The sequence below is a fragment of the Scomber japonicus genome, chromosome 12 (assembly GCF_027409825.1).
Source record: "Scomber japonicus isolate fScoJap1 chromosome 12, fScoJap1.pri, whole genome shotgun sequence".
NCBI classification, from domain to species: domain Eukaryota; kingdom Metazoa; phylum Chordata; class Actinopteri; order Scombriformes; family Scombridae; genus Scomber; species Scomber japonicus.
This window is the reverse complement of record NC_070589.1, coordinates 26,709,369-26,828,761: the sequence shown is the minus strand read 5'-3', so window position 1 is coordinate 26,828,761 and position 119,393 is coordinate 26,709,369. Positions and strand designations below refer to the sequence as shown.

Genomic DNA, 119,393 nt, shown 5'->3' with positions numbered 1-119,393 from the left:
GGAGTAGGCAAGAATTTATAATCCAGTAGAAGGCAGTAATGCGACATTTTGGATCCAAACGTCCTCTAAAAATCAATGAAGTAGAAGAAGACAATGCAGAAATAGGTTATTTAGAGCAGTTCTGTACATATATGTAACACCTCCTCCACCCTCTGCATCAGACTGTGAAGGCCTTAAGCAGCTCCTTCAGCGACAGACTCATACTCCCCAAGTGTAAGAAGGAGCCAGACTGTACAATGCTGCACTATAATTTGCATTTTAAGGTCTTTTTTTGTTTTTAATTTTACTTTAAGCTGCTGTAATGATTAATTTTCCTCACTGTGGGATCAATAAATGCAGGGGCAACTAGGAACAGACCTTTAGGAGGGGCTGCGCTCCTAATGAGAATTTGACAAACAATGCCCTGCAAGTGTTCAAATCCTCTCTAAACTACTAATTTCACTGGATAACATAAATTACATAAATACATAGTAGAGTGGTCTACTATAATGTATAATAATAATGGTCCAGAATAAATCATATTTCTACAGAGAAGACCCTAAGATAGTTAATTAACCCTGAGGGAAACACAATATTAATGACACAACTATTCAAAGTACATTAGACCTGTTAAGATTAAACCCTTTGAACCTGTAGCATAAGTGTTTGTCCCATCTCTAACAGACAGACTTGCAATAATAATTAAAAGTTGTATAAAATCATTTTTAACAAATATATTATTTACTTATTTGGGTGCTTAGATCAACTTTAGGGCTGCTTGAGCTCCCTAAAAAGGGTTTAATCTTCATATTTATCATTATTATTTAATTTAAGAATTGAGTCTTATTTCTAATCCAATAGTAGGCAGTAATGCGACATTTTGGCTCCAAACATCCTCTAAAAATCAAAGAAGAAAAGAAAACTGTGCAGAAATAGGTTATTTAGAGCAGTTCTGTATATATAGAAATAGCAGTTCAGATCTATGTGTTACCATTCTATGCGCCGCCGCCGTGGAGCTTTCTGCGTCAGCGTATCATTGTCACGTCTGTACGTTCTTACCTAGGATGGCGAAGTCACGGGCTGGGTCATGACTTCACTATCCTAGGATAAACACGGGACAACTAGAGCCGGAAGAAGAAGCGAGCTACGTGTCAGAGATTCAACTAAACGGGCCACGGCTATCCGCAGCCGCCGGACTAAAAGAAAAAACCTTTATTACGATATTATATATATTTCTCTGCTTTGTGTGGACTCATATACGACTACAGCATTGAAATAGCGACCTGCACACTCACCCCGTGATAATGTTAACCAAGTTTGAGACGAAGTCGGCCCGTGTTAAAGGTGAGTTTGTCAGCTGTAGCTAGCTTTGATGCTAACTTTAGCTAGCTGGTCTGTTCTTCTCTAATATATTGTGTTTGTTACTAACTTTATTTCTCATTATACAGTCTTTTAAAGCTTAATATTAGAGACTTTAACCTTCATAATGTCTGTTAGGGTTTGTGTTCAATTGTAGTCATTTAGCAGGGGAGTAGAGAATAACCAAGTACATTTGATTCAATTACTGTATTGTAATTTAGAGGTATTTAATTGAATATTTCCATTTGATGATTTATACTTTCACTCCACTTTGTTTCAGACTTCTCTTAGATGCATTTATTAGAGATTACCATAACTAACATCGTACTATACCAAAACTAGGTTAATGAGGCCTGTTTTTATGCTAAGTACTGACTCTAAGTACATTTTACTGGTACTACTTTTGAATTCAGGACTTAACTTTTAATGCAGTGTTTTTAAGATGACAGTATATTTGCTTTTACTCAAGTAAAGGATTTGAATACTTCTTCCATCACTTGTGTTAATGAATGAAAGCTACGTGTACGTTTCCTCAGTGAGAAAGATAATATTACATATGGCTCCTTTACTGTCATACACATAAACATCTCTCATTGGCTGCAGGTCTATATGTTTGTTTTTTAGTCCCTTTTTTAAAAAAACAACAAAATGTTTTGCATTTCAGGCCTGAGCTTCCATCCTAAGAGGCCATGGGTTCTTGCAAGTTTGCACAACGGTGTCATCCAGCTGTGGGACTATCGGATGTGCACACTCATCGACAAGTTTGACGAGCATGATGGTAAAACAGAGATGTGGCAGATATTTAATTTTCCTACACGTCATTCTCGGTGGATACAGTTTTTAATGTTGCTCCTCTCACAGGTCCCGTCAGAGGAATTGATTTCCACAAGCAGCAGCCCCTGTTTGTGTCTGGAGGAGATGACTACAAAATCAAGGTGAGACTGCTGTGGTGTTGACACGTCACGAGGAGGAAATGTTATAAAGGTTTAAGCTTATTGATCTATTTTGTCATTTTTATTGTGTCTTTTATCTTGTCTATTTATTGATTGCACTTTCTTTTATACTCAAGAGCTGCTTAACAGATTTTCATTATATTTTTGTACAATGACAAATAAAGATCTATTTAACTATTTTATACATTTTGTCAGGAATAGAGTGATAACGTTTGGCCTTATTTTTGACATGTTTGAACAAATAACATCCATTTATGTAATGCAGTACTGTATCTGGGATAGTTGTGTTAAACTGTTTGATGTATGGCATTATTAAGGCCAAGAATGAAAGCATCTATCAAATGAATATTCCAGATAATTAGAGAAAAACAAACATGAAAAAACTTCAAAAATATTTCAGTTTACTTTATATACTGTACATGTTCATAAACATATGCATGTAAAACAACCTCTTTATATTCAGAGAAACATTCCCAACAATCTTTACATCGCCATGCCCTCTCACATTATCTGTACCATATTCCTGTAGCAGAGTACATGCAGTACCAGTCAAAAGTTTGGACTCACTTTATCATTTGATTGAATGGGAAGGTGTGTCCAAACTTTTGACCAGTGCTGTAGTAACAGTTGCTTGCTTATGCTATTGAGAGCTTCTAATAATAAGAGTCAAACCCCTTGTTTGTGCCAACATACTTTGCCAATAACATTTATTCCGGTTGTGTTTTGACCAGGTGTGGAACTACAAGCTGAGACGCTGCCTCTTCACTCTGCTCGGACACCTCGACTACATCAGAACCACCTTCTTTCACCATGTGAGTATTTCTGCCACTTTTAAACATATTTAAATCTGCTTCTCATGTCCTTATCACTGATTTTGACATCCAGAGTCTGAAATTAACTGCTTTAAACCATCACTCTCTCTGTAGGAGTATCCCTGGATTCTGAGCGCCTCCGATGATCAGACCATTCGCATCTGGAACTGGCAGTCCAGGACCTGTGTGTGGTGAGAAAAACTGTTTCACTTGTATTCATCAGACAGTGTGAAATGTCTCACAATCATAGGTATTGTTTTAGAATAAAGATCACTGTTAGTTTTATTACACATGAAAATGAAAAATGACACATTGAGAATTTATGTAAATATACAATTACTGGAATAAAAAAGGAAACGCCTTTTAAAGTTGAGTGAATAAGCAAGTTTCCCTTTAAGGAATGTAATCATGATATCAGTCAAATCACCATAATACAAAGTCCAGTTTCGTCATTGCAACAATTCACATGATGAGGATAACACTGATAGATATTTGAGTTGATACAGCAGCAGGTTTAAGGTGAAAGTTATTCCAGAAAAGTCTGAGAAGTTCTTGAATGTGTCCAAGTGAGATAATATCACATGTATGGAGATTTGATTCCACTTAACTGTCTCTGTTCTCTAATTAGTTCTCTCTTATTAGTTTTTATGTCATTATATTTAATTTGTACAAAGCTCAGACTCTTCACAAAACCTCAGCTGCTGCTTAACTTTCAGAAGAATCATTTTTAATCATTAACAATCATCAAAATGCTTCTTTCTCTGATTCTCACCCACAGCGTGCTGACTGGACACAATCACTACGTAATGTGCGCCCAGTTCCACCCATCCGAGGACCTGGTGGTGTCCGCCAGTTTGGATCAGACCGTGCGAGTGTGGGATATCTCCGGTGAGGGTCAGGGGACAGTGGACCAGAGGAGTGGAAATTGGGCTGGGTTAGGGGAGGGGTGAGGGGGTGGAGGAGGGGGGTGGAGTGGTTTAAAAAAAAAAAACGGACGAGGAAGAAGCAGGAACAGGAATAATATTGAAGTCCTGGATCCTCCTCTTCCTCTCCGACTTGTAGAGGACAAATCTCTGTGGGCTGTTTGCAGAAACACCTCTCATTAGGAAAGATAAATACAAACAAAAATGATTTATGGTTCAGTATTTTTGAGTGAAATACTGCACTGTAAATTATCATTTTTAATAAAAAGCTTGGCAGATAGAGAACAAGGGAGGTGTTTCTGTGACTCTGCATGCTCTCTTAATATTTTTGTTGATGGTTTCTCTTGCTTCTTGTTTTCTTGTCTTTCCAACTAACTAAAACCATTAATCTTCTCACCTCTCCTGTCACTTTCGTACACATGAACATGCAAAAGATGTTAAAATGTGACTGACTGTTCTCAGGATTCATTTTCTTGCACTGAGCATGATGGCTTGACTCCCAGTCTCCCAGATCACATGATATCACCGCAGCCTGTCCAATTTCCAAGCTCGACTAAGAAGAATTACATTGCACTCATTTTATAAAAAACACAATCTGCTTTCTATAGCGTTATTTAACTGCTTCTTTGCATTGGTTTAAATAGCATCAAGAAAAACAAAACCCATCACTACTAACTGGTGTGAAACAGCATCTTTTCACACAATTAAACCTCTTTTAAATCTTTTAAAATGTTTTTAAAGTACTAGTCGCATGATACTTGCACGGCTGGCTCTACTACCCAAAATATAGCGTGAAATATACAACAGTGTTTTTATATTTCTCATAGTGAAAAGTTCCCACATTCGCTAACCTGTAACCCGTGACATGTCAGAATCTTATTAACTCTGCATGTGACTCAAACATACTGACAGAAACGTAACCTTCAGCTCTTACTCATATTCCTGACATCCAACGCCCCATCAGAGCACGTCTTTACAACGCCAGCCACCCAACCACCCAACCACCCACCACCCATTCCCCCATCAGCCAAGTCCACGCGCTCCCTGTGTCTCCTTATCCCATGCTCTCTCCCTGGAAACATCCACACCTGCACATGGGTTCCTAGTGCTATTTCTTCCCTCCCCCTCATGTCATCTCTTTACGCTGCTGAGCTGTCTGTTCACCACATTGTTTTAACAGGCAGGAATCACCACTACAGTCTGTGTTTTCTCAAGCTTTTTTTCTTTCTTTCTTTTTTTTCCTGATCACATTTGAGTCTGCGAGTAATCTTACACTGCTGTCCAGTCAAATCATGAGCCATTTTCTTCTCTATGCCAGTGATTCATTAACCCAATCAACAACACCGCTACAGTGATGATTGTTTCCAGACTCAAGTTGGCAGGGAACGAGAGAGAGAGACAGAGAGAGAGAAAGAGAGAGCAGAGGTTGTGTTAGTGTGGTTCAACTAGAGCCCGACCGATACATTGGTCAGCCGATATTGACCTTATCACAGATATCAGTGAATATGTTGTACGATATGTGCTGATTATGCATATATTTTTTTTAAAGTTATATAAGCACTATTTCATGTAAGTGTGACCTTTTTTAATATATGCTATGCTATGCTAAAATGTTTTTTTATTCATAGCTAATTATAATAAACTCCAAATGACGTTTGCTGATGTCATTTTATAGAATAGAGTTTATTGTTAAACTGTAAAGTATCATGGCCTCCATTACATATCTTACAAGTGTTTTATAACCACATTTGAGAGGTCATTGCAAAAAATGTGAGTTTATGTTGATACAGAATAAATACATTAACTCACATTTTTTCATAATCGTCCTTCAAACGTGGTTATAAAACACTTGTGGCAAAGATATGTAATGGAGGTATTAGCGGCAAATATATATCGATATTCCCAAAAGTCCAGTATCGGTCAGGCCCTAGTTTCAACCCTGTGTGTGTGTTCAGTAGTCCAGCAGTCCCCCCTCTTAAATTCCTCTCTGGAGTTTCTCTTCCTCTCGTGATATTTCCTCATATGTGATTATTTTGTTAACTTGTATCTTGTTTCGATGTTTTTCTTCCTCCCTCCCCTTGTACTGTGGTTGTGCCCTGTGTAACATCAATATGGCTCCCCCTCCCTCCCTTCCTTTGCACGCGGTGCTCTGAATGTTGGTTCCAGGTCTGAGGAAGAAGAATCTGTCTCCCGGCGCTGTGGAGACGGACGTCCGCGGCATCTCTGGTGTTGACTTGTTCGGTGCATCAGATGCCGTCGTTAAGCACGTGCTTGAGGTGAGCCGAGAGTTTTATATGGAAGATTTTGGAGGCATTTAAATGCAGAAACATTTTCACATGTGAAAAGGAAGACAATCTTTAATCTGTCCTTGATTTAAGACATCAAAAATCCCCCTTGTTATACTAATAGTACTAAAATTCGCTTCATTAGTACAAAAGGAAAATTAATTCAGCTACATTTCCTTTTAACAGGGACATTATAGTTTACTGTCATAGTTACACTCAAGATGCTGAGATCACAGATGCTGGATGCCTGTTTGTACTGGTGTGACTTAAGGTTTGTGTTTCTGTGTCCAGGGTCACGACCGAGGGGTCAACTGGGCAGCTTTCCACCCCAGCATGCCTCTCATCGTGTCCGGAGCTGACGACAGGCAGGTCAAGATCTGGAGGATGAACGGTGAGTGGCTCAGAAGACCACCAGCTAACGTCTCATCAGCTTACTGACAAATGTCCATTAAAACTGAAACTCTGTGGACATTTTCTAATAACATATATATTTAGTTTTTTGGTCGTTGTTTTTCACTCATAAAAAAAACAAAAGCAAAATCCATCGTTAAAGAGAGTGTCATTATTAGAATTATGCTTTTCAACCAGAATGACATGGATCAATAATGACACTCAGCACTATAATAGTTATCATAATACAGAGTGCTTTATTTGGTGATTAATAGCATCTGTAATATAATAACTACTGTACAATACAATAACACAATGCTTAAACACTATTTACATTTATTAGAAGTTTGTTAGCTGATTATAAATATTGGTGAGTTTATTGTTGTTTATATAGTGGGATCAGGCCAATCCATGAATGTTAAAGTGTGATATGAACTTCTACATGCACTGAAAGTTATTGACAGTCAAATACTCATACAGTAAGTGTGTCCAGCTATGTTTTCTTCATAAATGGATAGATAGATAGATAGATAGATACTTTATTCGTCCCCTTGGGGAAATTCAGGTATCCAGTAGCTCATACAGACACATAGCTAAATAAATATATACACAAAGATCTTAAAGTTAAAAATAAAGGTAAAAGGGTAAAAGGTAAGAGTAGATTAAAAAGCAACCCAAAAACTCAATAAAAATGTAAGAAAAGTACGATGTGAGACAGTTAAGAGGAGGAACAATATTGCACATTGTCTAGTATTGTCCTGCATTGCAGTGCCCTGTGGCTATCTAATGATATTTTGAAAAAGTTGCACTGTTGTTTCACATATTTTTGTTGTTGTGTTTCTTTCTGCTGACTCAGATTTCCTCTGAAAACTCAGTGTTCCCATTTCTTCTGCGCGTCCTTTCCGTCCTTATTGTCTCCTCAATGGTCCCTCTGTCATCTCCTCTGTTACAGAATCCAAAGCATGGGAGCTGGACACGTGCCGCGGACACTACAACAATGTGTCCTGTGCCGTCTTCCACCCACGTCAGGAGCTCATCCTGTCCAACTCCGAGGACAAGAGCATTCGGGTTTGGGATATGTCCAAGAGGACCGGAGTCCAAACTTTCCGCCGGGACCACGATCGCTTCTGGGTGCTGGGAGCTCACCCAAACCTCAACCTGTTTGCAGCTGGTAGGTGACGATGACGCTGGTCTGCATCTGGTCACATTTAACAAAGTCAAACAGACAAATTTACTACCACAGTATATAAGTTTACAGCCCGGTTCTGCCTGAGGTTTCTTCCCGTTAAAAGGGAGTTTTTCCTTGCCGCTGTCGCCAAGTGCTTCCTCATGTGGGAATGTTGGGTATCTTTAAATTAAATTAAAGGGTACGGTCCAGATCTGCTCTGAAGTGCCTTCAGATGACTTTTGTTGTGATTTGGTGCTATATAAATAAAGATTGATTGATTGAGATCATCCGGTCTCAAAATACCAGTAAAGAAACCATCTAATTACCATTACCATGCTAGTGAACATGGAATTCGTGACTTTATTGCCACTTCAGTAAAAACAGCTGCATTTAAAACCCCTGTGTGTAAGATTTGAACAACTTAGACTTCTTCTAGTAAAACAGGCACCCGTCATGTGATTCAGATAAACTATCACTCTAAAGGACGGTCTCTGTGTGTCTCTCAGGTCATGACAGCGGCATGATCGTTTTCAAACTGGAACGTGAGCGTCCAGCGTACGCCGTCCACGGCAACATGCTGTACTACGTCAAGGACCGTTTCCTCCGCCAGCTGGACTTCAACAGCAGCAAAGACACTGCTGTCATGCAGCTACGCAGGTAGGTAGTTTGTAGAGGTTGAGGCATGCAGTGTAAACATCCCACTCCTTATTCTTACTAGTTCAAATATTTGGATGCAAATAATTGTAACAAGAAAGAGAAAGAAGCCAACTCTTGTGTTTAATATATTGTTTTGTTTTAGTGGGTCCAAGTTTCCAGTGTTCAGCATGTCTTACAACCCAGCTGAGAACGCTGTCCTGCTCTGCACCGTAAGTATCTATCAAAATACACACACACACAAACACACACACACTAATCACTTCCTGTATGTTCAGATACCTGACTTCATTGTTTTCATTGTATTTTATGTAATGCTCCGTGTGTAATACTCTTCGTCTCCTGCAGAGGGCAACCAACCTGGAGAACAGCACCTATGATCTGTACTCTATTCCCAAAGAAAGTGACTCCCAGAACCCTGATGGTACTGAAACACACTGAAAGCACACAGTTTTCCACACTTTGCATCATCTTCTTTTTCTAACTTTTTGTTAAATTACTATCATGACTATGAACAGTAACTATAACTATAATGTTTATGAAATCCACCAAATTAGATCTTTATAGATATAATGCATGAGGAAACTAAGGTAACACTGATTCTTTCCTCTTTCAGCTCCGGAGGGGAAGAGGTCTTCTGGTCTGACTGCAGTCTGGGTGGCCAGGAACCGATTTGCTGTCCTGGACCGTATGCACTCTGTAAGTCCATTTGCAGGTTTAGAAAGAGTCAAAATCAGTTGAAAAGAAGAATATTGTGTAATGTTTTGCAAAGAGAGACTTTTTCCCTCCTTCAGATTAGAAGATGTTTGACTAAATGTTTTTCTACCGTTCATGAATGAATGACCGTTTCAAATGAAGAAGTCAAACTTCTGATACAATAAACAGTTTAGACATTAAAACTGGGTTTATGTAAGCTTCTACTATTATGTAAGATCTAATGTAATTTTCCAATGTTCATATTTCCTTTTCCTCAAAGTCAGTTATGAACCACAAAATGAACAGGAATTTTGAGAAGGAAAACCTAATTTTCTTAAATTTATTAAATTTCAAGCCACTTTTTAAGGATTCTGACAATAAAAGTTTCATTGGTCAACCAGTGATATATTCTTTTTATTTAAAAATAGTTGTACATTGTGTATACATTATATACTCTCGGTCTTTCAGCTTTAACATCAACACTTTCTTTATGTCTGTGAATTATATAATATCTTGATCCACGGTTGTTAATTATATCACTTCCTCTCCTTCATAGCTGCTGATTAAGAACCTGAAGAATGAAATAGTGAAGAAGGTTCAGGTGCCGAGCTGCGAGGAAATCTTCTACGCCGGCACGGGCTCGCTGCTGCTGAGAGACGCCGACGGTGTCACGCTGTTCGACGTGCAGCAGAAACGCTCGCTGGCCACCGTCAAGATCGCCAAGGTCAAGTACGTGGTGTGGAGCGCCGACACCAGCCACGTGGCTCTGCTGGCTAAACACGGTGAGCAGATAAGAGCGGTTTGTGTTCGGCACAGACGAAGATGCTTATCACAGAACCACAGCATCTTTATCTCATGTCCTCTAAACCTGCTGTAACACCAAACACAGCATGTCTAAATGTTCTGCATCAATTTGTGCTAAAAGGTGACTAATGCAACGAAGAGGATGTTTATATTTTAAAGGTTTAGTTTGTAGAAGAGTGATTTGTGAATGTTGGCACAAGCAATGGTGAGCAGTTAATCAATTTGACTTAAAAATGAGTGTGTTATTTGTTGGGAAAGCTTAAAAAAAATACAGTTTAAGACCACTAATGCACCAAAGCTTCAAACCAACAAAATGTCTGAACCTCCTGTGTTTGTTTTCGTCCTTCAGCCATCATGATTTGCAACCGTAAGCTGGAGAGTCTGTGCAACATCCACGAGAACATCAGAGTGAAGAGCGGAGCCTGGGACGAGAGCGGAGTCTTTATCTACACCACCTCCAACCACATCAAATACGCTCTCACCTCCGGGTATGTGTGATCCTGAGAAAAGCTCACATTAAACATTTTGACAGAGGTCTGTTATCAGGGCAGGTTAAGTAGCTGCACTGTGTACAGGCAGCAGCGGAAGATTGTAAGCGTAACTTTGATCAGCAAATTAAATATTTGAGACCTCGGTAAGATATTTGCAGGAAAGCTTATCCAATCTGATACACATGAAGTGGTGACAGGGCGTTTTTTAAAAGCCGTTAAACATTATATTTTTACTGTGTTTCCTTGTAGTGATCATGGCATCATCAGGACCTTGGACCTGCCCATCTATGTGACCCGTGTGAGAGGCAACAGTGTTTACTGTCTGGACAGGGAGTGCAGGCCACGCGTCCTCACCATTGACCCCACAGAATACCGCTTCAAACTGGCCTTAGTCAACCGTAAATATGACGAGGTGTGTGATTAATGATCGGTGTACTTCACCTGTGTCTTTTAGAGCTTTAACACCCCAAATGCTGGTTTTGACAGACTTCCTTTTATCTTTGTCCCGTCCCAGGTGCTCCACATGGTGCGTAACGCCAAGCTGGTGGGCCAGTCAATCATTGCTTACCTGCAGAAGAAGGGCTACCCTGAGGTGGCGCTGCACTTTGTCAAGGATGAGAAGACACGTTTTAGCTTGGCTCTGGAGTGCGGAAACATTGAGGTAGGCTGGACATCATCATCCAAAATTACTTCATTCCTTTTTATATGAACATTTTCCTTTAATTAACAGTTAAACAATAGTCTTTATGTTCTTAACAGAGTCTGTACTAAAAGATGCTGTCACTACATAATGAAAAACATCTCTCTCTCTCTCTCTACTCCAGGTGGCACTGGAAGCAGCCAAGGCCCTGGATGAGCGCAGCTGCTGGGAGCGTCTGGGTGAGGCCGCGCTGCTGCAGGGTCACCACCAGGTCGTGGAAATGTGCTACCAGAGGACCAAGAACTTTGACAAGCTTACCTTCCTCTACCTGATCACTGGAAACTTGGCCAAGCTGCGCAAGATGATGAAGATTGGTAAGGAGTTTGGTGTTTTATTTGTGCAGACGATGTGGTGATTTGATTTTTGTGTGAACTTACTTATCTAATATCTGTATATTTGTTATTTGTAGCTGAGATCAGGAAGGACATGAGCGGTCACTACCAGGCAGCTCTCTACCTGGGAGATGTCAGCGAGAGGGTCCGCATCCTGAAGAACTGTGGACAGAGTGAGTGTTGTAGTGCTATAGCAATTTAAACCAATGACAACAATTAAAATGTATGTCTTTGATAAACAAATTAAACAATTATAATAAATACCCTAAGCTAACATGTTTTAACTCTTTGTTTCTGCTCTCAGAGTCTCTGGCTTACCTGACTGCAGCCACACATGGACTGGATGAAGAGGCTGAGGCCCTGAAGGAGACCTTTGACCCCGAAAAGGAAACGGTGTGTTTGGAAAGCTTTCTATATGTTCATGCTTATATTCTTATTGGTTGGTTCTTGTACGTTTGTCTATTAGCTCTAAAAACTGTAATTTGTATCACAGCCTCTGACCTTAAATTCACTCATATAAAGTGGATTAAAACACTCAACTCTCTGTAATAGAACTGTTTATTTTGTGTCTTTTAGGTGCCAGAGGTTGATCCCAATGCTCAGCTGCTGCAGCCCCCTCCACCCATCAACCCTCTGGACACCAACTGGCCTCTGCTCACTGTATCAAAGGGCTTCTTTGAGGGAGCCATTGCAGCGAAGGGTGAGTCATAAGCCTGATCACATGATAGATGTGCACATGCATATATAGCAAAGGAGGAGAAATCCTGTACAGTCAAAAGAAATGTCTGGTTATAGAAAGATTTAACCAATTTTATCTCAACAAAATGTAATGTTAAGGGTGATTTTCTTTTTCTTTATTTATTTGCTAACACCTGGTACATTCATGTCCCTTTCATTAAAGACGACTGATCAGTTATGACTTCATTACTTAATTTCTCTCCTAATATGCAACAATGAGCTGTGTTTCCATCTTTTCAAGTGTTGAAAAATTAAATGACTTGTATATGTTGTGGAAACTTGTGATGCTTGATTTTAACCAGAGTGAGAATAAGTGGGGTTTTTTTTTTGTTTTTTTTCTCTGTTGTAGGGAAAGCCGGTCAGATGGCTGCCGACCTGGACATGGAGGCTCCAGGAGGCGAGGGCTGGGGAGACGATGCCGAGCTTCAGCTGGATGAAGGTAAATTCAGTGTAACTAAAGAATATTTTAGACCCTGAAGTGAGAAAATTAGGCCAAATAATACACAGAAGAACTTAATTTAATGTCAGTTTCCAATACTGTTAAATTTAGTTATAAATATTATAATGCAAAAACTTTACTGTCACACATATATCTCCATGAATACCATGATTAAAAACTACACATTCTGACATTCTCTGTACAGAACAGCACACAAACATCTTTCTCTCTTTCTCCTTCTCTCAGATGGCTTCATGGATGCCCAGGAAGGATTAGGTGATGAGGGAGGACTCGGAAAAGAGGAGGGAGGAGGCTGGGAGGTCGAGGAAGACCTGGACCTTCCTCCAGAACTGGTGAGTGGAGCTACATCTTTACAAATCCCCCACCACCAAATAAAACAGGCTTGAGCCAAGTGATGATGAAGTTCTTGTCTTTTGTACATGTACAAAGTATTTTTGTGCAACAATGACGGTGAGTGTCGAAATGTCTCATTACAAAATCTCTGTCTTGTTTCCGACCATCAGGACTTGCCGGCTGGTGCAGGTGGAGGAACAGAAGACGGCTTCTTCGTCCCACCCACCAAGGGCATGAGTCCAACCCAGATGTGGTGCAACAACTCCCAGCTGCCAGTGGACCACATCCTGGCCGGTTCTTTCGAGACTGCCATGAGAGTATGTTCGATATGTGATATTACTTCATATGATAAGCTATTTTCAAATGATAATAATAATACACCTGTTTACTCACACACTCACTCTACTGCCTCTCCTTCTCTATCACAGCTGCTCCACGATCAGGTAGGAGTTGTGAACTTCGGCCCCTACAAGTCGCTGTTCATGCAGACGCTGACCCGAGGCCGCACCTGTTACCTGGGTCTGCCCTCGCTGCCCTGCCTGCGTGGCAATCCCCAGAGGAACTGGAAGGTACGGCTGCTTGTCAGCTCTTAATGATTACAACACTTTTCTTATTGATGTCAGTGATGTGGATTTGTTTTTTAGTTTCTTTGAGAGTGTCAGCTGTTTGAAGTGTTGCCTTTTTAGTTGTATTTATAATGAGAATTGACTTTAACTACATCTGTTCATGCTTTTCTGTTTATAATCACACATATGCAAATTTACAAGTTGTCCATATATTTATTTCCTGTAGGACTGTGGGGCAAAGCAGGGGCTCCCTGCTGTGGGCCTGCGCCTGTCCGACCTCATCGCCCGTCTGCAGCAGTGCTACCAGCTGACAACTTCCGGGCGTTTTGAGGAAGCCGTCGAGCGCTTCAGAGCCATCCTGCTGTCTGTGCCGCTGCTTGTGGTTGATAACAAGCAGGAGATTGCAGAGGTGAGCACCCAGCATGCTTTAAGTCTGAATCAGTTTAATCTCCAAGTGCAGCAAAAACATTTCAGCGTGTCGCTCAAGCTGACAGTTTGAGTTAACTTTGTCACAATAAATAAATAAATAAATGAATAAATAAATTCTGTTTTTAAAGTTGTGATCTGTGTTTGTGTTTCAGGCTCAGCAGCTGATCACAATTTGCAAAGAGTACATCGTGGGTCTGACCATGGAGACAGAGAGGAAGAAACTGCCTAAAGACACTTTGGATCAGCAGAAGAGGCTTTGTGAGGTAACGTTATTTTCTTACTCTGAAACACTCATCAGTATTTCTACATCTGTTTCATTCTTGAACTCTGTTTTCTAATTGTCTTCTTTTCTTCTTACAGATGGCTGCTTATTTCACTCACTGTAATCTCCAGCCAGTCCACATGGTTCTGGTGTTGCGTACAGCTCTGAACCTCTTCTTCAAACTGCGCAACTTCAAGACCGCCGCCGGCTTTGCACGTCGCCTCCTCGAGCTCGGGCCGAAGCCAGATGTTGCACAGCAGGTCGGTTTATAGCCTCATTTTCATCCACATTAGAAAAATTTAAAAGGTACACTACAGTTTACCATCATATTAAATCTCTCTTTTTTTCCTCTCAGACCCGCAAGATTTTGGCAGCTTGCGAGAAGACCCTGACAGACGCCCACCAGTTGAACTACGACCCCCACAATCCATTTGACCTGTGCGCTGCTTCCTTTGTCCCCCTGTACCGCGGACGCCCCGTTGAGAAGTGCCCACTGTCTGGAGCCTGCTACTGCCCCACTTACAAAGGCCAGACCTGCAGGGTCACACAGGTAGGGTTGGACAGTAAAAAACTCCCTTAAATTAAAATAATAGATTGGATTTTATAAGAAATTGATGAATAAATAAACCAATGGGAACTTCAGAGTTGGAAAGTAGCAGAGTAAAGATAATTAGATATCAAGATAATCTGTAATTTAAAGTATAAAGATGGATAAAGAGTAAAATCTGTAAACTTTCTCGTTTTTCATCATAAAAATGAGTTGGTGATCATGTCATTTATCTCTTCTGCCTTGTAAAATGTAACCTTTTTTAATTTCGCCTCGTTTCCCAGGTGACGGAGATCGGTAAGGACGTGATCGGCCTGCGTGTGAGTCCACTTCAGTTCCGCTGAGAGGTTAAACGAAGAGGACGAGACGAATGCATGAAGAATCGGTTCTGCGAAACACACATCCACACTTATTCTATAGAAATAGTTCAGTTATTAACAAGAGAAACAAAAGCAGAGATATATATGTTTTACTCACAATGACGTTAAACCTTTTAATCCTCTTGACTCTTTAACTCTGAGCATCACCTGTCTTGCAAATAGCTTTTTTTCTTTGTAAGTGCTGCTGCATCATCATCTGTGCTGTGGCTTTACTGGTGCTGTAAACCTTTATTGTCCACTGTTTTTCTGACTTGTATGCGATGAATAATGCAAAATGAACAGCTGTGTACTACTCTGTGTATCTGGGGAAAAAATAAAATAAAAAATTAGTGTTTAATGACAGATATGTTGGATGTGTGTGTTTTTTTTCTGTGGTCAATGATACTTTGAATATGGTTTTATTGTGTGTGATAAAGTAACAAACAAACAACTGGGCTGAGTCATCACAGATGTGATATGACTACTGAGCTGACTCACTGCTTGGTTAGTGCTGTGGTGACCTGGATCCCTTTTTTAAAATCTTAATTTAATCAGGAAGTCCGGTTGAGATCAATGTCTTTTTTAAGAGAGACCTGAGGAATAAGAAACGAGAATATAATGAGCAAACAAACAACACTACTACACACAATTGTTAAAAACTGCTTATAAACATGAATAGAAAACATTGAAGAGGATATGTTAGGTAGATCTCTTTTTATTTATTTATTTACTGTAAATGATTCATTCACAAGCATGACTGCATAGAAACCATAACGTTAAACAGACATGTAATACAAGAAAGATAAATTATATAATAATAATAATGATAACGTAATTAATGTAGAAAAACACAACCCAGTGCTGCCATTTTGAGGAAGTCCTCCCCCCCCCCCCCCTTTTTTTTTTTTTTTTTTTTTTTAGAAGAGCGGAACCAAAGAGGAGCGGGAGTCCCCGGTTAAACCCGGACGATTTCCATGTCAACACTTCCTGTTGTGTTTTTCTGCTTTTTCTCAAACCAGGAAGATGGATTTCCCGTCGATAAAATGGACTATTAATTTACTAGTTTGTTGTCTTTTTGTGGGTAAGTTGTCTACTTTATAACGTGGCTGAATGTGAAGTGTGTCTCCTGGTCAGACGGCTGCCTTTTATCTTTTATCTAACCCTCTTTGTGCTCGGAGCCCGCTGTGGATGCTAAGCTAGTCTGCGTTGGGCTTTAAGCTCCACTATGTTTGACACAAGTTTAACAATAAGCTTTAATGTTGTTATAGTAATGATTAATTTTTAACAACTTAAAATGCAACAAGTGAAAGTTTTAATGCTTTAGCTGGAGGTATTCATCGGTGACTTCTTGATAAAAGCGACTCAGCTTCGGCGTGAATGCTCGTGATTTCTCTGCGGGAGTTACGGTTTATGTGGTGACCGTGTTATCTGGTGACTCTCTGACATTACGTTACTAGAGGTGAATGAGTTTGAACACAATTTAACATTACATAAATGATGAGATGTTAAACAGGTGAATCTGTATTTATAACAAGGATTCAACTAAAAATCAAAGGCTTTTAAGGAGAGAGTCACCAGTTAACCCGGTCACCAGATAAACCCTAACACCGGCTGCGAACGACTCGGGGAGTAGCTGCTACTGGCGATTAAAAATCAAACCGGATTATAATAAGATGTTTGAGGTTTAACTTGGCTTTCATCCCAAAAAACACAAGTGGTGAAAAATAACCTAGGATACTTACTCGTGTAAAGTATAATACTTTGTTAAAGATGAAACCAGTGGTGTTTTGACGTCTTTAGAAAATGCAGTGCAAGCTCACATTTCAGATGTCTACGAGTTGTTAACAGTTCCATCAAATAGTGATTTTTCCCTCTAAACTTCTCACATGCTTTCATTTCAATAAATATTTAAATGATCCAATATTTCAGCAAACATCAAAGATTAGAGAAAAAAGTTCAAAAACTGAACCAAATTTTTCTCTCCTCTCCCATTAATCACATCACATGATCCCTCACATTTATCTGCTGACCCCTCGGAGGGGCCCCACCCCTAGGTTGGGACCCACTGGACTAAACTAGCTAACTGCATATAAAGTAGTATAAACTAGCTCCACCTCCAGCAGCTACAACAGTAACATGCTGCTCTAACACTGATGCTTCACTATTAATAATCTAATGATGTCATAATAATATATCACTACTTTTACTGTAATACTGCATACTACATCACTCATAATACTGCAGTACTTTTACTGTGATACTGCATACTACATCACTCATAATACTGCAGTACTTTTACTGTAATACTGCATACTACATCACTCATAATACTGCAGTACTTTTACTGTAATACTGTATACTACATCAATCATAATACTGCAGTACTTTAACTGTAATACTGCATACTACATCACTCATAATACTGCAGTACTTTTACTGTAATACTGCATACTACATCACTCATAATACTGCAGTACTTTAACTGTAATACTGCATACTACATCACTCATAATACTGCAGTACTTTTACTTAAGTAGGATTTTTCAGGTTGGACTTAAATTTGTAATGGAGTATATTTACATTAGTTTATTGGTGTATTTTACTTATTTGAAAGATCTAAACACTGAATGATAAAATAATTGAATGCAGGCAAAGTCCCTTTCTGAGTCTTGATACATTCAGCATGCAAGTGATCCCAAACAGCACTTAGTCTGATTAATTACTACTTAGTGTTTATTACTGCTGTTGTTCTGAGTGCTGTGGTAGGCAATGCTTGGAAAAGGGAAAGGAGGGGATTCAATTTGAAAAGTGCTTTTTTTTCATTTTTCAACCAGGATGGATGACAGTTGTAACTGTGGCTGTTCAGGTGCTAAATCCTGAGTTATTTTAATTCAATGCAGCATTAAAGGTGCAGTGTGTAGGATTTAGTGGCATCTAACAGAGCAGACTTGGCAGAATTGGAATATAATATTCATATAAGTATGCTTTAGTTATTTTATAATCACCTGAAAATAGGAATAGTTGTTTTTTCATTATTTTTATAATGAGTCCTTTAGGTTCTCCTACACGTCTAAAAGAGAGAAGTGAAAGGGAAGGATTACAATCTGCAACCTCACTGCTAGATACCACTAAATCCTACAGACTGCTCCTTTAAACTGCCAACATTTTGTATGGAGCTGAGCAAGACATTATTTTATCTTCAATTTTTAGCTTTATCTTCAAATGTTATTAATAGTATTTATTGAAGCCTATTTCTTTATGGCTCTATGAAATGGATCAAATAGTGGGGATACTATATTATAACATTAACAGACTTCTATCTGATGACTAAAATAACCTTATACTGGGAACACATTGTCCCTTTGCTCTATAGATAATCTTCTAAAAGTCCCTCTTCTGTTTGACTATAGGACAGAAGGAGTTTCATTCATGCCTGGAAAACTCTGTGGTCTTTTCATATTATTACAAAGACAGACAGATGATGAGTTTGAGAAACCGCCCTGCTTTGTTAAAGTTTTATGAATGGTACATTATTTTTATTTCACTTGTCCTTCTTCGCTGGCCGCACAGCGACAAATGTGGAGTTAATAGGGCCATCTAGCATCTTGTTCAAGGACACTTCAGCTTTGCAGAGCGACTGCAGCTGGGCTCGGATCCAGGGCTCGCTGATTGAATGCCAGCGTTTCCATGAACTCTACCCACATTCGGTGCTCTGGTTGTGTGATACTTTTCCAAAGCAAAATTAGCTGAAGGACATAAAAACTGGACTTCATGGAAAAATCGGACACATCAAATTCACTTTTGAAGATTTTAAACAATCAAATCTGATCCTCCCAGCCTAACCCAGCTGAAACTAAAGAAGTGTATTTGGGTCAGTGACAAATAAAGGTTGGCAAGATGATGAATGTCTTTTGTATTTTAGTTTCTTCCCACAGGCCATAAGAATTATAAATATGAATGAATCAATGCTGCTTTCATGTCTGTCTTAGTTTAGATTTGAGTGTGTCTAAGTCGTTGTTTTATTTTTATTTAACTTAAGCTCAAGGACCCTGAGTAACGCAATTTTGTTCCTCCTATATGTAATTATTATATAAACGGGTGGACTGAAAATAATAGTTTAAAAATCAATAAATACTGACCTGGTAGTCATACATTTGAAGGAGGCCTAATACACGGCAAGCGACATCTCGAATATGTGATTGCTTTTTCTCGTAAATTTGCGATTTTGGTAATTCTGTCTGAGTTATAACGATGCCATCATGTCATGTAGCTCTTGTTTTTTGCAGTTTTTAACAGTGTTTCTTCCTCCTGCAGGTGTTGGCTGTAATTCAGTGGATAAGAAGATTTACGTGCATCTCAATTACACCGTCCCGTGTGTCCGACTGCTCAATGCATCTCATCAGATAGGCTGCCAGTGTGAGTAAAGCAAAGAGATTACAACAATCTAAAAGTATCTTCTCTGGAGTTTCTCTCTCCAGTTTTAGTGAGGAAACTCTTCTCCTTCCTGTACCGCACTAATATATGCCGTGGCTGTGAGGGTTTAGAAATGAATTTTGAAAGGAGATGAAGAGGAGTTTGAGATGAGAGAGGTGTTTTCTTTGTTAAATATCAGTATTAAAAGATGCTCAAACACTTCTACTCTGCTGTCAAACTACAAATAAAACCTCCACCTGCTGCAGTTTTGTCTTTGCTGCACCTCAACGTTTCATCCCAGAGTCTCTCCACGTTGTTTCTGATGGAGTTCAGACTTGACAGACTCATAGACAGCCCGGCTCTCTCACTTGATCATTTTTTAAATATCTGTTCCACCTGTTGAACCGTGCGTCACACTTGCTGATGTTTCATTTCCTCTTTCGGATTTTTCAGCCTCTTTGTCGGGCGATGTGGGCGTGCTCCATGTGCTCGAGTCCGAGGAAAACCTGGAATGGGTCCTGAACACTGGTCCCAATCCTCCTTATACAGTTATACTGGAGTCTCATCTGTTCACCAGGTAAAGTTTATATCACATCACACTCTGCAGAGGGAGGACCTGAAACTCTACTGCTGCTCACTTACTTTCATTTCTTTGACTTTATTTCACCACAGATGATCTGAATTATGAGGTTAAAAACATTTGACTTCTGCTAAAACCTTGACAAACAGAAGTTATCAAACAAAAAGATAACCAGGGAAATGTAATAGGTTATAGATTACTAGTTAAGCCATTTAAAATGTAATAATTAATCTATTACTGAATCAAAGTAATGTAACTTATTTCATTTGATTACTTTTTGTGTACCCATTAAGCACCAAAATCTAAGTTCAGGTGCTTTTCATGGATAGTGACATGATTTATAAGGGAGATCATTTCTTATAAAGCAAGATTTATCTCTCATGTGAAGATTTTGGAATATAAAATAAAGATATTTAATAGAAAAAATCAAAAGTCTGGCTTGGGATTAATTGGTACTGTGACACCAGTTAAGCCCACGTCATGATTTAGTTACAAAATATTTAAAAAATATTGATTTCAAATAATTAAAAACAGCAATATATATATTCAGTAATGTGGTCAATATTTGGTCAATAACAGGAAACAGAAAAATTGTAACAAGAATATTGGTGTAATGATAATATACCTGAGTGTGATATTGCTCAGATTTTAAAGTGAAAAAGTAAATTGCACAATTGAACTGAGATAAATATAACACCTGAAATACTGATCTAGCTTCACAGTGTCATACATTAAAGAGTGCAGTGTGTCAGTTGTCCAGTTCAGGAGTGTGTGAGGTTTAGTGTGAGAAGTGCTGACTGTGCGCTCTGACAGCTGCTGGCAGGAAGGACCTACGACATCGCTGCTTCACACACTTTGTAATCTACCTAAAAGTTCTTTGTCTCGTGTTTCAGTCTGTTTAAAGTAACAGATGTGTTTGTGATTATCGCTGCGGATAAACTCGATCACTTTTAAAGTCACTCGCTACACTCACACGACAAATGCTTCTTGTAACTTGACCCACATTTCAAAAGAAGTTGACTCATGCCTGACCTGTATTTGTACCCTCGTCACCTCCTCTGACCCCCTCCCCGTCAGATCCATCATGATGAAGCTGAAGAACGGCTCCAGAAGGGTGTCGGGCGTCGCTGTCGTGGCGCCCAAAGTAAACCCAGCCGGGAGCTTCTCTCCGCACACCACCTGTCCCAACGAGAACACAGGTGGGTGGAGGTTTGCATGCTAAGACGTGTCCCTCGCTGTTCAAGCTACAAGTTACACAGTTGAATTTTAGCTTTATGGCTCTCAGTGAGGCGACAGAGCTGCAGGTTGGTTCAGTTTTTGTGTTCTGTGAGGAAATCCTGCAAGTTTAGTGTGTCCCTAAATAACCACATCATACCTCCAGTATATACGTGATGTCTTATAATTTTATATTTCTGACATATAAACATAAATCCAAGGTTGCATGCATGATCGTAGTGACTCCTAATATGATTTTTATTAGCTGTGCAAAAATGTCTTCCCTTTAAAAATAGATTTATTTATTTGTTTAGTTAGAAAATGTGTTAAAACATGAAAAAGTCCAAGTGGAGGTACATTTTTTTTATTTTTTTTTTTTACCTTTTTCAAGCCTTTACTTTTCTGACTTTTGTGGAAATCTGAGTCCTTGATATCAGTGAATGTTCGTAGCTTTTGTGTATTTTTAAAATTCTTAAAAAGTGTGTTTAAGCAGTACACACTTCATGAGAGCCATCGTTAGTGTTGATTTGTCATACTTCATTATATACTTGATGTCTTATAACCTTCTCCGCTGCCACCCCCACCCTCTGGAATTCACTCCCCAAACCCATCAGAGACTGTACAGACCCCCATACCTTCAGATCACTCCTAAAAACACCTTTTTAAACTGGCTTTTAACCTGTAAACTGTTCTTTTATCTTCTTTCCATTTTTAACCTTCTACATTGTTTACTCCACATTGATCTATATTTTTTGTGTCCTCTGTAAAGTGTCTTTGAGCACTTCTAAAAGTGCTCAAAGTCCTCATATGAATTTTATTTGCTGTGCAAGAGGCAAAAATAGCTTGAGGTGCACATTAAAAAATATCTAACATTGCCTTTAAAAATAGATTTTATTTATTTATTTGCAAGTTGAAATATGTGTTTGTTTAAATCATGAAAAAGTCCAATGGGGGAGGGGGTCGTACTTTTTAATTTTTCATGCCTCTACTATTTAGATTTTTGTGTTGACCCTTTATCAGTGGATGTTTGTAGCTTGTGTGTATTTATATAACTCTAAAGAAATGTGTTGAGGAAGTACACACTTCATGAGAGTCATCGTTAGTGTCACTACTGCTGCCGCTGCTGATTTGTCTCTTCCGTGTTTCCTCCCTCAGGCGTGTACACAGAGAAGTACGACCCAGCCTTGGCTTACTGTAACGTGACAAAGTGGAACCCCGAGGGGAACGGCCTGTCCTACGAGGAGTTCGACTTCCCCATCTTCTCCTTGAAAGATGACAACGACACTCAGGTCATACGGCAGGTAAAAAAAACTCTCTCTCTCTCTCTCTCTCTCTCATTCTGTCTCTCATTCTGCCTCTCTCTCTGCCTCTCTGTGATATGTTCCCAAACAGACGCGGATCACCTGCACCGACTCGCTCTGCACACAAACAGCCTCGAGTGTTTAACCCTGAAGTCACTTCACACCAGATGAAAACTAGCCTCTTATGGCTAACTCTGACACATTTACATTGCGGTGTGAGCTAAAACGTTTATTTGCGTGCTGTCCCTACCAAATAAAATAAATAAATAATAGATTTAGATTTAATAATAGATAGAATAATAGAGCCCAATCTTTCCATAAAATAATCTAATTAAGTTAACAGCAATTATCAGCGAACCTCAACCCAAACATGTTTTATGAGTCTCTAGGTTTGTCTCTGATGATTTTTCATGATGCAACATTATCCCATTATTTCCTCTGTAGGCACAATTTAGTTTCTATTATAAAAATCTTATCAAACTGCAACAGTCCCTCCCCATGATCTGATTATGTGAGGAACGCTTACAGTTGCAGCATTGTTCAGCTTTCTTGTCGCTGCACAAAATGGCTGTCACTTTGGGTTTTTGTTTTTTTGTTTTTTTTCCAGTTCCCTCTGGTTTTTCAGAATAGACATAATTTCCAAAACTGTGCGGATACAACAAAATCTGATCCTCTGAGTCCCCGGTGACAGTCGAGATTAGGACGGCAGCCAAGAAATCAGTTAAAAATGCAATTCCCTTTTTTCTCTCTCTCTCTCTCTCTCTCTCTCTCTCTCTCTCTCTCTCTCTCTCTCTCTCTCTCTCTCACTCTCACTCTCACTCTCACTCTCACTCTCACTCTCTCACTCTCAAGCCGACATGCTGCGGCACATTACGCATCAGACGATTTGTCAAAACCCACAAATCATTAGCTGCTTTTCAACTATTTAATGTGACAAAAACACACAGATCATATTCCCGTGTGTTTAGACTGTCCTCCTCCGATGCAGCGCTGGTGGGCCTTTTTTTTCCTTCATCGGAGCGTCACGTTTCACAGATTAGAGCTGACGTCGCTGAACCACTGAGATCAACATGACCTGTGACTTTCAGTTTTGTTTTATCTCAGCTTTTTTAGTTTGCTGATAATAATCGTGGACCGCGTTGGCTTTTGTTGCTCTGTGAAAGACTGTGTCGGTTTCTTTTCTGACTTGAGGTTGTGTTTATGTTCAGGTTTACTGGTCTGTGTGTATGTATGGTTGCTGCCTGCTCTATAAACTGACATTTGCCAGTTTAACCGTTACTATAGCTACTGATAAAGGGATAAATTTAGTCCACAACCTGGTAGTTAAAGTTTATTAAAGCTGTATATATTTGAAATTCACAACAAAAAAAACTTTCCTTCCTTCTTTCCTTCCCTCCTTCCTTCCTTCCTTCCTTTCTCTTTTCCTTTCTCCCTCCCTCCTTCCTTGTTTCCTCTCTTGCTCCTACCTTCTTTCTTCCTCCCTTCCTTCCTTCCTTCCTTCTTCATCCCTTCCTTTCTCCTTCCTTCCTTCTTCCCTTCCTCCCTCCCTCCTTTCCTTCCTTCCTTCATCCCTTCCATCCTTCCTCCCTCCCTCCCTTCCTTCCGTGAAAGAGATATCCATTACATGTGTGAATGTTTTCCTCCTTTCACAGTGTTACCTTGACCATAACCGCTTTAACGGCAGCGGTCCGCAGTACCCGCTGTGCGCCATGCAGCTCTACTCCCACATGTCCGCCGTCACCGACACGTCCACCTGCATGAGGAGGAACGACATCAACTTCAGCATCAGCCCAGGTATTTACACAACACGACCAGATATCTGCACGCAACAGGTTTTTATATAATGTGAGTGGTAGTTTAGTTTTAGTTGAGAGTTAATGACGTGTTTTTGTGTCCATGTGGTTTAGTTTAAATTTAAAGGGTTAAAATGTGAAAATAAACATATGAATAACTTGCACACATCCTTTTTTTGTGGACCCAGCATCAAATTTCTGCTTTTAATCCATTTTGAGAGAATATATTAGAGGATTATGGTAAAAATGTCTAAGTGGTGTAACCATAAAAACTTTATACCAAATAATTTAACTTGCTTAAAAACAGTAAATTCTCAATAAAACACCATATCAACTAGTTTTTTTAAGATATTTTTTGAACTGCTCATCTTGCCAACCCTTATTTATGACTGACCCATACATAGTTTAACACTTTTATAAAGGCTACACATGTTTATTGGCGGGGGGGGGGTCAACATAAACACAATAAAATAGACTTTTAACCTACGTCCATATTTGGGCTTGTTCTGTGTCTCCTTGCAGAGATGGTGTGTGACCCGCTGGGCGACTACAACGTTTGGGCCGCCACCAAACCGCTCAACAACACAGCCAAGGGACACAAGATGTGGGAGAGTGTTGTCATAGCAGCAGCCAGGGTGAGCCTCTTCTTCTTCTTCTTCTTCTTCTTCTACGTTAAAGGGATCAGAGTCCCTTTAAAAAGTCTTAAAATGTCTTTAAATTTAGTTTTTGATATTGAAGGTCTGGAATTAAATTACTTAAAGAGGTATTAAAAATGTCTTAAATGTTATTAAATGTATTCTTAATAAATCTGCAGATACCCTGAGGGGATAAAAGCAGCTTATACCAACATTACAGTACAACATGTGTTACTTATCAGCTCGTTCACACTCACATGTGTGTTCATGGAAAACTGTTGACATTTCTCTGGCCAGCGATCTGCAGCGATCTCACTCACTGTGACAGATTTCTGGTCTCAGTCACGTCAAAGTGAAGTCCAGCTTTGTAGTTTATGTCATGTGATGTTACTGATAGTTTTTGTTTTCTTTGCCTCTTCTGTTAACACTTTTCTGGTCGTAGAGTTATTGAAAATAACAGCTATGAGAACCAAACACATGTCAAGGCTGTTAGGGTTAAATCAAACCAGATTTAAATATTTTAACCTTAGCAATACTTGTTTCTGATCAGCTGGTAAATTAACATTAAAGTCACATGCTACAGGATAGGAGTTTTTTTTAAAGATTGGTCAACATCAAAGTATCAGAGGTGAAGATATCCTAAGTCAAGATCCCAAAATGTTGGCTCCTACATTTCCCACAATGCAACAAAGCATCTTTTCTACATGAGAAATATCCTCCAGAGGAACAGAACATATTAAACATCTGTTTTCAAAGACTGAGTAGTGCTATCCAAGACTACTAAACTTATCTTTATGTGTTGAGCTCCCCTTTATTTACAGAAAGGTTAAACCTGAACTTAATGTGTGAGGCAAAAGATGTTCATGTTTTGTCTTCCCCTTCTTTTAAAGACCCTTATAATAGTCTTAGTTACATTAAAGATGGCTCTGTTGCATTTAGGCGTCCCATTAAGCAAAGCCAGTGAAGCAGTTATGACACATTATTTCTTTGTAGTTGATCTGTGAAGTAAGTAAAATACATTAACTTGCTTATTTCTTCATATTTTCCTTCACATAAACTAGATTTCTGCGTAGTTTCATTTTGATTTATGGGATGATTTTAAAAAGTAGGTCATTGCAGGCTGAACTGAACTGAACTGAACTGAACCACTTACCTACATGTGATCTCTTTGTAATGGATTTCCTCTCTTCTTCTTTTCTTCTCGTCTCCTCTTCAGTTGGACAGCAGGTCTTTTTTCTTTGAAATCGCTCCCGGAGCAGACAGCGCAGCCTCAGGGTTCATCACCTTGCTGGCAGCCGCTCACGCTCTCCGTAACGCCACCCAAGAGGCCCCGCCGAACCGCACCATCCTCTACACCTTCTTCCAAGGGGTCAGTTGTTTGTCACTGCTGTGCTTCAGGCCAAATCTTAAGCCTTCATTCAGCCATACTCATGTTTTTTTTCAATACATTTTTCTCTCCAGGAAACCTTTGACTACATCGGCAGCTCGAGGATGGTTTATGATATGGAAAACAAACATTTTGCGGTGGATCTGGACAACGTTCACTCAGTAGTGGAGATCGGACAGGTGTGTGTTTTTACACTTTTACTGTAACTCAAAGCTTCAACCTGCGGAGACAGAGCCAGATTTTAAGGGAATACTAAAAATGAGTCTTTTATTTAAGCATTATTACTCAAATACAAGGCTGGGTATTTCTTGACATATTTCAACACAAGGGCCAAAACCACACATGAGATTCTGAACCAACACCAAGATGATTTAGTTTAAAATTGGTAAAATTATGATTTAATGTTATGATAAGTCAGAAGGGCAAAGAAGAAGTGAAGAAAACTTGCAGTGGACTGTTTTTGATCTTCAACGCCAAGTCGAAGTACAGATTTTAATGAGCCATTAAACCATAATTACTTATAAAGAGCATTTATTGCCCCTTAAGAATGACTCAGTGATTTAATATTATGATATAAAAATGGGTGTGTATATTATGCAGCACCAGTCTGACCAGAATGAGTACAGATTATGTTTTTGGAGGTTTAGTCATTGTAAAGTTATAAGCTGTATGTTATATTTGTTGAACTGTAGGTGGGGCTCCGTAACGACTCCAAACTTTGGCTCCACTCTGATCCCGTGTCGAGGAGGAACAGCAGCGTCAATGACGAGGTTTGTATTGTGGTTTCCTCTCCTCTCAGTCAGCACTCCTCTTTTTAAATAACAAGCTTACCCAGAGAAACCGGGTTATGTGGGTAACCGGGGAAACGTGTAGTAACTTGGATACTGTGAATCTGCAGCAGATGAGTAACCGGGTTTCTCTCCACACACACAACAATTAGCTGTATTGATGGCTCCTTTCTTTTCTTTTTCTTGTCTGTATTTGAACAAACATGACGGAAACTTGTGTGTGAATTTAACAAACTGTCAAATGTTCAGCTGTAGAAATGTACTGACTTATTTTATACTTCTACAGGTGACTTTGTTTTAGTTTTAAGTGAACTTGCTTTAAATATGAGGATGCATGGCTCCAGGTAATGATTGTCATGCACATTATGCACACTTTTATAAAGCTGATTAGAAACCCTGTTACATATATACACCACAGAATAATAATATAGTAGGGTTCATTTACAGAAGCACCTTTCAAAACAGAGTTACTAAGTTCTTTATATGGAAAAAAACCAAGATAAAACAATTCAAAACAGTAAAATCATGTTTAACCCTCCTGTTGTCCTCGAGTCAAGGAAGGAAGGGAGGAAGAAGGAAGGAAAGGGAAGGAAGGAAGGAAGGAAGAAGGAAGGAAAGGAAAGGAAAGGAAGGACGGGAGGAAGGAAGGGAGGAAAGGAGGGAGGAAGAAGGAAGGAAAGGTGGAGGGAAAGAAGGACAGGAGGAAGGGAGGAAAGGAAGGAAGGACAGGAGGAAGGGAGGAAAGGAAGGTAGGACAGAGGGAGGAAAGAAGGACGGAGGAAGGGAAGCAAAAGGGAAAATAGGAAGGGAAGAATAAAGGAAAGAAGGACAGAGGAAAGAAGGAAGGGAGGAAGGTAGGGGAGGAAAGAGAGAAGGAGGAAGGAGGGAAGAAAAGAAGGAGGGAGGAAGGGAGGAAAGAGAGAAGGAGGGAGGGAGGAAAGAAGGAACAGTCAAAACAGGGTCAATTTGACCCGGGAGGACGACACGAAGGTTCTAGATACCCTTAAAGGTACAGAGAATTGACAAGATGGGCCACAGCTAACTTAAGTAGATATCTCTGAAACCCAACACATTTGATATAACATCAAAATTGTTATTTCTTCTTATTCTGTGTATAATTTTAATTCATTTTTGAGTGTTTTAAACTAAAAAAAAAATTCCCAAATCTGACATAGTGCACCTTTAACTTCGACATCTGATATAATAACAGTTGAAATCACAAAAAATCATGATATGGCCTCTTTAAGCTTTGATATGTCAAATATACAATGTTTATTATTTCTTAAAATTTCAGATTGTGAGAGGCTAAATTCAAATATTTCTGAGCTGATGATAAATGTACAGTTGACTCTGAATTAAGAATATTAAATAGCAGATAAGGGAAACACTTGAACATAAGAAAGTAGACGATACAAGAAGGTAAAACAGCTAAAAACGGAGCACTGATTGTGTGAGGTTTTCATTTCTTCTCGTCACTCTCGTGTTTCAGGTGAGGAAGCTCATCGACAACCTGCAGTCGTCCGCCACAGGTTTAAACTTCACCGCTCAGGAGCCCAGCGTCTCTCAGCCGCTCCCCCCCTCGTCCTTCCAGCGTTTCCTGCGAGCTCGGCCCATCCCCGGCGTTGTCATCGAGGATCACCAGACGTCTTTCAACAACAGGTGAAGGGTCTCTTTTAAAACACACTGTTACCTTTTAACTAGTTCTGGATGGTATACCGGTTCACACCGAATACCGGTGTTTTTCAGACGGGACCCTTTTCAGTGTTGCACTTCTTGCTGCTCAACAAACAGCAGAAGATGTTTGTCTGCCAAGCGAGTTACCATGACGATAGTTCACGCAACACATCCTGGCGTTTAATAATTAGTCAGTAAACTCAGCATCGTCTGACGCAGGCTGGAAACTCTGCACTTTTATTTACAGTTACTAACGGAGCTGCGGTGGCTTCCTGTCTAAGCTATTCAAAATAAAACCTTTGTTATTGTGCTCTTCTTCTTATTATTATTATTATTAACAAACTAAGTTGGGGCTGTAAATTACGGGAGATTCCCGGGAGAAAAGACCAAACGAGAGATGAGTCTAAAATACGTGAGAAACCCGGGAAAAACGGGAATGTTGGCAGCCATGATATTACTACTAGTGTGGAATTCTACAATATTCACTCATCATGACAGTAAAATAGTCCATCCTAAGTCAATCTACTTCAGTAGAGTAGTAGAAGATGTTGTGAAGATCTGATTATGCATGAAAAAAAATATCGTCATATACCATGAAACCGCTTTTATTTTGAAAAATACCGTGATATACCATGAAACCACTTTTATTTTGAAAAATACAGTGATATAAATTTTTGGTCATACCGCCCAGCACTACTTTTAACTATAAACATGGGCTCTGAAGCTTCAAGGAGCTTTCATGTTTTATTAATTCATCTTTCTGTCGTGTGTGCAGGTTCTACCAGAGCATGTATGATAACGCAGACTACCTGCAAGTAACTTATCCACCAAATCTGACGCCAGAGGAGCAGCTGGAGTTTGTCACCGACACAGCAAAGGTATTTCTGTCTATCACTAATTAACGAGGCTAAGTTAGCTTTAGCACGCCCAGAAACTTCTGCTTGGGACAGATGTTTGAAGGTTATCTCCTTTTAGCTCTGATTTAACAAGAAACCTTCCACACCTGGATCTTTTCAACCCAGAACATTATGAGTTCCCACAATATCTAATATCTAAATACTATTATATATAATAGTTTAAGAATAAATATGTGGTGTATTGGAGACTTTTAAAAAAATCTTTAAATATATATGTGTTCATTTTGAATTAAAAAAGTCTGAAAACAAATAAATAAATTATATAATAAAAAATAAATTCAATGTTTCCTTAAATTGGGAAATTAAAAGAACATAATAATCAGCTTGTTTGCATCGTTATATTTTATTAGTGGAGGCATATTCAGAAATGATTTAACCTTAACCTTCATGTTGTCCTCCCGGGTCAAATTGACCCTGTCTGCTTTGACTGTTCCTGTTTCATTTCCTCCCTTCCTTCTTTCCTTTCCTCCTTCCCTTCCTTCCTCCCTCATTTCCTTCCTTCCTTCCTTCCTTCAATCCTCCCTTCCTTCAATCCTTCCTTCCTTCCTTCCTTCCTTCCTTCCTTCAATCCTCCCTTCCTTCGCTCCTTCCTTCCTTTCTCCACTTCCTCATTGATTGCTCACAGTCAGATTTCATTGAGTAATTGAATCTCCTCTCTGATTTAACATTTCCTGCATTTTTCTGCATCTTTCAGGCTCTGACCGAAGTCGCCACCATGGTCGCTCGAGCTCTGTACAAGCAGGCGGGAGGAGCGGACGATCAGCTGCCCAACATTAACGCAGACCCCAAAATAGTAAGACTGTTGTTTCAAGCTGTTAGACTCTACAAACAAACTGTTTATGTATCCATCTATTAAACTTTATTTATATAGCACCTTTCATACAGGTTAATGTGATTCAAAGAGCTTCACAAGCAGATAATAAGACAGAACAAGTGTAGACCAAGAACAGCATAAAGAAAAGGAACAAAGAACAATTTAAGACCGATACACGGGAGAAATAATAAGATGTATGATAAAAATGTCAAAAGTAAAGAAGAGAGATGTGTTTGCACTTTATTTCCACTCCACCTTATTTGTGAGATTATTGTGTTTATGAGACTTAGAAAAGTCTTAAAATGTGCAGAATTAAGTGATTTAAAATCAGTTTAAAAGTCAGAGGATAAAAAGAGAAAACCCTATTTTTTTTTTTTTTTATACCCTCAGACGTTCAGTATCAGAAGTTATTTTCATTTTCTAGCTTGAAAATGTTTTAAAATGTCCTTCAGATTACTTTTTTTTTGTCTTTACATCTTTTATCTTCTAGAAGTGATTGTTGGTGTGTAACTCTTTCTTTCTCTCCCTCAGATGACTCAGATGCTGTACGGTTTCCTCGTCCGTTCAAATAACTCCTGGCTCCAGCAAATGATCCCCTCAGACCTCATGAGTCATCTGAGTGAGTTGGGATCCTTTTTTCTTTTTTTTTACTACTCTCACATGACAGAGCTGGGAAATAAGTGCCATCAATACAAGGTTCATTATTAAGAGAGGATTATAAGGAGAGGGAGCTGAGGGGAAATAATCAATGTCATCAATGCACTTAAGCAGATTTACTCTCCCCAGTGGAGCCATGTGGGAAATTAGACACCCCCCCCCCCTCCTTTTTTTTAATATCAGGGGTTTTTAAGAAAGCGGAGATGAAGGCAGAGCTGCTTTACTTCCACTCACATGTTAATATCTATTTCTACCTCTCTGTTTTCCGTCTGCCAGAGGACAGCCCGACAAACTTCTACGTCGGCGTCGCTCAACAGTCCAGCGAACCGACGCTTCTGGTCCAACACCTGCTGGCTAACCTGACCGGAAACACCATCAACATCACCCAGGAAAACTGCCAGAACCAGAGAGAAGACGAGAACGACAAAGAGAGCAAACATGTAAGATATACTGTGGTCTCCTTTCATTCAACACACTTCAAATATATATATATATATATATATATATATATATATGTGTAATACAGGGGTGCCCGCCAAGGGGTCCACCCCGGCCCACTTCCTGTCTTCTTTTCCTTCCTTCCTTTTCATTCTTTGTTACTTAATTCCTTCCTTCCATCTTTCCTTCCTCCTTTTCTTCCTGTCTTCTTTCCTTCCTCCTTTTCTTCCTGTCTTCTTTCCTTCCTTCCTACCTTCCTCCTTTTCTTTCTTTGTTCCTTCCTTCCTTCCTTCCATCTTTCCTTTGTCTTCTTTTCCTTCCTTCCTTCCACCTGTCCTGTCTTCCCTCCATCTTTTCTTCCTTCTTCTCTTTCCTTCCTTTCTTCCTTCCATCTTTCCTTTTTTGTTTTCTTTTCCTTCCTTCCTTCCTTCCACCCGCCCTGTCTTCCTTCCATCTTTCCTTCTCCTCCTCCTTTTCCTTCCGTCCTTCCTTCCTACCTTCCTTCTGTCCTCACTCCTTCCTTCCTTCCTTCCATCCATCTTTTTAATGATCCGGCCCACATCAGATCAAATTGGACTGTATGTGGCCCTTGAATGAAAATGAGTTTGACACCTCTGATGTAATATATGAAAATCAGCCCCACAAGATGTCAGCAAACAACTATTTTCTATGTTGATATGAAGGAGTAATAACATCCTGAAGTCACTCTAAGGCTGTGTGTGTTGTAATCTGAGCTTCTCTGTTCCTTGTTTTGATAGCTGGTCTGCCCTCATGAACGTGTTAGTACACGGCTGTGTCCAAAGTCACACACTATTTACTATACTATACTTTACATTTACCCTCCACTGTTTTATCTACGAGTGTGTAAATATATCTACTGTATAGAGCCCTAAAATATGACGAATATAACGTGACTCCACAGCTGATGACAGAATGATGACGATTAGTTAGTGTCTGAACTATTTAGTGTTTTATTATAAAAGGAGTAGAGAATGAGTGATTCCCTCCACATCTTCTCAGCGTCTGTTTCCAACATTCATACAGCTAAACGGTTCAGTAAAATATGTTTCTGAAAACATTTGAGGAGAGAAATAAGCAGAAACAGAGTCTTGATGCATATTTGATGAGAACTGCTGAGTTTGACAGTTTGATCTGAGTTTCGTGAGCTGTATGTTAAGAGGTAGCTTGCTTTCTTCTGTTTTTTCCCAAGTTTATTGAGATGCTGATGCTATAGTGCGGCATCTCTTGGGGCTGAATGTCATATATTGCACCTTTTTTATCAACTTTAGAAAGTTAGTTAAAATACAAAAGAACATTTTTAGTCGAGATAAAAAAGGAAAAGTTGTCAACAAAACTTAAAAATCAGTGTTATAGCAAAAGTTAGTTGCACTAGAAGAGATATAAATAAACATAAAAGTAAAAATTTACATGTGAAACACATAATAACGGTGAATTGTGACTCATGTTGATTCCTGTTGGTGACTGATAAGAACTGCAGCATTAACCCGCTTTAGAGTAAAAGTCAAATTAAAAAAAGACGATAACCAAACCAAACTAATCCCAACTTTCCTCTCCCTCCGTCAGTTGTACTCCTACTTGTGGGTCCAAGGCGCCGCTCCCACCAACAGCACGAAGAGGGAGGGCTACTGCGTACGCTCCACCGTCCGCCTCTCCAAAGCTCTGTCCCCGGCCTTCGACCTGGAACAGTACACCTCCAAAGACTACTCGACGTGGACAGAGTCCAGGTGGAAGACCATCAAAGGACGCATTTTCCTGGTGGCCAGCCACGAACTGGAGGTAGAGCTGCCCTTCACCCCTCGGTGTCAAAGACGATACGCTCAACATAGATGATTCACATACTGTAGGAAGTGTGACTTTAAAGTGATGAACTCTAAAACTTAAATGAATGTTTTGTGGTTCAGTTTATTCCTGAGATATTTGAAAGTAAGCCATCAAACTTTTAATTACCATTCCTTAGAGCCTTGGCTTTAAAATGTTTTGTAAGCCAAGACTCCCTTCACTTTAGTTAAATTGGTCTTGGCAAGTATAGATTCCTTAACAAGTAAGATGCTGGCACAAATTATTCTTTTCTTGGGTAATTACTTAAAGAGAACACCAAATATTTAAAACTGTGAAAACATTATGAAAGCAGCAGACTCACAGACTCACTTGTGTACTTATTAAATAAACCAAGTATAATTCAATCTGATGAAGAGCACTCCACACATAACTACTACTTCTTCTTCCTCTACTCCAACTTCTTCTTCTTCTTCTTCTTCTTCTTCTTCTTCTTCTTCTTCTTCTTCTTCTTCTTCTTCTTCTTCTTCTTCTTCTTCTTCTTCTTCTTCTTCTTCTTCTTCTTCTTCTTCTTCTTCTTCTTCTTCTTCTTCTTCTTCTTCTTCTTCTTCTTCTTCTTCTTCTTCTTCTTCTTCTTCATCATCATTTGTGCATTAAATAAGATTCAATGGAAGCCCATTAGTGTGCAGCCAGACTGTTAAATAAATATTAGATTATTAAGAAAGAAAAACTGGAATATAAATTACATCTAATTCACATTTAAAATGCATGTTTTACTGATGATCTTCATAAAGCTTATAGCTAAGAATATCACAAGCTTCTGTTTCGTAACTTCCAGGCCCTTTGCAGAGACTTGTAACTCGCTTGAGAAAGGCGATTCTTCACAGCTAATATCACGTCACCCTTATTTTTTCGATCAGGGTTATGTTTGGTCACATTTCGATGCAGATGAGAGAAACCTCTTCCTTCCTGGTGCGTATCAGGGCTTGCGGGAAATCTCTGGCAGCCTGACAGCAACGTTTTTATATATGCAAGAAATAACCAAAGCCATGTTTTCTTTTTAAATGCATCTTTTTTCTCCTTTTGGTGTGAGCTTTTTTGCGATCGTCACACCCAAACTGAACCAAACCAGCAGATAAAGTAGAGAATCAGAAGCTGCAGCAGCAAAGAACGAACTCTTAACAATGTGACGTAATGCTGACAGTGATGGATCACCTCTCTCCTGCAAGCTTCTGCAAGTTCTTTACTACAAGATACAGGAATAATCTGACATGTATCCGTGTTTATCTCTGTCAAGTCACCATTTACAGCCACTTAGTGGAGAATTATCTTTCAAATGGTTTTAATGGTGAAAGATTTTTAATGTCGTAAAATGAGACGAAGAGGAAGAAATTAGCGCAGCAGCGTGTATTACTGTTGTACCACAGTGTGATGTTTGAGGCTACCACTGAGGGGCGCCAGAGTCAGAAATTCTCCTTTTTTAGAGACTTTAAAGCTATTTATTATATCAACGTCCTTACTAATGATTTAAATCACTTGTTAGGATGAATCTACAGATAATTATCACCAGTTCACCTCAGCTTTATGAAGCAGTTAAAGTGTCTTTCAGCTCATAGTTTTGGTTTCACTGCAGCTTAAAAAAACAAAAAAACAAAAAACAGACTTACATTCATCAGGTGGAAAGAGACGAGACTCCAAATGAAAGTTAATGTGGCCTTGTGTCTGCTGAGTGTGTAACTAGGCAACTGTTTGCTAATAGATTTGCCATATTAAACATTAATGTCAGTGTTGCGTTTACAGCTGTTGTTGTTTTGCACTAATTAGAAACGTATAAAAAGAGACAGTAAGAATTTGATAGGAATTAATTAAATTAATTCAAACCTGGAGGCTAAAAGATAAATTTTAGGACTTTTGGTATGTTTGTTCTTTTAAACCTGCTTAACTGATTTTTTTGGCCACTTGGGGGCAGCAGAAACAAGTTAACACATATCACATATTGTTACCATTTAAGTTGATATGTTGAACTTGTTGCTTATTTACATTATCATTGATTAGGAGTCATATTTCTGTCCACCTGCTGAATTTAAGTCCAATATTCACTCGCTTTAGCTCTTTTTTTACTCTCTACAAACTCCTGAGGGACATATTTGGCTCTTTAGTTGCTAAATGCTCCGCTATGTTCACTAGCTAGTCTACAGCTAACTGTCTGCTGTTTGTTGCTGAGCAGGGAGTATAAAGGCATTTTTTAGAGCTTTTTCTCTCACATCCGCCTACTGTGGCTGAAAACGACACTATGAGAGCGCTGAGTGTGAACCAAAACAGTAAAGTTGAAGTCGGACAGCTAAAACAATGAGCTAAAACTCAACTATAAAGCTCCGTAAAGCTGAGTGGAGCTGCAGAGTTTAAAGTTTTCCATGTTGATTTTTAGATTTCCCCGTCTCTGACTCTTCTCTCTCTCCTCTTTCCCTCAGATGTTGACGTTGGGCGTGGGTTTCGGCGTGTTGCTAACATCTCTGCTGCTGACGTACTTCATCAGCTCGAAGGCCGACATCCTTTTCAGCTTGGGCAGGGAGCCCACCAACGCCACATACTGATCCAGACGCACCCTCAAGAGGAGACGCAGGCCCACGACCACTACTACTTCTATTACTACTACTACTACTTCTATCCCAAGCAGACATGGACCAGGTTTTTTTTTTTTCTTTTCTTTTTGTTTTTTTACAAACACACATCACAAGTAGGTACACAGACAGGTTAGTCAACGACGCAACAAAAAAAAAAAGCAGAAGGGGCGTTATTTTTATTTTATTTTATTTTAGACGACAACTCCATGTTTATGGACTCACTCAGGTGAGGCGTGACATGACTGGACCGGACTGGATTGGCCTGGATGGATCTGGACTCATCAGGGTCAGAAAACACTGGTCAGGCACCAGCGGGCCCTGAGAGTGGAAAAGATGTTTATATTTCTTTGGTTTTAGTGGGTTTTTTTGTTTTTGTTTTTTTTGTTTTTGGTTTATTTTTCTTTTTATTGTCAGAGAATGTTTTGTTTACTGTGTCGGGGGATAGGCACTAAAACATTGACCATTATTATTTTGACTGCGTGAATGTGAACGTGTGCAAAATGTTAAAACGAGTGCGTGAGAGAACGATTGTGTGATTCAAGTATGTACGAACAATTATGAGTGTGTGTGTGTGTGTGTGTGTGTGAGAACTTTGTATGAGGATTGCAATGGTATGTGCAATACTGTAGCTGTCTTCTCTGTCGTAGTTAATTTATCAATCAGTTCTAATGATAAGAAACCACTTTTCTGAGTCAATGAACAAGTAGTCAAATTTTAAATTAAGCAAAATCTGAAGAATAATGTATGAAGAAGAAGAAGAAGAAGAAGCAGCATTATGTTCTAGCTCCTGAGAAAGGTAAAACAGCTCAAAGAAATCTAGAAAATTATCAAAAATACATACTGTACATTGTTCAGTCCCAGCACACGTTATAACTACACACGTTATGTAGTTGTAGACACATTTCAGTGTCACAGAGTCGGCTGTGGCTGAAAGTCTTCATTTCATATCGATCAGCTGCCAAAAATCTTCAAAATCCAGTCAGAAAATGTTTAGTTTTTCTGTTTTAGATTAAAAAAAAAAAAAAGTAACTGGAGTTTTGACACTGACAATGCGCTGGTACTCTGGCTGTGCACTCTTTTTTTCTTTCTTTTTTTTTCTCAAGTTCGTACCTTTTCACGAGGTTTCTTTGAATGATGATGTCTGAAAGTTGATGCAACGCGCGAGAGCGGGTTTTAATTATGATGGATGTTCATTTGATGGCTGGAATCAATGACCAATTGTGATGCCTTTGATGAAGAAATAAACATTGCTTTTCCAGTTTTTCTTTCATTTTGGTTTTCAATTTGACTCGAAATATAAATAAAATGTCGACACACGTTCGAGACACATGATTATTACTGCCAGGAGGGAAGAAAAAGTTTAAAAAATGCCTTTAACCCTCCTGTTGTCCTCGAGTCGAGGAAGGAAGGGAGGAAGGAAGAAGGAAGAAAAGGAGGGAGGAGGGAAGGAAAAAAGGAAGGAGGGAGGGAGGGAGGAAGGAAAGGAGGAAAGGAAGGTAGGAGGGAGGGAGGAAGGAAAGGAGGAAAGGAAATTAGGAAGGTAGGAGGGAGGGAGGAAAGGAAATTAGGAAGGAAGGTAGGAGGGAGGGACGAAAGGAAATTAGGAAGGAAGGTAGGAGGGAGGGAGGAAAGGAAATTAGGAAGGAAGGTAGGAGGGAGGGAGAAAGGAAGGGAAGAAGGTAGGGGGGAGGAAAGAAAGAGAAGGAGGGAGGGAGGGAGGAAGGAAGGAAAGGAACAGTCAAAACAGACGGGTCAATTTGACCCAGAAGGACGACATGAAAGTTAATCATGTTATCTAAGTCACAAATTCTTCACTTTTCTTGCCTTAAAATGAAATATTCCTGAAATAATCCCATGATGAGGAAATTTACAATATTACAGCAGCAAGAGGAGAGCAAAAATTAAAAACAAGAATAAAGAACAATAACTAATAAATAGACAAGCGGTATAATAATAGTAGTAGAAAGTTATATATAGTAAAAATAGTAGCATTATACTGGTGTGGTCAGAATGATAATATACTGAAGCTTTGGCAGAAACTCTTCACATGTTGCACAATACGTTCATGAGTTGTGAACATTGCATATTTTTTCTCTCTCAGGCCGACAGAAGAAAAGCTTTCCAGTATTTCACATAATTGATGTTTCAGTCTGAAGAAATGACTGCCAGGATGGGAGGAAAAAGTTTTTAAAAAATGCCTTTAGTTGTGTAAGCCACAAAATCTTCACTTTTTCTTACTTTAAGATAGAGAGATATTCTTTTATTAATCCCAAGAGGGGGAAATTCACAGTATTACAGCAGCAAGTAGGTGGTAGAAATAGAAACAGCAGCAATAAAAAGATGAAAGAACAATAAATAATAAATACACAAGCAAAAAAAACAATAGTAGTAAAAAAAATATAGTAAAAATAGTAACATTATGTATAGTGGTGTTGTCAATGATAATATACAGGACAATTTGCAGTTTTCTCCTCCCTCCTTCCTTTCCTTCCTTCCTTCCTTCCTTCCTTCCTTCTCTCCTAAATTCCTTCTTCTTTTCGTCCTTATTCCTTTCCTTCCTTCCTTCCTTCTTTCCTTCCTTGCTTCCTTCCTCCTTTCCTTCCTCTTTTCATCCTTACTCCTTTCCTTCATCCTTTCCTTCCAATTTTCATCCTTACTCCTCTCCTTCCTTCCTTCCTTCCTTCCTTCCTTCCTTCCTTCCTTCCATTTGTTTTTTATAGATGTACCACCAAAAACACATGAGATACAAATCAGAAAACGTAATATTTTATGTTTCTTCTTGGTATTTATCCTATTAAATCATCATGTGACCCCTAAATGTACCTAATTTTTTTCTTTTTTAAAATCTAAAGTTCATTTCTTTAAGAAGCTAACTTATCTCTGGTTTGTTTTACCTTTGAGAAATCATCCTGAATATAGAGCCAGGTTTTTTTTTACGCAGCACAAAATCAGTAATTTGAGATCCTCGGATGGTTTTCCAGTCTGCTTCTATCCTTAATCCACTGATCCTGATAAGGAGAAAAAAAAACTCCACGAAAAATGTGTAGAGGAAGCGATCCGTCTTCAAAGACAAACAGACGTGTTATAATGGTATGTACACAGCGGACAGAAGCAGCAGCAGCAGATTTACAGTCTGGGGAAACAAAATGACATTATGAAGTAAATAAAGAGTGTGGAAAGACCTTCTGTCTACTGTGGAAAGTTATTTTGATTTGGAATCAGTCCCAGTTATAAAAATAGGTTGTTACATCTTATTAAAATACATATTAACGTTATCATTAGAACTATACATGTATAATACATAGATTTTATTTTGTATTATATTTAAATCTATACGTTAATCCTTGTTAGTGTTATAGAGGAGGGTCAGAATGGGGTCAAATTCATTTGAACCTTTTGAATCTATCTATCTATCTATCTATCTATCTATCTATCTATCTATCTATCTATCTATCTACCTACCTACCTACCTACCTATCCATCCATCCACCCACCCACCCCTCTATCTATCTATCTATCTATCTATCTATCTATCTATCTATCTATCTATCTATCTATCTATCTATCTATCTATCTATCTATCTATCTATCTATCTATCTATCTACCTACCTACCTACCTACCTATCCATCCATCCACCCACCCACCCCTCTATCTATCTATCTTAATGGAAAAGCAGCACATATTCACATTTGAGAAGTTGGTACTAGTTATTTCAGAGACGTTTACTTAAAAATTCAACAATTTATAAAAATTATCAAAATTGTTTTTGCTGATTATTTTCCTGTCAATCAAATTAATCAATAAATCAATCACTAATTTCAGCTCATACAGGCACATCAGGCTGCAACAACTGCAGCCCTATATCAGGTTAGTCACGGCCATTAGGGCTGCAACTAATGATTATTTTCATTATTGATTGTTTTTGCTAATTAATTGATTAGTTTTTAGTCTATAAAATGCACAGAAGATGGTTAAAAATATTGGTTAATGTTTCCTAAAACAGTCCACAAACACAAAGACCAGCAAAGACTAAAGAAACCAGAAAATACTCATATTTGAGAAGCTGGAATTAGAGAATTTGGGTATTTTTTCCCTTTAAAATGAGTCAAAATATACACTTATTATCAAAAAGGTTTAAGATTAATTTCCTTATTGATTAATCGACTAATCATTGCAGCTTTACTGGCTAAAGGAAAGCTTAAATTAGGGTCTCTTTTGTCAGGCAAGTGCTTTTATATGTAAAACACATTTTAATATGCTGTTCTCTGGATTCATAAATGTGTCTTTACAGCTCCATAAAGGTCACACAGTTTTTACATTTGATGGTTTTTGGAGGATTTTTCCAATCAGCGGCTCTATAAACAGTTTCTCTGCGGTGTGAGCCACTTCTGTGACTACTATATATTATCCAAGCCTTTCTCAGTCATCACACACACACACACACACACACACACACACACACACACACACACACACACACACACACAGTGAAATATCTGAGAGGTAGTAAATGTGTTGTGGCTGAACTGAACCACCCCATTTCAAAGGCCTTGGCCCCCAGGGGGGAAAGCAGAGGAGGAGGGGCCAAACTGGAGCGGAGGCGGGGTCCCACGGTGCTCTACGGCTGAGTGGAAAGAAAGTAGAAAGTGAGGAAAATACCTGAATGGACTATCTGGAATAAGTAAGTAGTATTATTTTCTGTGGTGGTGGTGGTGAGGGGGAATGTCTTGAATCACTGGTGGCGGATGATAAAGGATGTGCATGCTGTAAAAAGGTGAGAAGACAGGGGAAGGATTGGTGCGCAGAGGATCTCCAGTTCCCCCCTAAACAATAGTCGAGAGGAGAGGACGCCGTGGTTGCCTTTTTTTTTTTCCTTTTTTTTTTTTTTTTAGGAAACCACAGGGAAGTTTAGGACCCTCATTGGTTTCTATTGTTGCACCCACCGAGGCCACGTAGCTCTCCGGACCGGTTTTAAACGTGGGAGGAAGCGCCTTGTCTGCTTTTCAACGCAACAAAATAGCAGCTGGTGATGCGTCTGGGAAGCTCGTCCAGTGTGATGGTAGGCCGGTGTTTCGGTTTAAATGGTGACCGTGTTAATTGGTGTTCTCCTTAAAAAAAACAACCCTGTAATTCTCTTTGCATCATTATACATACTAGTCTGTGTTTAACATCTAAGTTACACTCACTATGAATTTAAAGTGAAATTGTGCGTGCGGAACGTCATGTAATGTGAGAAAGGCACCACTTAACACGGCCACCACTTAAAGCGTAACACCACATCGAGGGTTTTTGAATTGAATCTTCTCCTCGGAGCAGAAAGGGGGGGTGGGACTGGTGGTGTGGGAAGCTTGAGAGCGTCCATTCATTTACAGTGAGGGCGTCCCGGTTTGAAAGGGAGGAAGAAGGGAGAGAAAAAGAGGGAAGAAAGAAGGAAAATTTGTGGATAATTTTGGCAACAGGACGCGCGACCAGTGGGGCCTGGGAGTCTCCCATTGTCCTGGCTCACCACAGCACCCTCCTTTTCTCATCTTTTGTAGGTCGCACAACTCTTTATATTCGCCCCCCAAATGCTGCTGCTGCTGCCCATTACTCACAGTAAGTTAGCCTCTTGTGTAGCCTTTTGTGCATGTGTGGAATATATCTATATATGTGTAGGCTATGTTGTTGAATTATTAATGCAAGCTTGTCTCTGGGTCTGTGTTACCATCACAAGCCCAAACCCTGGAGTGGTGGAGCTTGAAATGTGTCCAAAATGATAGCTTTTGTTTAGAAAAGTGAAAAGTGAAAGAGTGAAATGTTGCTGCAGTCACAGGCCCGACTGAGAAGCTGCTGTAGACACTGTTTGATATGCTGCTGCCTCCATTTAGGTCTTAATTATACTGTGAAAAGAGGAGTTAGTGAAGGGAAATCTCTATAATGCTACAAATATAGTTGCTTAGATACAGCAGTGGTTCTCCAAGAAAAAATGGGGAGTACTTTACTTTCACTATTTTTGGGTTGGGTTTCATACACTTCCTGTTATAAGACATGTAAGAGTAAATATATCATCAGGTGGAGGGGTTCCTGGTGTAATGTATGTCAGTTTAGGGGGGTCTTTAATGTAAATACAGTTTGAGAATCACTGGTTTAGATAGTGATAAAAAAAAGCAGCACAGTCTGACTATAAACTGCATCCAATGGGAGTGTTATAGAGATGATACAGGACATAAAGATGAACCATAAAGTAGCAGGAGGACTGTTTAAATGAACTGTAACAGATAGTCAACAGGAATATCACACATCAGAGATTAAGAAATGGTGTTTAAATGTGACTAAAGAGGCTCTCTGGAGCACCAATTATTGTATTTTAGGGGTTTTTTGACATTAATATATCACAGGATTTGTCCAAGCAGCTGTTCTATTAAAGCTGCAATTAGTTGAAATTGATTAGCTGCCAGTTATTAAATTACTCGCCAGCTATTTTGATGATTGATGACCCCTTTGAGTCATTTTTTAAAGGAGAGAATGTAAAAACGCTTCTTAAATGTGAATATTTCCTGGTTTATTTAGTCGTCTATGACAGTGGACTGACTGTGTTTGAGTTGTGGATGTCAGTTTGGGCTTGTGCTCAACATTTTTCACCATTTTCTGACATTTTATGGACTAATAATCAATTTAATCAAGAATATAACCCACAGATTCATCAATAATGAAAATAATCATTAGTTGCAGCTTTAATGTCTGTGTATGTTTAAAGGCTCAGTTCACCCATGTTTCAAAAACCACAGTTCTCCCTCCTGCCCCTACAGTGCCATTTGGTTTATTGACGGACTTTTAGGATCAGCTATAAATTACAACATATCTCACTCAGGGATCAAACACTAAAGTCCTAGACTTATTTCCATCCGGCGTTTTCAGGGGCCACCGATCTTTATCAAGACGAAGCCGGCCAAGCATCCGTTTTTCTTCAAGATAAAAGCCTGGAAATCTTTTGAATAACCCACAGGATCATTTAACAAGACTTACACGCTGTTCAGGAGATTTTTCACAGAATCCACAAAGACTTTTATAACCGTCTGGATGAAAATATCTCCAGTCCACTGAGAGATAAGAAGGATTTTTAAAACATGTTTTAAACATTAGGAGTCAATTTGGTAAATCCTCACAGTCATGCTGGTTGGAAATGAATGTTTCACTATCAGTTATATTAATTTAACTCTACATGATGTCTTATTTTCAGTGCACAACAGCATGTTTATATTATACAAAACATGCAAGGAGATGCTGTATGACATTTCTGGTTAAATAATCTGATGTTATTGATTCGATAATAATGCCAATAGACGAGCAATAGGAACTAATACTAGAAAACTGAATCGTGAAAAATGAAATTTGACACGTTTTTTGAAGAGGTCAGCAAAGTAGTCACCCCAAAAAGATCACATAATATAAATTGGATTATGCTGTTTAAGGATTAAGAGGTTAAAACATGAAACAACTCAATAATACTGTTCTATTCGGGAAAGACAGACTGTGGACTGACATTATCTAATGAAAGCTGTTGTATGTGTGGATTATTCAGAGTAACAGGCGTTCGGTTTCTTGATTTGTCATTTTGTCAAAGCTTTGATTGAAATGTCATTCTCCTCCATAGTTTACTGGAGAGGAGGCGAACATCTCAGTGGGTTTAAAACTTGAGGAAATAGAACAGAAGACTCTAAAAGTGGGAAAATATGTTGTTTGTGATTTGGGTGAACTGACCCTTTTAACATGAACGTCTCACAGGATCTTCTTGAATATGAACCACATCTAGAGCTGCAGCTATTCGTCTATTCATTGAATCCACAGAAGATAAAAATCTGCAGCTATTTTGAGAATCAATTGAATATTTTGAGTCATTTTTTAAAGAAAAAAGGTCCAAATTCTCTCATTTAATGTCAGTATTTTCTGCTTTCTATAGGCTTTGCTGATCTTTGGGTTGAGGACTGTTTAGTTAGGACAAAAAAAAGGCATTTCAAGACGTCACTTTAGCTTTTCGAAACAGCAATTGCCTGTGATTTTAAGCACCAAACGGCTAACAGATTGATCAATAATTAAACCACGTTTGTTCTTTCTCACTTTGTGTCCCTGCTGCACTTTGTTTGAATATGTAAGCTGGGATTTGTTTGATTCGCAGCACTCAGCAGAGGACGGGCCTGTTGATTCAACCACACCCTGTGAGATTTGTACACACACATGCTCCAGTTTGCCGGCCATGTGTGCGCTTAGGCTGACAGTAGCAGTTGTCTTGTTTTTTTGCTGGTTTTACTGATGTCGTCGCAGGCAGCGGTGGGTGGTGCTCGGCCCTGTTTGTGTGTGTGTGTGTGTGTGTGTATGTGTGTGTGTGTGGCCCTGGTTGCACTGATGAGCCTTTTCCCCCCCTGGCTGCAGCAGCTTGGGTGTGTGCATGCTTATTTTCACAGTTGGTATATCAGGCCCTCAAATGGCTGTTTGAGCAGAGCTGGTCATTTCAGAGATGTCCCAGATTGCTTTTCCACGGTGACAGCTGCCGTCTCAGTGCCAACAGCTCCAAATGTTTGATGACCGTACAGCTGCAGAGATTAGTCGATTAATCGTGGACTGAATCGCCAACTATTGAGCCAATCTAGCTTCTCAAATGTGAATATTTTCTGGTTTCTTTAGCTTTCTATGACAGTAAACTGAATATATTTGGGTTGGTCTGTACAACAGAAGATATTTAAGACATGGGTTTGAACTTTGGGAAACAATGATTGACATTTTTCACTGTTTTCTGACACTTTATAGAGAAATCAATAATGGACATAATTATTAGTTGCAGCTGTCGATGACTGTCGGATTTCTTTTTTGCCTTTGGGAGAGAAAGAGGCTGTAAAATCCTACATCTGAGCTTTTTTAAACATCTTGTGACTTGAGCTGTGCGTTCACAGCCAAATTCCTGATTAATTGGTCTTGAATTGACGGTTTGAACGTTCTCCTTGAGAAGAGTGAACCCAACTGGCCTTTTTGGATGTAATGTCAACATGTTCACTTCTTCAGGGTCTGGTGATTTTGTGTTTATAGTACATTTCTTACTAGCAAATCAAAGTTCTTAGTGAAGTTTTTCTGCACAAAATAAGCACAAGAGATTAAGAAAAAAAGGTTCAAAGGTTTGTTACATTGCCTATATGATACTTGAGTTTCAGTATTGATACCAAAACAATACTTCAGCACCTCCATAATGAGGATTATTAAAAACCCTTTTCCACAAAACTGTTTTATACATTCAACAAAAGAAGTCAGACTCCTTAAATGCAGCCATGTTTCATTTAGTCATGAATGATCTTACATTGGACATTAATGGATCGTACTGTCGATTGTAGTTAAAGATCAACACTCTGTAGCATTTTAGTTTTATAGATCTACAGACTCTCACTGCTCTTATTGTATCGTTGTTGACAGCTTTAGGCAGCTGTTGCTACTGAGCAAAAAAGCTCCAAAAACCAAAGCCTGGACACTACCTGCCAAGCACCAAATGGCAACAAGACAAAGTTAGTGAGTAGCTGGTGAACATATTGGAGCATTTAGCAGCTGAAGAGCCAAATATTTTCCACAGACAGTTGGTAGAGAGCAAAACAGACCCAACATGAGAGTATTTTAAGATACATTCACCCAAGTGGACAGAAACACATCTCAAAACTAATGTTGTTCTGTGTTTGCTGGTTGTTACCACGCAACTCTGAGTCTGAAAAGTGAAGCCAAGCAGGCTAGCACGAGGCGACTCCGCTGGCTCCAAAAAGAAGTCTGACTATATAGAAGTCTATTAGAAGATTACACTTCTTCTTACTTTATTTATTACCTCGGTAAACAGTTTCCTTATTAGTTCATGGTCTCAATGGCTAGTGTCACATCTTCAGTACAGCATGATGTTCATTTTGTAAATTACGGCTCCATTTAGGGTAAAATGGACGATAAAGCAGCGTATGCTTTAGGACGTGGCTCCCTTTTTGTTTAACAAGTTGTGACCAAGAAACCAAGATGGCGACAGTCAAAATGCCAAACTAGAGGCTTCAAAACAGGTGCATAAACCAACAATAGTGGCTACATCCAAGTAGCCAAAAACCTTCACAAGAGTTTCACCTAAATAAGAGACCATGCAATTAGTAAAATGTGTGATCAAAGAAAAATGTTAAATAGACTTCATTCATATCGCATCTTTCTAGTTTTACAACCTCTCAAATCGCTTTTACACTACGTGCTAAGACTCCCCCATTCAGGAGCTATTCAGGGTTCAGTATTTTGCTCCATGATACTTTGACATGCGCTGGAGGTGTCAGGGATTGAACCACCAATTAGTGAATGACCCGGTCTATTTCTGAGCCACAGCTACCCCAAAACTAAAGAACACTCTGACCAAGCACTCTGATGTAACTTAAAAGAAATTATAGTTTTTATGCTGTGACAGACACAGCTCAAAAACTTACATTAAAGTTCAATACTGAGCTCTAATAAATGATTATATAGTAAACAGTGTAGCTTTGCTCACGGCTATCTGCTTGGATTTGGAAGTGGAGCATCTAAAAGCAAGACCGCCAAGGGCATCAAGGTTGTGTCAGCAGTTTGATAACATGCGTGAAAGACATTTACAGTAAGATTGTACACTTGATACACATGTTGATATATTTAATGCTGATTTTCATGTTCTTTAAGAATAAATTTGACAGTTTTAGGAAGGAAAGGAACCACCAATGTCATACCTAGCTGACTTTATCAAACTATAATGTAAAGAAATAGAGACTTTGACCCCAGTACTTCTAAAAATATGGCTCTGTTTTTTTTCTATAGATGGGTCTTATGTGTCTGTAAGATAAGGTAGCAACAGCCTGGAAAAATTAAAGCACCTTGCTATCAGTAAGTGATGCATATTAAATGACTTTACACTCCCTTTGACCAAGCCATAAAACCCTCCAACTGTGGCACTAGTAGGCATGAAGCCCGACATCATGACTGTTTAATCTCAGACCACACACACAGAGATTACTGTACTAGGAAAGAGAGGGAGAGAGGGAGAGAGGGAGAGAGAGAGAGGGAGGGGGAGAGAGAGAATTTGCTCATTTAAGAATTCAGGTTTTTACACTTTGAAGAAGATACCGATGCCGCGTCGTAAAGAAACCAACGAGCTGTTTGTAAAAAATCCTGCAATAATGTGAAGAATTGAGCCACTGTTCGGTTTAACAATAGCTGTCTAGGAACAATAGCGGAGTGGGATGAAAAGAAATAAACCTGAGTATTCATAGACGTAAGCTATCAAAAGAAAAAAAAAAGAGGCACAAACAAAGACAGGTTATGTTTTATAGCTCAGATCAGACTGTTACTCAAGTTGTGACATTAATTTAACATTAATGCAGCTAAAGTGGAGACAGTGTGAAGAGTCCTGGTGTGGTTCATTAAGTAGGCCAGAGGACACCAGGATGAATAGGAAACCTTATCCATCTCAACACTGGACCACACCTCGTCATATTCTCACTAACTGACAGAGTTAATGGTGTTAAAGGTGTTCAACAATACCAGTAAGAGATACTGGTATCATAATGCAGAAGGTTAAGGGATTAAATGGTCATGTTTCCTTGTGTATATTTACGGCATAAGCTACGAGGTTGGGCTATAATTTAAATGTATTGCTACATGTAATTGCTAGGCCCGGCAATTAATGATTATTTACTTGATTTCTGACAATAAAAAGTCAGAAAATAGTGAGAAATGTCAGTTGTAATTACTTTTGGCTGATTTAACATTCAAATTATAAATATATCAGGTTTACTGTTTGTTTGACATAGAAAGGCTTTAAATCCTCACTTCTTCTGTCAATCAACTAATCATGCAATCAACTAAAAAGTGTTCATATTGTAATTAGATCTACAATAATTAGTTGATTGCTAAAAGGTTTTTGGGTCATTTTATAAGAAAAAATGTCCACATTCTCTGATTCCAGTAAATTAAATATGAATATTTTCTGTTTCTTCAGTCCTTCATGACCGTAAGATAAATGTCCTTGGGTTATGGACGGTTGGTTGGGACAAAAAGACGACATTTAAGAGTATCGCCTTGGGCTTTGGGAAGTAGTGTTCGACATTTTTCACCATTTTTTGACACTTTGTCGACCAAATGAATTAATCTTTAGTTGAAGCCCTTCTTGTGACTTTAAGTTGAACGTGTCCTTCTGTGGTTTCCTTAAATGTGGGGGTCTCGTAAGAAGATTTTTTAATGGTCAAAATCAAAGCAGATATCCCGCTTTTAATTTTTAGTGTGGCTCAAGCTCTAAAAGCTTTGGATCCTACACTTCCCATAATGCAACTGAACAGCATCTTTCCTTAAACACTCACTTCTTTCAATCTCTGAACCTTTTTTGTTATAAATTCGTAGTCTCCCAGCACAAGTTAAGTTCACCCTGATGACATCACCGGGGCTGAATAGTGAAAACCACAATGAACAAACTGACCTTCATGTGTAAAATTGGCGGTTTGACTCTTTACAAATAGTTTAAATCTTATAAAGCGGATCTGAGGGGAGCGAAAATAACAACAAATTACTTCTAACCACAAATAAAAAGCAACTAGTCACCTCTGAGTGTGTCTGAAAGCACAGAGTAAAGAGGCAGGCAACAGAAAGGAAAAAGTAGTTAGGTTTTTAAAATGTTTAAGTTTATTGTGACGTAGATTTTACGTAAGTCTTCGTCTCTATAAGTGAAGCTAGTCTAGAATTACAAACCAGTTTCTTTGCTCCATTCAAAGCTTTTTCTTTCTATTGAAAAACTTCACGGAGGCTCTCCTTTTTAAAAAGACCACCCGACCCTCTTCTGCTATTCATGGCATATGTGTCTCATTATGTGAATAGTGTAGGTGTCATGACATCAGGTTGTCATCGAACATAAAGGTCAATGCTAAATGTTGACGTCAGCCCCTCCAAATTAAAACAGGAAACGTTGATTTTAAACAAAAGCTCAGCAGTCCTGCAGAGAGAAAGAATAACACATCAAACTGTCCATGAAGTAGTTATAAAGTTATATTTAATGTTTACCAAGAACTGGGTCAAGGCTCAGAGTATTAATTTTGTTATTACCTGAGTATAAATTTTTCAAAATGTTGGATTAACATTTATAATAATACAAGCATAATAGTGTGTATGATGATATAGTAACAATGATATAAAGATAACTCACAATTTATCATAATAACAACTATGCCTATATTTAATACACTTATTTATTAGCTGACTAAAACAGCAACTTCATATCACAGAGCAATGGCAAAAACCATTCTGGTAAATGTAGGAAATCAATAAATGACGTAGAAGTATGAGAGGCAGGCTAATAGAAATAAGATACATACTGAAGAAAACATAATATGAGAGATATATGAGAGTAGCTATTGTACTATTATGATATGGCTTAAGTGTTGTCTTTTCCTGGTTTTAAAGGCTGCATTACCAAACTGTCCTGACTCTGGTTCTATTATTTATCTTTACTCACTTAGTCATTAAATCCACTTTACTGATGATTATTAACAGAAATCTCTCACTGTGTAAATATTTAATAAAAGCAGCAATAGTCGTCCCTACTCAATACCTACTATCTCAATATCAATATCTTAGTATTTGGTCAAAGATAACATGATATTTGATTCTGTCCTCATCACTCAGACCTAATCAAGAGTTTCTAAATTCAGACTGTTTCAAATTTTGACTGCTTTTTATCAATGTGACCTTTTAGTAGTATGTAGTAGTGTTTTTAATACATCCAATAAACGTTGACTCAAAGCTGGTTAATGAATAATAGATAATAGAAGATGATAGTACAACCAGAACCTTAATTTATTAGATTTTTACATTGTTGTTTGGTTGTTTTTAACACTGTGTTTTCTATGTAATATAGTTTTATGTAGTTTTTATCTGTGTTTTACTTTGTATGTCTGTATGTATTTCCTACATGTTGTGAGTCAGCGTTGGTAGATGAAGACAGCAGCACTGTATTTCTAATGCTCTCTTCGTTGAATACATTTAACTTTTTTGAACCTTTGCCAAGTAAAACCTGAAAGAGCTCTTTAATGTTTCACTTTGTGTTCCCGATTTTTTGGCAGGGTTTACTCCGCAAACATAATCAGTTAACTTCATTATCCTGCTTCTAAGTAAGAAGCAACTTTAGATATTCATTCTTAAGCTTTGGTGACCTTCTGACCCTACAATCATGTTAAAAACTTTCATGTTTTCCTCAGTATCCCAAATACTAACTGCAGCATTGCCTTAAAATCTACTGTGAATATTCATGATCCCAAGTGGAGGAATCTTAGTTTGTTGGAGAGCCACTGATTTAATCTTCTATGTTTAAAAATTGGGGCCACATTTGGAGTCTTACACATGAATAATAATGTTTAGATTGCTATGAAATCCACTCAACAGAGGATATAGTCTCTCATTTTTAACTTGCAACATATCTCATAAACTAAAGTGAAATTTCTTTGGTGTCACTGAGTGTTTGCTGTCTCCAACCTCCAACCCTTTTTGTGTTGAGGAGTGTAAAATAATAAACAGTGCACCTTTTTTTTAGCAGTCGCTTGCAGAGATTTAGACATATCTATTCTTGGTCTTTTTTAATTGCTCTCTAAGGCCTTTAGATACATATGTGCCTTTCATGGCTTTAGTTATAGTTGTTAAAGCTAATTAGATAGAGGGTTGGCATGTGTGTGTCTTGTGAAGCTTATAAAGACATTTGCCATCATATAAGAACCAGACAGATACTATCTCTACTCTACTGCATGTTTACATTATTTCATGTATGATATCAGAGCTGTACAGGGGTAAATATGTGTGTGTGTTACTTCCTCCAGTACATTGAAGGATCAGTGAGAGCTGAGCCTCGTTACACAATGATTCATCTTACAGTGTAATTGCTTTTTAAAGTATGGACAGCATTGCAGCAACTACATAATTGTTATTTTTATGCGGCGGCGAGCTAAACATTAAGGCCAGCGAAGATTTCTGATTGTTATTTTGGCCAGCATATCTCCGTCTGAGGGGGGCATGTACCAACTAAACATCCACCACAGCAGTTAGATAAAACCACTGTTTAGATTCAGCCTGAAAATATGCGTTTCGTCTGGGAATCCTCGACTCTCCCCCCTTCTTCTTTTACACCACTTAAATCTGCCCCCCCCCCCCCCCCCCCCCTCCCGCATGTGAATCTGCAGTGATTCATCTCCTCAGGAAAGATGTGAAGTTTGAATCATGACCCACTCTCTTTTTAATGTTTTTTTTATTTAAATGTCATGCAATTTCTACATAATCTAAAATAAGTCTTCGCTCGTGTTGCGTGACATTCAGACAGGCGGATTCCTCTCTCTTCTTTTTGCAGAGATGTCATGTGGTCGGCATGAAACGCGACGGGTTTTCTGCACTTTATGTGGAAAAGCACAGCACGGCTCTGCAAATAAGATGCTCATTCCAGCTGCCATTACTAAAGATTAAAGCTTACAATGATGATGATGCACCGGGCAGAAGCTGTTAGTCATTTTGAGTTTTGTGGGTTTCTTTTAGAATAAGCATGTTTGTTGAGCTCCAGGGCTCAGAAATGTTCTTTTTTTTCGGTCTGGTACGACTTAGTGGTCCTCTTACTTCTGAGACATCATGAAGGAAAGACAGTAAAATAAAAGGATTGTAGGCCTACAGGTTGTATGATGTGGATAAACGTTTGTTAAATCCCTCCACAGATTGGTTGTCGTACAGTATTTGGCTTGAAGGGGAAGTGGATTTTTTTTAAACACAAAGGCGCTGACGGAGCATAAAAGCCACATTAAGTGAGATCAAGATCGTGTAAAGACAGCGATGGCAGCTAACGTCCATCTCCATTTCCCACAGAGGGCCAATCAAAGCCAGAGAGCCACACCCGCCCTTTATCAATTAACCAGCGTATGACAGTCCAACATCCGTCATGCCAACACTTTTTTGTTTTGGTGATTTTTTTTCAGCAGCGTGGAGAACAGAGTGGCAGAGGGCGGCGTAAGGTCAGGTTTCCACAGCAACTGTCAGCCTCCAATCCCCCCCTCCCTCCAGCTGAACACCCTCTTTCATCGCCATGGCAGCGGAGAGAGGCCCTGTTTCCCGGGGGACGGGGGGAGTGCGGGAGGGAATGTGAGACGGCGAGAAGCGAGAGGGAGGGAGAGGGCAAACAAGTTTTGTGAAAACAGTAATCCAATATGGCTGCCATTGTGTCAGAGCTAACGGTGGCTAAAGCTCACCTCTCGTGTGTGTGTGTGTGTGTGTGTGTGAGTGTGAGGAGGATACAGTCGTGTGATGTTTAACCTCCGCCAAGACCGGCACGATGTGATTCAAGCACGCTTCAGTTTTTTTAAGAGGGTTAATTTGTTTAAAAGTGTCACTTGGTGGAGAGATCACAGCTCTCGCTCTGCTGGGGAGGAGTGACAGGATGACTCCCACATACATGGACTCTGAGTATAAAGGGAATTTCACATTAAACTGTTCAGGCTTGACTAATAGGACTTTTTAACCCTTTCATACTGTTTATATTCTACACCCTCGTATGTTCTGGGTCAATAGCCTTTTGACCCGGTCTAAGAATCCTCATAAAAAGTGTGTATACCAAATTTTGAACCACAGATCTGTTTAGAAAGCACCAATAGTCGATCTGACTGATCAATAAATGGGTGATTAAACCTTGATTAATGTTTCAGAGAGCAGAGAGAATGTATTTGTTTCACTCGTTTCTGGAGAATAAACAGCTATTATCACACAATATCATGTCCGATTTTACCTAAAATATAACATAGTGCTCAATAATGATTTAAATATATTGTAAGAACTTTATGGAGCTGTGGAGTTTATTGTATAACCATTAGAGCCATCAGTCTTCACTGCTACATCATAAAAAGAAATCCTAATAACTACTATCTTATTAAAACTATTAACTATTCATTTAACTAAAAGCCATGTTAATGGATATGAGTCAAATTTGACCCAAAACAGCCTCAATGGACAAAAAATTTCATTTTTGTGCATTTTGGGCCACTTTAGAAAAAGTTGTCAAATTTCAGAGTAAAAGACATTTGGGGTGTTTTCACACCTGGGTAAAAAATGTGACCCTCAGCAGTATGTAAGGGTTGAAGGACAGGTGCCCACAGCCAGGTGCACAAATGAACACTGACACATTTTTTCTTGCTGTTATCATTCCTCCTGTTCCTACTGATCATTAGAAGACCCCTCTGTAATGCGCTCTCCTCTCTTATAGAGCCCTTCATGGTCAGACCAGACCTTCTTCACTCCCACACCACAAGCCGAGCTCTTAAGTGCTCTAATCAGAGTCTCCTAAAAGTCCCTTGTACACATTTTAAGACTCGTAGAGACTCGTGCATTCCAGTTGGCTTTGGAATAATTCTCCCAGTAAATCTGACATCTCTGGACACTGTGCAGTTAAAACCCGTCTGTTTAGACATGCATTTAGGTAGCATGTGGTATTTTATGTTTTATCTTGTATTTTATGCCTGTTTTCCCCCCTCCTGTGTGTTTCATCTGTTTATCTTTTGTTATATTTATTGCGAATGTGAAGCACTTTGTGACTGGTGTCTGTGAAATGTGCTATATAAATAACCTTTACCTTACTTAAACCTTCAATGTGACCGATGGGGATAAAAATTCACAGCTCTCCTTTTGTGCAAAAATGCATTTAAGAGTTGATGTGAAGCTTATATGAGGCTTGAGTTAGTCATATCAAGTGGATATCTGCCACATTTACAGTCTCTTTATCATCAAATTCCTTCTTTGTGTTTCTCTGGTGAGCTGTGGGGGAAGTGTAGAAATAAAAAGAGGGACTCTGGCACTAAAAAGACTGTCACACTGAAAGATATCTACTTGATTTGACTCATTTGGACAACTGAAGCTTCATATTAGCTTCAAATAAACGTTTAAATACATTCTTTATGCACAGAAAGAGGACTGTGGATTTTGTCCTCTTTCATTTACATTATAAGATCATTATGAAGGGATCTTCTAACGGTCAGTATGAACAGGAGGAATGATTACAGCAAGAATTTGGGCTTCTGACTGACTTGAAAAACTGTCAAACTGTCCTTTAACTCTCAACTCTGATGCTGAAAGTCTTTGAGAGACTTTGTGCTGATGTGTTCATGTTTAATCAGCACTAAGTTGTCAGTAATTTCCCCCAAAAAACTTTAAACACTGACAGTCTGGAAACGTTTAGATCATTATGGGACACTAAAACTTTTAAACCAAGATATTTGTAGCTGTGGTGAAACTGTGACGGTACTTTTTGCAAATATAAACAAGATGAAGAGTCGACAGTCATAAAGCCAGCATGTGTGATTTTATGTCTATATTCATTTTTGACATTTATTTGACAGGGACAATGCTCATTAGACAACAGGAAATTAAAAAAAATACTGTAAATGAGCCAAAGTAGCCTAAAAGACCTATTTCCATCTGTTTCCCCAGGTCAGATGTTTAACAGGAAACGTAAAATTATAATATAATAATTATCACGCAGCTATAATAATCAATAAATATGGAAAAGTGACACTGATCTAACCAACGTTCTCCTCCTCTCCTTACAGATCACGGCCACTTCAGCTCTCCCCTCCTGCTGCGACTCTCCCACCCGCCATCCTCGCCCGTCCCTCTTCCTCCTCTCTCTGTAGCCTCCCCCTCTCGCCGCCCCCCTCCTCCCTTCTCCTGCTCCCTCCTCATCGGCCTCCAAGATAGATTCCCTCAGGAGTAAGGTTGACCTGCTCAAGCTGCCCCTGGCCCTCTCCACCAAGTCCATCTCCGAGCGCAAGAGCCAGCTGGGAGGAGTCGGCGAGCAGCGGGGCACGGGGGGAGGAGGAGGAGGCGGGGCCCGTAAAGCCCGCTCACCGCCGACCCGAGACATGGACAACGAGTCGCAGTACTCGGGCTACTCGTACAAGTCGTCCCACTCCCGAAGCTCCCGCAAGCACAGGTGGGTCACATAGACGATTTTAACATCAGCAATCATTCAATATCTTCATTTTTAGAAAGATCTTGGGAGTTTTTCCCCCCCAAAATATACATAAACTCAACATCAGTCACAAGGGGAGTGACGTAAAGGTAATCGAGTAACCGTGTGTGCTGCTGTGTGTTTGTCTCACAGGGAACGGAGGGACCGCCACCGCTCTAAGAGCCGAGACAGCAGCAGCCGTGCAGACAAATCAGTCACCATCCAGACTCCCGGAGAGCCTCTGCTCGATGCAGAGTCGACCCGCGGAGATGAAAGGGTCAGTCACGCAAGCCTGTTACTAATCCATGACCTCTATCAGGGAACAGTGGTAGTTACATTTCCCTGTAAACTGTCGGCTTTTACCTGCTGTGATGAGTTGAATTAATTATTTAAAGGCTCTGTGCTTCTGTCAGTCATTTTTAATTTCAGTTTGTGGTCGTCCTGTCAGTCAGTGGGGAAAGCAGGTGTTGACATTTATCTAACTGTGTCTTAGAAGAGGTATTATTTAATATAAAGAGGCATGTTTTCATTAAGGAGTGCTGAGGAGACATGACATGAGAAGCTGTTTGTCTTAAAATAGCAATGAGGCAATTATTACTTGTACCTGGTTCCTCTCATAATTAAATTGCAGGGAATTAATACTCTTCTATTTTTATATTGTATATTGTTTTGCCCTCATGACGTCCTCACATTGCTTATTGTAAAGATTTAATTTATAACACCATCAAACAGACTACAGCATCTAATCCAAACGTCAGCCAGCAACCATTTGTCATTTTTGCTTCATAAATTATTGATAAGCTTCTTTTTTTTTTTTATTGGCAAAAGCAAGAAAAAAAGTCTGCACACTGCCGCTCCCAAAGCATTTGGATTTAATAGGATTCCAAAAGTGACATTTCGAGCTCAATGCTCTTCATCAGACTAAAGATGAACTAGATAGTCACCATCATAAATCCACAAAGGGTCCGAGTCACTTGACAGTCACATGATGTGCTGATCCCACTCAATATTTTATAGGTGTAAAATATAGGTGCAGGAAAAGAAGATGATGATGATGATGATGATGATGATACAAAATAATAATAATCATGATAACAATAAACTAGTACTGTGCAGTAAAAGGAACCATATGTGATTAACAAAAATAGATTAAAAAAGATAAATAGACAAATATTTGTAAATGATGTTTACACATATATGTACAAAAGATATAGATGGGACCTCCTGAGCACAATACATCAGGCCATATAGCCTTCAATACGATGATGATGATGATGATGATGATGATGATGATAATAATAATAATGTTTATAATAATAATTACAGATAAAGCCAAAGTACAATATAAAGCAAGACACACAACACAGAGAGCAGTAACAAGATAGAGGACAGTCAATAATATCAATATGTCTAGACTAGTTAATAGGTCAATCCTTTCAGCACTTGTTTGATTCTGTGTATCTGTGAAAATGACGCCTCCTCTCTGTTAAACCTGTATCTCTTCCTGTTTATCTGACAGGATGACAACTGGGGCGAGACCACCACCGTCGTCACCGGCACCTCGGAGCACAGCATCTCCAACGAGGACCTGACCCGCGTCACCAAAGAATTGGAGGAGTCGACTCCTCTCGAGTGCAAGCGCTTCATCGGGCCGGCGCTCGGAGGCTGCCTGAGCTTCTTCGCCCTGGTCACGCCTTTAGCCTTCCTCATCCTCCCGCAGGTGCTGTGGCGCGACGCCTTGGAGCCCTGCGGCACGCCATGCGAAGGCCTCTACGTCTCCTTGGCCTTCAAGCTGCTCGTGCTGCTCATCTCCTCCTGGGCGCTGTTCCTCCGCCCCCCTCGCGCCACGCTCCCGCGCTTCTTCGTCTTCCGCTGCCTGCTGATGGTGCTGGTGTTCCTGTTCGTGGCGTCGTACTGGTTGTTTTACGGCGTGCGGGTGCTGGAGCCCCGGGAGAGGGACTACAGGGGGATTGTGGAGTACGCCGCCTCGCTGGTGGACGCCCTGCTCTTCATTCAGTATCTCGCTCTGGTGCTTCTGGAGGTCCGACACCTGCAGCCGGCCTTCTGCCTCAAAGTCGTCAGGAGCACGGACGGAGCCAGCAAGTTCTACAACGTGGGTCACCTCAGGTACGTGTGTGTGATTTAAGAACATATAAAAAATGTAATAAGCAAATAAGAATTTTTAGATACCCATTTTAGACAAAGTTTGATCAGAGCACACTTTATATTTTCACAAAACATCACATTATTGGTTAAAATCCATTTACATGGGCCTCTGATTTCTGGAAAACAGGCATCTCCAGTAGTTATACGAGGCAAAGCAAGGCAAATTTATTTATATAGCACATTTCAACAACAAGAGTAATTTTAAAATCTAATTGTTTTTGGGAGTAATTTAAAAACCCCAACCAAAGACATCACATCCTTCCCCATCCCATCAATCAAGCTCTTTTTTCCCCGTCACTCTGTTTACATTTAAGATTGATTGTCTACGTCCCCGTCTCAACATCCTGTTTCAAAATTAAATTGATTATATTTAGGAAATACCAAGACTGGATTTTTTTGGTTATTTTTTCAATTGTAGTTTATTTTAAATGATTGTGATCACATCTCAGGCAAAGTTGTTGAAGTGTTGTTGGCTTATTTTTTAATAGTATAACGTCACAACATTTCTCATCTTATTCTTAGAGACCTTTAAGTGGAAGTTTATTTATTTCTCATTTTGGAACCAAACTCTCCTTAAATAAACATAAAAGGGAAGAGTGTATGTGTGCACATGCATTAGTGCTCCTCTGTCTGAGCTAGCATGTTTATACAGAACAAGCTTCTCAAATATCATAACCTTTGATGCATAACTCCATTTTATATGACACCTCAGTAATATGGCTGTGAGTGTTTGAATCTTCAGAGCATCACATAGATGAGATTTGCCACACGGGAAAAGAGAAGGATTTCTGTCCTGATCTTCCTGCTGTTGACACAAAACCATCTGAAATGTCCTGAACTTCACTGACGTCAGTAATCTTCACCCATCTGGTACATTTAAACATGCCAAGATTTATTCACAAAGCGTGTTTAGGGTTCTGTTATAAGGTTTTAATGATGCAGGATCTTGATTGTTACCACAGTTTTTCTATTTGAGCGTTAAAAACGTGAAGATACAAGAAATTGGATCTCAACAAAATGATTAATCCCAACAACATCTGGATGCATGATTGAGGATAAAAAAGGGTGAAAATAAGTTTAAATCAGCCTGTTTCTTTCCTTTTATTTTAGGGGCACAATTATAAAAAAAATAATAATTAAAGTTGCTGTATTATAGATCCAAACATTTGTCCATTTTTTTCAATTACCGTCATCAAAGAGTACTGAATGAGATTATAAAGCTATTTCATGGATTAACTTCTTTTTTATTAGTGAGTAAAACATTTTAACGACACCAAACCTGTTTGAATTCAGCTCATAATTAGAGGCAGAACTGATTTGTAAATGACAGCATCAGTATTCAGTGTTATCTTATGTATCCAGCAGCCGATGTGTGACTGTATCTACTTGACACTCTGTGTTTTAGTATCCAGCGGGCAGCTGTCTGGGTGTTGGACCGTTATTACAACGACTTCTCCGTCTACAACCCTGCCCTCCTCAACCTGCCCAAGTCCATCCTGTCCAAGAAGATGACCGGCTTCAAAGTTTACTCCCTGGACGGTAAATACAGCCTCGTCTCATCTCTGACGCCTGTTTTCTAATCCATCATCATTTTGTCCGTCATTCATCGTCCTACGTCAGGACCAGATATAGCAGATAAAGCAACATGTAGTTTTCACCTACAGTAATAAGTACTCCTTACTGTTAATAATGTTGGAAATGTCACATTGTTATTTTAGTCTTCATCTCATGTCGATACAGCGTCAGCTAAATACCTGAAATGCAAATGCAACCCACTAATTCCTCTCTGTGCGTGTGTCGTCTTGTAGAAAACCCCACCAATAACTCCACAGGCCAGTCGCGGGCCATGATAGCAGCGGCTGCCAGGAGGAGAGACAACTCCCACAACGAGTATTACTACGAGGAGGCCGAGATGGACCGCAGGGTTCGCAAACGCAAGGCCAGGTCAGACACGGGCGATACTCATCAGTTAAAGGCTTTGTGAAGGATAACGATTAAGTGTTGGAGGAGCAAACAAACTAAAACCGGTGTTCACAGGAGGCAGAATAATGCACACAGAGTGAGACACTTCCAGACAATATGTAGTCTTTGTCTGTCTGTGGACGGAGGGAAAGGTGTGATTCAGCTGGTTTGTTGAGGCTGAATGCACAATGTGAGATTTGTTGTCTGAACTGATGGCTGATGGGGGTTGTGACACCTTGATATCGGAATAAAGATCACACTAAAAAGGTGTTAGGACTTTGTAGCTCATTATAAGATGCAGGTCTTTGTGTTTTTTTTAGGGGCTGAAAGTCAAACTAAACAGAAATTGAAGCATAACATTTGGTTCTTATTCATTCATCACCTATGAATCAGTTATCAAGGCATGTCTGAAACACCAGAGTAACGTCCTGCCAACAATCTGACTTTATTCTGTCTCGCATGATCTCATTGTTGTGTTAGTGATATTAAAACAGTTTGTCAGTTAGTTGAGGATCTCCTGCAAAACTTTTGGTGTTTCCTCTGGTCAAGTTATTCCACGTTCAATTTAGTATTTTATTCCATCTGATGGGTTTATGGAAAAATACAAATTTAAAACATTGTCCTACAACATTTGTTCACCAGAGCTCACCCCACATATGGTTTTGTTTATTCCTCCAAGCTCCATTTTCTCTCAGTCCGCACTAAACAAAGAATTTAACTGTGAAGTTATGTTGAAGCAAACCAAAGGAATTTCAAGTTGAGAATGGAGATTTTGTTGAGAATAAAAACCCCACAATGCTGACGTCTATTTTTGTTGACCCCTCCTCTTAGGTTGGTGGTGGCGGTGGAAGAGGCCTTCACACACATCAAGCGTCTCCACGAAGAAGAAATCGCGTCGTCCCCCAAACACCCGCGGGAGGTGATGGATCCTCGGGAGGCGGCTCAAGCCATCTTCGCTCCGATGGCGAGGGCCATGCAGAAATACCTGAGGACCACTCGGCAGCAGGCCTTCCACAGCATGGAGAGCATCCTCACACACCTGCAGTTCTGCATCACACACAACATGACGCCAAAGGTGAGAATTTGGGGATTCAGGTTCTAAATGATGTTATCCAGAGCTGTCCTCCATAATTAACCTCCTCCTTCCTCCCCGCCAGGCTTTCCTGGAGCGTTACCTCACCCCCGGTCCCACCATGCAGTACCAGCAGCAGAACGGCAGAGGGCGCCAGTGGACTCTGGTGAGCGAGGAACCTGTGACTTCAGCCCTGCGACAGGGTCTGGTCTTCTCCCTGCGACGCCTGGACTTCTCCCTGGTCGTCACGGTGACGCCGCTCCCTTTCCTGCGGCTCGGGGAAGAGTTCATCGACCCAAAGAGCCACAAGTTCGTCATGAGGCTGCAGTCGGAGACCTCAGTGTGAAAGGCGTCTCCCATGAGGTGTCTCCTTTTCTCTCCTCCCGTTGTCCTCTCTTTGTGCTCGCTCCCTGCTGGATCACTGATGTGGCGCGGGACATGTGGAGGCCATGTGATCCACTCGTATCCAATCATTTCCCCCCCCTTGACTGTGACAAAGAAACCCATTCAAGGAGAGTCTGTCTGAACCCTCCTCCTGTTTTATGATCATCACAGATGCTCTGATATTAAACTGTGATCAGCTCAATGATTGTCCCACAAACGGATGCCTTGACTTTTTATTTTCTGTGTTGTTGAGTCTTTGTCTTTAAAAAAAACAAAAAAGATAAAAGAAAAAAAAGATCCCTTTGTTTCTAAAGGGGACTTTTCGTCTTTTTGCCTCCTTTTATGCTGTAACCACTGGACTAGTTTACTGCGCTGACTCAACACAAACACCAGAGGAGGGGGATTACATCACATTTTTCACTTCCTCCCGTGTCTTAAACGGAGCTCAGCTCTGACTGCAACGCTGGTGTACCACTGCCTTCTGGTCCCCTGTCAGTGTATTGTTTTATTTGAGATGGCGAGGACTGTTTTTATATTAGAGGGTGTGACTTTGTTTTTGTTTTGTTTGTTTTTTTACTTACAGAATGTAGCATTATGTGCTTTGAATTAACACATTGCTTCTCTGCGCGGCCCGAAGGCCAAAATGTATTTTTTTTTATCTGACTGTAAAGAAAAATGGAATCACATTCCTGAACTGTTGCTACTCCAGACTCACACATATACACGATTGTCTAAATATGCAGCTTTTGTTTTATTCTACAGTACACTGGCATTTTTATTTTTACAATTTAATATTGCAGTTTTAACTGGAAGACTCAATTTACACCTGGTATTCCCATGTGATCTGGATCTAGATATCTTATCTGTATCAGGATGTTGTAGAATAAGTCTGGTGATGTTTTATTTTTTTTTTCTCATTGTCAACAAATCTCATAAAAAGACCAAAACCAACAATCTGTACGTCCGTCTCTCAATACTTTTAAAGTTCCCTACCCTGTTTGCAGGTTTCTCATGATATAAATCTTTTTACAAATAAGTCACAAGGTCATACATGTGTGATTTGATTCCTATTGAAGGAAATTAATGCAGTTACTGGAGACTATTTTCAGCGGCTGACTAATCTGCACTAGTGAGTATTTACGGCACAGAGACTTTTATGTGACATTGGCTCAAAATAAATTAAAGTGTGTGTGTGTGTGTGTGTGTGTGTGTGTGTTGGTGTGTTGGTAATGAAGGATTATGTCACCCAGTGGGAGTTTGTGGATCATTGATGTGTTTTTAATAGTTTTAGGGCAACCATGCAGCTCTACAGCACAGAGGAAATAGATCTATCAGTGTTTGGATGCAGAGATAAGACTTGACTCTTAGTCGGATCAGTTTATTGTTGGTTTTGGTCTTTTCATGTAATTTATTAACATAGATCACTACCAGAGTCGTCCTTTTTTAATGCAAGGTGTAAATGCACCTTTTACTTAAAGAATGCATTGAAATGTTGGGTGCTTTGACTCCACCTCTTGCTGTAAAAGTTAGAAACGACTTCCTCGTCTGCAGCAAAGGAAAAATGAGCTTTTAAATCTTCTTTCTTAAATTTGGGAAAAAGCACGTTGACAAAAGAAATCGTCTCAACTCGATGTCCATCTTGTTTTTGAAGCTTTCAATCACTTCCTCTTTGGCAGTTTTCCAGCTGATGGTGTAGTCGATGCTTCATGACCAAAGTGGGTCATTTCAGCAGAGGAGGAGGAGGAGGAGGAGGAGGGGGTGTGATAGCAGTGACCAGGAACCTATATTTCCATATTTAGGTGTTGCGATAATCACTAAACATGACAAATTTAGTGACTCTATGTACTGAGAAAGGTCACACAATGTGGTTGAAAGCTCCAAAAACAAAAATACATATCTGAGACTTTTGTTTGACAAGTCTGTTTTCAACTTTGTGACAATGCGTTTTCCAGCTCATTTAATTGAGTTTCCAATTATTTAATTCCCTTTTTTTAAGAAGTTTGAGACATTTCTCAATACAGGAAAGAAAACACAGTCCATCAGTTTAGCTGAAAATGTACAAATAGTTGTTTTTATTGGACCACAATGAGACTAGAATCCAATCACGGTGCAGAACTGAGAAAACAAAGCTTATTTATTGAGGTGTCACTACAATCCATACTCATACTGGATGTTAATAGTGGGTTTAAATGAGGTTTAAGTCTACTTCAAGCTTCTTCTTCTTTTCTTTTTCTTTTTTTTTTTCTTTTTTAACAATGTACTCATGAGGAAATCGGTCCTGACCAAGCAGCTGTGGTTTTAATGATGAGCTGTTAGTCACTGCATTTCAACGAAAAACCCCAAACCAGACGTGTGATTGTAACTCCTCACTGCAGCTCCTCTGCAGCAGTAGCGTATCACCGCCTTGTGCCACCAGCTGAAACAAGCACAGTGAAACATGCTGCCTCCATCCGACAGCCTTATTACTCTCCAGATGTGGAGAAGCAGCGTCACACCTGTCCCCACCCCCAGACGCTGACTCCTCATCATCACCTCTACCCCAAAAAAAAACAAAAAACTTACTGTAAACCACCTAAACCCGCCTGATGTTATAGAAGAGTTGAGCCGCTCCGTTTGTATCCACGTGCAACACCACTGTTTTTTTATTTCTGGTGAAAAATGTGGTTTTAAAAAAAGCCCTTTTTCACATCTGGACAGGTTACACGTTGTAGGACGGACATTTCATCCGAGTGATCAAAATGCAAAAATGTGTTTTTTTAAAAAATGCATGTTAGAGTTATTTTGGGCTCCAAAACTTTTTTATAACAACTTGTTTTCTATCGTTTTTAAGGTGCCTAAGTTATGATGATGATGCAATTTTTTTTTTTTTTTTGAATGTTTTTCACTTTTGAAAAATAAGTGGCTTGTAAAAAAAAGTGTAGATTTGTCCTGTATTTTCTTCTTTTTTTTTTTTTTTTTTTTTTTTGGTAACTGTAGCTTGTATAGTGTGTTAGGCTTTTTTCCATTATTAAACCATTTATTCCATATAAGTCTTGTTTCTGTTGCTTTTTTTTCTTTTATACCACTGAATGTTATTAATGTTCTTCTTAAAAAGCATGACGCAAGTTTGAAAACAGGAAGTATGTGCAGAAATAGATTCATCTGCATGGATATGAACAAAATGACCACTAGTTTATTGGTATTTATGACACAACTGACACAGACTGAGCACAACTTTCCTATTAAAGCCTGTTGATGTAAGTTCTCACACTAGATTTAAGCAATTTCTACCAAACAGAAGTTGAATGTTGCTTCACAAGTGTTTTAGAGGAACTTCAGAGCAGGGAGGGTGGCAGTGTGGTGGGCGTGTGGTTTCACAGCTCGAGATCGGACAGAGAGCCCCGGACTTCCTGCTTGCTGCTTCTCACAAAGCTCAGCTCAGACGCTTCACTTGAAATCTCGCTGACAGCCGTCGAAGCAGCAGCAGCAGCAGCTTAAAGACTCTCCATCTTATCTGCACTCCACCCGGTAAGATGGCTCTAGCATCGCTCATCACCTCCTTTCTGATGTTCAATCCCACCTGCCCTGGTGAGGAGTAGATTAGGACACAGGTTTCAGCTCCTTTTGTAGATTTAAAAAGACATCTTAGAAACTTTCAGTAGGAGAGCTCGCGTTTGAAACAGGTTAGCAGCTATATTGTTTTTTTTTTTAAGAGGCGTTGTTGGTTAATGATGATGTGTTTGTGTTTGTGTGCAGAAGGCAGAGGAAACATGTACATCTGTTATATCCTGGATGGGATTCTCATCCTCTACGGCATCATTCTCACCGTCTTATACTGCAGACTGAGGGTAAGACAACCAGGAACAACACACACACACACACACACACACACACACACACACACACACACACACACACACACACACACACACACACACACACACACACACATTTACACCGCTGTGACGACTCTTTATAAAGTGTAGATCTGTACTGCTGCTAACAAAATAATGTAATATGAAGCATTTTAAACTGTTGTTGAACAAAGTTTTATAGTTTTGTGTGGAATAAGACTTTAAAAAGTTCACTTTCAATGCTTTTTTTGTCAAGCCACCTCATATCCTCCATACCTTCTACGTAAATTCTACCTAATTTCTTTCATCTTCAGTTTCTGTAGCAGCTTACAGTTCCATATTCATGCTGCTTTCTTTTCTGGTATACTACAATTTTGAGTACTTTACTTCTTTTACTTGTGCTTTACGATACGCTACATTAGTTTGACGAGTGATTAAATAAATTATGATTTAACGTATAAAACATATGTTGAGTTTATAAAATATGATGCACTGTTATAGATTATTTACCCAACAATGTAATAAGGAACTAACGTCAACCTCAACATGACCAAGTACAGATCTAAAATGCTGCGTACACATTAATGTATCATTAGTACTAATACTGTAATGATATAGTAGTATAACATCCAGCATTGAGTACTTTAACTTTCTATGTACATTTAGCAGCTAATGCGTATGGTTTCAATGTAATAGATTACTTTTACAATGTTCTACGGCTATTTGGACATAATTAGCAGATCTGGACACTTCCTCCATGTATTGCAGTTGACGCCCTTTTTTTGTTTTAGGAACAAAGTCTTTACATCCTCTTTAATTCTTGCTAAAGCGCTAAAGTGTCACAGAGGAGCTGAATTTAACCTGAGCTGCAAATTGCAATACACAATGAATATTACCTGAATCATTGAATCATTGAGTCAGCTTTCTCTTTTATTTTCTCGACAGATTCATCAAACCAGCAAAATGCCTGAAAATAACCAAGAGGTAAAATTAAAAGTTTGTGTGTTTCTGTATTAGTGTGTGACAGTTATGAGCTGATCACGTACTTTATTCACACCTCAGCTGTACCTTGTGGCCTTTTGTCCTCAAAAACAGAAGTTCTTGTGTACAGCCAGCCTCACTCTATCATTTCCTGTAAGCTTTAGCTGACCACCAACCTACATTATTTATACACAGCTCACAGTCACAGTTTCCACTAGTGTTGGTTCACTGTCAGCGTGTGAATCCCACTTCCTGTTAATTGTATCAAGCGGCCAAAACAACACTGAACAAAATGGTCTCTTAAAGCTAACTTTGTAATATGGATTTCAAAGCTCGTGAGGAAGAACTAGACATTTAAAACTCTCACATCACATTTATTAAGAACTGTTTGAGTGTTGCTGAATCACACTTCTTGCTAATCCCTTTGTGTTTCAACTGTTTCCATCCCACAGAAGCAGCCCGCGGAGGGAGGCATCTATGCGGTGAGACTTCTCATTGTAAAGCTTAAAAAGACTTTAAAAATGGCACATGATGGAAAAGTGACAGCTTACCGCAAGGCAGACGGTAAAGGTCTTCTTTTTTTTTTTTTCCTATCACCTACCTGGCTGTCACAGTAATCACATGTAGACTCAGTGTAGGAGGAAATGCTCACTGTGCATTGTGTGTTGTTTTTTTAGTTTTTTTTTTTTTTTTTTTTTTTTTTAGAAATGCATATCATAAAACAAGTGCTTTACTTTTCACAGGAGGTGTTTTTACCTCTCAGTATTTCTGTGTCTGTCTGTCTGTGTCCTGCAGGGTCTGAGCTCGCACACTACTGATACCTACGAGACCATCAAAATGGACAAGAAGCCGATCGTGTGATGAAAGAGGATGACGAACACGGACGAAGATGAAGCTTGATACTGTAAATGAATTTTGAGTTGTATTGTAGCGGGCCTGTGCATGAAGCTCTACATGCTTTTTCTCCCTTTATGTTGTAAAAAAATACTTACTAACATTTATGTCTTATGTCTTAAACTACACATTTAATTTAACTAATAAAAAAAAAGCTATGTCAGTGTGTCTTCACTGCTGCTTTTACGCAATAGACCCCAGAAAACAGAAGTTGAATCTTATCTTCCGTTTCTGTTTCATGAGTTCTTTTTTTAGATGTACATACGGGAACAGCAATTTACCATTATTCCCATGATGAATTCATCTGCAGATTATTTTACCCAATTCATCAATTTAGTCTTTTGGTCTTAAACCAAATGCCTGCTATGATTGTCTTATACTCAAAGTAACTTCTTCAAATGTCTTGTTTTACACTTTTTTCAAAAAAAACAGAAAAAAAGCAGCAAAGTTCGTGTTTGTGCAGATGATTAATCTATTGTCAAAATAGTTGCAGATGATCGTGAATTGATTGTATATAGTGGTTTGTAGGGTGTTAAACTGCCGATAAGTATTAGTGAAAATAAACTATTGTGTATACTTAATTTCATGATAAAGATTTAATTTTGCTTTAAGTTTGGATCTGAAGCACCGGGCTGGCCCTTAAAACATTAATTTCAACATGTTTTATTTCTATTTCTAATCATTTTATTACAGATTGAATCATATAACAGCTGCTTTTAACTTTCTGTGATTTTGCATGTGTGCAATCCCAGTTTGTAAAAGTACATGTTTTCATTTTTTATGAGAAAATCTGGCAGTAAAATCATCTTCAAAACTAGCAGTAAGAATTTGAAGATACTGTTTGAAGTTTGAACATTATTACAGTAAATGAACATCTTTACATGTCTCATTAATGTTGATTTATGGTAGAAATAGAACATATTTGGCAGCAGAGGGCAATCACACACTGTCACTGTGATATCTGTCTCATTGTACCTGTATGATGGTCAGTGCTCACTAAAACTCTCTTCTACTTATTTACATAGCAACAGACCTGGAAATGTATTCAAAACAGATTTTAGCCTGTGTGGTCTGGCTGTGTACTGTTTTTTTTGTTTTTTTTTACCTCCAGGCTTTTAGCAACAGCAGAAAAAACTCATAAATGTCTGTTGCATCACTCTCACCTCAACCTGTGAAACAAAAGGAGTCTGTAATACTCAATTATTGAGTAGATGATGGTGAAATTGGTATTTATTAGTATATATACATACCTATTATTGGCTTATTGTTCATAATATCATGATAAATAACTATTGATTTTTATTGAACATGCCAGATGTGACTTTTTCTTGCACTATGATAATAAATATATTCATATAAACCTTTTTTGGGGGTTTTGTGTTTTGCTTTTGTTGCTGTTTTGTAGAAGCAGTGGTAAGTGAGTAACAGAGGAAGAAAAATGCTTTCTGATTTTTATCTCTCATACTTAAAACAGCAACTGTATCTTAATATGAGTGATGTCAGCTGTTTGGTGTCCACAGGGCTAAACATTAGTCAACCGATAAAGAGCTAAAACAAAAGAGGGATCTTCCTACCAAAAGATAAGCGATCGTAAAAAGTGAATTAATTGGAATTTCACACGAAATAATGCTGCTTTCAAGTCCTCCCGGAAAATTCATACACAGCTTTCTGCAGTATTATTAGTGTCATGACAACAAAATGACGTAGAAATGAAGTGAATTTATTATTTTTCTTAAAAGGTTGTTTTATGTGAAAGAGGCTCATTTAGACAGGAAGTGATCATTCATAATTACTAAAAAAAATCCAAACTAAAAATATTACACTGAATAAACAACATTTATTAATTACTACATGATAATAGTACATGTCCTAAACAATTACAACTTTTACAACTACACTACCTGATTTTTTCTGTTTTTATTTAAATCTAAGCCATGTACGTCCAGTGAATATTCTTAAATGGTATAAAGGTAAGCAAAGCAAGCACACACACATGCAAAATAAACCTTGAACATTGATATAATTTAATAGTTTTATGTCACTTAAGCTCCGTTATATGGCACACATGTTTATAACTGAGTTCATTGACCTCTAACTATGTTAATCTAAAGTTTCTGATGAATCGTCTGTAGGTGTTTGTTGTGTATGGTTGCAACCATGTGTTTTTTTTAAAGATTGTATCTCATGTTTTATCATATCCTTTGTACTGTTCATCTCACGTAAACCTATACACTGTCATGTGTGTAGGTTTCCCAGGCTTCGGTCGTAAGGTAGCATAAATAAATACAAATACAGGATATAAAGAATATAGTGTGCAAGGCTTATTTTATTTTATTATTATTGATTATTGATAACTAAAATTATTTTATTGATGCAAGCAATTGAAGCTGTTGCAAAGTACATGAACATGGATACAGGCTGTAAACAGAAAAACAGAATAGACAAAGTTCAGTGTAAGATTATCGGTGATCCAGTAATTGTAACTTGATTAACCATCATCAACATGTTTTTTAATTAATGAGAGGAAAGCTGGAAGCTATCATGGACAATCCCTCTCAGACTGTACAACACCACAGCTCCCAGTACCTAAGACTGAGACTGTCCGTACTGTTAAATCCCAGGAACACTGCACACTTGTATACAGTATAAGGAATGTATGTATATTGTAGATTTATATGATTACAGATTATTTTAGAAGTTGTTTATTGTATATGGTATTTTTATTTTATTTATGTATGTATGTATGTATGTGTTTATTTATTTATTTTATTTTATTTTATTTTATTTATTTTTGTTTTATTTTATTTTATTTTGTTTATTTTAAATTTAATTAAATTACATTTTTTAATTTATCATTTCACCTTTACAAGGCTACTGTTATGTCAATTTTTGAATTGGACGGGGGGGGGGGGGGGGTCTTAAAACTTTACCCACACCTTAAGATAGTTGAGTTGCAGGTTGCCTCTTTTATCTATATGTTTCAATTTAATTCAGACTTTATAAAGGACACAGCTCACCAAAAACTCATTCCTGCTAAACTTTCCAAAACGTCCTACCTTCTCAACATTACTTGAACGCACCCTCAGAGTGGGCGTGTCCTCCCTGTGATGTGGGCGGGGTTATAGCAGCCAGCAGGTGCAGAGAAACCTTTACCTACAAACCTGTTGTTACTGTAGGTGCGTCCCGCTGTGCGTGACAGCCGGCCAGCTCTCTGTTTGGTCAATACATACTTTATTTTTCTTCTTTGTGTGTGTGTGTGTGTGTTTTTTTTTAACAGTGTTTCCATTTCACTGTTTACTCTCACGTCTCAGCTGAGTTGGTGGACAGGTACAGGTGCTGCACGAGGACACGAAATGAAGTTTATAACATGCAATAAACAACATTGAGCTTCTGTCAGAGGAGAACTGAGGAGGATTTTGCTTTTCTGAGCATCTTACTTGATTTGAAGAGGAGACACCTGCTGCACCTGCCTGCTACACCTGCCTGCGGACAGAAAACCACTTCCAGCACCAAGTTTCTTCTCTCTCAACTACTTCACTATAACTTTTTATTACTACTGAAAACTTAATATGACTTTTTAGCACTCAGAAAAGGACGTTTATTCAGACCAACTTCCGGTGGTTTTGGGAGAGAAGATGGAGCTGGCCGGGACAGCAGCAAAGTGCCTGACTGTGCTTTTTCTAGTTGGTGAGTTTTGTGTTACATTAATTAACATTAATTAACATAATTATGCATTGTGTTAAGTGTTGTGTTATTTTGGGACCCAAAATACTTTACTTTTCTGGTTGTACTCAGAGCTAATACCTAAAATATGTAAGAATATATGTTTACTCTGTTGTCACTGTAACTAAATATATCTATATTCTTCCTAAAAATGGAGTTGCAGTATGTGTTAAACTAAATACTGAGTTATTATTATTTTACATTTTGGGCTATATTGCAACTTTTAAAGCAGAAGTTGCAGAGTGCTTTCCAGGAAAATGAAAAAGAGTATCTTACACTTCCAGTTCTGATGCTATAATAACCCAAAAAAAGTCTTAAAAGCAGCTGGAGTGAGATTACAGTCACTTTAATGTACTTTTAAAACAGGAAATCTGATCATATATGTATGTATATTATTCTATAAACCCCTCAATTACAGTGTGGTGTCTGTAGAGGCCTTCTCCTCCAAAAATGGGCCCAATAGTGAGACTCTAGATGTATAATCTTTGTGTGTCGTCAGTCAGGTGCTGACAGAGTACTGTCTGTGTCTGAATGTGCGGTCTGATTTATTGTAGTGACATTGCACAACCAAAAGTACTCCGACACCTCTGATCTCAGTGATTCGGGTTTCATTTTGTCGTGTGGTGGTGTTTTAGAGTCTTTGGCCAAAAATATCTGGACATTAATGTAAATAAAGTTAGTAGAAAATCGTTAAAATACTTAAATACAGTAGACAGTACAGTACAATGTGTAATGCATGTCTACTTCCTTGTCTGTTTTATGGTTTTGGGGTAGACCGTCTCCTCTTAATTAAGGGAAATCTTAATGTTATGGTATGTAGTGACATTGTTGGCAACAGTTTGGGGAAAGCCCTTTAACTACTTCAGCATGACAATAACTCCAAGCAAGCACAAAGCCAAGTACATAAAGAAATAGTTTTTGTCTGAGTTAGGGGTGTGGAGGAACTTGACTGGCCTGCACAGAGTCCTCCTGACCTCAACCCCATTTAACACTTTTTAAAATGAAGCTAGAGTGCACACAGTGAGACAGGAAATGGATAATGCTCTGCTTTATTATTGGGAGAAAACCCTAACCCTCTGCAGCTAGTTTTTATAGATTTGCTGCTTGAAAGCTTGAAACCAGAAGGCCGAGAAGAAGAAGTTGCAGAAAGCAGATTAATTCTCATGTTTAGTTTAGTTTTTTTGTATAAATGGATGTAATGTTGAGGTGTCCATTAGTTAATCTGTTAGTCTGTGCAGGTGTGATGACAGAAGGAGCATAACAGAATGTGGCTCAGTCACATTCTTACTTTTGGCTTTTTTTAGCCATGTGTATTGCTCAACCTGCTTCTTCTTCTTCCTGTTTTTGTGACTTGATTCTTTTCGTTTCTTTCTCTTCTTCTCTTCTTTAAAACTTCACACTTTCATGCTGTGTGTGTGTGTGTGGCTCCAGTTTTAAAATAACAGCAAATACACATATTATTTTTGTGTGTGCCTGCAACCGCATGTGTGATAAAAAAAGAGACTGTGTGATCCCGAGTGAACAGGAAAAGCTTGTATAGCAGCCTTGTGACGCTCTGAGTGAACCCGTGTTTGTCTACAGTGTGTGTTTAGCTCTTTCTTTCTGCTCGCTGTTTTTATCTCTGCTGTTGCATGCTCTCACGTCTGTCTTGATTTCTCTCTGACTCCCTCTAATGTTAGTCTTCCTCTGTTTGTCTAACCCCCTTTTCTAACTTTTTTTTTTTTGTGATATGATGTTTAACCAGTGCACTTAAAACAACCTTTCCTTCACTGCAACACTGTTTTTTTCTCCTTCTTCTTTCTTTCTACTCTACAATCAGGTCACCTACACTGCAGCTCTTTGTTGACCAAATGTAACTTTCTGTGGGTGTGAAGAGGCCTGTTTCCCCTCTTTCTGTGTCACTCTTTTGTTGATGTGTCCTTGCACCAAACCCACCAAACTGAGGGACTGTAGTGTAATCATTAATTTGAGCTCATGAATGAGTAACCGCAGAGCAAAAAAAGAGCATGTTCAACCCCAGAAATCAAAGGGCAAAAGTTTGTTAATTTTTTTTCTTCTCCTGTTTGATTTCTCTCACGTTTCTGTTTGTGTCCCACGCTTACAAATGTCAGGCCTTTCACAAACATGTGTGATAAAAGTCGGTCTCACTCATTAGCCCTGCACCTTTGCTTTGCTGATATGAGTCGATAAAGCCAGTAGCGGCTTTTTTTGTACTGGAGGTGTGAGAGAAAGTCATTTTGGATTGTAATATTCAATGTCCTTCTCATTATCTTTCAGAAGTTTAAGTCTTCAAAGCTTTCTTGCAAGTTTACATACTTTTATTAAAAAAAAAATAGACACATATTCAATGCTGCAGCACAGAATTTCCTCCCTGTCTGGATAAAAGAAAAAGTTGGATTCCTCCACACTGTCCGCACTGAGTTTATAAGAGATGCAGCATTTCAGTCGTGCACCTTCATCAAATTCAGAATATAAAACATCATCTTTACAATAAATCTACAGACTGCAACAACACAATGAGACAAACTGCATATTGCAAGATCCACAGAGTATAAATGAAAGTAGAAAAGAACACACAAGTTTTTCTATAAAATACAATAATCAGTGTCTTTTTTTATCACTTAGAGAAGTTAAAAATGTGGTTGGGGAAGTTAATTAAACAATAATCAGTCTAAGTCTCATATTCAAACTGGAAAACTGGGAAAATCTGCATAAACTTTAAACAAATCATATGTTTGAGAAGTCTACTGAAGAAGATGAAGACAAATGCATCAATTGCTATGAATGAATAATATGACAAAGTCCACATAAAAGAAGCCTCTAAACACAACACTTAAATCATCATGTAACACTAAAACTCTTTAACAGCATGTCTCTTGGCTGCTTTTGTAGAAAGAATTAACTCCCATAACAGCGCCATTGTTCAAGCTGTTAGCACTGTCGCCTTTCAGCAGAGAGATCCAGGGTTCAAACCTGTGTGTCTGGAGATAAGCAGGTTTGGTGGATTGCCAACTATCTTGGTGTGAATGTGTCTTTCTTTATCTTGTATGTATGTATGTAGGTTAGGTGTGTGAGTTGTGTGATAGACTAATGGTGATTGGTCAGGTTAAAACCACGTGGGATAATCTGCAGCTTCCATCTGCAACCATAAACTACATGAGGTGCACAGATGTGAAAAGAAAGCTTTAGGATTTAGATGTTTGTTTGTCTCTCATTGTTGCCTTAAAGAAAGAGCTATCATATCAGTGTGGGAACTAAAGATAAGGCATTAACTAGTGATAATGATCAATTCTGATGAAGCTGTTGGTGGTTTTGTTGATGATTTAGAAAATTCTTGGAAATGCTTCGTGCAAGTTCCCAGAGCCTGAAGCGATGTCTTTTTAATTAGCTTGGGTTGTCAAATAAGGAAAAATATTTATTTGTTTGTAGTTCAATATCACAAATCACAACTTTGCCTCAGAGGGATTTAAATGAAATGAAAAGAAGTAGAAGATTTTCATAGCCGAGAAGTTAATGCTATGTGTTTTTAGCCACAGTAGCAGCAGTCTTCCACCTCTTTGGTCCCAGACTAAAATATCCCAAAAGTACTGGATGGAGCTGTGATATAGTGTATTCATTCATTCATAGTTTCTAGAAGAAGAATCTTCATGACTTTAACGCCACCATGAGGTTCACATTTGTGGTTTGGTGTAAACTGTCTTGGCACTAAGTTGATTAATTGCCATGTAATTTGTAATTTGGTTCAGACATTCCTCGCCTCTTCAAGATGAATAACTTTGATCTACTTTCTTGTTATGGCTTTCCCTCTGGGTGTCAAATAAGCCACTAATGAGCTGTAGGAACACTAACTCAGTCTGACGCAACTGGAGATGTAATTACATGTAAAAATATTTGAATACTGAAACAACAAGATTCAATTATATCGGTCACACTATAGAAAAACTATATGCACCCGTTCATCCAAAACTACTCTGCTGCACATAACTTCACTCACTACACTGAATAAACTTACAAAGGCTGAAAATATGAACAATTTGCATATGTAACTTAATTTATATCCACACTTTATGGCTCTGACATTGCTTTTTCACAAAAGGTCATCATTTCATCAAGATTTAACTCTTTTGTTACAACAGTGTTTCTGCAAAACTAATGATATTCCAATCAGCCTCAGGTGTCTGCGCTTATTAGCATATAAGCATGCTAACAAGCAGAATTTATAAGAAGGTGAATATTGTAAAGATTATATATCATCTGAATATCAACACGTTAGCGTTCTCACTCTGTTACGAACCAGCTCAGAGTCTGCAATAAAACGTTGAATATGAATAAAGCGTCCAAAATAACATTTATTATGAATTTAAGTTAGAATAGCATCATGTTTGTCAGCTAAATCAGTAAAAAAAAAAACCTAACCCATCCGACTGGTGGAGGCCTGAAAGAAAGAGAAGTAAATAACTACCGAGGTGTAGGTAGTTTCTTGACATCCTCTTCAGTCTGGACCAGGAAGCTACCTTTTGATGCCTCACAAAGCTGCTAGCATGGCTGCCAACTGTACTCTTGTTGCTAATAATAGGTCAGATATTTTGACCTTTCAAAGCAGGAAAAGCAAAGGTATAAATAATAACATTAATGACGTCTGCATTCCTTGAATTGTCCCATTAAGTCATGTCAATAAGTGAACATGTTTTTTATTCAAAGCGACTTGAAAACAATCAGGTGTTGGAGCACAGCAACTCAGAAAGAGACACGGTACAAATTCTCAGGTAGTGCTATGAGAAGGAGAGCTACACAAAAGGGTCTTTAAAAATATAAAATTAATAAAGTAAAGAACATCTGGAAGTAGACAAATGCATAAAAGATACTATTCATGTGACACAAACAACACCAGAGGGCTTGAACTGGCTCATCTACCTGGTATGCAGCGTTCATTAATGTAATTAATTACACCTGCAGCTTTTCCTGCTTTGAAATGTCAAAACGTCAGACGTCAAAAGACTCAATACAATCATTAAATACTTCTAAATGATGAATTGATTAATTTTGGCACTGAGCCAAATCGATTATAATTGAGTGCCTTTTATAAGAGCTTTTCAGCACGAAAAACAAACAATAATAAAGATATAATTGATAAATAAGTTCCTGAAGGCAAACACATTAATAACTGTTTAAAAGCCTGACATCCTGCATATACAGCAGACTGAACATTTGTCACTATTGCTGAGTCTAAAGTGTCAGAAATGATGATTGCCAGAGCCCAAAGTCTTAAATTTGGCTCTTTAACTTTGGTTTTGAATCATTTAAGCGCTACACCTCGCTCTTTACATCCCACTAACAACATTTAATCCTTCAGTTTTTTACTTGATGCAACTCTCTCGTTTTTCTTTTCCTCTCCTCAGCAATAAGCGTGAACGGTGATTTCGTGGAGCCCCCTGAGCCCGTCTCCTCCCTGCGCTCCCTGGCAGAGAGTCAGACGAGGCTCCCCTGTCACTACCAGGTGGAGGAGGGGCAGAAGGTGGTGCAAGTGACCTGGTACAAAGAGCTTCCTGATGGCAGCAAGGAGCAAATCATCACCGCTCACTTCCAGGACGGCCACACAGGTAGGCTGCAGTGAGGAGCCAACTCCAGATGTTATCAAACTGTTTTGCATAAAAATGTTAATAAGAGCCGGATGAAGCGTCTTTCAGATATGTGTGACATTGCAAAACTATTTCATGCACACACACAGGTTTGTACAGTTGATACAGTCGGTGCATTTTTTAGACATGATGCATGTTTAAGTTGGAAGTACACGTACAATACAACCCTTATACCCAATGTTTTACTACTCAAACATTGACTGTTACTTGACTAAATCAAAGTTTCTTGAGGAAAAACTTCTCTTTCCTTGGACTGGATGTGCTCTGATTAAACATTTCTCATTATGAACTGATATTAAAGTATAATTAGTTCTCTATTTAAAGGAGCAGTGTGTAGGATTTAGCGGCTTGATATAGTGGCGAGGTTGCAGATCGCAACATACTGAACACCCCCCTTACTCCGCCTTCCAAGTGTGTCGGAGAAGCTATGGTTAATGTGAAATTTTCATTATTTGGTTAATCTGTTCTGAGCTAATGTAGAAACAGAGTGGTGCAACATGGTAGCCCCAGTGGAAGAGAACCAAGCCCCCAGTAGGTGTTTCAAGTCGCTTTAAATCTAATTTGATCCATTCGGTGTGTTTAAAATTTGGAAAGAGTTGCATGATTGATGTGATTCCCAGGGGTTAAACCAGAAGTTAGCTGTCTTGGTTAGTGAGCACGCGCTGTGGGCTCCAGCAGCCGTAGACCACGTGCGGTACGGTTTCATCTGGGTAATTCATTCAAAGTAGGAAGTGGCTTTTTTGGCTTCATGCACCGCTGAGCAACTTTCATAAAAATGGAAAGGGTCCCTCCTTTGAAGCTGTATAGTTCTCTATGTATACGCATCCATGTATATACAACTACAATACATGTTAAATTTATATATATATGCATCTTATGTTCATTTTACAACATTTTTATGAATGAATGAATGCCACTAAATTCTACACACTGCACCTTTAATCACTGTAAAGGTAAATATATATGGCCTGAGCTGAAGTTTTTTCTTCTTCTTTTCTATCAGAGTTTGGCCGTTACTCCGGTCGGGTGAGGTTCGAGAGCAGCACCCCCACCGTGAACTCGGCTCTGCTCATCCCCAGCACGGAGGAGTCGGACGAGGGCAGCTACACCTGCCATATCTCCACCTTCCCCAACGGAAACTTTGAGAGGCACATCACGCTCACCGTGTGGAGTAAGAGTCATCTTCTCTTTTTCTCTCCTCTCTCCCACACCTACCTAATCCTGTCAGAGCTGCTGTAATGATGTTTAAACCATAATCATCTTCACAGAGGAAGAAGGACTGCCAACCAGGGGAAATTCAGCCGATTTGCTGACGTGGCCAAAAATACTTAGACTTACACAAGATCTCCAGTGGTTGAAGAAGCACTAAGATCTTTCACAATGAAAAAGTACTCCTGTAGAAATCACTTTCAAAGAATCAAAAGTGCTCATTATGTGAAACGCCCCATTGTGACTGTTATAGTTGTCATACATTTAATTGGAATATTAATTAATGACTTTAATTGACGTGACGTGTGAACTACTACTGAATAGTTTAATAACACTGCATATGTAATGGTAATTTTATATATATGAAACATTTATTTGAAGAGGAGTTAGTAACTATAGTTGAGTTATAGTTATAGTTGAGTAAAAAAGTGCAAAATCTCCCTCTGAAATGTAGTGGAGTAGAAGTAGCATAAAATGTAAGTACTCAAGTTAAGCACAAATATTTCAAAATTGTACCTGAGTAAATGCATCTAGTAATACTCTATAGATGATGCATATAACAGTTTGTAAGAGTTTATTTCCTATTATAACTATTATAATTATTTACTGCTTACTTCTAATTGGAAAATCCAAAATAAATCCATCTGAAATGACATCAAAAAGTGAAAATATACCCCAAAATGATTGCAGATACCAAAAATAGTATCTGTTATATCTCCCATACAATATACTAACTGTACAGTGCAGAAAGGAGCAGTGTGTGTGTGTGTGTAAAAGGAGCAGAGAGCAGAAAATAAGTAGTTCAGCAGTTCCGGAGGTGAAAATATTGACAAACCTCGGAGCCCAAACGAGGTGGAGACAGCGTTATAAAAGATAAACAGGTTTCAACATCAGGGTGTGATCCAGGTTTTGTATTTTTCCAGTGAGTCAAGTCAATTTTACTCATCTACTATAAATCACGTTTCACATGTCACAGATTTTTCTTAAAGGGCCCTCGATTCAGAGGAAACTAACATGAGGAAACACCACCCCCCCTCCTAAAAAAAAAAACCTTTAACAGGGAAAAAATGGAGAAACCTCAGGAGGAGCGAGAGAGGAGAGATCCCTCTTTTATGTTAAATATAAGGAGAAAACAGAAGTGAAACTAGTAAATGAACTATATGTAGAAACAGAATGATGATTACGTACACAGTATATGAAGAATATGATCAGACATGCAGCTTGTCTTTGCTCCAAAGTACAGGTGTAACCAGATCAACCTTTCATAGGAATCCTGGGGCAGATTTGAGTTTTTGGGTTCCTGTTGATCCCGACCATACATGCTAGTACTCCACAGCTGACATGAATTAGATGGTTAATCAACTCACAGAGAATCAAGTGGCTATAGTTTTGACATTGATTCATTTATTAAGTTATTTATTAATAGAAAAGTGTAAAAAATGACTGGTATTATATTCTCATGTGTAAATATTTGCCAGTTTTTACAGTTTTTGATGATCAGAAACTCAACTTCTTTACGTTTGTCAGTGTTGATAAAACCAAACCAGTCATTTAAATATGTTAATGTGTTCTTCATGGAATGATTATGAACAATTTCCACTATTTTCTGACACACAATCACTCAGTTATTCTCATCGAAACAACTGAATTTAAAATAATTATTGGCTGCAGCTTTACTGTACTGCTGATGATGAAATAAAATTAGGCTACCTCACGCTTAGTTTTCTGCAACTTTACAACAAATTAGCTTAATATGAACAAAAAATATAATGTCTAAAAACTAGATATTGTCCCTCTTGAGGACCAGGAATCTGCCTCTGGGGGTCTTGGGGCCCCTGTACCAGCTATCCGTTTAATAATGAGCCTTTAGCACTTACTGGTATAAACTGGTATTTCCAGTAGAAGAATTTTCATTCAGTAGAAGATAACCATCTTGACAAAAAACTGTCTATTGAGCCTTAAAATTGTTTTCATTGCTGTCAAAAGGTTTATATCTTGAAATAAAATCAACTGACTTCACTAAATATTTATAGTATCAAAGAAAGAAAAACACTTAAATCCACATTCAGATTCTTAAAACAGTAAGATAAACTAAAATACTGATTCAATATGTGATAAAATACCTAGAAATAAACACTGGTTGCAGCGTTGTCTTGGTGACTAATTCATCAGCCTGTTAGATCTCCGTCTTCGTCACTGTAAAGGGCCGCACGCACAGCTGTGGGAACTGCTGGCTATCCTCGAAGGAAAAACCGGCAGTGACGCTATCAGCCCCTGAATCACTTTCTCGTGTTGCTGGCAGTCATCTGTAGAGTGACAGTTCAGTCTGCTTGTCCCGACACGCTGCAGATCAGACAAACCCAGAGTAGTAACGGACAACCTCCAGCACTGAACTCCCTCGACTGTTTACAGCATAAACACTCAAGTATAAAGTGTTCAGTGTGGGTTCATCCATACAGTAAACATACAGTATGTCACCTGTCCTTTTAAGTTATTCTAATTCTGCTTTGAAAAGGTGAATTGATTGATTTTTGGGATTTTGGGCGTCTGGATGGAGGTTTGTCTTTCATTTCTTTTCTGCATAAAAGTTTAAACTTCCCTAATAACAAAAGGAGATCTCTTATATACTCTCAGTTTTTCCAGTTCTATGCAGTTTCTGTCTCTCTATCCTTTCATTCAGCTACAGGTTTAACCCTCAACCTTGAAAAATGTTTTGTTTTTTCACCTCCCAGATTTCACCTGTCAATCAAACTCAGTAGGCAGCGCTGTGGCGGTGTCATGTTTTCTAGTCGTTTCTGATGAAGTTTGAGTTTCTGCAGGCGGTGCCCTTTTTTTTGTTTTTTCTGTTAATCCATAATAGGTATTGTTGCTAATGGTAATGATCTGGTTTCTCCGTAGTATTAATATTCCAAACAGCAGCAGAAAGACAGAAAGACAGAAAGACAAAAGCAGGATGTTTGAGTGTTTACAACAGTCAGCGGCGATGGTTGTCATGACTTAACCTTTGTGTGAATCACAATCGTGTTAAACCAGTTGGTGATGAAGAGTAATACAGCAAAAATGTATTTACGCACATGGTTTTGGATACGGTCGTTTTGCACAATCAAGATGATGATGTTGTTGTTTTTTTTTAAGATAGAAATGCATCACTTCTGTATCCTGCTTCTTAAATTTGAGTCACTTCAGTGTTTATTGTTCTTCCACCATCCATCAGAGCTCAGCCACATACTGCTGGTGCCTTGTTTTCTTGATTGTGGTCTTCTCTGTATTTCAGGATGTATTTCAGATCTTTGAAATCTTTTTTTTTATTGTATCCATACTCTTATCTGATCAAACTTTGTCCATACTTGTACAGTACACTCACTATACACATATACAAGAATAGTGAAATCCAGGTTTTATTGGATGTAATTACAGCCACTTAGGGTAATTTTAGGGAAAGAGAAATTAGCTTTGAGCAGGATTTAGAGAGGATTAATAATAACCCTGAATTATAGAAAATGAGCATTGCATAAAGTGTTTTGGACTTTGTGTGTGTGTGTGTGTGTGTGTGTGTGTGTGTGTGTTTGTGTGTGGTATTTTCACAGATAGCAGATAGACTATCATTTTTTATAATTACTTTATCCAAGGAAATAAGTAAAAGTGATTCAATTTGTTATATATATTATAATATTGAATAGATGTGTTGACTATGTAAAAATCTAATAATAAACTAGATTAAACAAAGCAATTTCAAAATAAAGGTATTTTAAATAAGTATGTTTTGTGAGTTGTGGAGTCTGCTGTGAAGGATTTGTACCAGGAAAGCTGCTTGTGCTTCAAAAAGTGCTTCAAAGGAAAAAAATCAAGATTAAAATTTTCCAGGATTGCAATTAAATAAAATCAGACAAACCTTAAGTAAAAAATGAAGAGAAATAATGACGTAAATATAAGGCATGTAAATTTAAAAATGAAAAAATGTTTACTTCTGTTCTTTATCCTGTGTGTTGAAGTCAGTTAAATTCAATTAAAGCCATTTTGATCTTGACTAATAGACCTAAACTCAATTTTTTATGCCTTCAAAGACCTAAAATCCTTAACTCTTCTTCCTCTTCTTCTTTCAGTTTTACCCATCTCCTCTCTGGAGCCGGTGGATCTGATCGAGGGCCAGACGTTCCGCGTGGCCGCCACCTGTCGCGCCGTGGGCCGCCCTCCTCCCCGTGTCTCTTGGGACACTGAGTTGCCTGGACAGTCCCAGAACCGCACCAGCCAGGGCGGGTCAGTGTCCAGCTACTACTCCCTGCACCCGCTCCGCAACATGAACGGGCAGAAACTGGACTGTTTGGTTTGGCATCCCGCCCTGACGCAGCCACGCCGCATCTCGAACAGCCTGGTGGTTCAGTGTAAGTACAGCTGATGAGGACGATGCTTTGAGATTCATTAAGGATGAGTTGAACCCATTTGACCAAAAGAGATCAAATATGAAGTAGAAGGAAATCAGATTAGAGTTTTATATTTTATTGGATGCAAAGCAGGTACTGGTTGAGTTAAAATGGATCCAAATACCCGCTACTACTGTTTCTCACCGTGCAACTTACTGTCTTTAACCCTCACATACTGTTCATATTCTGACCCGTCAAGAAGTTCCTCACTATTTGTCTGTCAACTTCTGAACCACAAATCATCCATAAACACCTCATTTCTCACAGATAAATGTGAGATTAATCCTTAATTAAGATTTCAGACAGCAGAAAGACTTTTTTTTTTTTAGTTTTCATGAAAAAAAACCTACATAAAACAGGAGAAATGATTTCAACAAATTATATTAAATGTGAGGAATGAACATTTTTGACTTTTTGGATTAATGTGTGTTGAATATATTTCCCTCTTTGCATGTTAAACTCATCGAATTTCAGGTTAAAAGAATTTTAAAAAGTGGTGTTTACTGATCTCAGATGTAAAAATGGGTCGAATTTGACCCTAAAACAGTATGTGAGGCTTAAACTTGTGTAACAAAGAGAGGAGTGTGTCCCAAATGTATACAACATACAAACAGTACAATATAGAGTATTAAAGGAAAAACCATCATGAAGTTTCTTAGACCACCAAGAGCCTCCAGAGCATCCTCAGCACTCCTTGCCAAATCTATTGGAGGAATAATCACCGTTTCTCCACAAGATATTTCCTCATTTCTATATAAAACCTTTATCTAATCGGGTAATCTTATTGAGATCATACTCTCTTTTGCAAGAGAGACCTGAGTACAGCAGACAGAAAGAAAAACAAACATAGCTGGAGAGATAATTACAGACATCACTAAATAGATTTCAAGATCAGAGTTTATATTATATCATTTGGTCTTATGGAGATGGTGAGGTGGAGAGCACCGTCTTTACAAGTTGATCCAAAATCTTCCACAGGTGTTTAACTGGGTTGAGATCGCATTTTATTCACATCATTTTCATACACACCGAAACCACTCAGTGAGCCCCATTTTGCATTTTATATGCTTCTCCACTCTTTCATTCAAGGTTTTCTTTTCTTTAATTTGTCCCCCGTCTGTGTTTGTTTTGAGATATGAAGATAAAGCGAGGACTGTGCTTGTAGTTTTACACAGGAAATATGCGTCACACACACTTTTTAAAGATGCACCAAATTGCACCTTTGGTATCTCACTTGTCAAATGAGAAAAGAGAAACATTAATCACTTTCTAAATATTCAGTACTTCCTTGAGCTGTCTTGGTAATATCCATACATTGTTGTTAATGCTTACAGCTTTAAATAGAACTTATATTTCCTTTTTTCCTCTGTATCGTTGATCAACAAAGCAGTTAAAAATCTAGCGGCAAACTACTTTTTTTTGGTGAAACACTCTACTTTCTGCAGCTTTTGACTGGATCCTATGGCTGTCTTCATTCTGGGTTAAGAATATTTAAAATCCAAGCTAAAAATGGTGTTTTGGTTTTGAATATTTTAATGCATGTGTGAATTTCAGGTCCTCTAAGTTTTACTGAAGCACTGGACTAAAATATATGATGTCCTGTGTTGCAGAAAAAAGGTTAATTTGACCCATTTTTACAATTGAAAACAGTAAATACACCCTAAATACTTCTTACTTTTAGCCTGAAATTTGATGACTCCCCCTTTAAACATTTAAATGCAGCTGATTTTTGACCCATATCAAATATTTAAACAAACACTGCTGCATCCTTCACTTCTAATATAGTTCATGTTTTTTATAGTTCTTTTTTTTTGGTGAAAACGCTCCAAATCTGCTGAGAAATCACTGTAGCGTGTAGCGTGAAGTACCTGGGGCACAGCTTCTGGTTCTCACAGCAGGAGAAAAAGAACAACTGTATCCAATAACATTAATTATCATCCTGTCTCATTTAGGTGTGCCCGTAAAGAGGTCATACCAGTGAACTGGCATACACATTTAGCCTTCAGCAATACATTAGCTCAGTCTACAAATAGTTAATTCTACCAATGGGATTTCCCCCCCTCTAGTTACCCAGAAGGATATATTTGTATGGCTTAACTTTCTGTGTGTAATAAATGGGTGACAGTACACTAAACATTAGCCAATATTGGCAGGTTGGATGCTGGGAAAGGGTATGAGTAATGTTTCCTCCGCCAATATTACCGTGAAGGCACCTAAACTTCAGCTCATCCAGTGTTCAACAACTGCTCTTTGTCTAACAGGCAGGTTATAGATGTGCAGAGGTGTGGACCGTGCAGAGGGTGTGAAGATTGCACCTTGACTTTGATTAATGACTCTAGACTCATTTGGACTTTGGCTTTTCTTTTTCTTTTTCTTTTCTTTTTTTTTTTTTTTAAACTTGAAATGGCTTTATTTCAATGACGGTCTACTTTGAAGCAATCTGCCTGAGGGAAAGGCGTGTTTGGCAGTGCAGGCGGATAATACTTTGAATTATTGGGGTTAACGACGGCGACACGCTGGCGCAAAAATGACAAACTGTAATTGTGCCACCGGAGTAACATACCAAGGAACATCTGATTTGTTTGCTTTTAACTGTCATGTTAATGTTATAAATACTAAGTTTTAAGCTGCATTTACTGTAAATTTGCTATACTGACTCTTGGATATGATACTTTTGTCAATGACTTCTGCAGACTTAATCAGAGTTACTATAAAGTAGCACTAGAAAAAAACAGTGTTGATTCACAGGAAGCTTTGTCTTTGCCTAATTAAAGACTAAAAAAAAAGTCTAGTAAATGTTTATTTATGCGGCCAAATATCACAAATCACTAATGTGCCTTTAGAGGGCTTCACATCCTGTACAACAATATCACATCCTCTATTTTTAGACCCTCAATTTAAACTCAGGGAAAAAATAGAATAAACTTCAGGAAGAGCAACAGAGGAGTGACGGACAGACATGCAGTAGATGTTATCTGCACACAAAAGACCATGATACAGTTTGGAAACAACACACAATGACAAGATTATAGATAAATTGATAACATATATGAAAAATAGGATCAGGAAGGCATTAATCAACTTCCAGGCGTCAACCATCAGAGATTTGAGCCACATGACAAGTTCATCATCTTGTGTGTTTACAGACATTATTTAAATTTTCATCCCTTCAGGTAAAAATTTTAACACACAAGGTTTTTTTTTGTTTGTTCCATCATGAAGTATGTATGTGAATATTCAATGTGGCTGTGTCCTTATGTGTGTTTTTTTACTGTCAGATCCCCCAGACGCCACCATCTCCGCCCCTACAGGAGACTGGTTCGTGGGTTTGGAGAAAGTCGAGCTGGCCTGCAACAGCGGAGGATACCCCAAACCTCAGAATCTCACCTGGAAATGGTACTGTCATCACGGCTGTCTACGGTTTTAACACTGTCTGGCTGCCTGCAAAGACTGAAGACAATTACACGTTAAATTCAACCTCACCGTAATACTATCTGCGCTGCTAAATTGCTCTTAACATGGCACTGGAATGTGACTCAAAACACCAACATAAGCCCCCTCTAACATACATACACATGCATATACACCGGCGAACAACAAAGAAGTGTGCTCCCAATCTTAAGGGAGGGCAGCTTTTTTTTTCTCTCTCTCTCCTTGCTCAATTCATCACAGAATAAAAGATATGGTGTCATGTTGCGCAATTTTGAAGTTGGAAAAAGAGGGAGGGAGATATTTTCACACGAGGGAGGGAGCGAGCGACACAAGGAAGAGCAGGAGACACATGCTAAGCGCTTAATCATAGTGCCATGCTTTAAATATCACTCTAATGCCTGGTAAAACACAGGGTCTGTACTTTAATTAGAGACACTGTACCAGCCATTACAGCCTATGACTGAACACACAATGATCGAATGTTGTGTGCTGTGTGAAAAATATTTTAGCCATGAGACAATCTAGAGATATTAAGCTTATTCCGGATTAAACCTTTTCAACCTCACAGACCTTTCGGCGCGTCCATCAGTAACAGAACTTACGCTGTGTGTGGACAGGCATTGTTCAGACCCGGGAAAGGCTTGTTTTGGAAATATGCTCATTTTGCTTTCATTGTTAAAAAAGTTAGGTGAGAAAATTGATACTATTCTCAGGAAGAGAAATCAATCTTCTCATCCTGATCTCTGCAAGAAAGCAAATAAGCATATTTCCCAAAATGTTGAACTGCTCCTTTAATATCCCAAGGTTTCTAGTGATAGCACCACACTGGAATGAAAGGAAATATGCGTAAAATAATGCATATAACATCTAAATGTTGCTTTTGCTATATTAGAGCATCTCTAAACAATAGCGCCTGGTAAATTCCACTTACATAGCTATTTCTGCAGCTTTTGACTGCATGCTATGGCCGTCTTCATTCTGAGTTAAGAATATTTAAAATCCAAGCTAGAAATGGTGTTTTGGATTTGAATATTTTAATGCATGTGTGAACTTCAGGTCCTGCAATGTCCTGTATTGCAGAAAAAAGGTTAATTTGACCCATTTTTACATTTGAAAGCAGTAAATACACTCTAAATACTTCTTACTTTAAGCCTGAAATTTGATGACTTCCCCTTTAAACATTTAAATGCAGCTGATACATTGAGTTTTCAGAGTTTTTGACCCATATTTATTCAAAAATTTAAAAAAAAACATTGTTGCATTCTTCACATTTATTATAGTTCATGTTTTTTCTCCATTAACTAGAAGTGTAAAAACTGAATACTAAACTCTCTCCGCTCTCTGAAAGCTTCATTAAGGATTAATCTTGCTTATTATCTGTGACCGATGACGTATTCATGAATTTGGTAGAGACTTAATTATGATGGGATACTGTGAAGAGTCTGAAAATGAACAGTAAGTGAGGGTTAAGGAGAACTTTAAGGGTCAAATTAATGTATTTTGTAGTTTAAAACATGTCAGATAAAAAACTTTGCCTTTATTATCTTGAATTTGTTGCATTTTACGTACAAATATCCAATCTGTAAAGTTTGCAAGGCGACAAAAGAGTCTTTCTGGCTGCTAAAGGTGGATTACTCACTTTATCTGTATCATTTTCAACCATCTACTCCGTGTCAGATGCAATCTCCACCTGTGGCTCGACTATAAAAGGGCTGGTTAGAGAAGCTAGGTGCGGTTTTGACAAAGAAGAAATCTGAGCTGGCTCAAGGTTTTTGGGGGGCAAGCAGCAGTTAAATGGTGGTGCAGCACAGTGAAACTAAGGCAACATGACCCCTCTCAGTGGACTTGATCAGAAACTGGCCCTCCATTATGTGGCCGTCAGTGTCTTCACATGCAGTCTGGGACTTGCTCAGTAGCTGGACTCGCTTTAATCCCCCCAAACCTAGTATTTATTTTGGTCTATTCAGATCAATGGGCGCCAGTTTTAAGCCCAGCAGGTATTTAATTCAGGTGCATCCAAATTAGTGGTTACACTCGGCGGTGAACCTGATCCTGTGTAACGTTCATTTAGCACCAATGCTTCCATATTGCTTACCGGCTGTGTTTGGTGCTGTTGATTTAAATCAGGTGTCATTAAATACCTCTGTGTGTGTGTGTGTGTGTGTGTGTGTGTGTGTGTGTTTCCGGCTCAGACACTTCAGTAGAAATAGTTTGAAGTGGAATGCTGGTTTTGCACTTTGTCATTTTTCCATCACTAAAAAAAAATGAGTCACAGCCATTGTTTCAAGCAGTGAGTCACAAGTGAGTATTTGTAAAGTTCACCTGTGTGTCACTTCTTTGAAAATTAATGGAGATTTTTTTTTTCCCTTTTTTTTTTTCATTATCCACAGGAAAGGAGGAGCTCTGCCAGATGGGACGTCTGTGGTTGGGGGAAAGCTCATTTTCGGGCGCGCCCTCCGTTTGAATGACAGCGGGGTCTACACGTGTGTGGTCAAGAACAACATAGGAGAAGGGAAGACGGAGTACACGTTGACCGTAACGCGTAAGTGAAAGGATTTGCTTATTAATAGAATCTCAGTGTCTGGATCTGCTTTTCTTTCAGTGGTTAAACACACACAGGATTAAAGTAAAGAAACTATCCAGCCACTGTGTGCTTTGTTGGTATTTCAGAGGGAGGAAGTAAGAAGATGGATACTTGGGATCGTGAGCCCAGTTGAGTTTTAAACAAACAAAAAAAATGACTGAACAAATTCTCCTTCTGATTTGGAGTAATTGTGTAAATTTGCTGCCCTCTTGTGATGGACGGAGGGCATGGACAGATGATATTTAGCTTAATCAGCATCAAAATAACAGCATGAAAGATCATCACTGTAGTTTTGCTGGTTGTAATTTAGAGAAATGAATCAACACTTATGTCTTCCTCATCTTTCTTTCCTCAGAGAGTTCTCAACGTAGCGACAAGTCCTCCTTCGATAACATGTTATTGATCATCATCGGCGCTTCAGCAGCAGCTTTAGTCGTGATCTTGGTCGTCGTCGTCCTGCTGGTCAACCGCCATCATCGACGAAGAAACAAAAAGCTCGAGATGGAGCTCAGCGAAAAAAAGTGAGCACACATTTCCTTGAAAAAGCTGCATTGTAAAAAAAACTGGAGGGCATATGATGAGAGCCTGACTGTTTTCATTATAAACTTCTATTTAAAATCTTCCCAGATTGTGACAGATTCTCTAAAATTACATTTTCAGACTCTCCATTGTTCTGTAAATCCTCCAAATGTGCTCTCTCTTTTTTTTTTTCCCAGGGATGAAATTATCAGTTTCTCTAGACAAGCCTCCTTCAGGAGACTGAACTCTGTCAGCACAGACCCGAGAGGACAGGTACACACACACAAACACACAAAAACACACAATCACACACACTGAAAACAATAACCTGCAAGATGAGAGAAACCAGGTCGACACACCCGCCCTGGCCAGGTGTAGCCAGGGTGGAGCCGCTGGCAAGTCAGCAGTCGTGGAGGCCGATGATTACAGGCTGCTGCAGCTTTAAACAAATAACAGCCATTGTTCATACACACATATTATTAATATTTTATTTATCTTCTGTATTTATGCTCACTGACTTTCTTTCACTTTCTCTGTTGTTTCCAGGCTGAGGATTACGCCCTGCTCAGAGTAGACAGCCGGATGAAAAACAGCCAAACGTCTCTGGTGAGTTTCTGCTTGTTGACAGCCTGTTTTATTTTTGGCATGTTGGCATTTATTTGATAAAGTATACACAGACAGGAAATTATGTGAGAGAGAGACAGAGAGGGAGAGAGAGGGAGAGGGGGAGAGAGAGGGAGAGAGAGAGAGAGACAGAGAGACAGAGAGGGAGAGAGGGAGAGAGGGAGAGGGAGATGGAGAGAGAGGGAGAGGGAGAGGGAGAGGGGAGAGAGAGAGAGAGAGAGAGAGAGAGAGAGAGAGAGAGAGAGAGAGAGACAGACAGAGAGAGAGACAGACAGAGACAGAGAGAGAGGAGGATGTCATGATGCCAATGTTTGCTAGCTGGAGACTTAGACCACATATTTTTAGAAACCTCTATTGCTGTGACTTTCAGTAGTGCCTTTCATACTGAGGTTTGCTGATAACTAATGACATGTGTCTACTATCAGAGATTATGCCGTGGTAGCTGTCTCTTTCCTCTCTGTATGTATTGGACCATTTTGGGCAGGGTAGCGACTCAGTGAGCAGCGCTGCTTCATGACAGTAATGATTTTTATACATCAGTGTGATAAAGTACTTTGATTTGTATTGAAATTGCTCGAGGAGTCAAAAACTGAACCGTGTGTCTTTCAATCCATAAATGGTTTCTTAATAGATTTTCGGGAAATTTACTCTATAATGATATTTATTAATATATACACCTTCATATAGGATTTTATATCTATTTTTGACTCCTAATGTTGGCCTATATTATCAGATTATTATAATTGTTTTAAATTATTGATCAATTTCCTTTTATCAAGCAATACACACCTTTTTTCATTGCGTTGGGCATTTTTGGCAGTTTTCTATCATTTTAGAGAAAATGTATAATGAATTGATTAATTGGAAAACTAATTTAAAAAATGAGTTGCAAATCAGTTGCAGCTTTACTATCACGACAGACCAAAGAAATCAGTCCAATTATGGCTGAGAGGATTTTTCATCTGTTATAAATGGAGATAGTAAGTCTCATTAGAACCTGAAGTTTACTTTACAGACATTTCTGCCTCAACATTTGGTTTAAATGATGTATATAGTTTTTTAAATTAAAGAAACTGATTTGCAGTCGCTCAATTAGCATGTTTATTGTGAAGCGGAGTCACAGCAACCAGTTTTTATCAGTGCTGTAACAGTTTGTGTCTCCTCCTCGCCTGCAGGACCAACCCATCTACAAAGGCAGCCAGTCCACTCTGGGTGGGAAGTGGGGGCCCCCAGGCGGGGTGGAGGTGGACGAACTGGGACGTCCCGTCGTCTGGCACGACGGCAGAGAGAGCATGAGAGGAGGGGAGATGGATGGAGAGAAAGAGGAGCGCAGGAGGAGGGTGGAGTCGTACCTGAAGAGCAGCAACATGTCGCTGGTATGCCTCAACATCCGAGGGACTATATGTAGAAATTAATTTTAGTTATATTTGTAGTTTATTTTTTGGGGTCATGTTTTATTTAGTGCTGATTTTGTATCTTCACTGTCATAGGAACTGAGTTAAACACCACAAACACGACAGATACAGACCTCTCCTTCAATCAGACAGGTCCTAATTATAACAATATAATTATAATGAATGAATTAATAATGGCTGAATTCCATTTAAATGCTGCAGTTTCAGGGATCATTGTGAATGCTTGCTCACTGTCACAGTTTACTGACACATTTGAATTTTACAGAGCCATCGTTAATTTACTGTTCCTGCTGCGACAAGTCAAAATATTTGCTTTGAAAAACGCCTGAAGGTTTTCTGTTTATTATTTGTTTGAACAGAGCTGTCCCTCTCCTTTTTTTCCACATGTAAAGATCAAACTTACTCGGAGGACTGTAAACATGTTGTTCTCTGTCAGAGGTGAATTTAAAATGGTTGAAGACAGAATCCATCGATAAGATTGTAGCGTCAGACGAACTCCAGTGAATGCATCACTGCTCGATGTCATACTGATTAACAGTCACAATTTGCTCCTGACTCATCCAGTTAATCCAGTTTGCTTTTCAACTTAAAACCATCAACCTGGATCTGGAGGTACAATGTGAAATCTGAAGCCACTTACAGCAGCAAATGAATGTGTCTTCACTCAGAGATTCCCACCAGTTTAAATACAAAGGCTTACACTTTAAACAGGTATTTTATTGTTTGATGAGTAGGAAAATTGTATTAATCATATTCTGTAGCCTTCATGGTCATCAAATCAAACAACTCTTTGACAGTTTGGACAGATGTGCTAGACAGTGCTCTCCTTCATCATCATCATCATCATCATCATCATCATCATTATTATCATCATTATAATAGCAAATAAGTGTAGTTTAAACTTTACATTTGTAGAGTCTGACAAACACTGAAGCTGCTCTGACAACTTGTGATGGAAAATCATCTTATTAAGACAATTTATGTAGTTTTTTTCCTTTAACCTTTAACCCACAAACTTCAGAGCACATTGATATCTGTTTGAATCAGTAGCCTATAGTGTTGATATTAAATAAAACTTAACTACACCCTGAATACATTAATCTGTACCTCCACTAAACAGAAACAAACACATCTTATAGGCTGAAGGAGACAAATTGTTCAGTTTTTGGAGAAGTTTTCTTTAGCCTATTTTGGTCCTGTATTATTCCCCAAAATGTGAGTATTTTTCAGTCCAAACAAGGATTTCAGTGTCTTGGCCCCATTTAGAGAGTGAAAATAAATAAAGGGGGGAAACGTGATTTCCCTTCATCCAAATCCAGCACTATTATTTACTTTTTAAGTGGTGAATCTGATTTCTTGCTGTCAACCAGGACTCAGGTCTTCCTTCATCCCTGGTTCCCCTGAAGGTCCAGCAGGATGACGGCGTTGGACCCCGGGAGCCAGACCTGGGCCACCTCAGACAGGGAGACTCGCCCACCACGCAGTCGGTACCGGAGGGACAGGAGGAAGACGACGACGACGACAGCAGCTCCTACCAGATCTCGGAGGCGCTCACCAATCACTTCTACTACAGCAACGGCGTCCTCAGGCCCAGGCCGCACTCCAACGCTATTCTGCTGCACCCCAGACCCCAAATCATCTAGACCCCAGACAGGAAGCCGGGTCTGCTTTCCTGAACTGAAAACCTTTGCAATCCCTTATTTCTTTTTATACATTGCTCACAGTGAATAATTAGCAAAACAAGGGCTATCCAAGTGATGAGAATGTGAATATTTTTAAGCCTCTGGCTTTTTTTTTTTTCTTAGAAAAAATGTATCCTAAACCTATAATAAATTATATATTTGGGGAATGTTTTATGCCTTTATTTAGATAGTTGACAGTAGAGGCATGACTGGAGATAGAAATAAGGGAGAGAAAGGGAAAGGGGATGATATGCGACACACAATTGGGAAAGTTTTTTTATTCCTAATTCTTTTTGAAGATCCGCTCATGGAGAATGAAGTGGCTGTCATCAAAGTTCCTGTTACATAATGTTTACTGTTTAATCTGCAGTGCTAAAGCGTCACCTCCTCTGTTTGGGGTGATTTACAGCCGGACACAAAACAAGAGTCCCGATGAATCCTGACTGTCAACTTGTGGTTTCTTGTTTATATCAGAAACATTCAGGGAGGAAGATACGGACAAAAAGTTTCTGAGCTTTAAGGTCAGCAGGCTAAGACTAAACTGTACTTTAAAACCTTTATATTTGCAGCTTGAATAGACCTTTTTATGAACAGTTAGTGTGTATTTGTGTACGTATGTATTATATGTATATGAGGAGCCACTGTATTTCTATGATAGTGTCAGTAACGGCTAAATGCAACTACAAAACTAAATGCTGTTACTCTGAGGACCTGGACGCAGATGTTGGACAAAGCTTTTAAACAGCTGGAAGTCAACGGATTGAAACGCAGCAAACTGGTCACCGAGGTTATGTTTGTCGACACCTAACAGTGCAAACGAAAACAAATGAAGAGACTGAAAACAGGAAAGAACTGTAAATACCTTCTGTGTGAACGCACTGTCAAATACAAATATGTAAATAGTTTTATATTCATTCAGTGTTTTTCTATGAAACTGAAACTGACATGTAAATGTTTAAAATGTTTATTCATAAAAAGTACAACATATTGCAATTGTAAAAACAAAGTCATTGTTCATCGTTGTAACCTTGGAGACACTGGTTATCCTCTCACACATGGAGGAAGGAGGAGTATCATGAGATTGATCACAGCTGCTGCAGTCAAGTAAGTGTTGTATCAGGTTAAAAAACTTCCTTATCTATACTTCACATCTTCATCAGATCTGTAGTGATTGAAAGAATTGAGACTATGAATACAAAAGAACGAAAAAAAGAGTGTTTCTACTTCCCGTATTAGGGAAATATTTCAGAAAATACTCATTTATTACAAAGAGTTAGATGAGAAGATGAATGCTACACTTATCTGTTAAATATAAACCTTTAGTAAAGCTAGGAGACAGGTTAGCTTAGCATAAAGACTGAAAGCAGGGGGGAAACCGCTAGCTAGCCTCACTCTGTAAAGATTAAAAAAACATAACCAGCATGTGTAAAACTCACAAATTAACATTTTATATCGTATACAAAAGCTGAAATGTAAAAACCTTAGAATGTGCCTACTTTAAAGATGCAAGTAGGCACATTTTTTAACCATTTGGAGAGAGCGAGGCTAGCTGTTTCCCCTTGTTTCCAATCTGTATGCTAAGCTAAAGCTAAGCTAACCATCTCCTGGCTGTAGATTCATATTTAGCATAAAGAGTGGTTTCTAACTTCTCATTTCACTCTCTGCAATGAAGTTAAGAAGATCTTGGTTTCCCAGCATGCTGTGCGAAGCATGTGGGGATTGATCGGAGGTGGCTCTGGATGAAAAGTAAAGACATGTTTAAAAAGTATTGTCAGATAAGGAGGAGATCCTGTCTGAGCTGTAAACATCTGTACGGTAAATGCTAAGATGAGAAGAGTCAATGCTTTCATTTCCTGTCTCTCTTAGTCTAAAACAAACATTTGCAAAAGAGTTTTCTCATAGTTTACATTAGATAAATGTACGTGTGACCAAACTTGGACGACTCCTTGTTCCAACAGTATTACAAAAACACAGAATTTAAGTCTTTGTGTAACAAGGGATGTTACACGTGAGCTCAGGCTCATTCTCTAAGTGCTGTGGTTGTGTTTTCATAATGATTTCTCCGTTATCTTTCCTTTAGAAGACAGAAAATTGGTTAAAAGATCAAGTTTTTGAGTGTGTTTAGATACAGATCTGGGTTGATCCATTTTTACTGTGAACATAAAAATGAAAACTGGTAACTGGTCTGCATTGATGAGTAACACTCCAACTTTTTCTTCTGCACGCTGACTCGCATCGACCTGCCAAATATTAAATGGCAAATTCTGAGTACAACATTTAAAAGTGAACGTTCAGCTATGTCACAGAGGCTGAACGTCCCATCAGGTTTTTTTTAATAAATCTCTTAAATTGCTGGATTTAAAAACAGTTTAAAATCCAATCTGTGTCAAAGTTAGGATTCATATAAAAAGAAAAAAAAGGAGTGTACAGTAAAATCAGTCGGCTACATCACTTTTCTGTCACGCTGAAGTAAAAAAAAAGTAATTTGTTAATTCATCTAAACATAAATGTCACAGAACTATTCCTCGTATCCGTAAAAATCTCATGAATCAAACTGAATTTTGGGCTAAAACCTCTTTGTGAGTCCGCTGGTGAGTGCGAAGGTTACTCCTCTGAGAAAAACACTTGCCGCACGTGTCGCACGTGTACGGTTTCTCCCCCGTGTGAATTCGCTGGTGAATCTCCAGATGGCTGACACGATCAAAGCTTTTCCCACAGAATGGACAAATGAACCACTTCTCCTTTATGTGGCGACTCGCTATCGTTTTATGCAACTCAGGGTCGTTTAAGAGGAAGAATCTGTTGTCTGGGTTAAAGGCGGACATGTTTTTAGTCTGTAGTTGTTTCTCTGAGAGGAATCTGATGGACACGCCTCCCTCTGGGTGATTTATTGCTTCTATAGGTTGACTTGGCTGAGCTTGGCTGAAAGTCACAGGAGCCCTCGGTTTACTTGGTGCACCTTGTCCGTTCTCCCTCGTAAACCTGTCAGTGTGCATCGTCTCCGCTGAGTTGTCTAAAATGTCCAAAGCATTCTGAATGAACAGGATTTCCGAGTCCATGTTTTGTGACAGCTGCTGTGGTTCGAAAAAGCAGTCCGAGTCGTCGGCGGTGTCGCTGTCCCCGACTGAAACAGACGACCACTGCTGGCTCTCGTGTTCCTCTGCAGCTTCGGCGGGTTGCTGGTGGTTCAGCTCCATCTCATGTTGAGCGGCTCCGTCAGTAATGCTCTGCTCACAGTCCATTATCTGCTCCACGATCTGAACGTCGTCCTCATCCTCCAGTTTCACTATTAGATCTTCGTCGTCTCTGCTGTCACTTTCACAGAAGTCAGACTTGAGCTGCTCGTTCTGTTTCTCCTCTGATGGAGCAGGTGGAGACGTTGTTCTGTGATTGGCTGCGGTGTCCGTCTTCTCTCTGACGCTCTGCTCGGAAGATAACGTCTGGACTGAATCTATGACGGGTCCTGAAATGACAGAGCAGGTTCATTTTGATTGATGCACCAGAAATTCAGGTAGTGTCTACTATAATTTACAAAGGCAGTATTATGAGTGATGTAGTATGCAGTATTACAGTAAAAGTAGTGATATATTATTATATATGACATCATTAGATTATTAATAGTGAAGCATCAGTGTTAGAGCAGCATGTTACTGTTGTAGCTGCTGGAGGTGGAGCTAGTTTACACTACTTTATATACAGTTAGCTAGTTTACACTATTTTATATACAGTTAGCTAGTTTACAGTACTTTATATACAGTTAGCTAGTTTATACTACTTTATATACAGTTAGCTAGTTTACACTACTTTATATACATTTAGCTAGTTTACACTATTTTATATACAGTTAGCTAGTTTACACTACTTTATATACAGTTAGCTAGTTTACACTACTTTATATACAGTTAGCTAGTTTATACTACTTTATATACAGTTAGCTAGTTTACATTACTTTATATACAGTTAGCTAGTTTATACTACTTTATATACAGTTAGCTAGTTTACACTACTTTATATACAGTTAGCTAGTTTACACTACTTTATATACAGTTAGCTAGTTTACACTACTTTATATACAGTTAGCTAGTTTATACTACTTTATATACAGTTAGCTAGTTTACACTACTTTATATACAGTTAGCTAGTTTACACTACTTTATATACAGTTAGCTAGTTTACACTACTTTTTATACAGTTAGCTAGTTTACACTACTTTTTATACAGTTAGCTAGTTTACACTACTTTATATACAGTTAGCTAGTTTATTCCAGTGGTTCCCAACCTAGGGGTGGGGCCCCTCCAAAGGGTCACAGGATAAATGTGAGGGATCATGTGATGATTAATGTTTTTGGACTTTTTCTCTAATCTTTGATGTTTACTGAAATATTGGATCATTTGAACATTTATTGAAATGAAACCATGTGAGAAGTTTAGATTAAATCACTATTTTGGTGGAGCTGTTAACAACTCACTGATTTCACCTTTTAACAATGTGTTGCACTTTAAAAGCTTGTTATATTATCCAGTGTGTCAAATATTCATCTGAAAAGTAAGTAAAGCTGTCAAATACATGTAGTGGAGTGGAAAGTATAAAGTAGCATCAAATGTTAACACTCAAGTAAAGCACAAGTACCTCAAAATTAAACTTAGATACAATACTTGAGTAAATGTGCTTAGTTACTTTCCACCATTGCTTGCAGCTTTATACTCTATACTTAATACTCTAATAATACATTGTTTAATCTCTAGAATAAAGCTTTGTTCGTTGTATTGTCTATATACACAGTCCTATGAATTAAACACATTATAAAACACATTACTGATATGTTATTATTATTATGTTATGTGTTATTTCGTGTCTCCTCAGCAGCGATCCTTACCATCACCAGTAGGGGGCAGCATCCTGCTCTGCTGCTCTCTCCTGGATGAAGATGGTGAGGACACATTTGCAGCCTGAGTCTGAGTCAGCTGCTCGTTTTCCAGCAACATCAACTTTCTGTTCAGAGCTTCAATCTCACTCTCTCTCCGGCGTAGCTCGACCTGGACGAGCGTGAAGCTGTCCTCCCATATTTTACTGATCTCCAACACGGCAGCTTGAGCTAACATCTCCATGATCGAGGCTAACTTGGTCTGGAAAGCCACACAACTGGCCATTTTTAAAAACAAAAGCCCGGATCAATCAGCACCCCTCCTCTGCAGACCTTAAAGTGGCTCTATATGTGGGGATGATCACACAAGAGCTGAGATCTGTCTGCCGGAGTTGACATTACAGGAGAAAACATGGAAGTGTAACACAATAGTAACAGGAAACACTGGCGACCACGTGACTGAAGACATACGGCGATGACAGTGGGACAAAATGCATCAGCTCAATAACTGAATAACTATAATAAACTATTATTAGCAGGGTTGGGAAGGTTGATTTGAAAATGTAATAGATTACAGAGTACTAGTTACTTTATTTAAAATGTAATAAGTAATGTAACTATTTCGATTACTTAATTAAAGTAATATAACGTATATTTGATTACTTTTTTAATTTTCTAACCAATGTTTTCAGTGTTTAGGGTAAGTGTTAAGCACAAGATTTCATCATTTAAAAATCTTATCTAATCTTATTGTAAAGTTAAATAGATATAGATAGATCTGGTTGAGCATGTTAGTGTCTCTGCTCCATGTTAAGCTCAGTGAGTGTGATGGTATTTATTGTTTATCTAATATCAATAAATCCATTTACACTGAGTTAAGTTGTCTAACTTATTTATTTGTTATGTATAATTAACTAAAAGTAATGCAGCTCTGTAATAAATCCTTATTTTATGTAGATTATGATGTTCAGTGTGTTTATAAGCAGGGTTGGGAAGCTTACTTTAGAAATGTAATAAGTTACAAATAACTAGTTACCTTATTTAAAATGTAATAAGTAATGCAACTATTTAAATTACTTAATTTAATTTGATTACTTTTCTAAATTTTTTAAACAAATGTGACCTGACTTCACCCAGCAATGTTGATATTTGTCATGTGATGCTTAATAGTCTGAGCCTGTTTGTTTCACACAAGGACAGAATAAGCAGTTGACATAGTATCTCTATTGATGCTTTAGTCATGCGCACATTTTAAAAAGCACTAAATTAATGTTTAAACAAAACCAAGAGGCCTGTTCAAGATTCAAGATTCAAAATTCAAGATTCAAAATTCAAGATTAAATTTTGTCATTCAATTATTCAATTATTGTCATTCACTTTATCATCCAAGATGCAAACAGAATGAAATTAAAAGCAAAGCTCTGTCAAAAACACATAAAATAAATTGAAATAGATATATAACTGATAAATAATTTAAATCATTAATTCCTGGACAGGTATGAAGTGTGGACAATGTTAAACGTGCACATCAATAAATAATGAATAAAATTACACATTTTCATGACAGCTGCCTCATTACAGATGAGAAAGCAAAGCAGTCAGCTCAGGAGTCTCTCAGGATGCTGGTTGCTTTGGCCAGCATGTGTTTTGGGCCATGTCCTCTAAAGGTGTCAGTGTGAACCCAATAGTCCTCTCTGCTGTCCTCACCACTCTCCTCAGGGGCTTTTCCATCTGAGGAGTTACAGTCGTCATCCCAGAGAGAGATGCTGCTGATCACAACACTCTCTATGGTAGTAAGTGGTGAGGATGGATGGACTGAGGTGAGTCCTCTTCAACTATGCCGCAGGAAATGTAGAAACTGGTAACACTTTTTCACCAGAGAGGAGGTGTGCAGGGAGCAAGACGAGTTGTCAGCCACATGCACCCCCAGGAAATTAGTGTGCATACAGTCTCTACAGCAGTCCCTTTGATGCAGATTAGGTTATGCATGGGCTGTTTCCTCCTGAAGTCGCTCACCATCTCCTTGTTCCTGCACCAGTCTGCAAAAAGCTTCACCCCCTCTCTGTAAATATTGTTCTGATTGTTCTGGATCAGGCCCACCACTGTTGTGTCATTCATATACTTTACGATGTGATTTGTACTCCACTTTGCACAACACAGTGGCTATTTCCTGCTGTTTGTGTGTGATGTAGTACCTTCTAGCTTTTGCCACCAGATGGGGCTATATTTCCACAAGAGCTCATAAACCTGCCTTCGCTCAATAAACTAGATCTATTTTATCTACAGTGTTGTAGTTTCTCATCATAAAATGTATTTAGCTAATTTGTATTTACAGACATTGTATATTGGACTGATCTTATAAGTTTATACTACATATCAATTAATTAAATAAGTCACAGGATCATTGTATTTCCACTTGCAATACTTTTAAATAGTATCCATCTGTTAAAGTAATCTAACCACTATAAAAGTGGCTAATAAAACATAAATAAACAAAAGGACAATGCCTTCAAGTTTCCCTTTTAATGTCCTGTTCCCAGTTTGTTTCACATGAAAGAGCGTTGGTAAGACACAATAAAGTCAAGTCTCCCAAATGTGGTGAGTGTGGTTTCATTTTATAAGTCAAAGGGCCGACTTTGCAGAGACAGTTTGCACCAGGCAAACAATTGTTTTAATTAATTTGAACCTTAATGAATGACGGAGTGTTAAAATGAAACCCACAACAGATACCACTCAGTATTTGAAAGGCTTTATTATTCAATTTTGCATTCTTAAACACTAATTTATTGGATTTTATCTTCACTTTTCCTCTGTATATTTCTTTCTTTCTACTGTTTTAAGGCGTCTACTTTCCTCTTTATTTTCCTGTTGTGTTGCTGTGATGCATGCCCCCATATTTTTTGGCCATATATTGAAATACAGACAAATAATACATAAATACAGGAAAGCCATCACACAAAAGAACCAGTCCAACAAAACCATAAAGGACAAAGAACAACATAAAAGGTACAGGATTACAACCATATATTAACAAATGAAATAAGAGAACTGAAGACAATAAATAAGTAAATAAATAGAAATGAGTAAGGATTGTATGTTCAGTATAAGTGACCTCGGAGTGTGGAGACAATAGTAAGGCACTTTACTAAGTGCTTGTATTAACCATTGTTGGGGAGTAACTAGTTACATGTAATGGCATTATGTAATTTGATTAGACTGAGACTGAGAAAAATGTGTAATCAAATTACAGTTACTTATGAAAATGTTACAATGGGTAACCTATAACACTTCTAAAGTAACCTTACCAACCCTGATGATGGCTGTTCCTGATGTGCCTTGAATTGATAGAAATGGATTGGTAGAATTGAAGCTTATTGTAGGTATATACTATGATATAAATGGTAAAATCAGTTTAGAAACTACTATTAATGACCAGGGATGCAAATAATGTACCATTTCTAATTGAATTGTTTACCATTATGACCATTTTTATACATTAATAGGGACAACATATCCTGGTACAATTCGTACTGTGTACTAAAATATATATTTGTGGAAATGTTTTACTTTAGGTGCAAATGAGATAACTAGTTACTTCAAATTATGTTTCACTCCTGCTAGTTTAAGGGTGAACTGTTTTGACAGTCTGAGTCAAGCACATGCGCGCACACACACACTCCCCGAAGCCTTATCCACTGATTGGCTGGGCGCGCTGTCAATCAAACGATGAGGGGGGGCGGGGTCAGTGGGAGTTAACTCGGGAGCGCGCACCGAGGACGGAGCTGTCAAACAGCAACAGTCGTCTGAAACATTACCCGGAGCGAGCTAAGAAAAGAAAGAAAGACAGAAAAAAAAAACCAACGTCGTCTTTTGGATGGTGTGTGGAAAACAAGATTTCGACTTCTTTTTTATGATTTCCAACCCCTGAGGGAAATGTGGATATTGTAGTAAAAACGTCGCGACGATATAAAAACAAAAAACTTGTTGTTTTAGCTCCTGTGTTGTTGACAAACTAGCCACTGAGCTAGTCCCTAAAGCTATAGCTGCGTTACCAACTTTTTACTCTCTTTTTGCTGTTTTTCTGTAAATGTTTCCACGGAATGGACCACAGCTTGAAGTACTCTTGCAAACATCTCTATGAAATAAAAACAGGTAAGTCTCCTATTAACTTGAATAAGTAGTTTTTAAAAAAAGAAGCTAATACTGCTTCTCCCTGCTGCTGTGGTTTGTTTACATTCTCTATAACACGTTTCTAACATATTTAACATAGTTTTCGTGTTACTAAATATTTACCACAACCCTAATATGACTTGTATACGCTCTTATTTTCATTAGCTGTCTATGGTATCCAGATAATGGGGCAGTTGTTTTTTTTTTTGCCCCATTGGACTTGTTCATTACTTTTAAACCCTTGAGGAATGACAGGTATGCGAGGGGTCTCACATATCAAGGCAGTTTACCAATAGATTTGTAGCCAGATAAGAGGGTGCTTATTGACTTGTTGAATATGACCTTGCTCAAATACTTGACAAAGACTGGTATTTTAGTGAAAAGGGGCTTGGTGAGGGGGGGGGGGGGGGGGGGTTTCTTAGCTATCTCAGGCTGTTGCTTGAAGGGGGCAGACATGTGTTTTGAGAAGATTTAGTAGGGTTTAAGTCAGAAGATGTTGTTGTGAAACTGAAGTATGTTCATACCTGTAAAAGTAGAGCTTGTTTTACCTTCTTTTACCCCTTATTACCTTCACTCACGCATGTCCACACCATTTACTACCTCTTGCTCCTCTCACACGAACACACACACACACACACACACACACACACACACACACACACACACACAGACACCAACCATCTCTAAAAACCCTACCATTATAACATCACTTAACTTGTGATTTATTGCTGACGTTTTCTATTAGTCTCTAATCCACTGGGACACAGCTGGATGGATAGTTTTTTTTTTTTGGGCCCCCCCACACACACACACAAAACTAGTGTTAAAACATTTGGCCCGAGGCTGTTTTTGGAGATGTCCCATCTGTTTTTGGAGTACCAACTGGCCACATTTTACAGACCCAAAAAAAAAAAAAAAAAAAAAAAAAAGGCCCAGCTTTTAAAATTCCACCCTTTTCCATCCATCCGTCGGTCCCGTCCCCTTTACTGTGGTGTTTTTTAAATGCATGGTCGTAGGATATTTGAAGGCATCTAGGGTATAGTTTGGGAACAAATATAGTTATGAACATAAGTGGCTTGCCTGTTTTCTTTCTTTCTAATCACTTACACCAAGAAGATTTGACATAGAAGGTTATTATAGGTTAGATTTCGGGGGTGTTTTTGCAGTTTTAATGATCAGAAATGATGCTGCTCATCCACCAATACACAGACTAACACTTTAACCTGAGTATAGGCTCATCTCACTCACCCACACTGATTTGAATGTGCCGATATGACACAGACACAACCTTTTTTCTCTCTTTTCTTTAGAATATAATTTGCATGACTGTATTGCGACTTGCGAGTAAGTGTGGGATGTCTGAGTGTAGTGAGTATTTGGCTGCCTTGACCACTGATGGTGGGTGTGTGTGTGTGTGTGGATACAGAAGCTCCTCTCCGTCACTTCAAGCTGTTCTGAGTCAAGGGTGAATTTTTATATGCTGACCTATTCTCGGCTGCCCACATTGAACAGCATCGATGTGTATTTTCTTGCTCTCGGATGATAGGAAAGCTATACTGAAATAGGATAAGTAAAGCTCAAGCTCAGGCCTCCGGGTAGTAACTTGTGGTGTGCATTTTTCTTGGCACAGAGACTTTTTTTTATTATTTCTGTGGTTTTCAACAAGGCAGAAAATGAGGTGTCATTGGAGAGAGAGAAAAAGAGAAAAGAGGAGGATGAAAAGCCTTTTAAGGATGTGGCTCTCGGACAGAGAATGACATCAGAAGTGGTCCAGTAGGTCTACACCAGGAGTCCAGTGTCTGTGATGTAATGCTAATGGACCACAACAGAAACTGGCTGTGTCATCTCAGTGCTTATTTTTAGGAGCTGAGTTTTGCAAGACCTCATCTGGGGGCCTAAAAATGGGTTAATAAAGGCTTCTTCTGTGTATTAATTTTAAATCTGCAATCCTTATTATGTTATTATTTATTGTTTGACTAAACTATTTGAACTAGAAGAGAAAAAAAAATATAACATAACAATAATGATTTAAAGAAACTGCAAATTGCAAGAACTTTATGGAGCTGTGGGGGTTTACTGTATAACCATTAGAGCCATCAGTCTTCACTGCTACATCATAAAAATAAATCCTCATAACTACTATCTTATTAAAACTATTAATGATTCATTTAACAAAAACACATGTTAATAGATACGGGTCAAATTTGACCTGAATAGTATCTTAAGTGTTAAATGAATAGTTCAGCCCAGAATAAGACACTTTTATCTTTGTTGTTTTTTCTTCCATCATGACATTTGCAAATGAAGTATTATCATGTTACACAATAAATTTGTTTGTGTAACTCTGTGCCGGCCTTCTCTAAAACAGCTGAGGTGGATCAATTTGGTAGTGGTAGGCAAATCTGGCTCTGCAGAAAAAATATTTGGCCCCCTGATTTGAACATAACTTTTCCACAAACCTATTATAGATTAAAATAAATGAACAAACAAACACAAGATTGTTTTAAATCCTAATTATTGTAATAATATTCTAATTTTTTATATTACTTATTACCATGTTACATACTCACCATCACAGAAGTAGCATCATAAAAACAATGGATGCAGCAACCTATTTGAACAGTGAATGGTGCTGAGATTAAGTTTATTGAACCTGCCACAGATTCAAGTTTAATGTGTGAATTTAACAAGTTTGGCCTGTGTGACTTTAACAGTTTTGTTCTTCACTGGTTGGCAATGGAACAGAAATGGTTGGTTGACGCCCCCTTAGATACAGACATTATAGTCTTAAATGATTTAAAAGAACTGACTGTCCCATGGTTTAACTTAATTGCTGACCCCTGCTTTAACCTTCCTCTTATGGGAACATTACATTTAACTTTATTCTTTATACTAACATTGACCTGTTGTCCTCATTCATACACACTTTTTTTGTGTCACCTACTGGCAGCAAAAGCACATTACATTAATTAGTTTAGGGACCATATGGCAGGAATATTGGTGATATATTAAAGATGAAAGCTTTTACTCCTTAATATCGGTATCAGCATCGGCTCCAAAAATCCAGCATTGGTCGGGCCCTAATCAGTATCACTTTAAAGGTACTTTAATTTTTTTAAACGTCACAATCTCCTAAAGCCACAAGTGGTGTCTTTAAATGTTTCGTCCAAGCAAACAGTCCTAACTTCTAACATGTCTAACTTACAATGATGTATTACTCCTCTCTCATCCTTTAAATCCTTACAATTAAGAGTCTGGAACTAGATAATGAATAACATTTTCCCCCTTTTAAAAAAAAATGGCTTTGAACTCGTGAGGCACCAAGGTGGTACTGCTGCTGCTGCTGTCGGATTTATTTGGATATCTGTGGGTTAAAAAAAAAAAAAACTGTCATCACAGAATAACCCACTCCATCAGAGATCAAGAGTAATGGTTGCTTAGATGCCCCCAAGCAACCTAACTGGACTGCGCTGTAAATCATTGTGTTTGATGTGGTTGCCTCCGTTGGTAACCACTGTTGCTTTGTGTGTCGAATCTTCTGTCTACAGGGAAGGGAGCGCAGGCGTCGCATTGATTTACTCCGATGGAAAATGGGGGGAAAAAAACTAAAATTAAATGTGGAGTAAGGGAGGGGGGAGGATGAGCAATAAAGATAAAAAATTTTATCGCAGTGTACTTATTTTTTTTTACATTGTTATTTCTGTGTCTCATGATATCATTATCTGGAAAATTCATTTGAAAAGTAGTTTAGGTCCAGGACCAGCTGGCCTTCAGGATTTTAAGAGCATTATTTTGTTTAAGGTCATTCCTCTCCGCTAAGTCTGAATGTTATTTTTAAGGCTGTTTCATCCTTTATTGTATACAACAATCATATATACTGTATAAAATGTCCAGATTCAGATTTACTCAGGTGTCTGATGCACATGTGCAGTATTTTATTTATTTAAACAGGTGCTCCAGATGTCACTGTGTGTGTGTGTGTGTGTGTGTGTGTCTGTGTGTGTCTGTGTGTGTCTGTGTGTGTGTGTGTGTGTGTGTGTGTGTGTGTGTGTGTGTGTGTGTGCGCGTCTTCCTCCTTTTTTTCTTTTTTGCATAAGCGTTTAAGAGAGGATTGCGTAAATAATAGGAAGAGACACTTAAACAGAGGTTGATTATGTATTCCTCTGGATTAACTGGGGTCACGCAATTTGTGACGGTCAGTTTTGCGTGTGAATATCTCTTCTTCCTCTCACACCAGGCGTAAGCACGGATAGGTTTTTCCAAAGAGGCATTAGGATGGTTGTAGGGGGGGGGGGGGGGGGGGGGGGGCGGGGGTGCTTTAAATTTACCAGTCAATCAAACTTTATTTATTTAGTATGTTTCATTCAGGTTAATGTAGTTCAAAGTGCTTCATAGTTTGATTGACAAGCTGATAATAGAACAAAACAAATGTAGCATAAAGAAATGGAAGAAAAATGATGAAGGAACAAACCCAAAGAAACAAAAGAAGATTAATACACAAGAGAAAATAAGATTGATAACATGTTTCAGACTTGTGTATATATATATATATATATATATCACTTAAAGCTGATTATTAGGAAGAAACATCAAAGTAACTAGGCCATTATTATGCATGATTGTGCTTTGATGTTTCTTACACAATATCTGATTAATGTATCTAAAATTAGTGTGTTAATAAAACTTAATTTTGATGTTAAATCATATACACACTTATAATTTGTATGTCTTTGATTTATCGTCACTCCTTTCTGTCGCCAATATTAGCTTTTTTACCTCCATAATGTATAAAAAATAGATATAGATGTATTTTAACAGCATCATTTTGTGACATTTAGAGATAATAACATTGACATTGACAGTCTCAGGTAGGTGGAGTTGAGCCACAGCCAAAGTAAATGTTCCTGTAATCAAGATCCCAACGTTAGTATTTCTTCTCTCCTTCCCTCGCATCGTCTGTGGTGTAATCCAGGATGCAGTCCAGGACCTGACTGCATAATCAGCTGCTGTTTTAGTAAATCAGGTGCTGAATAAATGCAGATCGCTTATGCAAATGAAATGAAAACCACAGCACCACATTGCACAACACTTTTTCCCCCCCTTAGTGAATCTAGCTGCCAGTGTTTGGGTGTAATTACTCATGTAAAAAACACAGGCTTTTCAGATATGCCTTCAAAAGGAAAAAATAACTGAAGGGAGATTTCTGTTCCTGTCTCAGTGAGAAGGAATGTGTTTTTCAATATAGTTTTACTCCATTTTTTTTTTTTTTTTTTTAAGTGCTTGGAAGAATGATTTATAACTAGATTCAACATGTTTTATCAACTAAGGAAATCTCCCTCTGGCTTAAAGTATTCTTGAAAGTTAGATCTGAAAGCCACATTGTTTATGAGTGTAAAAAAAGCCCTTCAGTCCAGACTTCCTTCCCTGTCCCCTTTGTATCAAGCTGGATTTTGTTTTGGATGGCAGAAAGGTTCAGGACCTGAGCTATTCCTTGGCTAATCTCCCATAATTGGACAATTGGTCCTTATTACAGTCATTACATTTGGGCCTGTTGAGCTGTAGTGGTTTGTCTCATCCATGGCAAGGCAAGTTTACAGCTATGGCTTCTATTGAACAGCTAAATCTGTCAAAAAAGAAAATCAACTTTGTTTTTTCTTTTTTCCTCAAAAGGCTTCATGTGATTATAATGTGTTCTTCTAATCTAATCTTCTCCCCCATCCTTTGGGACAGTAGGATTCACTAATATAAGTTGTTGTATGTTCTTGGTGGCCACTGAAATGCCCCTTTATTAATTGATTTCTCTTTACTTTCTCTAGATCTCCAAAGGCTTACAATACATCAGTCAAACATGTGAACCCAGTTCTTCCATCCCTGTGGACTCCCCAGTTACAAGCCGTGAGGAGGAGCAGGACTACAGGAAAACGTCTTGTATCCAGCCAGATGACAAAATTCTAAACTGAAGTCTATGTGCGTGACATATTTTCTCCAAGGACACAAACTGAGCAAGTTCTGTGCTGCGGTGAAACCCTCGGCACCATTAAAACAATCTAGTGCTCTTGTCATGTGGGTACATTACAGAAAAAGGCCCATATTATTACCCTCACTGGTATCACCGCCTTTCACGTCACAATGGACCGGAATAAACGCAACTCCATTGCTGGGTTTCCTACACGACCTGACCGCCTCAATGAGGACAGAGATGGTATCGGAGGGGTAGGGGTCTGCGATATGGGCATGGGCCCTCCACCCCCACAGGTCAGTCTTTGTATTTTCTTATCTATCAGTTTTTAAAAGGTGCAGTTAGTGTGTACAGGACGTTACACAAGGTTCTTTCACATTTACATGTGGAAGACGCTGTTTATTCAAAGGGAAAGACAATCAAGCATGAGAGGACAGTAATTCAAATGAGTCAGCGTTCAAATTCTGCTAGGTGCAATGAGAAAGAGCGCTCGAAAGAAGGTTGACTGACCAAAAAAAGTGTAAGTAACAACTGGAAGTGGACAAGTGCTTAAGAAATACCATAAATAACCAAATTAAATTAAGATTAGAGATGGTTGGGAATATAGTCCATGTTATTTATCCATCCATCAATCTTTTCACCTGAACTCTTTTCCCATCAGTGAGTTTTGCTTTTCTGTGCAAATTACAGTATAAATAAGCAACACCATAAAACAGTAATTGTCCAATAAATGCAAATGCTGTTGATGGGTTTATCTCAAATACTGTTTTGGTTATAGGCACACAAGAATTAGTGTCCTTGCTGGTTTTTGGGGCGTTGAGGAGTTTGTGGTGTGTCCTTGAGACGCACCTCTAATCGTACTCTACTGTTCTCTCAGGGTGTTGCCCTTTGTGCTTCTTAAGTTGTTCCACTTATGTGTTTCTTTGTCTGTCATGGCTGAGAAAATAATGTCTTTAGGTGTTGTTTCTACTCTGTCAGTCCTTGTTCCACTTGATTTCAAATGTCTGAATTGGCTGTTTGGTTAGTGTGTCTTGAGTTTTCCTGCTCAAACAAACGGGTTATTGACTTGATGTGGCACATGGTTTGTTACACCAAACCTTTTGAGAAGTTGTCCTTGGCAATGGTTTTAAAGGGCAGGCACTTCCAAAAAATACTTGGCGGGTAACTGGATGAATCATCTATCTATCATCACCATCTATTACCATCTGCCACCGTCTATTATTGTCTATTACCATTTATCACCATCCATCACCATCCATCATTGTCTATCACCATCTACCTACGTTTATTACCGTCTATCACCATCTATACCGTCTATTACCATCTACCACCGTCTATTATTGTCTATTACCATTTATTACCGTCTATCACTGTCTGTTACCATCCATCATCGTCTATCACCATCTATTTATGTCTATTACCGCCTATCACCGTCTATCACCATCTATACTGTCTATTACCGCCTATCACTGTCTATCGCTTTCTGTTACCGTCTATCACCGTCTATCATCACCATCTATACCGTCTATTACCATTTATCTACGTTTATCACCGTCTATCACTGTCTATCACCATTTATACTGTTTATTACCATTTATCACCGTCTATCACCATCTATACCATCCATTACCGTCTATCACCGTCTATCACTGTCTGTTACCATCCATCATCGTCTGTCACCATCTATGTACGTCTATTACGTCTATCACTCTCTGTTACTATCTATCTACGTCTATCACCATCTACCTATGTCTATCACCGTCTATCACTGTCTATCACCATCTATACTGCCTATTACGGTCAATCACTGTCTATCACCATCTATACCGTCTATCACTGTCTATCACCATCTATCTACGTCTATTACCATCTATCACTGTCTATCACTGTCTATTACCATCTATCTACGTCTATTACCATCTATCACTGTCTATCACTGTCTATTACCATCTATCTACGTCTATTACCATCTATCACTGTCTATCACTGTCTATCACCATCTATACCGTCTATTACCGTCTATCACTCTCTGTCAATTTCTATCTATTATCGTCACTGTCTATTATGGTCTATCATGGTCTATCATGGTCTATCATGGTCTATATATATATGGTGTGTATATATATATATACCACCTATCAAAATCTATTACTTTCTTTTACCGCCTATCATCGTCTCTCAGTGTCTTAACTTGCAAGGCAGCTGGATTTGTGAGATCACGTGAGAATCCTCATTGGTAATCCTGATTGTTCAGAACCATTGGTGGTCGGGACACAAGATGGATTCTCACGTTATGTTGCAGTGTCCTGATCTCGCAAATCCAGCGTCCTCACAAGGTAAACAATTTAAAGCAGTGATCTTATTGCATTCCCATCAGATAAAGACTTCATCTTGAGCTGTTGATACCAATCTGCTCCTGTCTTCTCCAGGTGGGCAGGGTTTGGCCTTCATCCTACAGAGCCCTCATCAGTGCCTTCTCCTGTCTTACGCGCCTTGACGACTTCACCTGTGAGTGGATTGGCTCTGGATTCTTCTCTGATGTCTACAAGGTGGGTTCAAATCAGTTATTATTTCCTTTCTTATGCACCCTTATCATTTTTCTCTCCTGTCTTTCTTCTAGTTTTCCTCAGTCTGTCCTTTTTCCTTTTTCCATTTTCTAGTCAGGCCTTCCCCTTCCATCTATTTAATGTGTTTTATAATAGATCACAAATATGCACATGACCTCAGAATTTATTTGTTATAGTTTACTTTTCTTCTTGACAGTGGTTTAAATATAGAAATCAAAGGGAATTTGTGCGTTGTCTTGGAAAGTACTCTTAAGTAAGAAACTGAGTCACTTTCAACTCGTGTCAATCTCATCTATCTACCTCAAGTTGGTTAGCGTGGTGGGTCAAACACTGGGTCAAAAGACCGTATCTTGATCTTCGCTTGCTACTCTTTCCCTGACATTTTGAGGTCAAGTTAGACTGCAATCACTTCAAAGACATCACTTAAATGCGGGTTTGTTAACCCTGTTACCCCCCCTTCCCCCTACTGCAGGCGTGTGGAGGGGAGTCACACAAGCACATTCAGGATTATGAGTGTGGCTTTATCAACGTGCATCAGTGGAGAAAATTAAATATCTTTGATCTTCTCTTGTTTAGCATTATTACCAAGCCACCATGACAGTGCAGAGGTTTGGCATGGTTTAGATAAGCAGTGTGAGAATAAAGTAGCCATGGCCTTGATTGACTGATAGCAGTTCATTTTTGTTGTGACTGCTGTATTGAAAGCTACATGCTTTTCTGAACTTCATTCAGAGCTTTTGTGTCTATGTGCACGAGTCTTTGCACGCCACGGTGTCTCCCTCTCTCTTGATCTCTTGTTGTTGTGCTGTGTGCGAAGGGTTAACACGCAGAATAAAGTTGACATGTATGGGGGGAAGGGCTGTCTGTGGCCTCATACATGAAGGGAAATGATGCCTGATTAACTAACACATTGGCCTAGAAAAGTTTGAATGACATTCAACTTCATTTCCTATTTTCATTGTGTCATTACAGAACAGTGTGTGGGAACTTCTATTTTACTGGTAATTTTCAGTGTATATTTAGATTTCCCCGCAATAACGTGCCGTCACTGCATATGTAATCGATAACTCCTGTTATATTTGGTGAACTGGCGTGACATTTATTTTCCATTTTGTCTCACTGTCAGGCTACGACTTGCAGCTGGGTCAATGGTTGATCCTGTTATTGATGGTGTCTGACAGCTACTGGTGATGTTGGATTTTTGATGTGCGTGAGGTTGCTCTGCACGATCTGTACTGGAGCCAATCAAAGCATATTTTAATTGATCCACGAGCCTTTTATTTATTATTATTTGCATTGTTTTAACTGATTAAGCTCCAGATGTGCCAGCTCAGAAACAGCCCATTGTGAGCTGTGTAAACACTAGAGCTGGCACACGATCACACACAGAGACAAAAAAAAGCAATAAATTAAATTAATGAAATCCACATTTACAGCATGTGTCAATGAGTGAAACAAGTATTTCCCCTTTGGGTGAAACAGTGATCACTTTGCTTCTTTGCTGCTGTTGTTTAAAAAAAGCATTTGAACTTCAATATTTTGTTTCTGCTGTCCAAAAACATCTCCCACTGTAGTTACACTCTGACTCTCCTCACTCCATGGATCATTTTAATAAAACACTATAGGACACACACTATACTAAACACTAAAATATACTGTACACATTAATAAAACATGTTTGGAAGTTGTCTAGCATTAAACTGACTTTACTTTAGTTAATGTAAGCCTTCTTGGAGCTACGTATTTAATGTGTGTGTATTTAATGTAGGCTAAATGTTGGATTGGGATTGTCCTATTTCTCTTTGAAGTCTAAATTTAAGATGGACTACCTCAGTATTTATTCTAGTCTTTTAGTCAATTTGGGCTCCAATTGAGCAAATCTGCAAACTGTAAACGTCCATATTCCAACACACATGCTTCTCTTCCATCATTGTGTAGTTTTCCACCTCAACCTTTTGGGAAATGGCTTGTCAATGCTTTTTTAACAAGGGAGAAAGGAATCCCTGGGGAGAGAAAAAAATGGAAATTGGACCGGACTGATGAAAAGGTGGAAGTCTGGACAGGACAGGAACGAAAAAAATGGTGAAATGAATGGTGATAGAAGTTTAGGCATAGAAGAGGAGGAAGAGGAGGAACCAGATGGGGGAAAAAAAACCTTCAGATGGTGGAGAGCTGTGGTGGCAAGAATAATGGAAGGGGATGAAAGATGGGGGGTTGAGAAGAGGTTTGTGGAGTTTCTGGGGGGCAGAAAAATGGCTTCAGAGGAGATGAAGAGGAGTTTTGTAGAAGAAGGTGATTTAGAGGTTTTGCTAGAGCTTGGGGTTAAAGGGGGGGAGGAGGAGAGATGGGGGGAGAAAGGGTTTAGAGGAGAAGGAGAGTGGGGGTATGTTTTCCAGTAATGTGGGGTGAGATAGCATAGAGCAGAAAGGCCAGGGGTATGGAAGGGGGAAGGGGGGGTTGGGGGTGAGATGAGAAAAAAGGTAGGAGAGAAAGATGTATGTAAGAAGAGCTGCTGGGGAATATGAGGATTGGGGATGACGGTTTGTTGGAGGCCACAGTGAGGAGAAGAGAGAGAAAGAGGGGGATCAGGAATAAATGCAGATGGGGGGATGTGAAGAGTGAGAAATAAGGGGGTCGGAGGAGGATAGACGGATGTGGGGGGAGGAGGCCTTCAGGGGAGTGGCCATCTGTTGTCTCTGCTGTCCTGCGGTGGAGACTGTCAGCTATTATAGCCGGGCCCCTTCCTTTGAACTTGAACAGAGCGATGTTATGTGTGTGGTGTATGTTGGCCTATAAGATGGAGAGGGAACACATACACAGACTAACTCCCACAATCTAAATCAAGCTTTATGACCCTTTATGACTTTTCTACTTCATGTCACTCCTTAAAGAGATGTTTTCATACGCCAATATGACTCTATAGCAACAGTATTGACCGGCAGGATATGGGTCAGTGACGTGATGTAACCAAGTGTCAATTGGTGTAACCAGTATTTTTTCATAAAAATCTGATTATATACAGGAAAATAAATGTGAACTAAAGTGTGGAATAAATATAATCTACTTTTAGCAATGCAACACTATGTATTTTAACTAATTTTACATAATTTGTCGAAACTTATTGAGAACAAATTGTTGTTTTTAGGATACGTCTTGCTCAATATTATAGTTCTTTGCTAGTGCTTTAAAATTTAAATGTAGAAATAATCCAAAATGTTTTACACAAGTACACTTAAATACACGGTAGGTGGATGAAATATTTAATATCATCATATCATCAGTTGTCATTCTTTTGTGGTTACTCCATTTGACATTTTCAGGAGCATTCAGTCTTTTAAAACATTTTTTAAAGGAATTGCTCATCTTGCCAACCCTTATTTGTCACTGACCCATATTGACTTTAATTGTTATTGCCTCCTATGTAATCCATATTGTCTTTGTCCCAGCTGTCAATTCTCAATACAGCAGTAAGTGATACTGACCATTGTGTCACCACTGCAACATGACTGTGATGATGGAGGAAACTCAAAGAGCCATTGTTACAAGAATACATAAAGCTGCCCACTGTTGTAGTTAATATGACTGACAGTCTGTTTGGGACCATATTTCCATTCAGTATAAATAATTACTCAGGACGAAATTATGTTGCAGCACTTCTGACAAGTATTATATCTATTATATCAACACTGTGCTTTAAGAAAGTTGAAGTAGTGAAAATTTTACCATTTGACCATAAACTTTATTGTATAAAATGACATCAGCGCACTGAAACAGTGATCTACACTGGGTGTTTAATAATGATAAATAACTATAACTAACTATTTAACAAAAAACATGCACATATATATTTAAGTTGAATTAAGTTAAAGAATCAAATATACATGAAATGCTCCTTATATAACTTTTAAAAATATCGGCCCATATTGAACAACATATACGCCGATACTGGCTCTGTATAAGTGTGTGGCAGACCTGTTGCTCTGAATTACATTAGATTACACATGTGTTCCAACTGAAGTACTTGGTGAGCGTATATGTGTATTTATTATTTGTGCACGGTATTGACTTCAATTGAAACATGGCCAAGACCTAGATTCACCATGCCACAAGCAGAGCAACATAAATGTCCCCAAACTGTAGCTATTATCCAAATATAACATGACTAGCTCTATTTTGCATGTATATAGTATGCACCTGAACCATTTCCTGCACTTCATTCCTTGCCTGGAGCTCTTGATAAAGATTCATTGCTGGCTATCTACAGTATAGACACAGGAGAATCAGTCTAACCTTTTCAAACCAACGGATTAAAAGCTTCCTCGTCATATAAATATGTTTGCATGCGAGCTGCACTATAGCGTCAGGAAACGAGGCAGCAGGTGTAAGCTGCAGCATCTCAGTCACCTGATGCAGTGCCTTGTGGTTTTACAGGTTTATTTCTCATCTGCAGGCATGTGTAGGTGTTTAGAATAACTCCACTTCTTAGTAATCAATATCACCAAGCTGTAGCATCTCTGAAACTCGTGGTGTGAAGACCTCAGACCATAGACTGTGAGGAAATGCAGACTATTGTTAGATGCACGGGGTGGCCGTCGTCGCTGTCCTTAATAGAACATTTAGTGCAATAAAAATGTTTGTGTTTCAGAAGAGCGATTAAATGTGTTAAGTGCTCTTTTAGAGGCCTTTTCACCTTTATGAAACAAAACATTGTGGGCTAATATGGACTGGAGGTATTTTTGGAAAGCAAATGTCAGAGTTTTGGAATTCAAACTATTATCATTGAATGCTAAATCTACACTTGAACACATAGTACTGCTTGTTCCTTAGGTAGTCACTTCTTCTCTTCACACCAGTGTTAGTGCACATTTAGTTGTCCCAGTTTTTATTTTAGGTTTTTATCTCAACATTTATCAGTCATAAAAAAAACCCCATTAAAAATATACCACCTGCTGCCCAGAGACTGCTCAGCTCTTTTTTTAATACTGTGATCTCACATTTAATTCAGTAATATTTTTAGTCCTCTAGATCTGAGAAGTAAAACTACTTCTAATGTTATCGCGGCGTGTGTGTCCTATTTTAACATCAGCAGGAAGGGCTTCGGTGTTGTGAACGTGTCCTGTCTGCAGTGTTTGCTTGTCCTTTCACCCAAGGCATGCTGGGATAGGCTCCAGTCAACCGTGGATGTTCATGCAACCACTATCCAACCATGGGATGGAAACTAAAAATCCCAATGCACAGTAATACAGAATCGATTGTGCAGCAGCAGCAGCAGCAGCAGCAGCAGCAGCGTTGGATTGACACATCTACTTTGTCATGGCTGGTCAGCGGTGACTGACCTCATTTCAGTTCTCTTTTATGTGCTATGTCCTTTTTCTGCTTCCTCTGTTTGTCGTGAAGCACGGGCCAGATTTTTTTGCAGTGTCTCTAGCTGCTGTTCCCCTAGTGACCCAAATGTTAACGTATAGTTTATTACAACATACTGACATCTACCACCTATCCAAGGTTTTACAGCATCAGAGTGTCACTTATAAGCCAGAATAGACCGTTGTTTGGATTTGTTTAACTTTATCTGCCACATTGTTGAATTGTGTTTAATTGTTTTGCAGGTGTGTCACCGGGCGTCAGATCAGGTCATGGCCCTGAAGATGAACAAGCTCAGCAGCAACAGAGCTAACATGTTGAGAGAGGTCCAGTTAATGAACCGCCTCTCACATCCAAACATACTCAGGTTGGTAGCTTGAAACCATGCTTGTTCTACTACTATCAATCAGACATCAGCTTTAAATGGATATTATTGCAGCTTATTAAACAAATCAACCAAAAAACACCATTATTTTCCACCTTGTTGATAATTATATAATCACATAAGGTCAGCTACTTTGTAAATGACTAATAATAATAATTATCTGTGGTGCAGTAAACCTATTATTGGTATTTATTTACCCGACACATATTTTAAGGTCTAATCCAAAAGGCCTGTTATGTATCAGTCCATTATAAGACATTCAACAATAAGATGCCAGTAATAACTTGGATTGAGCTCACTTCCATAAATTCACAATAGGATTATTTTAAGGCTTAAGAGTTTAGATTACTCAGTAACTGCTAATAATGAATAAAGAACAAATCCTTATTATTTCCACATAAATAAATGTTACACATGGTATTAGTCGTTTCTGATAACTGCTGACACTTTCAGTTATTAATAAGATATACTTTCTCATGCTGTGTGCCTCTTCTTTCACCTCTGCCTCTCTTCTACCGCTCGCTCATGAGAGCTCATGCGGGTTTGACCCGTTTCCTTTTGGGGTTAGTCTTGAAACTGTGTCAAACACAGAGCCTATTAACAATGGATTTTCTAAACTGCCAGGTCCTGTTAGAGTTGCAGCAGCTGCCTAGAGGCGAAAAGCAAGGAGGACCCTTTCTGTCACGAGGGGGGAATAGGACTAATCTATGAACACTCCAGTTAATTTTTTAGAGGAGCTGGTCAATGATTGGTCCGACAAAAAAAAGGGTGAAGCAGGACAAAGTGAAAGCCCCTCACCTCTTCATCTATGGTGCTTCAGAGACACTTTTTGTATGACTTTTATTTCACACCTTTGACTTTAGCCGAAACTATCACCAGCAAACACATTTTAGAGGTGCTGTTTTAATATTGATTGTGTTTTTGTGAGCTGGCCAATCACAGTTTAGTGGAGGCGGGACATCATGCAGCTTAGATAGATTACTGCATCCTCCACCTCTATCACTAAACTCCAAGCACTTGCAATCCTCTCTACAAAAAAAACAAAAAAAATGCTAAAAACCTGCTACAGATTGCTAGATTAGATTAGATTGTTTCAGATTAAGCTTTAAATGCAGTTTTCTTTTTTAATTAGTACATAATAGTACTCTGGTTGATTTGTGTTGTTAGTTTAGTCTAGTTTAATTTAATTTAGTTTAGTAGCTTTATTGTCATTATATTGAGGGCCAGACAACAATATAATGAAATTTAGAAAGCATTCCTTGAGCCATAAGAACATTTAAGACAATTAAAAACAATTTAAGACATAAATAAAACATTAATACTTTGTAAGAGCAATAAAGTGCAATATGCAATTTAAAAAGGTGCAAACAGTAGCAATGCCTGTTATAACAGTAAGCCATGCAGACTCCAGTGAGTGTGTGTGGTTGAGTGGGATGAGGGGTTCAGGCCACGTTCATTAGTATAAAATAACTACTCTAATGTTTTACTTTTTACCCAAATAGACCATCAGACAACTTGAACACATTCAAAACTCTGCTGCCATGAGTTATAACAAGAATCAGGAGAACTGAGCACATTGTGTCAGCTCTTAAATCTTTCCACTGACTTCAGGTTACTTATAAATTAGTTCTTAAAGTGAGGTTATAAGTTTATAAATCACTCAACAGCCTCGGGCCACATACAATACAAAGCCAGTACGTCTGTTAGACTTTTAGGAAGCAGTCGGCTCACAATTGTGCCTTGAGTCAGAACTTTGAATGGCCTCCGTGTTTAAAAGGTGCTATACAAATAAACTTCCTCGCCTTGCTTTTTACGACAGGAAAATAAAAAGTCAGCAGACAAAATAAAATTTAATAGGAATGAGACTATAAATAAGTGCAATTTCAATTAAACTATTAGACGATGGTGATGTCCAATTGTCGTATTGTTCCCCTTTTTTATGTTGTTGCGGTAATCAGTTTATGTCAAGTTCACATTTAAACTCTGAGCACATGTGTGTTTATGAACATGCACATACATGCGTAGATGTCTGCACATGAGTACACGCACACATGCTCAGTATCTTTTACAATGCCATCTTTGTCAAGCATGCCTGGTGGATTGTGTGTGTGTGAGTGTGTGTGTTTCTGTGTGCTAACAAGGAGGAAACACTGAGGGGGTCATTGTTAGCTAAAATCCAACAAGGACCCACAAAGTCGACCTTTTCATTGCCTCTGGAATTACGAGGCCTTCGACGCTGCTCGTGAACAAAGTTAGTTCATATGTTGGTCTGCAAACGATCATTGTTTGTCTTTAATTTAAGGAGTCTGTCCGGTTTGAGGACGTTTTCCAAGCTTTTGGGATTAAGAAGCTTCTTAAAAGTCCTTCAAACAAGTTAAAAATACTAAAAGTTTTTTTTCTATTTCTGAAAATGTTTTTAAAACAATTACATCCAGGGCATGACAGCTGTAGAGAAACACGCAGCCAAGTGAAAGAGCAATAAGAAAGGAACGATACTGTGTATTTTTATCAAGAATGTGAAAATTGATAGGAAAGGTAGAGAGGAAAATGGAAGGAATGCAGGTGAAGTGTCTGAACTGTTATTATCGCCGTGTTAACAGACGGACTCACAGGAATCTCTTGTCTGGTCTTGCTTGCTGGAATCTTGATCTTTTCTTAAGTATGCCTCTTGCTTTCTCTGTTTACCTGCGACAAGAGAGAGGGTCACGCAAGTGGGTTTGTGAAGATATTTCCAACTTATTTTAATTCATGTGACCCTGTGGAGTAAACTAAAATCTTTTCTCAACATTTTTTTTTATTCTGAACAAATGTAAAATGATGTAAAATGTGTCTGTGTTAACTCTCACACATATCCTGAAGTCTTAAAAGGTTCAAATCATTACATTATGAGACTGGTATTCAACAACAACCTAATTTTGGATGTCTTTTGTGCTCTCGTAGGTTTAAGGGAGTGTGTGTTCATGAGGGCCAGCTTCACGCCTTGACGGAGGTAGGAGAACACACATGCACACACACATACACACACACACACACACACACACACATAAGCACACACATTCACATGAGAGCTTCTGAACAATCTAATGATATATGAGATCAAAGTGGCTCTAATAATAAAAGGTAATACACTGGTATGCTTATCTCCCACTACTTCTCGTGCCTTCGTGTGAGTGTGAGCACCTGTGTTTTTGAGTGTTGTGTGTCACTCACTGCTGTTTTTCAGGTGAACATCACGTCATCCACAAACACACATCAGAGCGCCACAGACAGTAGCCTCTAATTGTGGAAAAAACAGAAAGAACTCAATGTTCTTAAGGGCACGTCGTAACAATAAAGCTGCATGTGTGGAGGTAGAATTTGATACAGGCAGCTAATCAAATTATCCAGAGATGCACAGAGTTGATATATTTAGAAACAATACTCTATTAACTGTAGTTGGACAGTAGGTGAAGCCTAACCCCCCTAATTTGTAAGACAAATGAATGTTGCAAAGAGTAACCTGAGACAGAAGTAATATGGTATCTCTGTTAGAGTGGATTTGCTACGACAAAACTTACAAACATCACATGTTGGTTCTCTATTTTTTATTTTTTTGGCACAAAAAGCCATGTGTCATCATAAAGCAGATGCACTTTGGCAGTATTTAAAAGAGGATGTTGGTTTCAATATGCAGTAAACACAGCTTATGAGTAAAAAGGAAGATTGAAAACTAGAAAGTCTTTTTAAATGATCTTAAAGGCTGCTGTGTATTTAGAGCCAGTAGTTGGGTATGATTTCATTTTCAGTGATACAGGAAATACCAACACATGATGGATGGATGGATAGAAAGAAATGAGAATCTTTTCTTACTGTGCTCTCCTTCTCTTGAGGCACAAACTTTATTTTATTCAAAGTTGATAAACACCATTGTATTAGTTTGACGTCAAAAGCCATACAGTGACCGTTCTGTGGTAATTATACTTAGAGGAACTGCATATAATTACATTTATGACAGATAAACACATGCACTGGACACGCACATAGTAACAGTTCAGCGGTTAAACCAACAATTTGAGATGCGTCGCTGCATATAAACATGTGTTTTAATGTACATGCGATGAGAAAATACACGTAAATAGGAAGAAATGGTACAAAACACATGATTCATCACACTTTGAAGAAAGCACGCTCTGTTAAAGATGCTTGCAGGCGCACACACATGTGTACTCGATTACACAGTCGCGTTTCACAGTGAATGTGCTTATTGTAGCCTCGACAAA

General features: G+C 38.7%; 7 protein-coding genes across 13 annotated transcripts in view; 6 read left to right on the top strand and 1 right to left on the bottom strand.

Moving 5' to 3' along the window:
• The first annotated feature begins 1,126 nt into the window (after positions 1-1,126).
• Positions 1,127-15,597, top strand: copa (COPI coat complex subunit alpha). Its single transcript, XM_053329299.1, has 30 exons — positions 1,127-1,323; positions 2,003-2,116; positions 2,200-2,273; positions 3,023-3,103; positions 3,218-3,294; positions 3,882-3,991; positions 6,193-6,302; positions 6,603-6,702; positions 7,654-7,872; positions 8,376-8,526; positions 8,669-8,735; positions 8,872-8,947; positions 9,140-9,222; positions 9,776-10,001; positions 10,373-10,511; positions 10,764-10,926; positions 11,029-11,175; positions 11,339-11,528; positions 11,624-11,719; positions 11,851-11,939; positions 12,123-12,246; positions 12,634-12,723; positions 12,970-13,076; positions 13,248-13,394; positions 13,506-13,646; positions 13,870-14,052; positions 14,225-14,335; positions 14,433-14,594; positions 14,690-14,884; positions 15,166-15,597. The coding sequence occupies exons 1-30, from the start codon at positions 1,284-1,286 to the stop codon at positions 15,223-15,225; spliced, it is 3,672 nt and encodes a 1,223-aa protein (XP_053185274.1). The 5' UTR covers positions 1,127-1,283; the 3' UTR covers positions 15,226-15,597.
• Positions 15,598-16,221: 624 nt separating this feature from the next.
• On the top strand, positions 16,222-37,543 carry ncstn (nicastrin). Its single transcript, XM_053329300.1, has 17 exons — positions 16,222-16,321; positions 19,555-19,656; positions 20,107-20,230; positions 21,311-21,432; positions 22,604-22,749; positions 24,402-24,543; positions 25,065-25,177; positions 26,394-26,546; positions 26,639-26,743; positions 27,257-27,334; positions 28,842-29,011; positions 29,802-29,904; positions 30,638-30,736; positions 31,289-31,376; positions 31,691-31,854; positions 33,437-33,649; positions 36,121-37,543. Exons 1-17 carry the CDS (start codon positions 16,264-16,266, stop codon positions 36,241-36,243), a joined length of 2,103 nt encoding a protein of 700 aa, XP_053185275.1. The 5' UTR covers positions 16,222-16,263; the 3' UTR covers positions 36,244-37,543.
• Positions 37,544-40,847: 3,304 nt separating this feature from the next.
• LOC128368917 (vang-like protein 2) lies at positions 40,848-61,859 on the top strand. Of its 2 annotated transcripts, none has more exons than XM_053329836.1 (8): positions 40,848-40,956; positions 54,887-55,269; positions 55,441-55,564; positions 56,807-57,414; positions 58,859-58,992; positions 59,262-59,397; positions 60,247-60,490; positions 60,573-61,859. In XM_053329836.1, the coding sequence occupies exons 2-8, from the start codon at positions 55,199-55,201 to the stop codon at positions 60,831-60,833; spliced, it is 1,578 nt and encodes a 525-aa protein (XP_053185811.1). In that variant the 5' UTR covers positions 40,848-40,956; positions 54,887-55,198; the 3' UTR covers positions 60,834-61,859. The 2 variants fall into 2 exon arrangements, with proteins under 2 accessions (XP_053185811.1, XP_053185812.1); XM_053329837.1 differs by lacking the exon at positions 40,848-40,956 and adding an exon at positions 41,738-41,870.
• Positions 61,860-64,222: 2,363 nt separating this feature from the next.
• fcer1gl (Fc receptor, IgE, high affinity I, gamma polypeptide like) lies at positions 64,223-67,926 on the top strand. Of its 3 annotated transcripts, none has more exons than XM_053329779.1 (5): positions 64,223-64,378; positions 64,610-64,698; positions 65,650-65,688; positions 66,138-66,249; positions 66,481-67,926. In XM_053329779.1, exons 2-5 carry the CDS (start codon positions 64,621-64,623, stop codon positions 66,501-66,503), a joined length of 252 nt encoding a protein of 83 aa, XP_053185754.1. In that variant the 5' UTR covers positions 64,223-64,378; positions 64,610-64,620; the 3' UTR covers positions 66,504-67,926. The 3 variants fall into 3 exon arrangements, with proteins under 3 accessions (XP_053185754.1, XP_053185753.1, XP_053185755.1); XM_053329778.1 differs by having other exon boundaries at positions 64,607-64,698; XM_053329780.1 differs by having other exon boundaries at positions 64,229-64,378; positions 64,607-64,698; positions 66,138-66,167.
• A 1,842-nt stretch (positions 67,927-69,768) lies between these two features.
• On the top strand, positions 69,769-92,815 carry nectin4b (nectin cell adhesion molecule 4b). 3 transcript variants are annotated; one of them, XM_053329580.1, is made up of 12 exons: positions 69,769-70,266; positions 75,702-75,902; positions 76,945-77,112; positions 81,254-81,532; positions 84,850-84,967; positions 87,394-87,545; positions 87,674-87,715; positions 87,943-88,108; positions 88,304-88,379; positions 88,653-88,712; positions 89,906-90,106; positions 91,552-92,815. In XM_053329580.1, exons 1-12 carry the CDS (start codon positions 70,215-70,217, stop codon positions 91,786-91,788), a joined length of 1,752 nt encoding a protein of 583 aa, XP_053185555.1. In that variant the 5' UTR covers positions 69,769-70,214; the 3' UTR covers positions 91,789-92,815. The 3 variants fall into 3 exon arrangements, with proteins under 3 accessions (XP_053185555.1, XP_053185554.1, XP_053185556.1); XM_053329579.1 differs by having other exon boundaries at positions 91,516-92,815; XM_053329581.1 differs by lacking the exon at positions 87,674-87,715 and having other exon boundaries at positions 91,516-92,815.
• Positions 92,816-94,218: 1,403 nt separating this feature from the next.
• Positions 94,219-96,975, bottom strand: LOC128368720 (zinc finger protein 232). Its single transcript, XM_053329582.1, has 2 exons — positions 96,705-96,975; positions 94,219-95,290 (listed from the first exon to the last, which is right to left on the bottom strand). Exons 1-2 carry the CDS (start codon positions 96,934-96,936, stop codon positions 94,377-94,379), a joined length of 1,146 nt encoding a protein of 381 aa, XP_053185557.1. The 5' UTR covers positions 96,937-96,975; the 3' UTR covers positions 94,219-94,376.
• A 3,509-nt stretch (positions 96,976-100,484) lies between these two features.
• The window catches only part of LOC128368718 (dual specificity testis-specific protein kinase 2-like), a 36,817-nt gene continuing 17,908 nt past the window's right edge, over positions 100,485-119,393 (top strand). Inside the window, exons 1-5 of one of the 2 annotated variants that reach the window (XM_053329577.1) lie at positions 100,485-100,844; positions 106,679-107,117; positions 109,251-109,370; positions 114,995-115,116; positions 118,075-118,123. In XM_053329577.1, the coding sequence (XP_053185552.1) occupies positions 106,992-107,117; positions 109,251-109,370; positions 114,995-115,116; positions 118,075-118,123 (417 nt within the window). In that variant the 5' untranslated portion in view covers positions 100,485-100,844; positions 106,679-106,991. Of the gene's footprint in view, positions 100,845-106,612; positions 107,118-109,250; positions 109,371-114,994; positions 115,117-118,074; positions 118,124-119,393 lie in introns of those variants that run through there. The other variant, XM_053329578.1, reaches the window with a different exon arrangement.

Bases quoted from the DNA above. Each gene is read 5' to 3' on its own strand.
- copa (XM_053329299.1), top strand. From the start codon at position 1,284: ATGTTAACCAAGTTTGAGACGAAGTCGGCCCGTGTTAAAG. The intron at 7,873-8,375 runs GTAGGTGACGAT...TGTGTCTCTCAG, and splicing joins CCTCAACCTGTTTGCAGCTG to GTCATGACAGCGGCATGATC. The intron at 8,527-8,668 runs GTAGGTAGTTTG...GTTTTGTTTTAG, and splicing joins GCTGTCATGCAGCTACGCAG to TGGGTCCAAGTTTCCAGTGT.
- ncstn (XM_053329300.1), top strand. From the start codon at position 16,264: ATGGATTTCCCGTCGATAAAATGGACTATTAATTTACTAGTTTGTTGT. The intron at 26,547-26,638 runs GTCAGTTGTTTG...TTTTCTCTCCAG, and splicing joins TCTACACCTTCTTCCAAGGG to GAAACCTTTGACTACATCGG. The intron at 31,855-33,436 runs GTAAGATATACT...TCCCTCCGTCAG, and splicing joins ACGACAAAGAGAGCAAACAT to TTGTACTCCTACTTGTGGGT.
- LOC128368917 (XM_053329836.1), top strand. From the start codon at position 55,199: ATGGACAACGAGTCGCAGTACTCGGGCTACTCGTACAAGTCGTCCCAC. The intron at 57,415-58,858 runs GTACGTGTGTGT...TCTGTGTTTTAG, and splicing joins TACAACGTGGGTCACCTCAG to TATCCAGCGGGCAGCTGTCT. The intron at 58,993-59,261 runs GTAAATACAGCC...GTCGTCTTGTAG, and splicing joins CAAAGTTTACTCCCTGGACG to AAAACCCCACCAATAACTCC.
- fcer1gl (XM_053329779.1), top strand. From the start codon at position 64,621: ATGTACATCTGTTATATCCTGGATGGGATTCTCATCCTCTACGGCATC. The intron at 65,689-66,137 runs GTAAAATTAAAA...TCCATCCCACAG, and splicing joins TGCCTGAAAATAACCAAGAG to AAGCAGCCCGCGGAGGGAGG. The intron at 66,250-66,480 runs GTAAAGGTCTTC...TGTGTCCTGCAG, and splicing joins AGCTTACCGCAAGGCAGACG to GGTCTGAGCTCGCACACTAC.
- nectin4b (XM_053329579.1), top strand. From the start codon at position 70,215: ATGGAGCTGGCCGGGACAGCAGCAAAGTGCCTGACTGTGCTTTTTCTA. The intron at 84,968-87,393 runs GTACTGTCATCA...CATTATCCACAG, and splicing joins CAGAATCTCACCTGGAAATG to GAAAGGAGGAGCTCTGCCAG. The intron at 90,107-91,515 runs GTATGCCTCAAC...GCTGTCAACCAG, and splicing joins AGAGCAGCAACATGTCGCTG to GACTCAGGTCTTCCTTCATC.
- LOC128368720 (XM_053329582.1), bottom strand. From the start codon at position 96,936: ATGGAGATGTTAGCTCAAGCTGCCGTGTTGGAGATCAGTAAAATATGG. The intron at 95,291-96,704 runs GTAAGGATCGCT...CTGTCATTTCAG, and splicing joins GCTGCCCCCTACTGGTGATG to GACCCGTCATAGATTCAGTC.